At 41.1% G+C, this 112,783-nt stretch overlaps 1 protein-coding gene and 2 long non-coding RNA genes across 9 annotated transcripts; 1 reads left to right on the top strand and 2 right to left on the bottom strand.

Moving 5' to 3' along the window:
- The first annotated feature begins 2,950 nt into the window (after window positions 1-2,950).
- Window positions 2,951-91,412, top strand: LOC125174040 (zinc finger protein 474). Of its 7 annotated transcripts, XR_007155232.1 has the most exons (10): window positions 2,951-3,299; window positions 4,797-5,096; window positions 8,010-8,111; window positions 11,077-11,200; window positions 16,830-17,043; window positions 22,797-23,321; window positions 29,861-30,052; window positions 57,248-58,487; window positions 66,038-66,161; window positions 82,176-82,187. XR_007155232.1 is itself a non-coding variant. In XM_047873786.1 (6 exons), exons 3-6 carry the CDS (start codon window positions 57,456-57,458, stop codon window positions 91,186-91,188), a joined length of 1,356 nt encoding a protein of 451 aa, XP_047729742.1. In that variant the 5' UTR covers window positions 22,876-23,321; window positions 29,861-30,052; window positions 57,248-57,455; the 3' UTR covers window positions 91,189-91,412. The 7 variants fall into 7 exon arrangements, 6 of the variants coding, with proteins under 6 accessions (XP_047729735.1, XP_047729742.1, XP_047729754.1 ...); XM_047873786.1 differs by lacking the exons at window positions 2,951-3,299; window positions 4,797-5,096; window positions 8,010-8,111; ... (2 more) ...; window positions 66,038-66,161; window positions 82,176-82,187 and adding exons at window positions 86,022-86,202; window positions 89,351-89,479; window positions 91,175-91,412 and having other exon boundaries at window positions 22,876-23,321; XM_047873798.1 differs by lacking the exons at window positions 2,951-3,299; window positions 4,797-5,096; window positions 8,010-8,111; ... (2 more) ...; window positions 22,797-23,321; window positions 29,861-30,052 and adding exons at window positions 71,987-72,103; window positions 86,026-86,202; window positions 89,351-90,043 and having other exon boundaries at window positions 58,423-58,487; window positions 82,176-82,261.
- On the bottom strand, window positions 17,963-29,835 carry LOC125174070 (uncharacterized). Its single transcript, XR_007155242.1, has 4 exons — window positions 29,766-29,835; window positions 26,440-26,522; window positions 19,859-19,922; window positions 17,963-18,054 (listed from the first exon to the last, which is right to left on the bottom strand). It is a non-coding gene; the product is annotated as an uncharacterized LOC125174070 (long non-coding RNA).
- LOC125174067 (uncharacterized) lies at window positions 63,138-67,068 on the bottom strand. Its single transcript, XR_007155241.1, has 3 exons — window positions 66,698-67,068; window positions 64,053-64,221; window positions 63,138-63,274 (listed from the first exon to the last, which is right to left on the bottom strand). It is a non-coding gene; the product is annotated as an uncharacterized LOC125174067 (long non-coding RNA).
- Window positions 91,413-112,783: the final 21,371 nt, after the last annotated feature.

Raw genomic sequence — 112,783 nt, forward strand, 5'->3', positions numbered from 1 at the left:
CTGAACCTCATGCTGCTTGCTGTGCAATGAGTCATAGCGTCCTGTGTTTCTGATTCAGGATCTCAAGTCTTCAGCCAGCGCTCATGAAATATAACAGGCTCATTTGTTAGTTTGTAAGTGGGGTAGAATCAAATCCCTGACCTGACAATAGTTTCCTCCCCAAGTTGTTAATATTTTTATATTGTACCATTCTACAGTTAGTATTTTGCTGACCAATTCCAGAAGCCGATTGATTTATCTTACCAGTTTATCCCACTGTGATGAGAAGCTATTCTTGAAAATTAATTTTGAAGTAATGTGAAAATAAGTTAATGTTATAAAAAGTGTATTTCCTATTAGAAAGCAAAATTTGGGGAACATTTTAAGAAGGCGTTCTGTACACCTTGTTCTTCCAAACAGGAAAATAGATAAAATCCAGCACAGATTTGATAAATGTCTGTTTCTCACACTAAGATTCTGAAAATGTATCTGTTCATTTACCACAGATAACCCTAGTGCCCACCGCACTGTTACTGGTACAAAGGAGGTCCTCCATTAATGTTTGTTTAATGAATTTATGAACAGAAATACTCTAGGGGCACCTGGGTGGCTCAGTTGGTTGAGTGTCCAACCTTGGCTCAGGTCATGATCTCACAGTTTGTGAGTTTGAGACCTGCATTGGGCTCTGTGCTGACAGCTCAGAGCCTGGAGCCTGCTTCAGATTCTGTATCTCCCTCTCTTCCTGCCCCTCCCCTGCTCATGCTATCACTCTCTTTCAAAATAAACAAACATTAAAAAAAATTTTTTAAAGACATAGTCTAAATTTTGTTAATTCTGTGATAATAAGCCCAAGATAATTTTTTTCAGTCACCATAAAAATGACTACCATAAGTAAATTACAAATAATGATGGGTATGGTTATGGGAAAGGACTCATTATTTTAAGATGGATTTTATTTTAACTGAATACATACTGTTCCAATGATCTTTTCTTTTCCATTAAGAAAATGAATTAGAAGCATAAGTATAATTGTGCCTAAAGTTAAAACCAGAAAATGGAAGAGAAAAAAAAATCTTTCTATTATGGAAAATTTTAAACATCAATAAAAGTAGAGAGAATAATAGGATGAACTCTCAGTTACCCACCATCCAGCTTCAGCACTTACCAAACATGCCAATCTCACTTCATCTGGAGACCCCGCACTCTGCCCCTGGATTATTTTGAAAGCAATTCGTGAGTGCATATCACTTTATCTACACATTCTTGAGAACAAACGCACTTGTTAATGAAAAATATAAAATATGCCAGAAAGGATAGATGATTGTCATGAACTTAATATTTCTAGTCAAAGCAAAGCATGAGCAACAATGGGATTTCACCCTAAAAAGTACTATTACATTTTTGGTATGACCAGCTCTAACTTCTACTCAAGCAGGGAGAAATTTTTTTTAACGTTTTTAATTTTATTTTTGAGAGAGAGAGAACGCGAGCAGGAGAGAGGTAGAGAGAGAGGGAAACACAGAATCCAAAGCAGGCTCTAGGCACTGTGCTGTCAGTTGAGAGCCCAAAACGGGGCTCAAACTCAGAAACTGTGAGATCATGACGTGAACCGAAGTCAGACACTTAATAGACTGAGCCACCCAGGTGCCCCAAGAAATTTTAAAGTTCTCCTTGCTCTTTTTTCCCCTCTAATTTGTATCACTGAATTTAGGATATATTGATGATTTCACTAGATCCACGTTATTAAACCCAAATGAAAGCACTTCAATTTTAATAAAGCTTTCCATCAGAAGTAAGAATATTTTCCAGTTACCACCACTTTTAGGGTAAAATTGTTAATATTTGACCTCTGTGAAGGAAAATCCTAACATAATTATTTTTATCTACTAAAACAGCCACACTGACTTGTTTTTAAAAAAACTCCTGTTGTTATAATTTGTCAAAAGAAACAATTTTGGGAAGTGATGTTTGTGTGTGTATGTATTTGCGTGCTTATGTAAACACACAGTGAAAATGCCTTAGAATTGTAAGATAATGCTATAGTTTGTTAGCTTATGTTCAGTCAGCACACATAAGTTTGGCCATACTTGATAAAATATTAAGATACTTATAGGAGACTAGCTGCATTTCTAAACCTCCTATGTTCCTGCTACATCAGGCTTTTGGATCTCCCATGATCCAGTAACTAAAAGGTTAGAATGCAGCCCCATTGAGAACCTGCATGACCCTGTTCTAGCATTAGGCACTTCCATGATCTGATTGCCTCACTGCTTGTAAATATTTTGAAAACCTGCTCAAGTTTAGAAGATGATATAGAACTGATCCAGGGAGTAGATAGAAATGTGGAACAAACTGTGGCAGGAAAAGAAGGCAAGTCCCAGAAAAGCAGGTTGGAGATAACTAGAAAGCCTGGCTAAGAGCTTCCTATGTGCATTACAAAAAAAAAAAAAAAGGAACTTTTTACTTCAATGTGAGAAGACCAGAAATAGATTATAGAGGTAATAATTAAAAAATTCACAGGAGGATTGTATAAAGAGTGCTAGCTGACTTTTCTTCTCTTTTCTTTTTTCTTTTCTTTTCTTCCCTCCCTTCCTTTCTTCCTTCCTCCCTGACCTGCCCTGCCTCCTTCCCTTCCCTTTTTTTTTTTTTTGTAGAGAGAGAACATCTTTTTTTTTTTTTTAATTTTTTTTCAACGTTTTTTATTTATTTTTGGGACAGAGAGAGACAGAGCATGAACGGGGGAGGGGCAGAGAGAGAGGGAGACACAGAATCGGAAACAGGCTCCAGGCTCCGAGCCATCAGCCCAGAGCCTGACACGGGGCTCGAACTCACGGACCGCGAGATTGTGACCTGGCTGAAGTATGACGCTTAACCGACTGCGCCACCCAGGCGCCCCGAGAGAGAACATCTTAAATAGGCTCCATGCCCAGCACGGAGCCCAACACAGAGCCCAATGCAGAGCTCAATCTCACAACGGTGAGATCTTGACCTGAGCTGAAATCAAGAGTTTGATGTTTAGCAAACTGAGCTACCCAGGTGCCCAAGCTCAGTTGACTTTGTTGATAAAAGATGCTGCTGGTAGGCACTGTAAAACAAATGAAAGAAAAGAAAAAAAAATTTGCTTATGTAATGCAATATAAATTTGCCAAGAATGGTTTTGTAAGAAACTTTATTAGCTTGTGACTACTTCATCCACTTGCCATGCTAACCAATATTTTACCTTCCTCTCTGGAAAGCACCCTTACTGGTGCTCACAGCTTTTGCTGAATGTTCATGGACATCAGGCTCTTCTCCAGGCTATCAAGCTCTTACCAGTTGAGGTAAATGCCTACCCGTATATAACAGCTGTATTCTTTCTCCAGTCTGGTTTTGTCAGCTGTATTTACAACTTTTATAAATTATTACATAAATTAGTAAACTTGATGGAAGATGTATTTACAACTTTAACTTATAAGTTACTATATAAGTTAATAAAATAAGATAGTTGTTCCCAAGAAAATTAAGTTGAAAGCTTTTAAAACACTTGATGGAGGTGAGTCACTAAAAACTGCTTTTGCATTACATGTGGACAATTAGTGTAAAAAATTGGGATAGGGGAGAAAGATTGTACAGTCAGATTGCTTTACAAGCAATCTTCAAACTCTCAACGTTAAAGAAATAAAAATTAGAAACTATAGTTAATGCATGATGAAGAGGCTTATTTAAAAAAACACAGCATGTATTCAGTCATTTGACCTAATGGCTACACATCAAAAGATTGTGCATAAATGTACATGCATTTGCATAATAGTGAATAAATGTCTATTTTTAAATTGAAAAAGAAAGTTAAAGATAAGCCCAATTTTTTGTGAATAAGTGCTTGAACTGAATTTTTAAGTTAATAACCAACTATCAATTCAGATTACATCAGGATTTCTACTGTATGTGACAGAACCAACTAGAAGTTAAAAGTATGAGTTCTGTTATAGTCATAAATGTTCTATATAGAACTATTTATAAGACTAACAGAAGGGACTAGAGACTCATATAAACGTTGTGTCTCCCGCATACACTATTCGTGTTTGAAGAGGAGTCGGAACAAGAGTCTAATGTTTCATCCTCTCCTGTGTGGGAGAAAGTGCAAGAAAAAGGGAAACTGATCCAACAAGGCGCTATGATCTGTGTTTACCTGTTCCAGGAGGTTCTTGTTGTGTACTGGGCAGCAGTATGAGTTGCTCAGAGAGGGGAGTGGCCCTGGTGCTCCAGGATCTGGCTCTAGGCTCTGACTTCAAGAGATTGGAGGAATCTGCATCACCCTAAGGGACCAGACTTTCTCCAGAGAATTCTGCCCCAGAGGTGATTGCTAACACTTAGGAATGTATAATACAGTGAGGAGAGGGGTTAAAAAGTACACACCAAGATTCAAATCTACACCAAATGTGGTTTCTTTTTTCTTTAAAATTCTCTTCTTGCCTTGGCAACCCTATTCCTGCTGATGCCAGAAAAATAATGGCACTTGCCAATTAAAGGTACGTTATTCTCTTAAAATTCAAAAATGTTAATCAGGGTTAACTTTCGCTTTCAAGATTTTTTACTTCCTTTCTTTCTGCCCACACTGGCATCTGGATATAAGGGGAAGCTAAAGCAGCCTTTGAACACTGGAGGAGGGCAGTCTTTCTCACCAGCTTTTGCTCAGATGCCCTCATCTTGCCTTGTTCCCGGGAAAGTGTGTGGTGTCTGCTGAGTTGGAGTGGGTCTTGTCTCTACTAGTGCTGTGGTGTTCTGCTGGCATGCATACGCCAGTGATCATGGATGTAGCCATTGTCTTTATTTTACAGTGACCCCCGTTCCACAGTCTCCTGGGTCTGTGTGTCTTGTTCATGAGTGTCCCAGTGGGAAACTCCAGAGTGTTTGCCTGCCTTCTGCACACAATATGGCAGGGTGCAGGATTCTGTGAGCCAACTCAAGGCCCTTCCCTCAGCCTTCGCTGTTACTCTCTCACCAAAGTCGATGTGGGGCTTTGCTAAGGAATGTATTCTCCCTGACGGGTTTTGTGGACAGAGACTATCAGCTCTTGAATCATCCCATGACCTGTTTGATATCTTTCCACTTCAGCCCAGGAACACTGACCCTAAGAGGTAAGCTGGAATACTTGGTCATGACCCCTTACCCAATTCCACCTTTCTTGGCTCTGATGCATACAAACTGGAAGAATCTCTCCTTTACTCTGTTGGTTTGAGCCTTCCCTCACACCATTCTTCATCCTTCGCTTTTCTATAGTTTACAATAAATATGCTCAGACCTTCACATTTTGTTCTTTATACATAAAGGGAAGTTTAGGATTTACTTTTAAAAACTCTATTTCAACAAGGTCTGGATCTCAGTGCTGTTATTTCACAAAAGACTCGAAAGAATTTGCTTTTAGACTCAACTCTGAGCAACAGCATTTAAAAAAAATTTTTTTAATGTTTATTTACTTCTGAGAGAGAGACAGTGGGGCAGGGGCAGAGATAGGTGGAGACATAGAATCGGAAGCAGGCTGCATTCCCTGAGCTGTCAGCACAGAGCCCAACGCAGGGCTCGAACTCATGGACTGCGAGGTCATGACCTGAGCTGAAGTCAGATGCTTAACTGATTAAGACGCCCAGGAGCCCCATAAGTGGCACAAAATTTGTGATAAAAAATTGTTTTGAGAGCCAGAGAAAGAAAAGAAACATTACCTAACTAGGAACAAAGACCAGAATTACACCACATTTCTTAATGAAACAATACAAGTGAGATGACAATAGAACATCTTTGAGGTTTTGAAAGGAAAAAAAAAATGTGTTAGTTTAGAATTTTATACCCAGTCACGATAGTTTTCAAAAACGAAGGTAAAATAAAAACTGTCTAAAAGGTACAAATGCTGAAAGAATTCATCACCAAGAGACCCGTATAATACAAAAATTTACAGCAAGACCCTAAGAAAGAAAATAATAGTGCTGGAAATATGGATATACATAAAAGAAGAATACCAGAAAAGGTACAATTATATAGAGGCAAGTATGTAATATTTTTAAAAATTATTTAAATATCTTTAAAAGATAGTGACTGTTTGGGCACCTAAGTGCCTCAGTCAGTTAGTCATGATCTCACAGTTCATGAGATAGAGCCCTGCCTCAGGCTCTGTGCTGATAGCACAGAGTCTGCTTGGGATTCTTTGTCTCTGTGCCCTTCCCCTGCTCATGTGTTATTACTCTGTCTGAATGAATGAATGAATGAATGAATAACTATTTAAAGAGTAATAGATGTGTAAGAAAAATGTATGAAAACAATAGTATAATGAACACAGGGGGAGAAATGAAATGTATTATTCTAAGGTTTTTAAACTATACATAAAATTGTCCAAGAATACTTGATAGTGGAATGTGATAAGTAAAAGGTGTATACTATAAATCTGAAAGAAACCAGTAAAATAACAAAACAAAAAGTTATAAGTAATAAGCAGAAAAAAAGGAGTGAAAATTGGAAACATAAAAATACTTAACTCTAAAGCACGGAGAGAGATATTGAAAACAACCGAAAATTTGTGACTACAAAACAAATAATGTAGGAGCAACTGAATAGATGCAGAAAAGTCATTTGAAAAATCCAATATCCATTCCTGATTAAAAACTAAATAAAAAATACTCAAAACTCTGAATGGACCAGGTATACAAGGGAACTTCTTCAACCTGAGAAAGGGGATTTACAGAAGAACAAACAAACTACAGCTTACATCTCGCTTAATGGGGAAATATTGAATGTTTCCCCAAAGACAGGGGACAAAACAAGGAAGTCTACTGTCCCCACATCTATTCGCCATTATGCTAGAGGATCTAGCCAGTTCAACAGGGCAAGACAAATAAAGGCATCCAATATGAAAAGGAAGAAATAAAATGATATTCACAGATGACATGATTATCTTTGCAAAAAACCTCTTGGAATCTACAAAAAAAAGTTTATAGAAATAATAAACAAGTTTAACACAGCTGCAGAATATTGAATTGATATACAGAAATCAATTGTATTTCTTTATGCTAGCAATAATCCATCAATGATCAAAATTACAAACAGTATCATTTCCTGTTTCTTTAGATACTATAAGTCCTGAAAACTATAAAATGGTGTTGAAATTCAAGAAGAATGAAATTAACAGAGAGATACTGCTTGTTCACAGCTCAGGAGATGTTAAGATACTATAAAGATGTTAATTTGCCCCAATTAATGTATAGTTGCACTGAATCTAAAAAACAAAACAACAAAAATATCCCAGCAGGTGGTTTTGTAGAAACTGAGAAGTTATTCATATGGAAATGAAAGAGTCAGCCACAACACTTTTGAAAAAGAGGAACCAAATCAGGAGACCAACACTACCCAATTCGAACATTTATAAAGCTCCAGAAAACAAGGCAATATGGTATTGATTTAAATATAGATAAACTAATCAGTGGAACAGAGTAGATGGTCCAGAAACAAGCCCACACACTTATGGTCAGTTGGTTTTCAAAATGATACAAACACAATTCAAATTATCTTCTCAACAGATGGCGCTTGAACAAATGGCTATCCATATGCAAACAAATAAATTTCAATGTATATTTCACACCACATACAAAAATGAACTCAAATGTACAGTCTAGAACTATAAATTTTCCAGAAGAAAACACAGGGGAAACAATTTTTGACCTTGGTTTAGGCAAAGTTATTTTAGATACAACACCAAAAGCAGGATTCATACACACAAAAAAATTGATAAATTTGACTCTATCAAAATTAAAAACCTTTATCTACAGTAGCCAAATTATGGAAACAGCCCAAATGTCCATCAACTGATAAATGCATAAAGTTGTAGTAAACACACACACACACAAACACACACACACAATGGAATATTACTCAGCCAAAAAAAAAAAAAGAATGGAATCTTGCCATTTGCAACAATGTGGTTGGAGCTACAGAGTATTATGCTAAGAAAAATAAGTCAGTCAAAGACAAATACCATATTATTTCACTCATATGTGCAATTTCAGAAACAAAACAAAGGATCATCGGGAAGAAGAGAGAGAGAGAGAGAGAAAGCAAGAAACAGACTCTCGACTGTAGAGAAAACACTGATGGTACCCAGAGGGGAGGTAAGTGGGGGGGAGGATGGGTTAAATAGGTGATGGGGATTAAGGAGACCACTTGTAGTGATGAGCATCCCATGTTGTAGGTAAGTATTGAATCACTGAATTTGTACACCTGAAACTAATATTACAGTATGTTAACTAACTGGAATTTATATTAGAATTTTAAAAATTTAAAGCTTTTTCAAAAGACACTTTTAAGAGAATTAAGACAAGTCAGAGACTGGGGAAAATACTTGTAAATCATTTATCTGATAAAGGGCTTATATCCAAAATATATAAGGAACACTCAAAATTTAATAATGGATAAACAATCAAAAATTGTAAATAGCAAAAATATTTTAACAGGCTATTACAAAATGATCAACCTCTAATACCGGATATTAGGAAGCAAGAGAAAAGGGTCTCATTTATAAGTTGGTGATTAACTGGTTTTTTTTTAAGTTTATTTATTTATTTTCAAGTGAGAGAGAGTGAGCAGGAGAGGGGCAGAAAGAGAGAGAGAGAGAATCCTAAGCAGGCTCCAGCTTTGTCAGCTGACAGCACAGAACCCCAAGGTGAGACTCAATCTCAGGAATGGAACTATGAGATCATGACCTGAGCCAAAATCAAGAGTCAAACACTTAACAAACTGAGCCACCCAAGTGCCCCTAGCATGGTGATTAGTGATAAAGCTAGGTAGAAGGTGTTCAAGTACTGATTGCTTCAGTAGGCTTCCTCCAGCTAGTACCTCAGATGATTAGTCTGAAACTTCTGATACATGCATTACTGTTCTGTCTTCCTTTACATACCCAGCAACTTCTCAATTTTAATAAAAATTAAATTAATTTCTTGGGGCACCTGAATAACTCAATTTTTTAAGCATCTACCTCTTGATTTCAGCTCAGGTCATGATCTCATGGTTTGTGGGATCAAGCCCTATGTTGAGCACCATGCTGATGGCACAGAGCCTACTAGGGATTCTCTTTCTCCCTCTCTGTCCCTCCACTGCTCATGCTCTCTGTCTCTCTCAAAATAAATAAAAAATGAAATTAATTTCTTTTCCTCTGTCCTACTAGAGTGCTAGACGAATGTCATCTTGCTACTCAAAGTGTATAACGGGCTAAGAGTTTATGCTTTTTTCTAAATTGCCATTTTAAAACTCTGTTTTCAAATCAACACAAATATATTAAGGCCAATTAAGTATAATCTATCCTGCTGAGTATTATTAGACAAACTCACAAATAAGTGTAAAAAGCCATCTCTGTCATCAAAGAGCGGGAAATGTAGCTACAGCTAAGAAGCAAAAGTTTTCAATGAGAGAAATTAAGTAGAATACAAATTTAGAATAACTGTTCTTTACAGATGGAAGAGGTACTTCTCCTAAGGCACTACATGGTTAAATGTCCCGGGAACATTCCAGACCATGGTTGCCATGAGAAATCTGAGGTTCATCATCATCTGGGCTGTTTGGGGCAGCTTTTCTTGAAAGAAGTGGGCCCGAAATTTGGTCTTGGAGGATTGTATAACATGCACCAAATGTTTGGCTGGGCCTAGGAAACACACAATTGCTTTTAATAAATTGTTGGGCTGATGTTCTCTGTTCCGAGAGTCAATATGTTCAGGGAGTGCTCTCTGCCAGTAAAAAGTCAGTCACTTTAGATGCTGCTGCTGGCAACCCTGCCAGTGGACGGCCCTTCTCCCTGGCCAAGTCTATGACCCAAGTCTAAAGGGCTTCTTCAGAAATCGCCCACCTGTTGGAACTAGAATGGAGGTACATGTTGGAGCACCTGTGCCTACCCATGTCTGGACGTGGTTATTAGTCCTTCATTGTCCCAAGTGGTAAACTTGTTCACAGATGTTACTGGAGGGAAAGTGCTCAGTGTTTATGCAGCAAATCTGCTCTGAAGAAACCATTCTATGTTCAACTGAGGAAATGCCATAGTTATTTTGGTATTCCTTTAATTTTGGAAACCTCTATTATTTGCAGGGCTGACCAAAAGGCTTTAAAAAAAATCCACAAATAAACATGAAATTCCTGTTTAATATGGTGGATGCTATTGGTTTTTGGAAAAAAAAAAAAAAAAAAAAAGAATAGTCACTCTTGAACCCAACCAAAAAGCAAAAGCCCTTTCTGGTATTGACAGCCCAGAAACCTCATGACGGAAGCCTTATTTCTGAATTAGAACATCTCCCTCAAAAAGGAGGCTCTGCAGGAAGGCCCTTTCTATTCTGAACATTCCTGAAACTGGTAGCAAAGAGCAGACAGAGATAAAACAAGGCTAAGAAGCAGTTTCCAAAAATCAATCTCTCATTGGCAATCAAGGAATTTCCCCCTCAAAAACATTATCTTTAGCTCTTTTTAACTTAAGCCTTTTCTGGGCTGGATAAACAGAACAGAGTACATTTGGGTTCCTTACCCATCTTAACGGCTAATAAAATGTTTATTGTCTCCAGAAAAATAAAGACAAAGGAATAGTAATTTATAATTTTTTTCGTGCATGTATAACCATTGTCTTGATGAATCAAAATAACTCTGGAATCAGTTGGAGTCAGCTATCCTTTGATTAGTTTAAATGATAATTGATGTAGGGGCACCTGGGTCACTCAGTCGGTTGAGCAATGGACTCTTGATATCTGCTCAGGTCATGATCTCATGGTTTGTGGGATCAGGCGTCACATTGGGCTCTGTGCGGACAGCTCAGAGCCTGCTTGGGATTCTCTCTCTCCCTCTCTCTCTCTCTCCCTCCCCTGCTTATGCACATGCGCTCTCTCTCTCTCTCTCTCTCTCTCTCTCAAACATAAATAAACTTTAAATGATAATTGATGTAAACCTCTCTGGGAGATTCTTACTTGGGGGCAGGCCAACCTGTAAGTAAGGAGGGGGATGATCTCTGATCTTTATCTCTGTCTCTGATCAGAGATCTGATTACCTCTGATCTCAAATTCCTACTTCTACTGAAGTTTTAATCTCTTCTCATCTGACTTGCAGTGTATGGACCCTGGCTTTTGCTTTTCTAAATACCACTGACCCAAGGCTGTGTGTAGAGGAGAATTTCCCAAAGATTTGGAACACACATGTGGGTGCAGCAGCGTGGAGCCCTTCACAGTGAATGGTAGGTATCTGTGTTTATAAACCTACCCTAGACACTTCTATAACCAGCAGGCCCTCTTTTCTAAAATAAAGACCTGAACTCCCCTCCACAGTGCTGCTTTCACCCCCTCTCCTTTTAGATCTCATTACCCCTTCTTTAAAGTTTTACTGGCCCCAAAGCCAAGATCCTGTCGTGTAGTTCCTGTCTCAAACTCACCCCAGACCAGTGCTATCTGGTAGAACTTTCTGTGATGGAAAATTTCTATAACCTGAGCTATGCAATATGGTAGCCACATGTGTCTATTGAGTACTTAAAATGAATAAAATGTCACATTTAATTTTAATTAATTTATATTTACATTTGGTAGCTACATGTGGTATATTGGACAGCACAGTTCCAGACCATTCACTACTGACCGAGAGGCCACTTTTTCAGAACTGGACAGACTTATTAAAATATGTTTCTCAGCAAAGATATTTAAAAACAGCAATAGTTTAAAAACAGGAATATAAAAAACAGGAAAAATTTTTTTTTCTTTCCACTTGCTAAATATCTAGTATGGTTTGTGTCCCTGTGCATGAAACTTAGCCATAAAAATATTTTAAAAATGAGAAAAAAACAACCCTCAATTTGGCCTTTATTATTCTGTTTGCGCCAGCCTTGCCCTCTCAAATACATCTTTTAAAATATATGCCTCTACATTTATTCAATGCCATTGTCCAAATATAAATTAGTAAATCATGATTCTGTGTTGAAGTCCTTGATAAATAACTTCTTAGAGTAGCCAAATAATTTAATAGATCTAAGCCATGGTTTTAAAATATGCGATTTGTGTTTCTAATTTTTCGGATACACTCCAGGTATATATGTTTTTCTTTTGTCAGTTGCACCTAAGGAGGTTTGGCATTTTATACAATGGGAACATGTGCTTGATTTAGGGCTTAATCTTCTTTCCTCTGAAATACTGAATATGGCCCTGCTAACGTACTGTCCTGCATCTAATTGTTACTTCTTTTTGTATAAAGAATCAGTTTTGGAGCACTGCAATTGTTTTAAAGGAAGTATTACTTGTTCCAGGAGTGTAGATTTTGTTTCACAATATGTATTTGCCTTCTACATTCCTTCCTTAATGTTTACTACGAATGTTAATCTTAAACAGATGGATTTTGTTTTTGTGATTGACTGTGCATTTAATAGATGCTGTGAACCCTTCCCTGCACAGAAAGACTTGTGCTTTTGAGCCAAGGCCTGGCATGGTATTTCCTTTCTGAAACACTCCCTTGTTTAGTTATTTGCTTGTTCTACCTTTACATCTCTTCAGCATTTTTTTGGCACCCAATTGTTCAGGTGTTTCACATGAAAACATACCATTTCTGTTTCTGAAGACACATGCCCAAGCATTTTCCTCTCGTGACTCCAAATTGCCACCTTCCTGGTATGTTTTCGTTCTCACTGGGGAAGTAATGCAATTGTCTTCATTCTGTCTTGGAAAAAGAGTTCTGCAAAAGGAACCTTTGTTATTAGACTAATAATTTATTTTCTATTAATGTATCACATTAAGGGGCGCCTGGGTGGCTCAGTGGGTTAAGTGTCTGACTTCGGATAAGGTCATGATCTCATGGTTTGTGAGTTCGAGCCCCGCCCCGTCAGGCTCTGCCCTATTAGCGCAGAGCCTGGAGCCTGCTTCGGATTCTGTGTCTCCCTCTCTCTCTGCCCCTCCCTCGCTCACACTCTATTTCTCTCTCTCTCAAAAAGAAATAAACATTTTAAAAAATTTAAAAAAATTGTCTCATTAAGTAAATTGTCTACTTTTATCCAGTCAATAGTAGCTTGCAGTCTTAGCACCTTAACTTTTAAACTTTCAACTCTAACTGTTACTCAGATTCCTATTTCGTCACCCACAATACATAATAATTGGCGTTTAAAATCACAAATACCTTTAGTACATGCTTTAATTAGAAAAGTAACATAAGCGCATGAATTTCAAACGTGGGCTAAAGAAGAAAATAACCCACAGCCAAACCATTCTAATGCAATCCTTATTTTATTTCTTTTTACATGCATGTTTTCACAGTTAAAATAATGATGTTGGTACAGTTTAGTATCTTACTTGGTAATTAGTTAACATTTTATTAGATGGCTTTTCCATGTTGTGAGTCTTCTCAGCCCTCCTTTTTTCACAGCCATCATTTCAATTGGCTACATATTATTCTATTCAGTGGTTCACACTATAATTTATTTAAATAATCCCCTAATGGTGAGCATTTGGAATACATCTAATATTTTAGTCTGATAAAGAAGACTCCTAGGAGCGTCTTTGTGCTTACAGCCTTTTTACATATTTTGTTTAACCTAACAGTGGAATTATTTATCTGTTTATAGACAGTATATCAATCTGCCCAGATCCATGTCTAGTAGAGTAAATCTATCCATATCTATTAGTACTTTATTGAGATACTTAAATTTTAGAACCCTAACATCAGGCAAGGGTACAGTACAGCCAGTTAGAATATTGGGAAGAGACAATTTTCTAAAATGTGAAATATATTAATTAATTTTACTCAATGTGTCCTTTTGAGCGCTATGTCAAGTAGTATTCCTGACATACCAAGAAGGCTGACAACGACCATGGGAGGCACCATTCCTATCTTGATGAAGCTTTCTTTAGTATAAGAGATTACGGACCAGTCTACAGACTGGTCAGTACTTTGAATGGGGAAATAGATGTCGTATGGAAATACATAGATAGGGCTCATCCCCTAATCCCAAAGTCTTGTAGGGCTTCTTAGAAGATATAACATTTATATAAATCATAAATAAGGAAATAACAAAAACCTAAGGTGGTATAAGGAAAGAGGGTAAATGTACTTCAGGCAGAGATAATGGCACATGAAAGAACATTAGGCAAGGAGCACATGTGGTAGATAAAAAAAGGAAAGGAAAATAGTGTGCCTGGAGAGGGGATTGCATGTAGGAATATTTGAACATTTCTTTTGCATTTGTTTTAACAATCATCAATAATTGGATTTAATCCTTGATTTATCTATTGAGTTGATAATCCAAGCTTTCTTTCCCACAAAAGTATCCCTGTTCTAATATAAGGCAATGAATTAGAAATCAGTTAAACTGCATCCTTGCCAGCATCAGATGGTATCAGTTAGGTTATTGTAACAGCAGAAGAATTTTAAAAGATATTATTTATGTTTTTAATGATCATTTCAAGGTCTATGGAGTGATTTGAGGGAAACTCCCAAGGGAAGTTCTGTTCAAAGAGAACTCCCATAATTCTTTTTCTGAAGACTGAAATTCCTCTTGTTTCTTTCTCCTTTGGCTTAAAATATTGAAAGCCCTTATTAATTTGTAAATTTATTAGAGGAAAGGATTTCATATTTCTATTCCTTTCAGCTGTGAACACTTTATAATAAATTATTTTTTCAAAGAGTTGTGTCCTTAAAGAATAGGTCACAGTAGAGTTAAATTCTGATTGTGACTTTTGAGACAGAAACAGTCCCTAATAAGGGTTTCCCTTTGGAATGTGAAAGCTCAGGTGTGGGTATTAGACTTCTGGAAGACTTGGGAAGCAGGGGTGGAGAGTGGATAGATTTTAACCCCAAAATGATGATGAAATAGTTCCAAATCATACCCTACTCACAAATTTTCCTAATCCCAGCCCTGTCCGGCATAGCCATTCTAGAGGAAAGTAAAAAATACCTTGGAAATGTAACTTCTTTTAAAACATCGATGTGAGAACTTTTTTTGCTGCATGGCTAATTTCTCATTATAATGTGGATCAATAGAATCATGGTTTTCTTTATACTCTTGGGTCATGCCTCAGGAGGCACACCCTGTATCTTAGGGAGTCATGAAGAGTTGCACTAGCTGGGCAGAGTAGTGATTAATGACTTACTGATGTGGAATGTTGGGGTTTGGAGCTAACGGTCAAGAAAGAATTCTTGAGGTGTCTTCAGTGCAAAAAGGTGGTATTATGAAAGCACAGGGACAGGACCCATTGTCATAAAGAGCTGCACTGACGTCATGACAGGTGACTGATTATACACTTTAGATTGGGAGATTAGAGATAACGTAAATCTCTGAGGAATTTTGGGAGCAGGGTTTCCGGGACCTTGAGGGAGCTAGCTATTGTTTGGAAAATGTCATTTATTACTGTCTAATAAAACCTTAGCCATGAGACCTTTCAGATGTTTATCAGTGGGCCATATACTTGAAGGATGATTGCCAACATATATCTTGGTGGGTAGAGATAAAGGAGGTTCCCAAAGGAATTTCTGTATATTAAAAGAGAGTTACAGGATCCTGGAGGTTGGGGTAATGTTAAGCTAAGATTGCTTTTTGCCTTTAGCAAAGTATTAACATCAAAACAGCTGAGTTCCTAGAGGAAGATCACTCTCCTATTTCAAAGACTCATCAATGGGCTGTAAGTAGCAAGGAAATGTTTCTTTTGCCTTTGTTTCCCACCTCATTGCTGGCACCAAAATTAGGTGGAGTAATTTAGCTTCAATTTGGCTACAGCCATGATCATGACTAGTATTTCCAGTCGTATCATACGATACTTGCAATCCACTGTACTATGGCAGTCATTTGACTATTCTGGTTCTCTTCCTTCTGGATATGTTGTAGTTCTTTCATTCCCTATCTTCTTGTGACTTATGATGACTTACTCTGGCCAATGAAAATGGAGTGAGAGTAATGTATGTCTCTATCATGGAAGCATTAACCGGTGGAAGATGGGATCAAATGGGCTTGAACCATACAGATTTAGCCATCATTGGGAGATGTGGAATTGTGAGGACTTTTGAATGAAGAATACATTCTTGTAATAGTCAAAGCAAGAATGAAAATGGACAATTACAAATCAGGATTTTTCTTTCTACACTCCCCTTGTTATGTGGAAAAGCCAGCATCCATCACATTCTTCCAAAGTAGTCCTGAAAGTTCTCAGGAAACTCTTACTGTGTTTTGCAGCCAAATCTTTTGACTTCAATGTGCCATCTGTGAACATCTCTTTTGCTCCAGATCACTATGGCAATGACAATGAACAAAGAAGCAGCTCTTTCAAAAGTGCACGTTAGAAGTGTTCCTGCCACCATACTGCAATTGCTGAGCCAAATGCACTGCCACATGTAAAGGGCAATGGCACCTAAACCAAACCTCTTAGTGTTGCAGTTAATACAAATGCCCCTTCTCATTGTTATGGATGCTTTTAGCGTCAATATAGAAATGCCATGGAATCCCAAAAATCTCACTTGTATTAGTTTTTATTCATTTTTTTTTTCATTATAGCCCTGTCTCTTAGTACAGATATGAGGTCATGGTAGCTAGACCAGAGTGACAGACAGAAAGGGGGCTATGCTGTGAATCATCTTTGCCTCTATTCTGGCACTGGTAGTAGTCCAAATAAACCAATGCATCTAAAAGGACAATATCTGGGGCTGTTTTTTTTTTTAATTTCTGTTGTGGAAGGACAGGCACAACCCCTCTGAGCCAGTTGACCAGTGCGTGTGGCAGAGTGCATTCTTCATTTTTCTATTTAGTAGTAAAATTTGAGTTTCACCTGGAAAATGGTCTTTAAAGGCTTACATGGCTTTTAATGGGAGGCACATGTCTTCTATTTGTTATTTTCCCCTTGCAGCTGGTTGGATCAGAGATGTAATGAGGGGAACTGGAGCAGCCACTTCAGACCATGAGGCAGAAACCCCATCATGACTGGGCAACAGGATACAAGAAGCTTGAGTCTTTGACACTAAAACTGCTTCTCTGTTTTGGATTATTTTCACACATACTGTTAAATGAGACAAATAAGTTTCTATCTAAGTGTACCTACTGTTCTTTTGTTTTCACAGAAGGTAAGTTTGTAGCCTGACTACTACAATGAGAAAATTCAGACAGTGAAAAACAAGCTACCACAGATTTGAGGGGAACAGGAAAGATCAGAGTTCTTTGGGGTGAAAGATCATTAAGGTAAACCAAAGAAATTAAAAATGTATTGTTGACAAAGTTGCATTCACACACACACACACACACACACACACACACACACACAGAGTGTTTATTCAGTATTAGAGAAGCAAGTGTGAGGCTTTTCCAAAAGAAGACACATTAGTTAGCTTACCATAATCCTTCAACCCATATCTTCAGATTGTAACATCAAAAGATGCCTTTGAGAGCCAATGAACTTCAACAGCTAACTTCACTTTCTGAGCCCAACCATGGGAAACAACCGATGCTCTCATTCCTCACAATAGTTTCATTAGAAGAGTAAGACAGTAGAAGAAACACTTCAGCACCTTTTGTATCTGTACATTCCCCTATTCCCTACTTCTGTGCCAGGGGATAGAAACCAAGTTGCTACAATCTGCAGGGTAAATTTTCTTTCTGGAAGCACCTGAGTGTTCTCTACTCCTAGAAGACTTGCACCCATAGAATTCCCATTCCCCAGGCCCAGTGACTCTCTGCAGGCCACGAGCTATAAAAGATGGGATCTGCCTCTGGGCTGATTGATCAAAACCCAGTCCTGAATGGATCACCTTCATTCATATAATAAATAAGAACTGTTTGGTTGCAATTAACAGACAGCCTGACAAACGATGACTTAAACCATCATGATATTTATTATACCAGTAAAATAAGAAGTCTAGAGGGAGGAAGTTCCAAAATTACATAACTTCAGCAGCATAATGACATCATCAAATTCCTGGATGCCTTCTGTCCTTCTCTTTGGCTGTTCTCGGCATTGGCTTCCATTCCTCGTCAATACAAGATGGCCGACACAGCCCCACACTCACATCCTTCTAATATCCTATTCAAAACCAGGAAGCTGGAGGAAGCACAGGAAGCAGCTTTATCCTTGAGCACTTCTGTCAAAATCAAGGAAGAAAATGTTTGCCAAAAGCCCTCTAATTCCTTACTACTCAAATTGTGGTCTTCAGGTCATAGCTTCATCCTTCAGCCAGCAACTAATTAAAATGCAATGCCCCGAGCCCGATCCTGATTACTGATTCAGATTCTGTATATTAGGATCCTCAGGTGATTTGTGTACACAGTCAAGCTTGAGAAGCACTTCTCTAATGAACTTTTTCTTACTTCTTTTTAGCCAGAGCTTGATGACATGACTTTCCCCACGTGGAAGGGAGGATGGGATAGTAATCATTTTTTTCTTTTTTTCTTTTTTCTTTTCTTTTCTTTTTTTTTTTAAGAAATAGGAAAGAGCAGGGGTGCCTGGGTAGCTCAGTTGGTTAAGCATCCAACTCTTGATATCTGCTCGGGTCATGATCCCTCAGTGTTTGGATCAATCTCCTGTTGGGCTCCATGCTGAGCAGGGAGGCTGCTTGGGATTCTCTCTCCTTCTTTCTCTTCCCTCCACCCCCCCCCCCAATCACACGTGTGTGCCCTTTGTCTCTCTGAAAATTGATAAACATTTAAAAAAGAAATAGGAAAGAGCAAATGAGGTAGGCAATCTTGGGACACCTTCCTAGAGCTGCCATGGTATTTCTCCAAGGACAGGGTAGTACAGAGCACCATGCTCCCCACAGTTCCTTGCTGCTCCCTGAGGCTCTCTGCGATCACACAGACTATGAAAACCTTTCCACAGAATGAAGCACTGGCCCATCGGCAGTATTTTTAACAGCAGGTTGAGACTTTACCCATGTGATTTTGGAAAGGTTTCTTGTTTTTACGATCTTGAGGTTTAAGAGTGCTGAGTAACCCAGGAGAATTCAAAGGAAAAACATTAGAGCTTGTATAATTGCAGGGAAGGTGAAAATTGTAAAAGTACCTGTTTTTTTTTTTCAGTTGGTATAAAATATTTTTTCACCAGAGCAGCTAAAAAAAATCTATTTTCACAGACATCTTTTTTTCCACTTTGCATTGGTTTTCTGGCCTTAGTGAAAATTTACTAAGAACATTATTTATAAAGATGAAGTAACTGCCTTTGAGGATTTGGGTCTAATTTTAAAAATGAAAATTTTGCTATTTTAAGGTCGAGCCATTAATAAGCTAAGGCTTCTTAACTATTGCATAAAGTAAAATTCTTTTTTTTTAAATTTTTTAAATATTTATTTACTTTTAAGAGACAGAGGGAGCAAAAGTGGGGGGAGGACAGAGAGAGAGAGAGACAGAAAATCCAAAGCAGGCTCCAGGCTCTAAGCTGTCAGCACAGAGCTCTATGTGGGGCTTGAACTCATGAACCACAAGATCGTGATCTGAGCCAAAGTCAGTCACTTAACCAACTGAGCCACCCAGGCGCCCCTCATAAAGTAAAATTCTAAAAAACTTTCCAATGACACAAAGTAAGAAAACACGAGGATAAAATGGAATATAGAAAAAAACAGAAAATAAAGGAAAAATGTGGGGAGACTTCTCAGTGTTGGGGCAAATACCTTGTAGATGGCAATCTAAGCCAATTTCAGTTTGACTTCCTGGTGATTATGTGATGATTTACCTATATCAGCATAAAAACAACAGTTGTCTTTTTTGTCTCAAAATACCTCTGTATGTTTATTTGAAGCCTCCTACATCATCACCCTTTCCCACTGGTGACTTAAAGGGCATTTTGAGAATAGTTTCAGGCTACCTTCCGATCTCCTTCCAACCAAATCTTTATTTGTTTAACTCAATAGAAAATGTATGCTCCCAATGAACTTCTTTTTTCTGTGGCCTTACCTTTTTGATACGACAGAGTACACGGAGTCTAACTCCAGACCAAAAGACCGTGAACCAGGTTTTTCTGAAGGGAAAAACCAGAGTAAACTTCAATATAGAAATAGCTGTTTGATATCACAAATGCTGCAGACACACTCAACAGAGTGTCCTTAAAACAAAAGCACAAATGAACCAGTGGTCGTATGCAGGCAATCAAAGAGTTGGAGGACGTGTCACTTCTTACAACATTTGGCATGTTTTAAGTGCACATAGTTCTCATCGAATTGGCTGGGAGGCCCCTACAGAGATCTGCTGGCAGACTAAGGTGCCCACTAAAACAACTGTGAGTTTCAATAAAAATTCGTGCCATCAGTGCCAAAGCAAACTTGTGAAAATTGTCCACTTTCAGGCAACCCGTACAAAAAAACCTTAGGAGGGCTGAAGTCACTATTTAAAAGCGTCTCCATAAGAGCCAAGAGAAATGTATCCCTGATTTATCTGAATACAGATCCTTGTAAATGGTAAAGGCATAGAGAGCCAAATTTGCATTTGGTACCTGGAACCTGGATTTGGCTCAGCCCGATCTGGCTAGCAAAAACAATGGGGTTCCTTGGTCCTCTTTGTTGGAGATGCTAAATGGAGAATTCAAGAATATGGTGAAACTGGGTCTTAAATATAATGGATTTAGTGAGGAACTGGGGACTTGGGGGGAGTCCTGTTTTTTTTTCTTTCAGATAGACTGTGCCCATTGAACTGAAAGGAAAATAATATTTTCAACAAAGCAAAAGGAAAGCAAGTTCAGTTACGAAATTGGGAAGCCTTAAGAAAATATATTTTTTTTCTTTTTGGTATTTGAGTTTCAGATTCTCGTCAAATGTGAGTTGTGTCCAGTCTGCTTAGTGGTAAATCAGAATGTCACCACTTGACCTTGGCAAAATTACCTGGTAATGAGGATGAAAGGTGTATGGAACAATTTGTGTCTATCTGAGTCACGGAGTTTTCCTTCCACAGCACAAATGTGTCATCTGTTTTGTCACAGCTCATCTTGAGCAATAGAAGCTGAGATGACCATAAAGAGGAATGGGAAGGGCACCAGCCTGTAGGCCATGAGGCAGTATTCACACATAGGTATATGTCTGTCCTTGCACAGGCTTTCTGGAAGGATGCACAAGAAACTAGTAATAGAGGTAGCTTCTGGGGTAGGTCTTGGAGTGGGAACCTGGTGAGTCAGAGGTGGGAAAAAAATTTATGATTTCATGCATATTCTTTCATTTTTCATATATATGCATCTCCTACTCAAGAAAACCTATACATACTGCCTATGTGTGTGTGTACATGTTAACACACATACATATGTATTGCTCATTGAAAAAATGAATGTAGTAGCAAAAGGCAGAGTGAGCAAAGAAAGACCATATTCTTCTTGGCTTTACATTAAACTCGATGGGTCGTTTTCTCCCTCTAATCTTAGACGACTCTTTGAAAATGAAGAGGGTTAAAATTTAGACAATAGACATGGCTAATGCCTGTTAAAGCAGGGACTCCACAACTATAGAACATAAATATATTCATTTTGAGTCTGATATTGGAGAGATACTACATTGTTAACAGTACGAACCCCAGGCAGTACCTCACTAGCCGAAAAGTTCAAAATGCAATGGTTGTGAGGGAGCACCTGGGTGGCTCTGTTGGTTAAGCGTCTGACTTTGGCTCAGGTCATGATCTCACACTTTGTGAGTTCGAGGAGCGTGTCGGGCTCTGTGCTGACAGCTGAAAGCCTGGAGCCTGCTTTGGATTCTGTGTCTCCCTCTCTCTCTGCCCCTCCCCCACCCATGTTCTGTCTCCCTCCCTCTCTCTCTTAAAATAAATAAACATTAAATTTTTTTTTTTTAATTCAATGGTTGTGTTTGAGTAGCTGCCCTGAGAAGGAGCATTAGGGAGGAGAGGGAGAAGTTGGAGTGCAGGCTGTGGGGACAGGAAAAGCATAGTGGCTGAAGCCTTACAGGATGTAACAAACAGGTCACATTCAAAGGGAAAACTGGTTACAACCATGTTCACCTCCCTGGGATCATCACCCCTCAAGAGCCTCAGCTGACAGTCTGTACTTCATCTAGGAGTGAATTTTGGTATGGCTGCCCTTGACCAGCCCAGTTGAACGTGTCTTAAGATTTTCCAGGGGCGCCTGGGTGGCGCAGTCGGTTAAGCGTCCGACTTCAGCCAGGTCACGATCTCGCGGTCCGGGAGTTCGAGCCCCGCGTCGGGCTCTGGGCTGACGGCTCGGAGCCTGGAGCCTGTTTCCGATTCTGTGTCTCCCTCTCTCTCTGCCCCTCCCCCGTTCATGCTCTGTCTCTCTCTGTCCCAAAAATACATAAACGTTGAAAAAAAAAGATTTTCCTGTCCCCAGACTCTGGCCCTGTATCTCAAAGTACATGCTTGCCCACACTTGACAGTTCCTAGCTGTATTCCTGCCCACTCTAATTCCATTACACCTTTCATGGCAGAAGACCCATCTCAGCTCCCTATCCTTGCACTTCCTGTAACTGACTAAATTTTACAGTGCAGAAGTGATTTTATACTCAGTCACATACAGCACAATGTCTGCCGCCTCGCTGCTTGGGTAGGTGATGTGGGAAAGAAGTCAGACGGGCAGGGGCTGTGTTCACATTTCCAAGGTGGCTTCATTTATTGGTTGCAGAAATATGACTAAGCTCCTCAGCTTTCTGTGCCTGCTGCTTCTTTTGTAATGTAATCCCTTAGTTATGCACCACGAGTCTGAAAAGAGCCCATGGACCTGGCCTTCTGCAAAGAAAGCATTCTTATTTGAGCATGCAGATTGTTTAGTGCACAAGGCTCAACCTTGGCCCTACTGACCATTCACACCAGATGATTCCTTACTGTGGAGGGCTGCATTGTGCTTTGTAGGATATGTTCAGCTGCATCCCTGGTCTCTACCCACTAGATGCCAGTAGCACTCCCACAACCCCATATGTGACAACCCAGAATCGCTCTGGACATTGCCAAATGTCCCTGAGGTACCAGGAGGAATCATCCCCCATTGAGAAGTACCGATTCAGAGAGTGAGTTTTCTCTCAAGTTTTATTTTGGTTCATATAGCCAGACTAGGGTTGGTGTCTGGACAATGTTGTCTTTTCCTGGTGCCCCTTACATTGTACCCTCAATCTGTCTTCATTATGTACCTTGCTAGGGTACAGGGGACATGGTCTGCTGTACTCTGAAAGCTTACGGGTTGGTCTGAAGGGATGGTCTGCCTGTACCGTGATGAGCCTCTGCAGGGCAAACAAAGTTGGTCTTCCTGACATTGACCTATTCCTTGATAAAGCTTTCATGAATTATCATTCTACCCAAGTTTCTGTCTTAGCACAGATCTGCAGGAAATCGAGGAGTGAAGAGGGACAGAAAACTGCATCCTATCATAGCAGAGGGACAACTATTACCAGGCACAAGATGTGGCACACAACAAGAGGTACCTCTCTTCTTTCTTTCTAGGTCTCAGAATATAGTGTTCCTTATGCCAGCTGCCTGGCTACCATGTCTCTGTCGACTCGTCCAGGGTGGTGACCCACAACCTCACACCAGGAACTGTGGGCTGTGAGTGAGGCTTTGGGCTCTTCACCTCTTTACTGGATTATATTTATATTCATCACATCTTAAAGTTAGTCTGAGGAATGTGTACTTTTTTTTGTAATCAGTAGGGTGGTTAAGAGGAGAGAATTTCTAACGGGTGGGAAGGTGACCATGTTAAATACGTCAATGTGATTGAGGGTGACGGAAAGTGGAAAAACCCTTAGATGAGTTCATTGGGATGCCACTGATGATGTGCTAAGAAGATGCGTCAGGGAGAGGAAGGGATAGAAACCAAATGATTGGCCATGAAGGCATAAAAACGGAAGGATGCTATGAGAAGGGAGGCATTGACTTGGACCACTCTTTATCAAGAAGAGTGTGCGTGCATGGCTTATTACCTCTCTGAAGTCTGAGGGGAAGAAGACAGTAGAATGGAAGAAATCAAGGGTGCTAGAGAGATAGGACTAACCAGGGAAGCCAGCTACCAGGGAATAAATACTTCTCTCTCTCTCTCTGACATCTATGGAAAGAATAAGAGGGAATCCCCTTTATAACTTACTGTTTTCAATTAGGAGACTAAAATGCCCTTCATAAAATGCCCATGGAAAGGTAAAATATTAGACTGTTATCAGCCATGAACACTCTAATTTAAACCAGCTTTGGAAATCTGTGGGCAATAAACTGGTGATTAAGTATTTATTAAACATTTATTGCTTGCATGCCATAAGGCATTGGACCTCTGCCCATTCTCTGAAAAGAGAGGCAAAATTATTTCAAAATGTTTATAGTACAGTAAGTAGAAAACTTTAAGGATTAATCTGGTCTTAACATCTTGTAACTTTGCATTATCTTTAAGCAAGCCACATCATCATTTTCAGCAACACAAAAGGTGGGTGCCCAGCTTAGTGGGTAAAAATTTCCTGGGAACCTGCTATGTACACGTTCTGCGTTTGGCTGAGTTTAGTGGGTATTGAAAAAGAGGAAAAGAAGCAAGATGAACAGATGTGCCAGAATAGCTTGGAGAGCCAGAATTTGTGAAGAGTTGTCCCGATTCACAGCAAATATTTAAAACCTAGCATCTCAGGCGTCTGCAAGAGGAGGATTTACAACACAGTATACCCAAAATATTTTACTATCAGTGGACACTTAGGTAGAATACTGAAAAAAAATCCCCTGTCCATAGGAAGGGAGATCAAAAGAAAGAAAGCCTTCTCTCCACCCCTGGAAATGTTTTTTATTATGCCAAGGATAAAGCAAGAGAGTCCTTGGACCTTTTTTTTTTTTTATTCTCAGAGTCTGAGTTTGAAATCTGTGACACATAAATAAATAAGTTAATGTCCTCTGCCTCATCCATTAAAAAAAGTCAGACCAATTATGTATTTTTGCCTGAAGACACTTGGCAGAACTGAAGGCTATTTTAAAGCCCACTTCAGCTCCAAGAGTTCTGGTTCTATGATAAACCGCTCAAGTGCACAGAAAATACCATACCCTCGTTGGCCTTCGCAAACAAATCCACTTTTCTCTTGAACACAGTTGAAGGATGATTTGCTGTGCTTTTTGTTTTGGAAGTTTGGGAAGGTTTCCATGGTTTCTGTGTCCTCTTGGTCTCTTTTTCTGTGTATCAGCTAGACCATAGATTACCAGAGGCCAACACTGTCATTTCCTTGGATGTATGTCCCTCAGGCATGCATTCCACAGAGGCAGTATAAATTGGCTTTGGGGGTGACATAATTTTAGATAATATATTGGTTTATGGTCTACCAAGGGGCCATAATACATAATCAGACATAAAGTTTATCTGTGGTATTAAAATTTCCTACTTGGGGGTAATTAGCAAAAAATATATATATAATGACTTGGAGAGAGAACAATGATGAAAACAAAGGTAAGCAACACTGTCGGGGGCAAAGAGTCCTCAGGAATTTAAGATGTGTTGGGCAAGACTCCGGTGCGTCAAATACGCTTTTTTTTTTTTTTAGTTTTAAAAGTCTATATTTAAAGCACATCCCCCACCCTTTCTTTCTAATCTACCACAGGACACTTTCTGCAAATGTTTAAATGTAGACCTTTTCAAAGTCAATGCAGTATGTAAAACTCAACTTATGCAGAGTCTTTTCTGGTGACAGTAGGCATATCTTGGAAAGCGACTCTGCCTTTTGAGGTCAGCCTATACTCTATGGCTTTCTGGCCGCCAGGTCTTGAAGGAGGCAGTGGAAAAGGAATCATCAAGCACCAGAAAGACATACAATTTCATTCTCAGGTTTGTTTTGGATTAGCCTGCAGCTAAGGGCAAGTCACTTAAAGCTTCTAAACCCTTTTCCTCACCTGTAAAACAAGGAAACCAGTGATTTACCTTGTGGGGTTGTTGAAGGGTTTGAGATGAGGGGCATGTGCTCTTTTTGAGTTAGGCAGAAAGTCAACAATGACTGGATAGAAAAGAACAAGATACCCAGTGGCCCTATTTTGCCAAACTTCACAAATGTCCCGTTTGAGCTCCTGCTGCTGTCATTAAAAAAAAAAAAATCTTGCATGGATAATGTAGCCCCCCTGTCCAGTTCCAAGAATGAAGTATTCAAAAGCATTATAGGTAGCTTTCAGTGTAAGACTGGGACTTTGTGTCAACAAAGAGACATCAGGACCATCAGAGATGCCGGCAAGGAGCGATATTTCTCCTCCATAAAAATCACCCATGATTTATTCCTTTAATGAAAACATCAGGGGCTTGTGCAGGCACAACAGCTGTGATTTTATGAAGGGAACATAAGCCAGAATTCCTTGTGGTGGGGCTGTTGCCACAAGGGGTCAGATCTAGATTATGGGTGGAGCCTGGCGTCATCCTACGGTGACACCAACATGACTCGACAGCAAATAGTTTGAAATAACTCTCAACTGTTTAAGGTGAGAAGAACTCACACAATACCAAGCCACACTAAGCCTGTGTAAGTAAGGGCTTCAATGTCTTTGATCTGATGTTGAGTTGAGTATCTGGAGAGGGAAAAGAAAATGAACCCAGTTACCTTGAAGCTTACGCTCGGTGCTCTTTGTCCACTCTGCACATGTGAGCACTTTAGCTGTTGCCACGAATCAAGGGCTTTCCTCCCTGATGTTATAAATAGGGATGAGTAAATATTTTGGATTCATCAGCCTCCAAGTATTCTTCAGATGTTTTAGGTTCGAGCAAACAGACTACGTCGTGCTGAGTACATTCTCCCTTGATTTTTTTTTTTTAAGGACCATGGGTGATTTATGGGAAATGGAATCCATATGTTTCTGCTTCATTTACACTCTAGTCATCAAAAGGTTGTGTTGTAAGAGCTATTTGATGTCCAAGATGCCCTTTGAGCTTGGTTTTGTTGTTGTTGTTGTTGAAGTGTAAGCTGCTTAAAAGTGTTGGTCCCTTTAAAAGGCAGAGAAAGAGAGAGACAGAGAGACTGGGAAGGCCTGTTTTGCCAAGATGAAATAGATTTGAACACCAGGAAGTTCGGTTTAAGCTGAAACTATAAACCCATGAATTTCAAATGGGTCCAGAATTTGCAAGAAAACAAAGTCTCCTCCGAGGCCAGTTTCAGGAGCAGCTCTGATAAATACAGAAAAGCAGCTAGCGGCTCACAACCCCACGGGGGAAGAGAGGGCTGTGAACGCTGTTAGCTGCCCAGCTAACACATGTGCCCACTGCTGGGGAAGCTGTTGTCTCCGGTCCTCGGGAGAGCAGTGTCTCCAGTCCAGATCAAGAACTCTTTGCCCTATTTAAGCATGGCAGTATCTGCTCTCCATGTTTTCCCGGGGCTGTCCTGCCCTAGGCCAGCGTTTCCCATCTGTTCTCCTGCCATCTGGCCCAAATACCTGGCCACTGAATGGGATCCTGTGTGTGCATTTGGGACGGTGTTTATTTATTGGGCAATTTCTTTAGAAATATCTCATTGAGCTCACAATAGGGCCGGGAAAACATGGAGTTTGAGTAAAGTACTCAAGTACAAAATAGGTTTTGTACTTGGTTTCAGCTCAGGTCTTGATCTTACAGTTCATGAGATCGAGCCCTGGGTTGGGCCCTGCACTGACAGCCTGGAGTCTGCTTGGGATCCTCTGTCTCCCTCTCTCTCTGTCCCTCTTCCATGCTCTGTCTGTCTCAAAATAAGTAAATAAACTTTCAATAAATTAGTAAAACTAAGTTTTCTTTCTCTCACTCTTAGAGCAGCTATTAAGTCCTTTTAGGCATGCTTTATCACTTATCTGTGGCATTTTATGGGAGGTTTCAGAAGAAAAACATCCCAGTTGGAATTATTTTATGTGATAGTATAATTGAAATAGCATTAAATCTCTGTAGAGTATGTGTGTGTGTGTATATGTATATATGTAGATACATATATATGAACATATATGAATATATATGTATATATATGAATGTATATATATGTGTGTATATATATTCATCTTTAGAGCATTATAGTTGTTAGAATGTGGAACTTCATTATCCACAGGGTCTTTAGATGTGGTATGAAGTTTTATGTGATAGTATAATTGAAATATCATTAAATCTCTGTAGAGTAGGTGTGTGTATATATATATATATATATGTGTGTGTGTGTGTGTGTGTGTGTATGTGTGTGTGTAGATACATATATATGAATATATATATATATTCATCTTTAGAGTATTATAGATGTTAGAATGTGGGACTGCATTATCCAGCAGGGTCTTTAGATGTGGTATGAAGTCACTTCAACAGAATTCACAGTCCTGTGAATTACCTATATATTTTATTTCAGTTATCTGGGGGTAAGGGAGAGTGTTTTAGAATCTTAGAGGTTAGGGTTTTCCCCCCAACTCCTACACCTAAGGTGTTATGCCCAGAACTCGTGATCCCCAAATACTGCCAGGGAGCCGAGTCTGATGCAAAAGCAAAAGAGCCTTTATTCGAGCTAGCTCGAGCTCAATCCCCTACCTGCACCGACGCAGCGGTGAGATACCGGGGAGAGAGAGCGGAGTTTCAAAAGGACAAAGGTTTTATTGGGGCCTAGGGGTAGTTGGTGAGGTAATGGCTGTGGCTTCAGCTGATTGGCTGGGGAAGGGTCCGAGTCCTGTTAGGCAGGTGAGGGGGGCAGTTACTCAAGGGGAGGAGGTGTGGTCAAGGTGAAGGACACAGAACAAGATGGAGTCAGCTGGCGTAGGCCCGCCCTTTCAAAGGCACGTTTAGCAGAATATTTCCAACATCATTATCCAGTAACTACTACAGTTAACATTTGGGTGTCTGTTGTTTGAGTCAAGCATGTGACTGTGCACACACATGCACACACAGAGTTTGATGAGATTGTAGTATTTCTTCTATTTTGCAGCTTCTCTTTTCAAAAATATACAGCAGCCTTTCCCGTGTTTATAAACTGTTTTACCTCCTGAGCTTTAGTGCATACAGACTATTTCATCGTAGGAATGTACCACAATTAGCTTAATGTCTCAGAGTATTTTTAAATACGGGGCTTAAACAAATAATTCTTTCAGATACATTCTAAAATGTTTTTAAAGTTGTTTGCTATAGTGGCATCTGGGTAACTCAGCTGCTTAAGTGTCTAACTCTTGATTTCAGTTCAGGTCACGATCTCACGGTTTGTGAGTTCGAGCCCAGTGTTGGGCTCTGCACTCAGAGCATGAAGTCTGCTTGGGATTCTCTCTCTCCCTCTCTCTCTCTGCGCTCCCTCACTCGTTCTCTCTCTCTCTCTCTTTCTCTCTCTCTCTCTCTCAAAATAAATAAACATTAAAAAAATAAAGTTGTGGGGCGCCTGGGTGGTGCAGTCGGTTAAGCGTCCGACTTCAGCCAGGTCACGATCTCACGGTCCGTGAGTTCGAGCCCCGCGTCAGGCTCTGGGCTGATGGCTCAGAGCCTGGAGCCTGTTTCCGATTCTGTGTCTCCCTCTCTCTCTGCCCCTCCCCCGTTCATGCTCTGTCTCTCTGTCCCAAAAAAAATAAACGTTGAAAAAAAAAACTAAAAAAAAAATAAAATTGTTTGCTATAACTTAGGACACATTAGAAAATAAACTACCCATAACTTCTACATCTTATATGTCCTTATACATGTACTCTTTGAGAGCCATATTTGGAGAATATCCATCTCTGTCTTTAAGAGTCCAAGCTTCCTCAGTATACATGATGCTTTTTAAAGACCTTAGAAAAGGTCAGTAAGATAATCAGTAAATTTTGTTTCTTCCTCCTTGGAAAAAAAAAGTTTCCACTCCATTCCCACTCTAAGAAGAGCCTTGTGGCTTCAACTCATGCACCTCTCTCCTTGTTGGATGCTTAGTTCATTGGTAAAGTTCCTGGAGTCACCTTAAAAGAAAGCTGAAATCCATACCTATTTTACTGTTGGTTTCCAAGTTCCTTCACCCCTTGTTGTGGATCTTTCCAATCCGTTACTAGAGAACTCAGTCGTATCCCTTTTGTTGACAGGTTGCCAGGATACCTCTAGGCGACAAAGGCTGGGGCTCCCCTTTCAAGCAGCCGCACACACTGTAAGAATTCTTGCAAGAGGGAATGTGAATCCTGGAGCTAATTCTGCCCATTTCCACCAGCCCCCTCCCTGAGGGGCTCAGCTGGCCGTGCTAAAAGCCGCAGTAGAAAGGTGAAAACGAATATTACAAGGTGAGGCTCTCTCTGGGAAGGCATGCTTTTTCTCTGTTGTCTAACAAATCAATCAGTCTCCAACCATACCTTTCAACTAATAATAGATTCTTATTTTAGGTAATCCTGATCTCCACTTCTGTCTCACTGTTATACTCACTGTTATTCTCTGGTGAAAAAGCAAATGCTTTCTCACTAGAGAAAAGGAATCTAAAATAAAATAATCATTGAATAAAAAAAACAAGTACTGCTACACAAAATAACAAATATCATTTTACTTTATTGGATGATGCTGGCTATGGATTACAGATTTTAGTGGCTAAAAGAGAACCAAATTCCATTGGAAGCAATAATAGTATTTAAACCTGTAATTATTTAAAAATAATTTTCTTCAAAGAAAGGTAGAAAAAATACGTTTTATGTTAATCTAGGATTATATGTGTATTAACCAAATTATCCTTGAAAGAAAAAGGGGTGATAAAGGCTATAGTTACTCAACTGATTTGGCAGATTTTTTTATTGAGATGAAATGTACATGGAGAAATGTAACTAATCTTAAGTTCTTAAATTCAAGTTCCAAAGTCAGTGGGTTCAACAAATATATATATATATTTACATGGTTATATATATATACATAAATATATATATATTTATATATATAAAATATATATAAAAATATATATAAATATATATATTTATAAATATAAATATAAAAAATATAAAAATATATATTTAAATATTATATTAAATATTTAAACGTTTAAATATTAATATTTATAATATATTATTATATTATAAATTATTATATTATAAATATAATAATTAATATTATTAATATTAATTTAAATATTTAAATATTAAATTAAAAATATAACTTGTAAATATAAAAAATATATAAAAAATATATAAATTTATATATAAATATATATATATATATATATATAACCATGTAAACCATCACCTTAATCAAGAAATAGGACATTTCTATCCCCCAGAAAGTTTCTTCATATCCTTTCCAGTCAGTCATCTTTCTATGAGCACCCATGTTCTGATATCTATCACTAGAGAATGATTTGGCTGTCCATGAACTTCATATGAATAGATTCACACAGTGTGTATTCTTGAATCTAACTTCTTAGACTCAGTGGAATGTTTTTGAGATCATCTCATATTTCTATGTATATTACTGGTTCAATTCTTTTTATAGGGGAGTGTTAATACATTATAGGATTATTCCGCATTTGTTTACCTATTCTCCTATTGGTTAATATTTGGCTTATTTCTAGCTTGTGTTTCCTATAACTAAAGTTGCTATATCCATTCTCGCACAAGTGTTTTGGTAGACATATATTCTCCTGTTTCTTAGGTTCAGACCTAGGATAGAAATTGAAGTAGATGTATGTTTAACTTTATAATGGGGAAATGATATGTCACTGTGGTTATCATTTGCGTTTCCCCGACTAATGAAGCTGAGCATTTTTACGTGAGCTTGGTTGGAGACTGGTATTTTGCTTTTATTAAGTTCGCATTCTTTGTTCCTTTTAGAGACTTCCTTTCTTGTTTATACCATCTTTACCAATGTGTAACTCACATCCAGTAATATGTGCACATTTTAAGTACACAGTTTGAGGAGTTGTGACAAATGATTACATCCATCCACCCACCAATTATATCAGTACCAGAACACGTCCATTAATGTTTGTAGTGCAGTCTCCACCCACCCATCTGTCTACCTGCGAGCAATCACCAATTTATTTTCTGCCGCTTGCAGATCAGCTTTGCCCGTTCTAGGGTTTCATGTAATATTTTAGGGTAATATTATAGGGTAATATTGCAGGGTAATACTCTGCTGTGTGAATATTCCATAATTTGTTTACTTGCTTACCTGTCGACGTACACTTGTGTGGTTTCCTAAATTTTTCACCATTAAGAGCAGAAGCTGCTTTAAACATTTGTACATGTCTTTTGTGGACATATGTTTTCACTTCTCTTGGGTAATTATTTAGGGACAAATGTCCATGTCAGTAAGTAGGTGTAGGCTCAACTTTGTGAGATTCTGCCAAACTGTTTTCCACAGTCTTTATGTATTTCACAAGCCCTCCCAAGCATGTAAGGGAGTTCTGGTATTTCCGTTTACCACTAACACTAACACTTAGTGTTAGCAACCTTTCTAATTTTAGCCATCCTATTGTGTAGTATTTCTGGTTTTAGTTTGCATTTTGCTAATGACTGACAGTTAATGATGTTGAATTTACTTCATGAACGTATGGACTATTTACACTTTTTCTGTTGTGCAGAGTTTGTTCAAAGCTTTCGCCCATTTTTAAAAATTGGGTTGTTTGAAATTTGTTCATAGATACATGTACATATGTTATGTATGTGTGTGTATATATCATATATATGTGATATAAATCCTTTTCAAATATATGTCTCATAAACATTTCTTTCCAATCTGTAGCTTGGCTTTTAACTTTCTTAATGGTGGTTTTTAAAGAGCAGAAGTTTCTAATTTATATGAAAGAAAACTTTGAATGCTGTTTCTTTTAAGTTTAGTGCTCTTCTATGTTTTGTCTAAGAAATCTTTGTATCTATCGAGGTCATGAAGATATTCTCCTAATTGCTTTCTTCTAGAAGCTTTATAGCTTTTATACTTGTACATTTCATATATTATAATTTTTATATTTAGTTCTCTGAGCCATTTTGATTTAAGTTTCATGTGTGATAAAAGTAAAGAGCTGATATTAGCTTTTCCCTGGCATGTATCCAAATGTTCCACCACCTTTTGTTTAAAAGATTTTCCTCCCTCCATAAATTGCCTTAGCATCTTTGTCAAAAATCAATTGACTGCATATGTGAACCAACCATATATTTATCGACTCTCTTCTGTTACATGAGCCCATTTATCTGTCTTTATTGGCATTGTTAATTTTTAATAAGCCAGCTCCTCTTGGCTTATAAGCAGTGCAGCACATACTAAAAACAAATATACAAGTGGAGTCCTTCCATGACTTGCCAGTGGAACTATGCACAGGAGTTTGAATTAGGTTAGACATTTTTTTCTTGCATGCTTTACAAATATTTCCCTTGGAAATAATCTGATTTTAAGTGATTCTTTAACAAAAAAAAAAAACAAAAACACAAAAAATATCCAGTCAGAAATGTATTCAAGAATGATAATCCCAGACAAATATAGATTTTTTTTTCCAATGCATTTATACCAAATGATACATGACCTTAATTTTCATTCATTCATTCAATAATTTGTTGAGTGTCTACTATATTCCAGGCACTGTTTTGGACAAGAAAAGATGGAAGGAGAATATTTCATAAGTTCATAAGTTTTGCAAGGAAGCATTATTTATAATCTCCGCTCTATTGCCTATTTAACAGCATATTTATAATTATAATTACAGTGAAAAAAATCTTTGGTAAAATAAACATCAGATTCAATGTCTTCATACATTCCTATGAATTGACAGAAAAGTATCAACACTCAAGTGTTTACAAAGGTACATCATTTCCTCAGGTTTTCCAGATGTGCTGTGACTGTCAAAATATATCCATTCCTCTGAGCCTCAGATTGTAAGCTCTCATTTCTGTCATTTGCATTTTTCAGCTTATTTTAGAATTAGAATTTCATATATGATTTCTAAGAGAAATTTCTTTGCAGACTGGACCTTAATACAGCTCTATGTAGTATCATCTAAATAATTTCCCCAGCTTCTCTGGTGAATGAAAGATTTTCAAGAATATATGCAATTCTGAAAAACAAAGCAAAACAAAACAAAACTGTAAGTAGTGAAGAATGCAAACAGTTCCAGAACACACTTCCTAAGGAAGCAGGTGATGATTCCTGTGGAGTCTTTTTTTTTTTTTTTTTAATGTTTATTTTCGTGAGAGTCAGAGAGAGACAGTGTGTGAGCAGGGGACGGACAGAGAGAGGGAGACACAGAATCCAAAGCAGGCTCCAGGTTCCGAGCTGTCAGCACAGAGCCCAACGTGGGACTCGAACTCATGAGCTGTGAGATCATGACCTGAGCCGAAGTTGGTCACCCAACCAACTGATCCACCCAGGTGACCCTCCTGTGGAGTCTTAAAAACACAGCAGCATTTCCTAAATATCATAGCATACAAGTATGGCACTACACATAACACAAACCATGTTGGGGCAGCAAGGAGGGAGAATGTACGGGAAGCAAGCTCTTGAGAGGTGGAAAGCAATGGCAAGCTGCAAATAGAACGTCCAGAGTACAGTGTGGGCGAGAGGTTTTTTTGAGAGAAGATGCTACAAGGAGTCTGATGCAGTCCTACACAAGCAGAACTTGGTAGAGTTCTGGCTGCACTGAGTGCTCTTTTGTGAATTCACACTGATTCATGGTTGGATGTTTCACTGTTAAAATAAAATGGAGTCTCATTTGTATGCTCTAATTCAGGAGTGCTCAAAGTTTTCCTATTAAATGCCCAGATAGTAAATAATTCAGGCCTTTTAGGCCATATGCTCTGCAGTTGTGGGGCAAACAGAGCCAAAGTTAAACACGTAAATGAATAAGCATGACTCTGGTCCAGTAAACCCTTATTTACAAAAAGAAGTAGACAGCTGGCCAAATTTGGCTAGTGAGCTGTAGTTTTCTGACCCTTGTCTAATCTTCATTTCTGATGAAATACCTTCCAATTTCATACATTGGCCTTTAAAGGCCTCTGGCTTTTAAACAGTTGGCTTTGGAACTTTTCTTCCTCTGAGTGCCCCATAGTCTGTAATTCTCTTCTAAAGAAATATGACTTCCAAGGAGAATAATTAAAGTTTGAAAGTCATCTGCACTCAGAATGCATGTGATCAAGAGAGACCACATATAAATGAGCTCAGCTCAGGAAAGCCAAATTGTCAGATCTTTCTTCAGCTTTCTGCCTAATCATACAGCACCCAGTACCTGATCTCGCTAGTCATATATCAGCTCTGTCTATCTATCTATCTATCTATCTATCTATCTATCTATTTATGTATCTGTCTATCTCCATTCTTGGGGGAAGATCCGAGCCATCGATGTTGTTGCTCATTAGTTAAGAAATAGTCTTTGCCATGAGGGCTTGGTCCAGTACATAGTCCTTGGCTGGATTCTCATTTCCCTTGGATTTGGTAGAGTTATACTTCTAAAGCTAGAATACCAATTCCTAATTCCTTGAGGATTACAAGGAACAAGGTTTAGAGGCCCAGGTATCTCCAAGACTTGAGAAAATACCACAAAGCTGGCTGTTAGCCCTTCCTTTCCAAAGTTCCTGTTAATTGTATTTTCACCCCTCTATTTAAATAGGTTTGTTTCTGTTTAAAATTTTATTTTAAAATTTTAATATAAAATCAAGCTAATTTCATTCAGCCCGTTCAGCATTCAGTTTATTTGGTTGGCACCTACTATGTGCCTAGCACTAGGAATATAACTGTAGGGAGAAAACAAGTCCCTAATGTCTTGGAGTTTACATTCAAGTGAAGGAGACAAAGACTATACAAATAAATAAGACAAAAATATAGTAAGTGCTGTGAAGAAAATAAAGAACAATGTCACTATGGTGGTATCTGTGTCGCAGATGGGGGCAGAGGTACACGTGTGCATGCGTGTGTATTCTGTGTGTATGTATATGCATGTATGTGCTCATGTGTATCTCTGCATGTGGGGGGGGTGTGCATGTGTGTGTCAGTATGTGTGTTTGAGAAAGAGAGAAAAATTATTGGAAAAGGTGTAGTCAGGAAGGATCTCTTTGTTTTTTGTTTTGTTTTTACTTAATTTTTTAAAAATGTTTATTTATATTTGAGAGAGAGAGAGAGAGAGAGAGAGAGAGAGACAGAGGGTGAGTGGGGGTGGGGCAGAGAGAGAGGGAGACACAGAATCTGAAGCAGGCTCCAGGCTCAGAGCTGTCAGCACAGAGCCCAATGCAGGGCTTGAACTCCCGAATCACAAGATCATGCCCTAAGCCAAAGTTAGACGCTTAACCAACTGAGCCACCCAGGCACCCCTGTTTTTCTTTTAAGTTTATTTATTTTTAAAAGAGAGAGACAGCATGCGAGCAAGGTAGGGGCAGAGAGAGGGGAACAGAGGATCTGAAGCAGGCTCTGCACTACAGCAGAGAGCCCGATGTGGGGCTTGAACAAATGACCTGAGCCGAAGTCGATGCTTACCTGACTGAGCCACCCAAGTGCCTCAGGAAGGATCTCTTTGAATTGACAATATGTAAATAGAGAAAATGTGAGAAAACTTTACAAAGAACTGGGGGAAGATTCCAGACATTTGCAAGAGGATGTGCAATGCCCCTTTCCAATCCCTCCCCTAACCTACCCTGGAGTGAGAAGGAGTTTGGATCCTTTGAGCACCTGAAAGGTGAGCGTGGATAAAGCCAGCACTGGCAGGAGAGAGTAAAGAGAGACCAATCAGAGACTTCGAGAACAACCAGGTCACAGAGAGTCTTCGCGGCCAAGAGTTTGGAATTTGTCTTGAGAGTAGTGGGACAACCATGGAACATTCAATCTAGAGAGGTTTAGGATCTGTTTTGTGATTTAAGGAGTCGAATATGACTGTTCTGAAAAATAGAAGCACAGGGTGGTTGTTCACCAACTACCGCTGTTCACCAACTACTGACCCATTGCCACTGAGGCACATCCGTTCACTTGTCTGGCAGTGAACTTAATACCTAGCCATATCGACGAGAGATGTGGAAATGTTTCCATGTGAATTAATATAATCTCACAAAGGGTTATCCAGTATCCAAGGGGTAGAACTTTGATGTGACACTGGTGTAAAAGAATGTAGGAAAGGAGGTGCATGAAGATGTAAAAGGCAATAGGAGGCGAGAAAGTGAGCAGAAAGTGTAAGAAGATGAGCAGAGTGGGAAACGATGTTTATTTTTCTGCCAAATCATTATTAGACGATCATACGGGGAATAAAGAAATGCTAAATGTTGTTCTAGTGTCTACTAAGGTCGTGCCTTTTACCCTTCCTCTTGCTCTCTTCTCCCCGACCCCTTATAGCCCATGCAAGTCCACACTAAGATCGAGAACCTAGTTGGAGAGCTGGGGCAAAGGAAAACACCCTCGTGATCATTTCAGCCTGAACTCCCCACCACTGGGACTTCCTCCAATGCAAAAGATACAATCAAAGCTTATTTTAGTAGAATTACTGTGAAATGAACAAAGAACAAACTGAGAAGTAATGAGGATGGGAGAAGAAATAAACAATTGGAGATGGAGTCAGAATTCAATTTCCAGCCAATAATTGTCCTTATTAGTACCATCTGACCTGGTTACAGTCCAGCATATCATTACCAAATAAGTGTTAGATGGATCCTGGCATGGATTCACTGCTAAGTGAAGATTCTGACAATGATTCTCAATATATTCTCTGACCTAGAAAGAATATGTGTAGAGATGTGTGTGCGTGTGTGTATGTGTGTGTCTATGTTCTTGTGTGTGAGCATTTGGAAGCACAGTGCTCAATAATGTGATAATAAATATAGCTAATAAAATTCCAACCTCTTGTTAAGCAAGTATGTATGTTCATTGGAAAGACAGAAATATGTATATTTAATTTGTGAAAAACTATTTACATTATGGATCATTTTAAAATCATAAATGTGTAATAAGAATTAAAGTTTACATTACTTGAATCATTTCATGGCATTTTCCCTCAAAAATACCAAATGATTATGCAACATTAGAGTAAGATAAATCTTGGATTGCTTTACCTACTCAGTTCCAAGCGAACCATCCTATATATGAAACACATGACATTTTGATCAACAAAAATTAAAACCATATTTTCCTCTTCATAGCTTGTTTCCTATGTCAAATACTATGTCAAGTGGAGTTTAATTATTTTAGCTATTACCATATTTCTGGGGGACAAGAAATTTCCAAATAAATTTTCAACAGAGACTCCCAGGAGAAGCTTATTGATAAGTAGCGTTGGAATACTGTTCCAGCTAAAATTACTTAACTGGACACTGTCCATTGCTTTCCTAAATAAAAAAAAGGTCTTTTGTGATTCATCAACAATTTAATTATCTTTAATGTGATGGCATCTATTTCAATGTTAATTTTATAACTGGAATTTTATAACTAACCAAAAAGGACCAAGATTTGTAGCCTAAAATCGTCATTATTCTGCATGATGTACACAGGACAGGTTCTAAATCTCTGCATCTTCAAATATTGACTCCATAGCATCTTGAGATAAGTCAGCCTGTTCTATCTTTTTGTATAAATGTGGTCTATAAGATCTTAGTATTTGAAAAGTCAGAAAACTAGGAACACTATGGAATGAACAAATAATTGAAAACCAGCTTAAAACATTTAAATGGAAGCTTCTGGGAAGAACAGTGGTGATGGGGGGCGGTGGGGGGGGCGGTAAGTAAAGCACTGAGAAATTGCCAAAGCTCACTGAAAGCAAATGGGGATTTGGCTAAGTACATCCCAGTTGCACTTGCCCATCCTGAGATCCAGGGTAACAACATAGTTCTCAAGACAGAGAAAAAGGGAAAAGCTTTTTAGATAAAAAGCTTAGAAGGCACATGACAAATTTGCCTAATTTGTCTTTTAGTGGAATAGCCTTTCTGGAGAGCACTTCTGGGCATGCAAAGTCAGGAAAGGGAAAAGAGGAGAGACTAAGAGGGTCTTCATGATGTCTCTTAATGGTCTCCCATGGACAGAAGCTGATGGAGTTCTCTGATGGAGTTCTCCTGGGAGCTGGGGTAACTACAGCCATCACAGAAAACCCATATAGGGAAAGAGCTCTCCTAGACCCTAGGACTGGGGACCCTACGCTTGGTCTATCCATTCTGTAGGAAGAGAGGAGAATGACATGATTTAAATAATACTGTAGGACTAGTGCAATAGTTTTGTCCTTGAGGGAAAAGCCAAGACCATCAGTGGTCTTGTTGAGCCTCCGATGACCTCCAGACTTCTTACTTTGATAAAAAGATATGCGTCTATTTCTTTAAGTGACTGACGGGAGTAGGATTTTCTTTATGTTCAGCGATGTTAAATCTTTTTTTTTTTTTAATTTACTTATTTTGAGAGAGACAGAGCTCAAGCAAGGGAGGGGCAGAGAGAGAGTGAGCGAGAAAGAGAATTCCAAGCAGACTCCGCACTGTTTGCACAGAGCCTGCCGTGGGGCTCGAACTCACAAAACGGAGATTGTGACCTGAGCTGAAATCTAGAGCCAGACACTTAACCGACTGAGCCACCCAGGTACCACTGACATAAAATCTTAACCATACATAATCAAAGTAAACATACGGTAAAAATTAGCCTAATTCATGGCTGGAAGGGTAGGGCTATTTTGAAATATCTCTAATGAATAATGTGTTATTGGTGGTGGTGGTGATGGGAACACAAAAATTATGTCACAAAATATCTGTTCTGGAGTCTCCTGCCAGAGGCAGCATTCTGCGCTGAATGAATTATTAAATAAATCCAGGTCCAGGCAGGCCTTCTTACCACATCCAAGTGCCTGAGACAGTGGTGCATTTATTAGAAGGACACATGTGCTTGGAAATACAGGAGAATGTAACAACTAGGCCGCAGGAAGCACAAGACCTACCTGTTCCAGGGGACTTACTAGCCAGAGAGTTGAGTAGAATCTGTTCTCTGGCCCAGACACCAAAATAATTAGTAGGCAATTTTTCATAAAGTTTCAGAATTCTAGAGGAAAATCGAAGGAACTTCTCAACCAAGCTCTTTTGATTTCTGCTGAGTAGAGTGATATTTCCCCATTGGGTGTTCAGCTCGACGTTCATCTGGTCTCTTTCTTGAATTGTTGAAAAGTCTGAGGAGAACTAGAGACCACAGCCTGCTTCTCTTTTTAAGAAAGGTGGAAAGAGAGGCCTGTCTACCTCGGCAAACCAGACCTCGTCATCGCTTTTCCACCTGTGAGGTGACTGCTTCCTTTCATACCTGACATGATTGACAGGGATAACGTCTGAATGTAGTTTTCACTTCTAATTTGGGACATGGCGGCCCAAGCTTCTTCTTGTATCCGATAGGAATACCATGACATTCCAGGAGCACAGATATTCTCTAAACGTAGAGTAAGATGTAAAGACTAAAGAACGTCACGTGTCTTCTGTGCCCACGTAGCGCTGTCAGCTCCGAGTGTCCTGTCATCAGCCTGTTCCCAACTCTACTCTCTTCCACCCACAGTCACCCCTGTCCCCTTTATCCTGCCTTCCTCTTAGGTATCATTAATTTGTTGTGATATGTCACTCTCTCTCAGTGACCTCTCTGCTTTAGCAACCATTACTGTTATTTTCCCCAAGAGGGGAATGTGATTGGATCTGTTCTTTTCACACCACACCATTTCATAGACTTGTCAGTGGGCTTACAGATTGGCAGCTTTTTGGCCAGCACCCAGCTCTGTTCCAATCTGCCCTGATTGGGGATGGGGAGTCGAGTCACATATTTCATACTGATTTGATCTGATAACGGGAGAGAATGTGCTCCTATATTGACTTTTCAGTATTGCTTTCCTTTGCAGGATTGCAGGTTGGAAGGTCTTTGAATAAAATGTGAACACAATATGATTTGAGTTGGCCGAAGAATAGAGACTTTGGAATCCCTCAGAATATCTTAGCGAAAGGAGAATGATTTCAAAAATCTATAGTTAGTCTCCTAATTACATTTTCTCACATGCTGAGTTTATGAAAATGTGGAGAAGAAGACAGGCATTAAAGCCATATGGTGACAATTATGATAACATACTTACCACCTACCACACTTCATGCTAAGCATTTTATCTTACTTTTAATCCTCACGATAACTATGGAAGGTGTTATTATCCCACTAAACATAAGATGTAGCTGAGACACTAAGAAGTTACATATCCCAAGATTCCATAACTGATAAGCATTTTGGAGCTAGATTTCAACCGGGTCTGAATTTATAGGAGGGGTACACAGAAAGTACTTTGGAGTGGAGACTAACAGAGTATTACTTGAGTCTTTGCTATAAGCTACTTTTTCTTCTTTTGTTCAGCAAATAAGACCTTACCAGTGGATTTCACAGTTAGTTTGAAGTTTTTTCCACAGATGTGATAGTGGCAAAATTAAGATCTAAATGACAAGATCCCAGGCCACACAGAATTTTAACAGAAATATTTAGACATATGTCAGCTACATAGTAACATAAGGTGGGACATGGAGGAAACTATTTGAAACAACATTAAACAGATTTTTTGAGAATTGGAGGAAACCTACAAAACTGGCTTTGTGTATTACACATAGTCTCAAATGTTAGGTGCACATCACATTCTATAAATCAAAGCGATCTGTTTTCCTACTAAATGTTTGCCTTTAGAGAAAATTCTGTGATGAATCCTTTTAGGAAACTAAAGAACTTCCTTTGGGTAGTCCTTAGATATGAAGTGTTGATATTCTCCAGATTTTGTTATTCAAGATCTTTTTTCAATCATGTGTTGCATGTGTTATAAGAAAATCTATAAAGGGTTCTCATTTCCTATAAGGCAATCAGATTTCCTGAAATTAGCTATAGTGCTTTTCATAATTTGTTTTCAAATTACCTTTCCTGTTACTTAAATCTGTTATTATTTTTCCCCTCTGCCTTTTCACCCACGTCTTACTACCCATCTACACACACACACACACACACACACACACACACACATTAATTTACCAACTCATATATACACAACCATTTACACACACCCATCCATTCACACCTATCCACACTTCCCAACCACTCATACTCATCTAAACGCACATGTGCTCTCATATACATACCACACTTAACAATTCATATCAGTTCACACACTCACATATGTCTCTACACTCACATCATACCTATCCATTCCTTTATCCATACACCCACATCCGTTCACTCGTACCCATGTACAAACCCACACTCATTCACTCATATCTATCTACACACTCATATACACACACTATCAGCTCTCCACATTCCTGCACTCACATGCCACGTTCCCACCCACGTACAATCCCACCCATCTGCTGACACCCATCCTCACACCCCCACCAGCTAATATTCATCTACACACTCACACTCATGTACCCACTCACCCATACACACACACATCTCCTCACACCTAATTACATACCCGTCTGCTTATAGGCATACAGACACTCAAACGCTTCCTCCAGAAATCTTCACATATGCCATACATAGCCTGTCCGTCCCGCCGCAAACCAAAGTCCCACAATTCTTCAAGCACATCGTACTGTTTTAGATTCCTACACCTTTGCATATGCCTCTGTCTTTGTCAGCTGGAAATGTCTTTCTGTCTTCCCTTCCTATCTAAATCCTCTCCTTCTTTCAAGAACCAGCTCAAATGACATTGTTATTTTATGCACAAATGTTCATAGTAACTTTATTTGTAATAGCCGAACTATAATGACCCCAAATGTTCTTGAACAGGTAAAACAAATTATGGTACCTACATACCATAGAATCATACTCAGTCATTAAAAGCAGCTAATTATTGATACCTACAGCAACTTAGATAGATCTGCAGGGAATTGCCCTGAGAGAAAAAAGCCAACCCCAAAAGGTTCCATTCAGCATGATCCCATTCTAAAAAAAAAAAAAAAATTCTAATGTTTATTTATTTTAGAGAGAGAGAGAGAGAGAGAGAGAGAGAGAGAGAGACAGAGTGCAAGCAGGGGAGGGTCAGAGAGAGAGGGAAACACAGAATATAAAGCAAGTTCCAGGCTCTGAGCTGTCAGCACAGAGCCCAACATGGGGCTTGAACTCACAAACCTGAGATCATGACCTTGGCTGAAGTTGGATGTTTAACTGGCTGAGCCACCCAGGCACTTGGACTTGATCCTGTTTATAGAACGTTTTTAAATGAAAAATTATAGAAATGGAGGACAGATTAGTGATGTCTAGGAGTAAGAGATGGGGACTTGGAGGGAATGGTGGGAGAGAGAGAGGTGAGTATAAATTGGTAACAGGAGAGATCATATGTAATGTTGGAATTGTTCAGTATCTTGGCTGTAGGTGCATAAGTTTGTAGGTGGTAAAATTGTATAGAGCTTAATACACACACATGTTGTTGATGAACACAGATAAAAGTGGATTGTATCGATATCAATATTCTGGTTGAGATATTATAGTATAATTTTGTACAGTGTTACCATTGGGAGAAGCTGGACAAGGGAAGGAGGGATCTCTGTATTATTTCTTAAAACTGCCTGTGAATCTGTAATTATCTTAATAGAAATAGCAGTTAATAATAAAATCATCAGGGCTTCCTGGTGAGTTTGAGCCCTGTGTCAGGCTCTGGCTGACAGCTCAGAGCCTGGAGCCTGCTTCAGACTCTTTGTCTCCCTCTCTCTGACCCTCCCCCATTCATGCTCTGTCTCTCTCTGTCTCAAGAATAAACATTAAAAAAAATTTTTTTAACAAAAATTAAAAATTTAAAAAAATATATAATCATCATGTCATCTTCAGACCTAACATTAACATTAATTCTTAACATCGAGATAACAAAATACATTTTAAAGAATCACAATGTGATCAAACCAAATGGGGTGAAATGCACCTAGGAAAATGTAAACTTCTACAATTAGATTCAAACAGTCAATCACATCAATGTAGACTAAGGGAGACCTGGTTCAGCAGCAGATTATATGGCCACAACTAAGGTCTGGGGACACAAGGATAAAGCAGACCAATGGTTGTTCACCACTGCATTAAGCAACACCTCTGAGGCTAATTTACTGAGTAGGTCTTCTTTGTAAGGAGCACACAGCCCAGAAAACATGAGGGGATGTCCCATATTTTGGGTGACTACATCATGTTACTACAGTGCTTTTCCTGGTGTGACCCTCTTCTACCAGTAGAGAAGTTCCAAATATGACTCAATTATTGACAAAATAGTCTCACCTCTGTATTAAAATCAAATCTACCTCTTTTTTTCTGAGCACTACAGGCAGTATCTCCAATGTTCTTGGGCTGTTTGTACAGTATATTCCAAATTTCATTTTTGCTTTTCTCAAGTTTATGTAGTACATATACACTTGGTTTTAAATGGCTAATCCATAATGGCCGTGAACTATTGATGCCATTTAATGGGGTTACACAGAAAGTGTCATTGGTGCAGCATGTTGGGGAATCCTTTTTGAGCTAGGGCTCTGTAGGGGAGGAAAAAGTTTCTCTACCTTTTTTGGCTCGGTGACGGGGACTGCAAAATACACTGACAAAAGATAGGTTAACAAGATAAAAAACAAAGTATATTAACATGCACATTCCACATCCACACGAGAAGACTCAGTGATGAGTAACTCTCCGGCTGGTCAGAGTTTGAAATCTATAAAGAAACTTAAAAAAGAATGATAAATTTGTGGTGAAGTGACAAGACAAAGAAAAAGGGATTTAGGCTTTTAGAGGCAACAAACTATAGGAAGGTAAATATATGGGGGAAACTAATGGAAGATACAGGCTATTTAGTGATGTTGTTACATATCTTCCTCTTGACGCTAGCCTCTGAGCTGACAAGAGTCTAGAGTTGTCTTTGATGAGTTCTGCCCTTCCTGGTTTGGAAAAGAGAGACATCTTTACAAATTTATATCCTGCTTTTAGGCAAATAGAGGGAGGGCAGATTGCTTCCCTTATATCTGCTTCTTCCCAGTTGCCTTCACCTCAAAATAATCCATATGCCAATGTGGCATAATCTGATACCCTACAATTCGCAATAGGAAATCACTCTGCAAAACAGAAATGGCTTTTCAGCTCAGAATCCAAACTGGTAGTGACCTTTCCAGCTAGGAAAGGTCCAATTATTTGAGAAGACTGGTTGTGGTCCTGACAACACCATTAAAAAGAGAGAAGGGAACCCTTATCATATACACAGCACTCCCTTAACAAGAAATGGAGCCAGTCAGCCACGAGCACTTTCTGGAGAAAACAGTCAGTAAAGACTCTACCTGATATAAAAACATGCAGAGGCCAAGACAAAGAATACAGTCAAAGAGAAAAGGGGAGAACAAGCTTGGCATGTGGACAGGAAAGCTGTAGAGAATGCCAAATCTGATAAGATTATTTCACAACCAGTCACACTGGCTGAGGGTCCTCACCAGAGGTACAAAGAGACACTGGACTCTGCTGTCTAATGTTATGTGAATATTTATGCCTTTGTTACCATAGAGTGAACTGGATTATAATTCTCATTCTAGAGGGCAACGTGGGGCATCTTATCGTGACCCCTGGGATGGAATCCCCCCCAGGGCTGTTTCCAGTGGAGACTAGAGCTGGGTGACTCTGAACTGACTATTAAGGTTCTGGGTCATGGTGCAGGCAAAATTAGGGGAAGCAACATTTTTGCAGAAGTCTGCATTCACAATGCTGATCTCTTTCTGTTGTGGTGCTTTAGTTTTCTGTTACTGCTGTAGCAAAATACAATAAAATTAGCAGGCTAAAACAACCCACATTCACTATCTCATAGTTCCATATGTCAGAAGTCCAACAAGTGTTGCCAAGCTGTGTTCATTTTGGGGAGCCCTTTTTGGAGACCTTGTGTCTCCTTGGTCTCCCAGCTTCTAGAGGCCACACACATTCTTTGGCCACATAGCTTCTTTTTCCCGGCTTGAAGTCAACCTTGGCCAGAAGGGGTGCTTTCTTCTTTGGTTGTCCAAACTCTTTAAGGGAAAGGATTTCCACTTTTGAGGACTTGTCTGATTATATCGGGCTTATCATTTCTAATCCTGCTTTCTCCAGAATATAATAGAATGAAAATATAAGCCACAATCTTGTAGTGGTAAGCATTGAGTCATGTCTCCAGAGCAAATTAGCAGTGGCGTCAACCACAGGACACCCTACCCAACAGCACCTTCTCTTTATTGTGTTGGATTGTTCTTCCAGACTTAAAGTGGAGACAGACAGTGGAAGCAATGAAAGAAAAGGTAAGAAAGCACAGAAGGTGGGGAAAGAGCTTGTTGAAAACACAAGAAAGAGGAAAAATCAACATCCACAGAGTTGACTTTAAATTGAACTCTTCTTTTTACTTTTTTCTTTAAATGTTTGTTTCTTTGTTTTGAGAGAGACAGAGAGAGAGAGAGAGAGAGAGAGAGAGAATCCCAAGCAGGCTGCATGCTGTTAGTGCAGAGCCCCAAGCAGGGCTTGATCTCATGAACCTGTGAGATCACTACCTGAGCCGAAGTCAAGAGTCAGATGCTTAACTGACTGAGCCCCCCAGGTAATGAGGTTTTGGAATGATGGGGATCCAGAACCGATGGCCGATAAAGAATTCTTGAGACATCTTTGGTGCAAAAAGGTGATTTTATTAAAGCATGGGGACAGGACCTGTGAGTGGAAGGAGCTGCCCTGCGGTGGTGAAGATAGACTGGTGATATGCTATGGAGCTGGGGGAGATAAAGGCAAAAGGGAGATAAAGGCAAAGTGGGACTTTGATATGCTAAAGATGACTCCTAAGATACCTGAGCCCTTGATATTGTCAAGCTAAGGTTGTTTTCCCTCTAGTAAGGCATTTACATTATGACAGTAGGGGGTTCCTGGAGAAATATTCTACTTTGTATTTGCCTCAAGTATTTGTCAGTGGGCTGCATGTTATAAAGAAATTTAATTTTACCTGCCATTTCCTTCTTCCCTTTGTTCCCCACATCACTATAGAGGGGAGGATGACATTAGGGCTCCAGGAAACTGAATCTACAGGTTTCTGGAGATTAGGCTATTGATAAGGTTGCCTTTTTCTTGTAATTCATTAAGACATTTGTAAACTCATGGAGACTCATGTCCTGCATGACTGTGATCTCTATCAGTTTAACCATTTGTTTTCTTTCCTTTCCTTTGTTCTTGGGCAGCCAGGAGTGCTTGAGAAATATTATAGATATCGCACAGGGAGTGGGGGCGGGGGAAGGTGATAGCTTGTGCTCCCTCATCACAGGTGCCCCTAAATTGAACTCTTCTAATCAAATATGCTGATATTTCTGATCTTCAATGGTCTTCTTTTTGTTCACTAAAGGAAAACAAAATAAAGCAGTTGATACACTGACCTTCTTACTGTCTGATAGTCACTACTAGGTGTGGGTGGAAGAAGGCTTTCAGTAAATTTTAAACCACCAACAAAAGTAAACTACAAGCTAAGAAGGTTTGCAAATAAAGAGCTGTCACCACATTTCATGATTGGCCTGGGCTCTGGGAACAGAGAGGATGGACAAGTTCCTCTTAGACACCAGGAGACGCCTTCTAGTGGTTTCCTTCAACAGGGGATATCCCATGTAAGATTCCTGAGCAATGAAAGGTTGTTGTATGAAGGGCTGAACCATCAGGGATCTCAAACCATCTGGCCTGTGAAAGAGTGCTTTGTTCATGAGTCAGAGATGTCAAATTGACCAACAATAGCTTTTTGATGACTTATTTACATAGGAGGATGGGAAATGCGGGGAGAACAGCAACAAAGAGCCCACGTTCAGAAACAGCCTTGAGCCTGTACATAAATCCCTGGGTCTCCAGAGGCATCACCAGGGAAGTCATGCTGAGCATATCAGAAAATAGAGGCGTATTCATGACACACACAGCAGAAACCCAGCCTGCCTCCTGGGCTCGGCCCTGTTTTTGACATTCTTCCCAGGGACTTTCCTCAGAAATAGCTTTGGGTGGAGAAAGCATTGACAAAGGGTGTTGATGTCTGCAATGAATGGTAATGACGATCAATTTAAGTGTCAGCCAGGCTCTGGGAGGCACCGACCTCCCGGAGGTGGGTGGTGCTAAGGCTGTTGCCTGTTGTCTGGTCAATGGGTGATGTGGTTAAGAAAAGGTTCCTCCAGGATACAGTGAAGCCCATCTCTCATCGGCCAAACTCCCCTGGCCAAGTACCTCCTTTCAAAGCCAGCTGTGTTCTTCTTTGTGCTTATTTCCACCTGGACCCACTGAATCCAGTGACTACCCTTCTGATACTACCACTCTGTGGCTTGTAAGTGTGGGCCAAAGATACCACACTGAGGTAGCACACCGAGACAATAAATCATGTACATGAAGACAGTGGGAACTCTGTGCAAACATATCACATGACAGGGGCAATATGACACGTGCATCTAGTTGCAATTTTTAAATAATAAAATGGTATCTGTCGTTTCCCCCACTGTTTTATCATAATACATCAACTTGAGACCCTTGATGGATATCTGATATCTCATTCTAGGTTGAGAAGGAATTGCCATGCCGTTCTTAAACATTTTCAGTTCAAACTAATTTATAGGTGGTACTTGACAAAAAGGCCAGTTTGTCAGAAAGAAAAAGTGTGCCAGATTCTGTAATCCGCACAAAGAAGCATAATTCTCTTAGGACATATTTCCAGCCCAAATCTTGGAAATCCAGCAATATATTGTTAATGGCTTGTTGATGTTCTTTTGACTGATTCTTTCTTTAGATTAATAACTGAAGCCATCCAACATTCTTCATCTGAGGAATCATTTAACGGTAAATCAAGAATCGTTGGCTTAAGCAGAAGAGTAGCTCTTATTATATCAATGGTAACTAAGTAATTATGGGAGTGCCTCCAAAAAGTTCAGATGGTCTCCAAACACATTTATTGCCTGTTTGTGTCTTTCTTTCTTTCTTTCTTTCTTTCTTTCTCTCTTTCTTTTTCTTCTTCTATCATCTCTCGTGTGGCTGATCTAAACACTGGCTGCTTGATTTTTTTTTTGTCTCTCTGAAAGTAGATGCATCATTTCCTATGACCCTCCAATAATGTTTGAAAATTCCTCCTCAGGTCACTGGTTCTTTCTTTTCCCTTTGGATATTCCCTTCTCTCTTAGAAATAAATCTTTCCGCCTCTCTCTGCTGTCATTACGAAGCTTCGTTTCTGAATTTTTACCAATAAATATGTCATGTTTTTAGCAAATATCTCCTATAGAGGAGACTTCAACTGGATTCCCAGTTGACTGAGAACAAGTGCTCCTTGAAGGGATTTTCAAACATTTAGTTGAGGAGGAAAACAGGGGAAAGGGACATTTTATAGCAAGGATCACAAATGGTCAGGAAGTCAAATGCCTTTGAGAATCAAGAATGAACTGCAACTAAATAAATCAAGGGGCTGATGAGAAACTTTGGAAGAGTGAAAACTAGCTGTCTGACCTATAGGCATGGCCTTTATTCCATATGTTTATATTGGTTGTTGCCACATTGGAATGTGGACTCTGTATGGCCAGATCTTCCACTTTCTCAAAGGAAACGAAAATCCTGATTTGTGTGACATCTCCCAATTTTAAAACAATTGCACCCAGTTCAAACATTTTTAACTCTAAGCAGGCCAAAAAGAACTTATCTGTGGACTGGATTTGGCCTATCAACCCTTTTTTAAAGTCTTGATAAAGAGCTATTTGGAATAGAATAGAAATACTCCAAATTTCAGAAAAGATGGTTTGTATATTTGTTTATTATTCCACAGCCTGACTACCTCCCCCCCCCTTTTTTTTTTGCCTACCCTTTGAATTTCTATACATGATAGGATTCTAATGTGATGAGACTGATGGTTTCCATAACCACTTCTCTACCACTCCAAATGACAATACTACAATTACATGGTCATACCTGTGTGGCATTTGTGACTCGAGTACTCTGTGATTTGGAAACTCAATATAGAGTGAAAATTACAGGCTCAATCTAACAATAGCCTTCATAGGGTGATATTATGAGCCTTAACAACATAAAATGTCCTTACCAAAGGCTCTACTTAGAAGTGTAAAGAGTGTATTTCTCCCATTTTCTGTTTGCATAGCTTTCCCAACACCATAGACTATTATGTCTACACCTGATAATTAGACTGAATGAAGGTGAAGAAACTTACTTCTTGGTTGAAAATGCTTCACAGTGAAGGACAGACAAGGAAGGTTAAATTTTCATTAAGTATTCAAAATCAACCTGGAAATGCCCACGTGGACAGCCAGATTCCCTTAAAGCCCTATAAACCTCAGGCTAAATAGCTTTTCTGAAAGTGGTTTCATTTTTCACCTTTCCGGTGCTGCTTCTGTCTTTCCCAAAACAGTCCACCCCCAGTTCCCAGTGGCTCTCACCTTAGAATCTTTTGTCATTCACATGAGAATTATTGAGGACTGCATGTGCTACTGGCCCAGATGCTACACAGAAGGAAGCGCAGAGAATCCGAGTCAGCTGGTCGTCTTTCATCTATGAGTGGGGTCACTGTAATGCGACTCCCTATGTGGCAGTGCTGGCCTTATGGCTGGGCAGTCAGCTGCTGAAGATTATCATATAAAATGAAGAAAAATGCCTAAATGGCGAATTTCTTCTTTTGGTTTAATTCTGTTAGTCACAAATGGAAAAGCAAACATGTTCTAGCTCTTGAAGCACAATGATGGTGGAACCATTACAAAAATAGGTTTTCAGTGGTCTGAATAAGTTGAGGATTGGATGTTAAGATGCATACCGTATGATTTTCTGAGATGCTATGAAAGAACTCATTTGAGTTTATATTGGCTGCAATCCTGAGGTAATGTGCAGCTTGAATATCACAGATTTTTATTACTTATATTCTAAGCGTGGTTATATCAGTCAGGAGACAGAAATTTAACTAGAATTTCATAAAACATAGAATTTTATTTAACTAGAATGTCATAAAAAGATTGTTAACCAGGAATGAAGTTGTTATAGGTAGTAACCAGCAGGGTAAAAAGAGAACGCTACTAAATGAAGGAGGCAACAGCTACCATTCCTAGGGCTGAAGTATCAAAGGAAGAGATTTATTGCCTGTTTGTGTTTTTCTTTCTTCTTTCTTTCTTTCTTTCTTTCTTTCTTTCTTTCTTCCTTTTTCTTCTTCTGTCATCTCTCCTGTGGCTGTGTTTTTCTAGGTTATCAGAACCTAGAAACTTTGAAGAAGTGCCTTATGGAGCTGAAAATTGGATCCTCAAGGAGGAGATACAGAGGGATGCCTGGGTGTCTCAGCCAGTTGGGCATCCAACTTCGGTTCAGGTCATCTCATGGTTCGTGAGTTCGAGCCCCGGCTTGGGCTCTGTGCTGACAGCTCAGAGTCTAGAGCCTGCTTTGGATTCTGTGTCTCCAGTTCTCTCTGCCCCTCCCCTGCTTGAGCTCTGTCTCTCTCAAAAATAAACCTTTAAAAAAAAACAATAACAACAACAACAAAAAACAATGGCCTTCTTGTTCCTTTGAAAGCTCATGGAAAAAATAAGTTTTTATTTTCCTGAAGCAAAATATGTGATTCAACTTTGTTCCCAAAAAAATAATTCTAGGAAAGGGGGATTGTGAACCAATTTCTTCAGAACCACTGGTTCATGTTTACACTTTCAATTTTTTTATTTCTGATTTTCAGGAAAAAGTATATATTTAATAAGTCAGTTTTGGCCCCAAACATGTACTCTCTCTCAAAAAAAAAAAATTCTCTCATCAAAAAAGAAGGTCCTGAAGTTAAAATATTGCTGTTAGAATTCATTTTGTGCTAGGCCAAAGACAGCTATTAAAATACAACTGTATCAATAAATTTCATAATTTAAAAAAAAGGGAACTACAAATCAAAACCACACTCAGATATCACCTCATGCCAGTCAGAGTGGCTAAAATGAACAAAACAGGAGACTATAGATGCTGGAGAGGATGTGGAGAAACGGGAACCCTCTTGCACTGTTGGTGGGAATGCAAACTGGTGCAGCCACTCTGGAAACCAGTGTGGAGGTTCCTCAAAAAATTAAAAATAGACCTACCCTATGACCCAGTAGTAGCACTGCTAGGAATTTACCCAAGGGATACAGGAGTACTGATGCATAGGGTCACTTGTACCCCAATGTTTATAGCAACACTCTCAACAATAGCCAAATTATGGAAAGAGCCTAAATGTCCATCCAGTGATGAATGGATAAAGAAATTGTGGTTTATATACACAATGGAATACTATGGGGCAATGAGAAAGAATGAAATATGGCCTTTTGTAGCAACATGGGTGGAACTGGAGAGTGTTATGCTAAGTGATATAAGTCATACAGAGAAGGACAGATTCCATATGTTTTCACTCCTATGTGGATCCTGAGAAATTTAACAGAATACCATGGGGGAGGGGAAGGAAAAAAAATGGTTAGAGAGGGAGGGAGCCAAAACATAAGAGACTCCTAAAAACTGAGAACAAACTGAGGGTTGATGGGGGGGTGGGAGGGAGGGAAGGGTGGGTGATGGATATTGAGGGCACCTGTTGGGATGAGCACTGGGTGTTGTATGGAAGCCAATTTGACAATAAATTTCATAATAAAAAATAAAATAAAATAAAACTGTATCTCATTAGAATTAGGCTTTAATTATAGATTTCATGCAAGTAGAAAACTATTTAAAAGTGGCTACAATAAAAGTAGACATTTATTTCTTTTATGTAAATAAAGACCAAGGGTGACACTCGAGAGTTTTATGGTGGCTCCACCTTTACCAGGAACTCAAGTCCATACATGTCTGTGCTCTGTCATGTCAAGGGTCATGTGAACGTAGTCTGGTCCAAGATGGCTGCTAGTGCTCCAGCCATCACCTCTGTGTTTTAAGCATCAGTATGAAGGAAGGGGAGAGGAGAAGGTTGTGTCTCTTCCTTTCAGAAAGTATTCTTACAAGTCTTACACAATACTGCAAAGGGACCTGCAGACTTACCTGGGAAATCATGTGCTCAGCTAAGAATGGGGGCTCTCTTAATTTGAGGAAGTTGGGCAGAATAACTACTGGTGGGGAAATAGTTATCTTTGCCAGACTGTGGGAGGGATATTATCGCATCAGTCATAAGCCTTGGTGTGAATAAGTCTATCGGCTCCCTTTTGAAAGCTAGATTTCCAAAGGAAGGAAGACTGGCAAGCATTTTAGGGCACCAGGCAGGGGAGAATGGAGCCTGCTGAATGAGGTGGATGGAAGATATTAAAGACAAACCTCCTCTATTTTACAATTTTGCTCAGAGCCAGCATCAGCTCAACTCCATCTTTCTTATTTACTCGTTTGTACATTTAAAGAATTTGGATTCTATACTAACAGGGAAGGGGTTATGCATCACTTATATTTATTTTGTTTCAAAAGACTACACTTTAAAAAAAAAGATTTAATTCTTGGGTTGTGCTCTTTCCCCTCTTTTATAGGGAAACACCTTCTTATGCCAAGATAGGTTTGGATTTCCATGGTTATTATATTCATCTTTGTCAGTGTGTCCCTCCCTTCCTGTGAACCCCAAAGGGCATGGAAAAATGGCATCATATCGATAAAATGTGATGCCTTCCAAGGCATTCCTTGAATATCCTATGTGCAAATATGGTCAAAATGAATAATTCAGACCAACTGGAGTGAACATTTCTCCACGGCTGCTTGGGGTAAAGCTGGCTGGCTTTGCAAAGTAGTTCTCTTTATAAACTAGCAACATTGCTTTATGATGTGACTGCATGGCAAGCCAATTTCTTAAGTGATTCAAGAATATGCATTTAGTATTTTCCACTCATTTGGCCCTTAGAACTAACATATAGGGGAGAGCATCTGGCCATGCTACACCTTGTCAGAATTGCTGACAGAAACTTCCTAAGTTTCTCCATTTGACCCCGCCAGTCCCCAAAATTTCACTGGCTTCCAGCTACCTCCTCTTTCCTTTTTTGATACCTTTAATCACAATAAGACAGAAATTTCAGGAGGACATTGAGGGAGGAAAGAGATGGTAAAAAAAAAAAAAAGAAAAGAAAAGAAAAGAAAGATACAGTTAGGAATTTGATGATGCTCTCATGTTTGCTCCAAAGTATCTCCAGTGCAAACATGTCCACTTGCAGAAAGATCCATCTCTAATCAAAATGGTGAAGTGGCTGCAAAGAGAACACCTCTGGCCTCTTGGGGCAGCCTTTGCTTTCCCCCTGCACTCACTGTCCCCCAACTACCCCTCCCCCATCCCCACGCCTGTGTGGTAATGTGGATTTCTCTCAGGGATGTTGGTGAGATTAGGAAAAAGATCCGTATTGCATATCATGCAGGGGGAAAATGTCATCGAGAAAGCCAGTTCCAGCAAAATAAAATGACCCCTGTTGGTTCAGGAAAAATACTGTCCCCAGTATCCCCAGTCTCTCTCTCCTGCTTTTTCCATCTCCAAGGCTTCACCTCCTCCCTTTTCTCTCTTCCTTCTCCTAAAGGGCAACATAAAGCCTGGTGAAAGCTTAGTTACCTTCCCATGAGACATATGAATTGTATATTAAAACAGGGAAGAAGCTCAGTGGGTGGAATGTTCAGCAGAGTGAATCATGGAAAGAGCCGACTCCTACAGCCAAAGGGAGCTGGCGTTGGTCCCCAGTTCTGTCACTTCAACACTGACTGTCTTGGGCAAGTTACTTGCCTTTTCTGAGTCACAGGGTCTTCGGTTTATAAAACTGAAACAATACCTGTCTCATTTGAGAATTGATCGAAATTATGTGTATAAAAATTAGTGCACTATCTGATGCCTAGTTGGTGTTCAGTATTAGTTCTTTTACCTGATCATAAAGAGACGGGAATTGTTGAGGCAAGTTATGGGGCCTTCCCAGTATTCTGATTGGCTGGGAGCTGTGTGGGGGGTGGGGGGGAGGGAGAGAGAGAGAAAGAAAAGATAGAGATTGTGAGCAAGTTTAGGGGAGTAAGGTTATTTAATTGCATTGATTTTTCCTGCCTCCTTAAGTCCTTTTGTTGTCTGCAACTTCCGGGTATGAAGGAAAATGGAAAATGAAAACAAGGGGTCCTTGTTGTCAAGGACCTGGATACTGGTCCAACAAGATACTGGAACCAACCGAAGCAATGGTTTGGGGTGATTTCCCCCATGAGCCGATAAAATTGTACTAGATTCCTTGTGGGTTTTTCTTAATTTTTTAAAAATTTTTATTTATTTTTGAAAGAGAGAGAGAGAGACAGAGAACATGAGTGGGGAAGGGACAGAGAGAGAAGGAGACACAGAATCCGAAGCAGACTCCAGGCTCTGACCTGTCAGCACAGAGCCCAACTCGGGGCTCGAGTTCTTGAAATGAGAGATCATGACCTGAGAGATCAGGACCTGAGCCAAAGTTGGACGCTCGACCAACGAAGCCACCCAGACGCCCCATTCCTTGTGTTTTTTTAGATCCACTTTCTTTTTTGGATGGTGCCAATCAGGTGACACATTTTGTTTCTCTGAGGTTCATTTTCTGTGCTGGCTACTCTGGGGCCAACACATTCTTTTGTCACGTGTTAATATCACTGTCTGAGGATCTGTCCAAATGACAGATAGGTTCGTTTTCTGTGCCAGAACCAATCCCATAGTCTTAAGTGCAAAGATTCAGACCTTCCTTGGCACCAAAATACAGGAACTAGGCATAGGTCTCCCAGCTTTTTTTTTTTTTTTTTTTTTTTTTTTTTTTTTTTTTTTTTAAATTTTAATGTGTATTTAGTTTTGAGAGAGAAACAGGGACAGAGTGTGAGCTGGGGAGGGGCAGAGAGAGAGAGGGAGACACAGAATCGGAAGCAGGCTCCAGGCTCTGAGCCATCAGCCCAGAGCCCGACGCGGGGCTCGAACTCACGGACCGCGAGATCGTGACCTGGCTGAAGTCGGACGCTTAACCGACTGCACCACCCAGGCGCCCCTCTCCCAGCTTTTTTTGTCCCGTAGCAAATGCAATGCCCAACCAGTGTTTTGACATGACCAGAAGGCTGTCCTTGTGCTGTGTGGACCCAGGCTTCTGCTATGTCTACAGGGTCCAGCCTCAGATCAGCTGCTGCTTTCTTCATGGTTGGGAGTGGGTAATAACCACAGAGCCAGACCTGAGTCACCCTTCCAGAAATGCAGAAGGCCCTAAGACTTCCGACAGCAATCTTTCCTGGGGTTTAGACAGTAATCTTCCCCCTGGGTGAAACTGACTCATACTTTTCCCCAAGGTAAAAATTCTTTAGCCTTTTGCCCATGATGTTTGGGAAAATCATGAGCCATGTTTTTATAAAAATTATTTGGAAGACAGATAGATAACATCTATTATAATATATCATATAATCATATACAGTTATTTGTAACAATAAATTAGTGATTAATATTGATAATTAAAATAATTTAAATTAAATTTAAAATCATTTAAAATAATAAATTATACATATAATGTAATATATAGTATAATGTATAAATATAAAGTATATTTATATATAATAATAGATATTATCTGTATTATCTATCTTCCATATTATGGTTATTATATATTACATATAATAATATATGTACCTATAATATATAAATAGATATTTATCTATTGTATATTATCTGTATTATCTAATCTTTATTATCCATATTATCCATCTGTATAGATATAGATACAATAGAGATAGGAATAATACAAGGAAATGAGTTCAATAGCTATAAAAAGAACATCAAGCAAAATTTCAACCTGTCCATCACAGGGGAGATCTACAGAGATTTTACCAGGAAGGGTAAAGGCCTGAGTGGCATTCTTGGCTTGACATACATGGCCACAATTTATCCATATTCCATTCCCACAATAAAGAAAAGTGGAAACCTGGTAGGTTATAAGAAGTTTGCCCACTCTGGGGGCTTTCCTGATAATCCTCATAATATTCACTGTTGAACTACTTTGGCAGGAGCTCTTGACCTTAGGCTCAGGAGCACTCTTTAAGTCTGGCATATTACTATGTCTCGAATATAACATATATCATGACCAAAAATATTTGATAAATTATTTCAACAAAATTAGCTTCACTGGTAATAGTAAGAATTTTATTTTTGGCTTTTAAAATGATTATTCTGAGAAGAGGTTCATAGGCTTCAGAGAACTATCAAAAGGATCCATGGCACTAAAAAGCTGTGAATCCCTAAAGGAGTGGAAGAAAGTCTTTTTACATTACCCACAGCCTCATTAATCTCATTGTCACGGTTGCTGGTTCTATCTTCCATGGTCTCACCACCATGCCCCTGTGGGTGTGTGCCCTGTGTGTCTGTGATACACTGTAACTGTTGATCTTTCTTTGGACAGAACACTTCTTTATACAGTAAAATTCGTAATGGAAATTTTCTTCAAATTTATTTCAAAATGTATTGAACAAATCTTATCTGCCAGTTACTCTGCTAGCCAAAGAGGATACTAGGTCCAAAAAAAAAAAATTACTGTTCTTTGTCACCTTACAATCTAAGGGGGATGTGTGTTTGTGTATGTGTGTGTGTGTGTGTGTGTGTGTGTGTGTGTGTAATAACTTCTTGATTTATGTTTTCCCCCCAGATCTTGGAAGCATCTGAGGTTTAATGAGGACTTTCCAGCATTCCAGACTGCTGCCCTGCAATGAAGCTCTGAGTCACGGTCTTTGGGGCTAAGGTATTGGCAACAATGTGGAACCCCAGGACAGCCAACCTGACTAACCTTCGCTGTAACCAGGATCCCAAAAGGGGTCTGGCATGAAATCAGAGCATAGAGAAAGACTTGCTTGTTAATGGAAACAGGAAAGAAAAAAAGGGTTTCCAACAAATTGCAACAGACTTTCCACCATTCTAAAGAACCCACCTTCCTTATCGACCAAGCCGTTCTATCTAGTGACTCCCATTCCAGCCTTTTGCCAGAAACAGAGCATGTCAATCCTGCTGGAAAAATAAAGATAGGACCTCTGACAAGACCTGGAACAGTGATACTCTCAAAACGGTCCAGTAGGAGAATTATGTCAGAAAGTCCGCACAGCCCCCCTGTGATACCATCCCGCAGGCCTGGATTCCGGGTGTGCTATATCTGTGGCCGAGAATTTGGCTCCCAATCAATTGCCATTCATGAACCCCAGTGCTTGGAGAAGTGGCGTATTGAAAACAGCAAGTTGCCCAAACACCTGCAGAGGCCAGAACCCTCCAAACCACAGCCTCTCAGGGGCAGTGGGTCCTACAATCTTCAGGCCGTGAACGAAGCAGCGTTTCAAAGTTCCCAGGCTCAGCTGCTGCCCTGTGAATCCTGTGGCCGCACATTCTTGCCAGATCATCGTCTTGTTCACCAGAGGAGCTGCAAGCCAAAGGATGAGGGGCCCAGAGCACGAAACCCCAACCGTTTTGATGATCCGACTGGTGCCAGGAAAGCTGCTGGTGGCATCCCAGCCCGACCAAAGACTCTCATCTGCTACATTTGTGGTAGGGAATTTGGCACTCTGTCCCTTCCTATTCATGAGCCCAAATGCCTAGAAAAGTGGCAAATAGAAAACGACCGGCTCCCCAGGGAGCTCCGCCGACCACTCCCACGGAAGCCTCAGCCCCTTCCAACTGGACAGTCCAACCAAGAGGAGCCAAGTCAAGCTCAGCTGGTGCCCTGTGAAAATTGTGGCCGGACCTTTGCCCCAGACCGCCTTCTGGTACACCAGAGAAGCTGTAGGGTTCAACCAAGTGCACCAAAAATTCAGAATTTGACCTTAGGGAGGAAAGGTGGCCTGAAAGAGTCCACAAATTCCAAGCAGCAAAGGAACATGGCAGTGCCCACTGTGACTGATAAGGTAACTCATGGCACGTGAGATGCATTGAGTGGACCTGGGGGTATATTCTGCCTCCAGGGGAGGGAGAGAAAACGATCCCCAGGATGCCCCACTCCTAGGATGTTTTTTTTTTTAATTTTTTTTTTTAACATTTATTTATTTTTGAGACAGAGAGAGACAGAGCATGAACAGGGGAGGGGCAGAGAGAGAGGGAGACACAGAATCCGAAACAGGCTCCAGGCTCTGAGTGGTCAGCACAGAGCCCGACGCGGGGCTGGAACTCACAGACAGTGAGATCATGACCTGAGCCGAAGTCGGACGCTCAATGGACCGAGCCACCCAGGCGCCTCCGTGACTTATTTCTGCCTCCGTGCAGCCTGTCCGACCCCAGGGGCTGTATCTCTGATGGCCAAGTAGATGCGAGAACATCCCCACCTGGTGGGGTTATAGTCCTTTTCCACTCTGCCTAAAGAAAGAGAGATGGATGTCTTTCTTCCCTGATTCCTCATCCCAAGAATCCTTGGGAGAGACTGTTATTTGAAAATGAGTCATTAATGCTGTGTCTACATTGCAGAGATATAATCCCCATTCCAACAGCCCATATTTATGACCGGTTTATTTTAGTCATCTACCTTAGGAATTCATTTTTGGCAATGCGGGGTTATGCTGAGTTTATCTTGCTAAAATAGAATCTGTGTCAAAAGCCCCAAATGACTTTAGCAACAATTAAACACTGGAGCACTTGCAGAAATAGACACGCTCTTCAAATACAGCATGTTTTTCTTTGAACACTTACACGATTGTAATATGTAGGAGATTAACTCCAGGGGAGTCTCCAAAGCAACGAGGTGTGGGTTCATGGTTCTGGGAAGGGTTTAGCTCCCATTGATGCTCTGTACGCTGTATTTGGGTTGGATACGAGACTCTGCTCCCCACTTGGGCAACTGGGAATAAGCATGAGCCCATGGGCCCCCAACCTCTATGGTGAAGTATTGTTTACCTGAAGTGTCAGTGTCAGCCGGAATTGGGGAAGAATGTGTGTGGCCCCCCACACAGCATGGTCCATGTGCTGCCCTTAAGCCCAGGAGTGGGTATACTGTTCTGTGTCATACCTTGCAGAATCTCAAATCATGAGAAATAGGAAGTGGTCAAAATTTTTTCTCCATGGCTTGGTACTAAAGCACCCCACCTCTGCAAGGATTCTTTTTTTTTTTTTCTTTTTCAAGTAGACTCCACACCCAGATTTGGACTAGAACTCATGACCCTGAGATCAAAAGTCACATTCTTTACTGACGGAACCAGCCAGGTGCCCCTGCAGGGACTCTTTAAATGGACTGTTTGGGGAAACTGAGGTTACCCAAGCTATCGTAAAGGATTCAACCAGAAAGATTGGGGGGCGGGGGAGTGGAGAAGGCAGCCTTTATTTTTAATGCAACTTTTCTTGCTTACTTTTTTTTATTGCATTATATTGGCAAACTTCTAGTACTTTTCCATAACTTTCATGTTTAAAATGAAATTATTAGAAACTTACTGGTTTACAAGTTTCCAAGACAATGATTCTAAAGCCAAAGGGTCAGACTAAGAGATGCCGAGCAAGTTTTCCAGTGAACATTGAAGAAAGAAAGGCTAGTTTCTGTGCTGAAATCAAAACCCAAGCTCTTTAAGTGTGGCATGGGCTGCAGGCTGGTCTCATAAACATGATCTGTTTTTCCCATCTTCTAGCTGTTGCTTTTCTTCCAGAACGTGTGGGGTCTGGATTCAGAGAACACAAGAATCTGTGTTTCAGGGCCACAACTCAGAAAGTCCATGAGCTCTCTGATTTGTAACCCTGTTTCCTGATTGTATGCATTTGCTTCCTGTGGTCTCAGTACAGATCTCAAGATAGGGAAGAGTGTGGTCAGGAATCCTGTGCTTGTTGTAACACATACTCTGTGCCAACAGGCTGAGCACAGCGTGTTCTCAGTCAGTCACGACTGCTAAACGAGGCTGGCCTGGGCCCACGGCTTCACAGGAAGACATCACCTGACTCACCCAGTCATCTGGAGGGGAGATGTCAGAAGGAGAGGTCAGCGATGGCCCTCGGTGACTCGTGCATTTAGATCAAAGTAGGGGGAGTCTGTCAGAACAAGGGCATCTGGAGGATGTGGCTCTGTCACAGCGTAACCCACCCGGCTCCCGGACCTGAGAAGGCACGTGTCAGTGAAAAACTTGCACCCATTGCTATCAGATGTGTGCTGGCCCATTCGGGGACCACACAGGCATTAGTGGAGGGCATGGGGAGGTCATCCAACATAGGGTCCCTTTAGCTGCCAGACTTAAAGCAAGCTTGCATTAATTAAAATGGAGAAAATGGGTAGGCTTCAGAGAGGCGTAAGATCTTTTGGAGCATTGGACTTTACTTCTTCCCTAGAAGAGATATTTGCCATTCCACAGTGCTTTCAACAGGAAACCTCTCCCGGGTAGTGTGGTTTTCTCTTTGGGTTACGATTTGATCCTGTTCTATTGCTGTTTTTCTTTCTCTGTGTCATTTAAAATTTAGATAGTACAGCTTCCTTGTATCATTTAAAGTTGAGATGTTATGGGACATAATCCATTTCCCATAAAGATCACTGCTTTGTGCACTGTTCGATTTCAGGATTTCATCTGCCTGTGACAGCCGACTTTTGGCTACGACATGACACAGGCCCGTTCTTTTCACAATTCAGATGTGTGTTTCTCTTCTTCTCTTGTCAATCAAAGCCGTTTTCCTCTAGAATCCTTGAGCCGACTTCAGATCAGAATCCGCGATCTTGCCTGAGGCTCTCAGGGGGCTCAATCTCATAGTGAATTCAGGTGAGGAAAAATCTTTTCAGAACCTTGATCGTAGTGCTGGGAAAACCATTCGTTCCAGTTGGGCAACAGTGACCGTTTCTCTGGCAGAGTGAATTACCCTGTGCTCGGAATGTTCCTTCAACATAGACTGGCTCAGTTCTCTTATGACACAGGGGTTCCTGTTACCCTTCAATCAAATCTAAACGCAAATAAAGGCCGCTGAGACGAGTTCCTCTCCAAGACTTCCATGGGCAGTTTGCTTTAGCTCCGCCTCGCCCACGAAACCACAGTATGGGCTGGAATTGTCCATTGTCTCTTCCAGAAGACAGGCCTGATTTTACCCTTTCTGATCTCACAGGCAAGCTGGGAAGGAGACTAAGCAGGATGTAAGAGAAATAAAACCCTGATGGGGATTTTTATTTCAAAGGTGGAACTGACCTGGGGTTGCTGCATCCACAGTTTACGTGGTACCGTGAGCAGGATCACACTTTCTTTCTTTCCTCCAAAAACAGGGGAAAGCCTGCATGAGCAGTATCTACTTTAGCAGGACTTTCAAAGTGGTGAGAAGCCTGGATGAAATTTGGATGCATAAGATGGAAACAGATAGATTATCGGTTTGAATGTTAGTATTGGCATTTAATCTACTGAATTTTAGTCTATTTAGTAAGTCTATTGTCTCTCCTAGCAAGCACTTTCCTAAGCGATGCTGAGGGGTACAGTAATAGAGCTCATTGTTGATCCTTACTTTCATATGAATGAATAAATTTTAATGCTTGCATTTAATATTTGGAAAAAATGTTGCCCTTTTCTAGAAGCTGATAGTATTTCGTTCTTCAACTGCAGGCCTTTTCTGGCTAATGGGAACACAGATCGGCAGTTTATTAAATGTAACTGCAAACCAAAATGAAGCCTTTGTCTCATTACCTTTTATTAGGTAGATAATGCTTGGAGTTATTTTCTTAGAATTTTGCTCATAGGATGTGAAAATCCTATACCATATTACAAAGTAGGCATGTTTTTCTTTAGGAAATCATCTATTTCTATAAATCATTCTCTCTGTAGTGTTAAGCTACCTTTGGCATCAGAGATGCTTAGATTTGAGCTAAAAATCCCATCAGACCCATCTCTAGCATCTGGTGCTGCCATCTGGTGTTTTCTTTTAAAGTACAGTGTCTATGCTGTGAAAAATATTATTCTTTTTGTGTTACCTCCACATATATTTGAGAAAGTGCCCTTAGAATACAAACCCCAGTTATTGAGCGCTACAATTATATATGTGATTTAAATATCATAAGTACTGTTCCATGACTAACTATCCCATTCTCTAAAGGCAAGACTCTCAGTGGGAATGTCATAATCAGAAAGACTCAGAAGGGCAGGACACATGTTCTCAAAGGAGTGTGCACATTTGTATCTTTTGGGTTTGGAGTTTATAAGGAGGCATGGAAGAAAGGAAACCAACTTTTTATTGAGTACCTTGATGATCAGTACTATATATTCATGATCGGAGCTTAATATTCCACAATATAACCATAAGACAGATACTATTTTCTGACTTCTATCTGGGGAGACTGAAGTTAAACAACCTGACCAAAGTTACACAGTGGGTTTGGTAGTGGGTGTCAGAGCCAGATCTAATTACGAAGACCCTATCTTTTCAAGTCTAAGAGGCGTGGAATGTGTGGGATACAACTTGGGTGTGGCTACCGTGCCAGGCTAGGACTGCTGAGTAAGACAAAGTGGACAGAAGTGTGTTCATTCAGCAAATATATATTGTTAGGCATTGGACTAAGTATTAAATATCTAGTCATAAAAAAGACACAGTTCTTGATCTCATGGAGTTTTTATTCTTACAGAGGAAGTAATAGGAAATAAATATAAATAAATATACAGCTGCAAATTGTGATATACCAGTGAATAATGACCGGAGATGGACATTCAGAATCTCGGTTAGAGAAAACCTCAGGGAGGAAGCGACATTTCAGCTGAGACATGACCTGTAAGAAAGAATTGGCCAGGAGGAAAGATGTGAGGAGAAGGGAGTAATAAGAGGAGGAGACATTCTGGCCGAACATAGTGTGGTCAGAGCTCAATGAGGGCGGTGACAGGCACATAAGATGAGGCTGTAGAAACACCATAGTCCCTGCAGCTATCCAGGAGACATGGGTCATCAGTTGTGTGGCTCTTGCAGGGATCCAGCTGAGAGCAGATGAAAACTTGGCCAAGGCATTTGGTAGCAAAGACATAGATAAGGTATATGCACAGAATTTGTTGGTATTTGGGATGTGGAGGTCTGAGGAGGGGTCAAGCATGGCTCCCAAACTTCTAGCTTGGGCAAGTGCTCTGGTGCCATTTTCTAAGATGGGAAGACTTGAGACAGGGTAGACTCTTGGAAGTTAAGACCAATGGTTCCTTTCTGGACACGGCAAATTCAAAGTGCTTGTGACATATCTAAGTGGGTAAGTCAGGCTGAATATAGAAGTCAGGATCTCAAAAGAGAAGGTTGGTCTGGGATATATATTTGTGCATTTTTAATGTATATTTAAGGTCATAGGAATGAACAGAGAGTTGAGAAAGGAGATGCCAGGCCAAGCCCTGAGGCGTTAAATCATTGAGGCACTAAAGGAAAAGGAACTGGAGAATGAGAGGCTGGAGACACTACAGAAAATGTCACGAACAAGCGTGTAGAGAGCAGGGCGGGATGCTGAAAGGTGGAGCAGGATGAGGGCCAAAAAATAACTATTCGATTTGGCAGTGTGGACTGAGTCTTATAACCTTGGAAAGAACATATCTGGAGTAGTGGTGAGGATTCCAGAGTGGGTGGATGATGAAGATCATGTCTGGTGTTTCTCCTGTGACCATCTCCACCACAGACATCACTGTCCCAAAGCATTTCGCTGCAAACGTTTTCACTGCGTAACTAATTGGCTGTACGGCAATTTGGCTGTAAAAGATAAAATAACTGGTTGACAGTTTGGTTTCATTTCTCCATTGACAAAGTTCCAAATTTTATATTACATAAATCTTAGCTAGTCCCCATAAAGCTCTATACACTGACGAATAGATGTTGTCTTAGAATAGGGAACAACAACATCATATGTAGACTTGAAAGAAAATAGGCTGATAAAACTTACTTGAAGGGGGAAAAAAGAGAGTGTGAAGGCGGATTGCATACTATACTATACTATACCACATGAGAAAATGATAACAGTGACATTGGTAACAAAGCCCACTAACAAATGAATTACAGCATTAGCATTTCTTACACATTTCCCATAGAACTTTGGAACGTCTATCAACGGACATGTGACAATACGCCAAGAATGAACAGAGTAGAAGGCTTTCACAATGCAGTGCAAAGCTCACTTTCAAATATGCATTCTAGTATTTGGAAAACTGATACGTCTCTTTTTTCTAAGTTTATTTAGTTTATTTATTTTGAGAGAGAGAGCATGAGTGAGGGAGGAGCAGAGGGAGAGGAAGAGAGAGACAGAATCCCAAGATGTAGGGCTCGAACTCACCAAGTGTGACATCATGATCTAAGCTGACATCAAGAGTCAGATGTTTAACAGACTGAGGCAACCAGGGGCCCCAAACTGTTACCTCTCTTAATGAAGAAAGAAATTAATAATTTAATTATGTTTTTATGTTTCCTCATGCCCTTTTTACTGTCCATCTTGTATTTTTTGTTATTTTATCTTTTAAGGTGAGATTGCCTAGTGGCCAGTTAGCCACATAGCAAACATGCTTGCCAAAGGTGTTGAAGGCAAAACCACCTAGAACTAGTAACAGCAAGATGTGTGTTGAGAAGTTTGGCTCTGAAGACCAGGAGAGAAATAATGCATGGAGTAGAAATAGAGATGTTGGGCTAAGAGAGGTTTCCTTAAAGATGAAAGTGTCCAGACCATATTTGAATGTTTAGGATTATGATCCCATGGAGCGAGGGAGGCTGAAGAAACAGGAGAGGGGACAGGGACGAGTAGGAAGCCTGGAGGAGAAATCCACAGCAGTGGGTGGGATCCCAGTGGGTGGGAGGGCAGGGTTTCAGGAGGAGGTACGTGTGAATGTCCGAAGGAGGTTGAATGTGGATAAAGCAAGTGTGTAGACTGCTGGTGGAAAACTGAGGTAACTACAGTCTGTTCACTTATATCTCATACTTTCTTTTTTTTTTTTTTTTACGAAGTACCAGCCAAGCTAATCAAGTCTATCAGATAGGAAAGCAAGGCATAGGGAGAAAAAGGTTAATTTGAAGAGTCTGCTTAGTCCTTTGTCTCTTCATGCCTTGAGCTAGACTGAGTTTCTAAAATCAAGACTAAGGCTCCTGGAGGGGCACCTGGGTGGCTCATTCAGTAGAGCATCTGTCTTTGGCTCAGGTCATGATCTCAAAGTTTGTGAGTTCGAGCCCCACGTTGGGCTCTGTGCTGACAGCTCAGAGCCCACTGCTTTGTATTCTGTGTCTCCCCCTCTCCCTGCCCCTCCCCTGTTCATGCTCTGTCTCTCTCTCTCTCTCAAAAGTAAATCAACTTAAAATTTTTTTTAAAAAAAGACTAAGGCTCCTGGCACCATTTGCCTCTATGATTCCCAAACACAAGAATGACTTGGAAGTCTTGACAGGCAGTAGATAAAACATTCAGTGGGATCCTTCTGGGGATTAGTACCCTTATGAGCCTTTCCAGCGGCCCTAGTTCACCTCCTCAGCTGTACTGATGTCACGAAATCCAGTGTTGACCTCACAAACTGCCCCCTGATGATGTTCACAGCTGGACTACTGATGTCCAACCCCCCATGTGCCATTTCTTCATCGCTTGGTGCCAACCATGCCTGCATATCGGAGAACCACTCTAGGATCCCATGGCTCTCAGGTGTACAAAGCGCAACTGTAAGGTAACCAGACCAGTCTTCTTCTGCCCTCTTGGTTCTAGAAACCAAGCCTCATGAATCTTTGTGTGTGTATACTGCACGGGTGGACTATGTGTGTATTGAGTGGGGGGGGGGGGGGTGAGGGGAAAGTGACAAATTTTTAAGCCACAGCACCACTGGTAAAATTGATGTATCACTTCCTAATACAAAAATGTGAAGAGCCATGCTCATCTGTACAAATTACAGGCTAACATAACTATTTTTTAAGATAAGCTTCAAATTACAATTATATACGTGATGGGAGAGACCACGACAGAGCTACCTCTCCTGCAGCCCAAAGACCAAAACAAAATTAGATAGTCACTGCGTTTGGTGTCCCAGTATGTGGCTTTCTGCTCCTCTAGAAACAAAAATATTAACTGTAAAGTCTGTGAGAGGAGAGTATCACACATGAGAAATTCTAATGTTACGTAGGCCTAAAAATGAACAAAGCTACAACATGCCACAGTCTAAAAGAATTAATCCAACTTAAATAATTTTGTACATCTTCATATGCTTACTTCTACCTCTTGCTCCCATCTCTCTGCTTCCAGCTCCAAACAGACACCCATAGTTTCTAGTCGTAAATACTTTGTAAGTCTCTGCGTAATGACAGGATGGATGTACGTAGTGCTTAGAAATCCAAATTCTAAGCTCAACAACTAGGATCTTTCCCAAGATTCTTAGAACTTCACTCAGGCAGTCCAATACAACCTGGAAGAAGTCATTATTGAAACAGAGGCGATTGTCCTGTGAACAGAATCTTACTGCTAAGCGTCATACGGTTGAGACTTCTGAATAGGTGGAGTTTCAAGAGGGTCTGACTTAGGACTCTCTCTGTCTCTCTCTTTTTTTTAATGTTTATTTATTTTTTGAGGGGGAGAGAGAGAGACAGTGTGTGAGTGGGGGAGGGACAGGGAGAGAGGGAGATGCAGAATCCGAAGCAGGCTTCAGGCTCTGAGATGTCAGCACAGAGCCTGAGGTGGGGCTAGAATTCATGCACTATGAGATCATGACCTGAGCCAAAGTCAGACGCTTAACTGACTGAGCCACCCAGGTGCACCATAGGACTCTATCTCTTGCTTTCCCTTTATATTTTGTAATTCACCTCTTGCTTATGTTCATTTCTCTCTCAAATTTTTACCTCTACGAGGTTGTCTTATGTGAAGAAATGTCCTACGAATTGAGGAAGGGCCTAATACACCCAGGAATTCAATAAGTTTCCGATATTTCAATACATCAATATTCTAATGTTCTTCTTTGGCCCTCCCTCAGAGCTGGGGGCCCTTTAGCATATAAGCTGAAGACCAATCAGGCATTGGAAAAAACCCCACTTCTGAATACCAGGTCAAATAGTATCTATGCTTGGCTTCCTTTTCTCTCTAACTGTAAATGCTGGAAAAACTGAGTGGCTTTCTTAGTTTGTGGGTTTTTCCTGTCTTGCCCCCATTGCTCCCTTCAAGCTTCATTTTCCCTATGACCTGAAAGCCATCTGACCACAAGGGTCAGGCCTCGTGCCAAAACGAAAAGCACAAGCACCAAACACCAGGGACATCCTCCATCCATTTTCTTCAAGGAAAGTCATTCTTTTTTTAACGTTTATTTATTATTTATTTTGAGAGAGAGAGAGAGTGGGGGATGGGCAGAGAGAGAGGGGGAGAGAGAGAATCCCAAGCAGGCTCTGTGCTGTCAGGGCAGAGCCTGACGTAGGACTCAATCTCCCGAACCATGAGATCATGACCTGAGCTGAAATCAAGAGTTGGACACTTAACCTACTGAGATACCCAGACGCCCCTTCCAGGAAAATCATTCTTAACAAGAATTTGGCAAGATACTTGATCATACACCTCACCTTCTAACCTTCTAAAGAATCAGGGAGAGGGGCGCCTGGGTGGCGCAGTCGGTTAAGCGTCCGACTTCAGCCAGGTCACGATCTTGCGCTCCGTGAGTTCGAGCCCCGCGTCAGGCTCTGGGCTGATGGCTCAGAGCCTGGAGCCTGCTTCCGATTCTGTGTCTCCCTCTCTCTCTGCCCCTCCCCCGTCCATGCTCTGTCTCTCTCTGTCCCAAAAATAAATAAACGTTGAAAAAAAAAATAAAAAAAAAAAAAAGAATCAGGGAGAAAAGCAGTTTTATCTCAAATGTGGGAATTAAAAAAAAACAAAAAACAAAACCTTCTACCAAGAAACTATTCCTTTCAGGAGCAGAGATTCTTGAAATGTGGAATTTGTTCTTTGACTTACATTTGTAACTAAAATTCCAAGCATATATTCAAAATACCAGTAGTTTATTTGTATTTTTTAATGTTTTTTGAGAGAGAGAGAGAGAGAGAGAGAGAGAGCAAGTGGGGGAGGGGCAGAGAGAGAGGGAAACACAGAATAAGAAGCAGGCTCCAGACTCTGAGCTGTCAACACAAAGCCCAATGTGGGGCTCGAACTCATGAACATTGAGATCATAATCTGAGCTGAAATGGGACACTTAATTGACTGAGCCACCAGGCACCCCAACAGTGGGTTGTTACTTAAAAATCAGGTACACGAAGATATTTGAATATTAACAGCATTTCCAAATGATTGGCCAAGGCTTTCTTATCGTTCCGAGGAGCAAAACAAAACTCCAAATCATGAGTAACAGACTCTAATAGTTGGCCAATACACAGGCTGGATTGGAAAATTCCTTAACGTGGCATCCAGTAATTTCCAAAAACAATTCAATTTCAAACAACGATCCTTCCAGATGTGACATTTGGGTAGACTTGTTCGAAAACACCAGAAGTAAATGTGAAATACCAGTGGTTTCTAGACAATCAAACTATGATTGTTGAGGTTTGAGATTGAGCTACGCAGTTACTCCTATGTATGAAAATGCTATTTATACTTCGTCTGCATGTGTATGACGTGCCTAGGGGGAATGGAAACTTAATTATACACATCCAGACTAGTCAAGCTTGTTGAAATTATGCTTTAAATGACCACAGGCAAAATTCTGACTTTGGGAAACGAGTCTCTGGTGACCTGGTCTCATATTCTGATCTTGTTTTCCTTTTTAGCACCTTGTGCACCCTCCCGCCTAGTCGCTAGTAAACCACCACCCCCCCCCCCCCCCCACCTCTTGATATTGTTGGAAGAGGGTTGGGAGATTCTGATAAGATCCTTCCCAGGAAAATCTCCTCCAGGGGACTGTTTGCATTTTGAAATAGGATTTGCTGGGAAGGCACTGTTCATCCCAAGGGAATGAACATTTGAGGTAGTCAAGAGAACAGACCTAGGAATTTTGCTGGTTTCTCTCAAATCTTACCCAGTGACTGACTCTGTGGACATTCTCCATGTCCGTTGACCATTGGTGTCCTCTGACCATTGGTGTCCTCACCTCCACCGTGTTTCTAGAAGCAGCTGGAATCACATCTGGAATCAGATGATAGGTGAGCAAGAAAATCACAAATCTTTGAGCACATTACTAAACTTCCTCAGCCTTAGTCCCTCCTCTGTGAGGGGTTAAAATGAAAGATCTTTTGCCAAGGACCTGCGATGGTGTCTAACAAATCATTCCCAGTCAGTTCCTTCCTGCCCCTACATAGTGGCCGTGGCGGAAGACCTACTGTCTCAGTGAAAACAAGCTTTACTACTTGCCTAAATGCTCTGCGCCTCAGTTTCCTGGTTTGCAAAATGAGGGCACTGAGTCTTGCCCAGAGGATTATAATGAGAATTCTTGCCCGTTAAAGCATGTTAAGTGGTTAGTACAAATCTTGGCGCTTAAAAGTGCTGGGTAATTATTAGCTGCTACTTGGTCAGATATTTCCGATACTGGAATATTCACAGAGATTTCTCTTTTGTTTAATGTTTGTTCGTTTGTTTTTTTTGCTGTTTGTGTATTTTTGAGAGAGAGACAAACAGACAGAGCATGAGTAGGGGAGGGTCAGAGAGAGAGAGAGGGAGACACAGAATCTGAAGTAGACTCCAGGCTCTGAGCTGTCAGCAGAGAGCCCAATGTGGGGCTTGGACTCCTTAGAAGTGAGATCATGACCTGACATGACCTGAGTCAAATTCAGACCCTCAACCAACTGAGCCACCCAGGTGCCCCTGGGATACTCACAAGGATTTCTAAAAGAGATTTTCTTCTTTTATCCTCAAGTACAGAGGAGAAAAGCTTTCCCTCTTATTTTCCCATCCAAACTTTCTGCCTTCTGTGATATGCCTTGTGCACTTACCACAGACATTTCAATTATATGGCCCTAATGGAAGGAATCAGGAGTGTGGAAAATTTAAAACAGCAGCAAAGCCCCAACTTCTTTATGTTGAATTTTGTCATGCAGAGAGAGGAACACTGTCAATGGAATGATAGCCATCCAAAGAGCTGCACAGTCCCTCAGACCCTTGTTTCGGCAGCCAGCCATCAGGAGTGGGCCCCCAGCACAGTTACTGTGCCCACGGTTACCATGCAGCCTTGGACACCAGGCTCACCTCTTAAAATAGGAGCTTCTTAAGACCTAACGGCATACTTCAAGACTCCCGTCACCAAGTTCCATTGTATTTGACTCAGCGCTTATATTCAAAGAAAGCAGGGAATTTTGAGTATGACCATCTGTTCATTGTCACTGTACCCCCTTTTTCTAAAACACCTCTATGATACCTGGCGAGTTTTTATTTTCCTTTTAATGTTTACTTATTTTTGAGCGAGAGCAAGTGGGGAAAGGGCTGATGCGCGGCTCGTACTCACAAACTGTGAGATCATGACCTGAGGTGAAACCAGGAGTCAGATTCTCGACCGACTGGGCCACCCGGGTGCCCCCTGACAAGTTTTTAATTCCACAGTCTGAGATTCACTCCTTTGACTCAAAGCACTGACTCTGCAGGACATCCCAGCTAAAAGGCAAACGTTTTCTAGATTGTTCACAAACCCTCTTCAGCCCCTGGCACATTAATGTCAATTAGCCACCAGTACAGCTGATTTCTTAGAAATGAGATATAAGGCAAATACCTCTTACTGAGGAGAGTGTGCAGGAAATAGCTCCTCAGAGCCATAAGCTCTGGTGCTTTCAGGGATGGCCAGGCTGCCTTTAGGGCAATGGGGAGCGGGAGAGTCTGTGGCATTATGTACACAAAGTCCCACCTAAAGATGTCACATTTAAAACTTTTGAGAACATTGTGCTGGTCAGGTAGAACATGCCTGTCTATTGGGTGGCGTGGTCATTGGTCCAACAGTTTACAGTCTGAGATCCCGAGTATGAGGCAGCAGGGAGGTAGTTCTGGGGGGCAGTCTGGGTGAGATGCTATAATGGGGACAGAGTGAGTCGTGAAAGACCCATGAAGGGCCGCACATAGTTGTGTGACAGTTGTGTGCATGGACCCCTGGCACCCACACTCCATGCCTGAGCACAGGGTAACTCACCCCAGCCACCAACATCTATTTGGGTCACCTGTGGGAATCCCCAGAACAATGAGGCCATTCGTGTGGGTCAAACATCCAGGAACCAATCCATCCAAGAATTTTACAGGGCCACAAAAAGCTCAGGATCCTAGAGAGATTCCCCAATCTGGAGTGTAGTTTTCAGAACTTACAGTTTGAGTTTATATATATCAGTGGGTGGAGAGGTTAAGAAGTGCTTCCTCCACTCAGTGGGTACCTTCGTCACCCTGTCCCTGCGTCTTGACTAACCCCACACGGTGTGGGCTCTGTGCGTGCCACATAGGGATCTGTCCACCTGACCTACTTTACCAGAGAAAGAGCTTTGGAAAAAGTGAAAAAAATATTTCCCAAATAAAGGTGGGGAGTTAAGTATGATCATCCCAACTCATCCCAAGTTCTGTACCTAGCATGGTGCCTGGCACATGGCCTGTAACCGGAAGATTCTTCCTGAGCAACAACATCTGGGCTACACTGAATCACCTCCTGACAGACAGCCCATTCCTCCAGATGTATTTCCACTTAGGGTAGGTCTCAACCTTCCAGAAGCCCAAGCTGTGCTTTTAGTAGGTGTGGCTACGTTCTTCCCACTCACAACGCAACTTCAGTATCAATATATTTTTTTAAATTTTTTAATGTTTATATTTGAGAGAGAGAGAGAGAGAGAGAGAGAGAGCAAGCAGGGGGGGGGCAGAGAGAGAGGGAGACACAGAATCCGAAGCAGGCTCCAGGCTCTGAGCTGTCAGTACGCGGAGCCCAGTGTGGGGCTCAAACTCAAAAGCCGTGAGATCATGACTTGAGCCGAAGTCGGACACTTAACCTACTGCGCCACCCTGGTGCCAGTATCAACATTTAGAACCGTATTGCTTTACTGGGTTTGTGAAGTTGGAAACAATCTGATTCAATGCAGATACTTATGGACTGGCCATACTGTGCTCGTTACCAGTCACACTCTGAGACATACAGTATGCATCAACATATTGTTGATCTATATGTGGGACCTGAGAAAGGCCCAAGGCCAAGTCCTGAGATGGGAAGGATTATCATGTGTATCCCTCTCATGGCCATCACTTTTTAATTTTGCATCTTTACAAAAATCATTAGAGATTAATGATCACAACTAGATGGGTTGAAAGCATCTTAAGCTCGGGCACCTTTTTATTTTCTTTTCTTTTTTTTAATATGAAATTTATTGTCAAATTGGTTTCCATACAACACCCAGTGCTCATCCCGGGGCGGGGGGCACCTTTTTCTACTGTACTCATCAAAGTCATGGTTTAGACCAACAGGGATGGTTTCTTTTTTCAAGATGTTCTCATCCCTGGCTTCCTTGATTCCTTTCTGACTCCACTGGGGTTAATGGAAGTCCCCAAATGAGCCCAAGATATATGGCTGTTTTGATGTAGGGATGTTATGATGCACCCTTAAAAAAAAAGGACAATTACACTTTCTGCATTTTTGGTTTCATTTCCAAGTAGTGTGTGAAGCATGTCACTTGGAGGAAAAAGGCAGGCATTTCATTTACATACATATTTGGTAATAAAAAGACATCTTTTACATTTTGATATTGTTGCTTTGACACAGCCCCAATGAAATGCCCTTCTCAAAAGGAATAGGCCAACTGCTTCCATGACAGCAGATAAACCCAGCAAACTGCTGCTTCCCAGTGCGCAAATGTGGGAGGCTGCTTCTGCTCACTGGTAGCAGATCACTAATTGTACTTGTGACCCTTCTAGAACCAAAGGTCTCAGCACACTCTCTCTCTCTTTCCTCTTGAGGGGAATGAGCTTAAAGAAGATAACTGTAGGTTGGAGGGGAGGCAAAGCCAAAGCCAAGGAAAATGTAAAGGAATGAGATAGTGTGAGGCAAAGGGAAACTTTCGATATCCCTGACATCAACTGAGGCAAGTGACTGACCTGACCTGTGTCTTTTGTGCACAGGTTCACACACACACACACACACACACACACACACACACACCCTCACTCACATACTAAAGGACTTTGAAGTTCCTCTCGCCGAAAGATGAGAAACTGGTGTCAGTAATGTTTCAAACAGACCAGATGCCATGCACATGGGCACAGAGGATAGCCTTGGCTTTCAAACTATTCATCTGTGCCCCAGGGCTAGGGCCTGGCAATCTAGAATTGGACTTCTCTGGATGAAATTGTATGTGAATGGGGTTGCCACCTGGTGCATTGTCTCTGGCAAAAAAAAAAAATTTTGATGTCCTGGAAAAAAAAAAAAAACTCAGTGAAACAGTTTGAAATTCTCTCCAGTCCCTTTTTCTTTTTCCCATTTTCTTCAATGGTGTTTATTTTTTTCTTTTTTCAGGAATTTCTCAGGAGACAAATTAAAGGGTTTAGAATCTAGATGACTTAACAATAGTCTCTAGTGCCTGGCACAAGTCACTGTAAAATCTATTATTTGATTCTGCAATTTCCTCTGACAATGTGTACTGCTGACTTGGAACCGACTGCATGCCATGAGCTCGGCAATGCAAAATACTCGCCTAAACTAGGTCTGTGTGAGAGGTTTTTAACCGGCTGTGCTGAGGAATGATAGGCAAACAAGAAACTGCGTTCATTAAATATGTGAGATTCAGTGAGTTTTCACAGTTTTATATACCTGTTACATCACCACCATAATCAAGATAAAGGAAGAAGATCTTTGGGGTGCCTGGGTGGCTCAGTCAGTTGAACATCTGACTCCTGATTTTCAGCCCAGGTCATGATCTTGCTGTTTGTGGGTTTGAGCCCCGCATCGGGCTCTGTGCTGACGGTGTGGAGCCTGCTTGGGATCTTCTCTCTTCTTCTCCCTCTGGCCGCTGCCCCTCTACTAGCTCATGCTTTCTCTCTCTCTCAAAAATAAATAAATAAACTTAAAAACAGATACAGAACCCCCACAGATTCCCTATACCCCTTATTCTTCCTTCCCCCTCCAGGCAACCCCTGATTTGATTTTTAAGCCCTACAGCCTAGTGAGGATTTTCTACCACTGGAAGCAGGCAGTAATGGACGTTTTTGTGTTTGGCTTCGTTCAGCATAATGATTCTGTGTGTTATCCATGTTGGCACAAGCAGTGGTAGTACTTTTTTTTTTTTTTTAGAGTTTATTTATTTTTGAGAGAGAGAGAAAGAAAGAGAGTACGACTGGGGGTGGGGCAGAGAGAGAGGGAGACACAGAATCCAAAGCACGCTCCAGGCTCTGAGCTGTGAGCACAGAGCCTAACAGGGGGCTCGAACTCACAAACCATGAGATCATGACCTGAGCCGAAGTCAGATGCCTAACTGCAGTCAAATGCTCTACCACTGAACTACACCCCCTCAGATGCCTAACTGACTGAGCCACCCATATGCCCCACTTTTTTTTTTTTTTTTTTGCTGAGTAATAGTCCGTTGAATGGCAGTATTATGCTTTATCTATTCATGGGTGTTTCCAGGTGCGTTACTGTTTTTATTATCACTGAAGAGTCCTGTTTCCTTCAGTGCAAGCAGAACCAGTTTGTATTTCTTCCACAAGAAAGAGATCAAGATGTTTTAATATAGGAAAATTATGAAGTGTCCCATCTGGCCCATTCCTGGATCTGATTCCGTCTCCAAGGTATAAGGTCCTCACCCCACACTCAGGTCTCACTCTGATCAAGACATGTCTCATTACTTTTTTCATCACCCTCTCTCTGCCTGACGCCCCTCACAACCCAGTGCCTTAGCTGTGGCTGATACAGTTCTGCGGGCAGAGAAGGTACTGGCTGCCAGTATCACTACCCTGCTGGCATATCACTACCCAGCATCTGAGGCATGGCCAGCTTCTAATGACAGGAAGTCTGGGGTCAGGGCCAAGGTGGGAAGGTGTCAACACACTTTGAAGAGCCAACCGTTGCGTTCTCAAGGACTGCCCACCTGTATTGAACAGACTGCTCCTCGCATAGTTTCTCTAACCAGTCTTTGTGATCGACTTCAACGCGTTCCTCTCAACTTACTACAGTAATATTGAACACTTGAATAGGTCATATTCCTTTCTACCTGTTCCACAGCCCATTTGACTGACTTTTGGTCAAAATTCTTCCTTGCCTCCCTACAGCAGGCCGCTGTGGGTCTCCGTCTATCACGGTACTTACAAATTTTGCCTTCGAATTGAACGAGTACTTGCTATGTTGTTCTCCATTACTAAGGAAAGCTAAGGCTTGGCGTGCCCAATGACCTCCAGCATGGGGAAGATGCTGTCCTCAGTTTAAAGAGTTATTGCTGGAAGAAGCAGATAAACAAAGTCATGGAGGTAGCAAAGTTGAGGATTGTGGGCTCTGGCTTGGGGACTGGGGCCAAGTTTCGTGGGGCTAGGGACCTGTTTCACGGGGCTAAGGTTGGCATGAATGAGGTCAACATTCAGTGTCTGGCCTTTATTCTGTACCATGGAGAACCACAGAAATTCCTGATACCACATCAGACAGGCTAAGTCTGCACAAAACATACATAGTCAAGTGCAGAGAACAGAGGGGGCAGGTGGGAGGCCAAAAATTATAAGTTGATTTCCTAGTCCAGTCACAAATGGGCAACACAGGACCCAGGAGATGGTTCGCTCCATTTGTCCCCCAAATTATCTCTTTCGCTGATGCTTCTCAGCATAAGATGGCTAATACCATATGGTCCCATTTAGTTCTTTCTGAATTTGTATTTTGGCTAATGCAACCAAGGCAGGGACATGAGCCTGAATTACATTAAAATATCTGGAAAATATAGTTAGATTACCTTAAAATGGAAACAAATTCATGCTAAATCTTGGCTTCAGAATTTTTTTCCAGGCCTTTTTTATTTTTATTTTTTTACTATTTTTTTAAATAATGGAGCAGAAGTCAAGGGCTTCAGTTAAGTTGCATCATATAAGCATGTAACTGATATACTCAGCTACAAACAGTTGACAAAATAAAATGGTATTCTTGGAATAACGCAACTAAAGATACTGTAAATATTTTCATTTTGTGTTATACTTTCATCTTATGCTTTGCAAAACTGTATTCATTTGTAACATTAGTTCTAGTTCCAATTACTAATTGGTTACAATACGAGACTGTATTCTATACACAGCCTTGATTCTCATTTTTTATCGGTTACTTAAGGAATTTTCAGAAAGTAATTTGAGCTCCGCTTGATTTTTCCTTTTAGGACTGATTTTATTACCTAATCCCAACTTAAGCTTTGACCCTGGAGTTGACATTCTTTTTATTATTTTATTATTCTTATAAAAATGACACAAGTGCATTATAAAAACTCAAGCCATTAGGAAAGTATAAAGATTGGCATAAAAATTAACCCAAGCCCCTTTGTGCTTGACCTAAGTGACTATCATTCCAGACACCCTTCTCTGTGCACAGCATATATAAATAAATACGGATGCAGATGTTTTCATGGGACTAAGATCGTCACATCCAAGTTATTCATACAGATATTATAAAGGCAAAAACAAATACTGTAGTTGATTTTACTTGAATTTGACAAAAGAAAACAAAGGGAAAGTGATGGCATTGTTGAACTTTAGAAAAGGATTTCTTCACTAAAGAATATTCATTTTTAAAGGATCCATTACAGTCACAAAACCAAGATAAGTTATCAAAAGATTTGAAAACAAGTCAGCTCCACGTCCTAATTTTATACTATTTTACGTGACTGTTTGCCACGACAGTAAAGAATTTAGCATCACTGACACCTTTGCCCCTCTCCTTCTGTTGATAAGTTTTGGTAAAGTATTTTCATATGTCAAGATACGCTCTTTTTATACTGTCTCAAACCCACAATTTCTAGGGTCATCTTGCTTTCATTCTATGCTTTACTGGATCCATTGCCAGTCTTAGAGTCATGGTGGCAGTATTTTGGAGCTTTTCTGGTTGTGTCATCTCTTGTTTGCTTATATGTTCTTTTATTTTACTCTTCTTTAAAGTCTATTTATTTTTGAGAGACAGAGTACACGAGTGTGAGTGGGGAAGGAGCAGAGAGAGAGAGAGGGGGAGGGAGAGAGAATCCCAAGCAGGCTCCAAGCTGTCAGCACAGAGCCTGACAGGGGACTCAAAGTCACGAACCATGAGATCATGACCTGAGCCAAAATCGAGTCAGACACTCAACCCACCGAGCCACCCAGGCACCCCTTGATTGCTTATATTTTATTAAATAATGTTTTCCAGAAGGTATCAGAAGTAGCGTGATTTTATAATTTGTTAATTAAATGGGGACACCTTAGAGAATACAAGAAGGCCCTATTATTAACACTTAGTCAAAACAGGAGGTATCATACTGACTATTTCAGGTAGAGCAGAGCTTAAGATCACTCTAAAGCCAGAGGGGGTGTATTTCCTAAGTTCTTGCTTCAACTCAGCACTTTTTTGAGGCATTTAAATGGTGCCAAATGGATCCTTACACAAAAGAGCATCTATTTGGGGAAAAAAAAAGGTTTGGCTCTGACTGAAGATCCAACAGCTCACTGCCCGGGGTTAATGGGCAGCTTTTAGGGAGTCCAGCATTCATTTAAAATCATATCCATAGGGGCGCCTGGGTGGCGCAGTCGGTTAAGCGTCCGACTTCAGCCAGGTCACCATCTCGCGGTCTGTGAGTTCGAGCCCCGCATCAGGCTCTGGGCTGATGGCTCAGAGCCTGGAGCCTGTTTCCGATTCTGTGTCTCTCTCTCTCTCTGCCCCTCCCCCGTTCATGCTCTGTCTCTCTCTGTCCCGAAAATAAATAAAAAACGTTGAAAAAAAAATTTAAAATCATATCCATAATTCTGTATACCTATGCATTGTCTGGAAAGAGGACCATAAAAATCAGATATTACTAATTTCTCTTGCCCATCAAATGCTACTAATTTCAATTTCATCACAAATCTCCAAAAAGCTACATCGTTGGCTTGTGTTCCCCTAAATCTCCTAGAAATAATGTCACACAACTGTAATCTCACATTATTACCACTTAGTTTTCATTATGGGATTAATATAAGAAAAGCCCAAATGTAGAGTGTTTCTGATCTTTAGTAAAACTGCTAGTAATAACTTTGGTTTTACTTTTCAGTATCTCTTTCGTTAAGATTCTTGCAACAACACCGTGTTAGGGATAGTTTTCCCCTTACACCAGGTGTTATACCTCCTTCTATAAGCTCCATGGCTTATACACCTACCAGTGAGGGTCACTGGGGTTTCCTCTCAGCCTGAGCTTGTCAGGGAGGTCGCTGAGAGCTGTCTGAAGCTACTGAAATCGATATCCTAATCTAGGATCACTGGAACTATTTCTATTCTTCTTGTATCGATACCTTGCTTAATTCTAAAACACTCTCTTTGTGGTCCTTATTCTGTTTCCATTTATTTAAAAGGTGGTATTACTGCTATTTTCATTTCATTTCATTTCATTTCATTCCAGTATGTTTAACATAGAGTGTTACATTAGTTTCAAGTATACAATATAATGATTCAACACTTCCTTACATCACCGGGTGCTTATCACAAGTGCCCTCCTTAGTCCCTATCACCTATTTCCCCCATACCCCACCCACCTCCCCTCTGGTAACTATCAATTTGTTCTCTATAGTTAAGAGTTTATTTCAGGGGTGCCTGGGTGGCTCAGTGGGTTCGGCTCAGGTTATGATCTCGCGGTTTGTGAGTTCAAGCCCCAGGTCGGGCTCTGTGCTGACAGCTCAGAGCCTGGAGCCTGTTTCAGATTCTGTGTCTCCCTCTCTCTCTGCCCCTCCCTGACTCATACTCTGTCTCTCAAAAACAAATAAAAACATTTTTTTTTAAAGGAGTCTGTTTCTTGGCTTGCCTCTCTCTTTTTCCCTTACTCTTCTGTTTTGTTTCTTAAATTCCACATATGAATGAAATCATATGGTGTTTGTCTTTCTCTGACTCACTTACTGAGCATTATACTCTCTACCTCTATCCACGTTGTTGCAAATGACAAGATCTTGTTCTGTTTTATGGCTGAATAATATAATATAACATATTATATAATATGCCACATCTTTATCCATTTATCTATTGATGAATGCTTGGACTGCTTCCATAATTTGGCTATTGTAAATTTGGCTATTGTAATGCTGCTATAAACGAAGAGGTGAATATATCTCTTTGAATGAGTGTTTTTATTTTTTGGAGGTAAGCACCCAGTAGTGCGATTCCTGGATCATATGGTGGCTCTATTTTTAACTTTTCTGAGGCACCTCCGTACTGTTTTCCACAGTGGCTGCACCAGTTTGCATTCCCACCAACCGTGCAAGAAGGCTCTCCTTTCTCCACATCCTTGCCAACACATGTTGTGACAGCTACTTATTTTAAATTGTAAAAGTGAGTAGATGGATGACCGGTCACTTACACTGACTAGGAGAAAAGTTGTTAAATGTCCACTTTCCTTTGCCTTGCACCCTCCCGGCCTGAAAGATTGAACATGAAGTGTTCCCGACAGAGAAAAGACATTAACAAAAAAGGAGGGGGAAAAATGCGTGGAAAATAAAATGATAATGCCAATAGTGGCCAGCAAAATGATTGGAAACATATGAAAGTTAGTGGATTCAAGTTAAAAGAAATACACACATCGGAAAGCTTCCCTGAAGTGTTCAAGCACCTCTGTCCACATCCAGCCTTGGGAGACTTTCCCAGGAAAGTAGGAAGCAAAAGCAAAATCGTGATGAGCCCTAATAACATTCAGGGAGGGGGCATTTAGGTGCCTCCCCCCCATAAAAGAGTTCACACCTGAAAGTGCTTATACAGACTCAGAGATGAACTTCTTCAAAAAAATCTTTTACTTCGATGTTAAAAAAGCAACGCCTCACCCCAGAAATATCTGAAATGTTGACAGGAAAAACTGTTGATCTAACCCTTCGCTCTGCGGGAACTTTAGACTTATCGGCTTCCTCTTTGCCTTCCTTTGATTACAGTTTCCTGGAATCCGTGGCCTTGGCAAGGTCCCAGGTGTAGACAGCCCTGCGCACAGGGCAAACCTGCCTGCCTGCCTCTGCCTCCTCTCTCTGCTGTGCCCTATCACCTTAGCTCATGAGCCAAGAAGGGCCTTCTGCCCTTTCTGCGGGGGTGGGGGTGGGGGAGGGGGGTCCCGTCTCTGTTTTCCCTCTCCACCTTCCCCACACCCACCTCCATCTCAAAACACCAGAGAAAGAGGTTGAAGAGCGAACCCTGTGGCTGTGAAGGCAAGATAGAGATGGTCCAGCCTTCTTTGCAAGTTTCAGACTGACAATCGTGAAATTAATGAAAAATAAAAGAGGTTCTCTTATCTCCGGTCCGCGCCCCGGGGGATGCATTTTTCTCTTCAGCTGAGAGCAGGCTTAGGAGTAAAATGTTGAAAACCTAAGAACATGGAGTGAACTGCAGGTTCAAATGCAGTTCAACCACAAATATAGCGCGTGGAGCAAGCTTCGGAAAATATAATATAGAACATCTTAGCCCTTTTATGGTATTAATTTTCTCCCACATCCCTTTAAGTTATTTTGTGCTTGTCTTCTGGCCTCCGCATCTGCCTGTTTTCTTCTCATTTTTCCTTCCAAAAGAAACCTTCTGACAATGTGACGTGAATGTCTTCATTAATGACCCGTGCCATTTTTTTGCTTATATGCTTGGTTAAATACTCGATTTTGGCTCATACTTCCCATGTGGAATATTAATATTCATTATTCTCAAAGTGAAGAGACGAACTTCTCATTTTTTTTTCACTAAAAAAACCCCCTGTATTTAATTAATCTTCAAGGAAATGAACCTATAAAATATACTAAGGAACTTTTGGATATTTTGAAAATCCTTGCTTCTGCTTTGTCCTTTCTCTTACATCTTGAATTCCTCAAATACTTTCAAAGTCACTTTGCAGGCATTAGACCCTATTACATGGCTAATAAAAAACATGGCTAAAAACTAGTTAGCCATTTTCTGATGAATGTAACTTATTGGCGTAATTCAGTATAGAGTAATAGAAGAAAAATGTTCTCCCTCAAATGTGCTTTAAAAAAAAATTACTCTTCCTTAATTATCAAAGTATCACTGATACACAATGTCATATTAGCTTCAGGTATACCACACAGTGAGCTCACAAGCCTGTCGCCTCAGTGCTCACCCCGATAAGCATAGTTACCATCTGCCACAATACAACACAATTGCAGTATTTCTAGCTATATTCCCGATCTGCGCTTTTCATTTCCATGACTTACTTATTTTATGACTCAAAGTTCGTACCGCTTAATCCCCTTTACCTTATTTCACCCATCCCCTCCCCACCTCCCCTCTAGCAAATAATGTGCTTTTTCAAAAACGCGGATCCTCTCAGGAGTAACTCCATTTTCCATTTTGCTTGGTGTATGTTAGTGGCTTTACTCCTCTAGAATCTGTCACGTCGGCTCAGGTGTGCAGAAACCAGAAATGTGTTCCCTTCTTATTTTGATTTTGCTCTGTTTCCACTACAGGTATAACCCCCCCCCAGCTTTAGTGAAAAGCTGGCTGATTCTAAAATAAGCACATAGTTTACCCTGATTCGTGACCCTGATTTACTTATTTTACCCTGATTATTCCTTGGGGGGAGAGAGAACCACACCACCAACTCAAATTTGTTTCTGCTTTCATACCACCTAGTGCTCCTTACGAACACACTGGAAAAGGTCATTTCATTCCGCTGAAATTTCTTGCAGCTCAACTTAACCGGGTCTTTCCATTATTTGGTGAGTATTATTCCCTAATTGAATCAGTATCACATTCCTTGCAGTGCCAGGAGAATTCCAGATTTTTTTTTTTTTTTTGCAAAAAATTTCAGTAATTTTTGCTGTTCTGTTTCCCAGAATCTGAATCTCTTTGTTCTCTGAAAATGATTTGCCTCATACTTAGAAGACTAAGTTCCTCCTACAGGAGCTCTGCTTAGGCTTCACTTCTTTCTTATTTATTTTGAGAGAAAGAAAGAGAAAGAAAGGGAGGGGCAGAGAAAGGGAGAGAGAAAGAGAGAGAATCCCAGGCAGGCTCCGAGCTGTCAGCACAGAGCCCGACACAGTGTTCAAACCCGGGAACCGTGAGATCATGACCTGAGCTGAAATCAAGAGTCTGATGCTTAACCCACGGAGCCACCCAGGTGCCCCTTGTGCCTTACTTCTTAACAACCCATCTCTATTTCATCTTTTTTCCCTGTCCTCAGAGGCTAACATCTCCATCACATCCCAGATCCTATCTTCTCCTGCTTTGTCTGAGAACCTTGTTCTCATACTGTCCCTCTTCTCTTCATTCTAACCAGCTCTCTCTGCCTGAGACATTCCTACCCCTAAAACAACAACAAAGCACTTCTTCAATCTACTCATCTCTCAAATTTCCTTTCTGCAGACTTTTCGAACATACATTTGTTTCCTTGACCTAATCTTTAGCTTGTAATAGTTTAGTTTTTATTCTTGTCCCTCCATTGAAGCTAAACTCTTAGAAGTCACTGGTATAAAATCTGCCGGCCAGCAAATCTAGTGACCTTTCTCAAGCCCCCGTTACTCACAGTGGCATTGGACAGAGCTGATGAAGCCACCTTTCTGGAAACCAGAAGTGTTTGCAGAATTCTCAATGGAGTCTTTTATCTCCATGGCCTGTTTCTTTAACTGCAAAACTGAACCTTTATCTTTTTAGGCTGTGATTTCCCATGCCCAATCTCTTTGCCGTAGATATTCCCTCAGGACTTTGCCTCCATACATTCTCTATATACTCCTTTTCTAGAGTTTTCGTGGTTTTAAACATCTCTGTGTGGATAGCTCTGAAACCCATTAATTCTGAATGACATGTCTGTCTTTCCTGTCTTGGCTGTACTTACGTTTAAATTCTACTAGTATATCAAATGCAACAGGTCCAGAACAGAATCCATTTTTTCTCCTCCCCCAACCTGCCTTTCCAGGTTTCCAGCTTTCTGCAAGTGACATCACCACTAATGTTCTCTTGGATCCATGATTTCCTGCTCCCAGAGCTGTGAATGCTCAAAGGTGTATGCTGGCAAGATTGCCCTTTGAGATACATTAATGCCAGATTAATTTTCTTGAAGTAAAATTATAGGGTATTCCCCTGCTTAACAGCTTCCTCTCATTTACAAAATGAAATCCAGCTCTTAGCATGGTATTTGTTATTCATAGCATGGCTGCAGCGGAACTATCTGGTTCTAGTTCTCAAGGTTACACCAAATTCCAGGCAACTATTTGTTATTATTAATATAAATATTTTATATTAGTTGCTACTCTCTGTACTCGTCTTCGGGTTCCTATCCCTGAGGCTTTGCTCATGCTGTTTTCCATCTCCAAAACCTTCTTGTGATTCAAATCCTACCCATCCTTCAAGGGCCACTTCCTTTAGGCTTTCCCTGATCTTCACAACTAGAAGAACTATTTCCAACTTCTGCACTTCATTTGTGTTACTAATATAGCCATGCTAGTTTTCTTTTGCTTAGTGTTTACATGAAACTTCTTCCCCATCCTTTTACGTGTCATATGTTTGTGTCTTTATTCATAAAATGTGTTTCTTGTAAACAACATAGAGTTGTTTTTTGTCTATACTATTTTTTTATCTAGTCTGTCAATCCTTGCCTTTTAATTATGTTCTTTAGTCCATTTATATTTGCTGCAATTATTGATATGTTTGCATTTAAGTCTACCATCTTGGCATTTTAATTCTATTTGTTCTTCTTGCCCTTTTTCTTTATTTGTTGGTTGCTTGGTTGGTCTTATATTCATCCTTTCCTCCTTTTCTTTGGCAAGTGATTAACTTACCATTTTTAAAAAATATTCTATCTCCCCTGTTGAATTCTTCACTCAGCCTCTTTGTGTGTCTTTGCCCTTTGTGATTACTGTAGAGAATAAAAATTGCATCTTTAGTATATCACATTCTATGTTTGAAAAATTACTTCAAGGAAAATCTAAGAATTCTATGACAATCTCTTTCCGATGTTTCATCCCTGCTTTAGTTCAGTTCGATGTACTATAGGCTTTAAATTCTCCCAGTGATAAGCTTCCTCTGTTTTGTACTTAGTATAAAGCCTGGAGCCAAAAGCCTGTTCCCTGTTCACCTGCTGCACCCTTAGAAGGCTGTGGCCCTTCATGCATGCAACACAGAGGGAGTCCTTCCTACTGCCCCCTTCCTCCTTAGGTCCCACACCTCCATCAGCAGTAGATTCTTCTTATCTGGTACCCAGTGCAAGGCCTAATTCTCCAGCTCCACCTTCCGATCCAGGCAGGCCCTGCATTCTTGAATTGGTGAAGATTTCTCTCAACAGTCCTGCCTCTCTCCAATGTTAGACTGTCACCCGCTGTTACTGGATGTGAGACCTGGTGGATGGGAGGGTTTATGTAGACAGTTCCTGCATGGCTCCTCCTTAGTAGGGTTCATGCTCACCTGTCCTGCCTTTTCTCTGTGGCAGACAACTACTGTCTCATATTCTTGTAAGGTTGGAGCATGGGAGGTGTTGGTTCTGCTGATGCACTCTCAGACTGAGGCAGTTCTTCTAGTTCATTAACTTACCTTGCAACCGTGAGTCTCCAATGGACTCAAAAATAACGGTTCTGTAAGTTCTCTGATTGGTTCTAATTGCTTAAGCAGGAGCAATGTTTCTTGTAACTTTCTATCCCCTGGACAGAAGCAGAAACACCTTTTCTGTTTTATCCTTAACTCTTCCTTAGATTTAGTCCTCCCAGAAACAAATGCTAAGTAAAGGATTTGAGGATTTGATTTCAAGTGGTTTATTTGGGAGGTGATCCCAGGAAGCCCCAGTAGAGTAGTGGGAGGAAAGACAGGGAAGAGAAGGAAGTCTGTACAGTGTGTGAATGAGCACCTGAGCTGCAATCCCACGGAACACTGCGTGGAATCAGCCTCAGTAAGGAAGTGGCTATTTATCCACCACCCGCTGCTTGTGATTGATTAGCTGCCCTGTCTATGGGTGGAGCCTAGACCAGGTCAAAAAAGGCTGAGAGTCACAGGTACTTGCCAAAGGAAGTTGTCCATGTGTAAGGGAATGTGGGAGGGTACCCAATGTCTGTTCTAAACTCTCCAATGACACAGCTTTAATTCTCAGGGATATTGGCATACTAGAGCCTGAGTTTAGCGAAAAGATGATTCAGACATGATTTATTTTTGTAGTCTCCTAGCATGGAGAATAACCAGGAGATAATTAATAATTATTAGATGAGAAAACACATTTTATAAGAAAAGCCAGTTTGTAGAATTCTAGTTAGTTCTTCTTTATTTCCTATCATTCTCTCAAACCCACATCTTCACACACACCCCACTCACTCAGATGGTATGGTTATTCCCTTAAGTGCCACAAAAGTTCAATTTACCTGACTGGTTGAAATTAGAAAACAAAAAACCAAAAAAAAAAAAAAATGTGCTTGTCTAGCTAATTTGAAAGTACTATAATTTTAACGTATAATTTCTACACCTAAACTTTATCTAACAGATATTTTATATTATTTGTAGCCAGCAATGATAAGGCGTCCACCAACAATCATCTGCTACATTTGTGGCCGTGAATATGGAACAAAATCCATTGCCATCCACGAGCCACAATGTCTGAAAAAATGGCATAACGAAAACAACCTGTTGCCCAAAGAGTTAAGGAGATCAGAACCCAAGAAACCAGAAGTCAGGACCATTACTGGTAAGTTTTTGAAAAGGAAAAAAAGAAAGAAAGAAAGACTTGAGCGCATATGGGGAGAATTTTCTCTGTGAAATTTTAAGAGGAGAGGTATTCTTTTCTTACTTATTCAAACATCAGAAATCAGCAACATTTACTGTCTTCATTATAACCGAATAGGAAAAATGGTTCTAGAATGCCTGACCAAGGTGCCTTCAGATGCTGAGACATAAAGACGCTACTTCTGGCAAAACCATGCAAGGAGAGGGACCCACTGGAATTTCTTGTATTTCCCGGAAGTTACTTTCCTATATTATCAAACATGATACTTAAAGAACATGAAGCCTCAAAAATCTTTCAGGGCATCTGGAGACATGTTTTCAAATAGGAATGTGTCTTCGCGTTCACAGAGCAGGGTACCAAACTCAAAGTGTGCAGGATCTACTAGCCGGGGTATAAAACTGAGTAAATTGATCCATGTGTGACACGAGGGAAGCTGAGGACCATGGGGAGCTGGAGAATTATGGACTCTCTCCAAAGGAGGCAGCTGGAAATTTAGCCTAGTGTGGGCATAGTTTTCAACAATACAAAAGAAACTGGAAATCTAGAAATCTGTATGCTTTGGGTTTTTTTTTTAATGTTTATTTATTTTTGAGGGAGAGACAGACACACAGAGTGTGAGTAGGGGAGGGGCAGAGAAAGAGAGGGAGACACAGAATCTGAAGCAGGTTCCAGGCTCCGAGCTGTCAACACAGAGCCCAACGTGGGACTTGAGCTCACAAACTGCGAGATCATGACCTGAGCTGAAGTCGGATGCTTAACCGACTGAGCCACCCAGGCACCCCCAGGCCCAGAGCTTTCAAATTTTGCAACTAATACATTGTAAAGCATGGCACAAGCCAGATGAAGCTCCATAAACTGCCATGTGTGGCCTCCCCACAGAGCCTTATGCTTACTCATTTGGGGTGAGAACAAAGTCATCCAGAGACTGTTTGCCATGCAAACTCTGACTTCCTCCTCTTATTTCTCCCATTGTCATTTTCTCAGCGGATCCCCTCATTCCCCTCAAGGGAAAACCATTCTTGGTTTTAAGAAAAGTTATCATTCAACCCACCAATCCCTCATGTGTAACTGTAGACTGGCGTAGCCGTAGGGTACCCCAGAAGTCATTACCATTGATTAGTCCAAAGCCCTCTTGTTAGAAATGTAACCCAAGAGGAGCGTCTGGGTGGCACAGTTGGCTGAGCATCTGACTTTGGCTCAGGTCATGATTTCACAGTTTGTGAGTTCGTGCCCCACGATGGGCTCTGTGCTGACAGCTCAGAGCTCAGAGCCTGGAGCCTGCTTCGGATTCTGTGTCTCCTCTCTCTCTGCCCCTCCCTCACTCATGCTCTCTCTCTCTCTCTCTCTCTCTCTCTGAAAAATAAATAAACATTAAAAAAAAAGAAATGTAACCCAAGAACCCACAGAGTGGAATCTAGGTTGTCATGATAAAGTTCTAGAGGCTACAAGAACCCATTTATTCACAGCCCTTACCAAGGGGAGGACTCTTCACACAGGTGGGAAAAGAGCTCAAGATGAACACATCCATCCATTGAAATTAGAGCATTTGCCCACAAGGATGTTGTTTATCTCATTGGAACTCTCTTCCCAGCAGTTCTCTGTGTTTTCAAAAAATCTGTTTTCTACACTTCTGACCATATCCGTTTTTCTGCTTGAGCATAATTATCACAAGTCTAGAAGATCAGAGAGTAATGACTGGCTTGAAGGCCCTCGGGGATTCATTAATCAGTTACTGCCCACAGATGGAAAAGGTAGGCCCCGTAACTGCCCTTCTCTGCAACTTTCCTCTTGGTCCCATGCTGTTTCTATTTCTGAAGGCATCCTGCCTCAGGAGGCAGAGAGAGGGTCCCCATTCTTGTTTCCATCCCACAGACTTACTGTGGTCATGAAGTCCAAATAACCCTTCCTCCAGATCCAAAGTCAAAGTCATACTCAAAAACTTTTAGCAACATGATGAGTCATCTCCAGTGAGACTCCGTGAATACTCTGGAATTTTTGAATCCATAGGAAAAGTCATGAGTAAGGAGAAAGTCAGTGCCATTTTATTTTTCAACAGTCTTCAAAGCTCTCAAAATTCATATCCTGCGTAGAAAGTGGTACTTGGTTTGTCTAAAGGAGAAATACTAGGCTGTGCTGGGGTTCAATTTTTCATGGAGTAAAATAAGGAACATTCAAAGTAGCAGGAGAGAATCTGAAGTTTACTATGGTTGTGTGAACCATTAGGAAGAAGTCATAGGAAAATTGCCTGGGCTTTCGTGAAGAAATATATTCTGTTAAAATGATTTTTTGTTAAGTATGTAATTTATGTTTGAGTGCCTGGCTACATTTGGGGGGGGGGGTGCTATTTGGGGCAATTCTAAGACACAGTCAATTTAATGTACTAAAGTCATTCTATTTAAATAAGGTTTATCAAAGCTAACTCCCACACTGTTTCTCTAAAATAAAGCCATATGCCTTTTTTCCTATGCTCTGCCAATGAAGATTATACATCTCTCAGACGTCTTGATTGTTCTCTTAAGGACGCTTCTTTTCATCAGGTTAACTATTCTGTTTGCACTCTTTGGTTTAATTATTTAAAGAATCTCCACATTTATGACCGTGAAGAGATGATACAGTTTTAGGATATCATTCATCCTAAATTCACCCTAACTGTCAGTGTTGGCCTTTAAAAACATTCCACTGAAGGATTACAAAAGAGGAAAGTACAAATACATGTTCTTTTCCCTTTGTAAGCTTCTATTTAGAGTCAATTGAAAGAAGGCCAAAAGCTATATTTGCAAGATAATCATGTGTAAGCAAAGATGTTAATAATTAGTGAAGAATGCATATCATAATACATAAAACAACTCCTTCCCCTTTTTAAAATCCAAGGAGCGAAAAGTCTCTGGTTCATAGCTCACTTTTTATTCAACCCCTGAAAGAGGGTTTGGAACAAAAAGTATGATTTGTTTAAAAGCCTCAGTCAACAGGTATTTCCTGAAAATATTTTCCATAAAAAGTAGAGTATGGTGCTCCAGAATAAAAAAGGATCCATTTTTACCATTTTCTTCTTTTCTTTCCTTTTTGGTCCTTTTTTCTTTTTTCTTCTTCTTTTTCTTTAACTTTCCAGCCAAAGGTTTCTATGATCTCGATGCCTTAAATGAAGCTGCTTGGACCAGCGCCCTGAGCCAGTTGGTTCCCTGTAATATTTGTGGGCGTACCTTCCTGCCAGACAGACTGATTGTTCACCAACGATCCTGTAAGCCAAAAGTCGCCAAGTAAAGCCCTTTCTCCCAGCAACAGTGTTACAGGACTTAGATCCTTTCGAGAGAGATGGGGGTACGGAGGGAAGGAGAAAAAGGAGGCGAGGAGAAGAAACAAGAAAAACTGAAATTGTCACGAGGCTGTCTACGGGAAGCCAGCTGGGTGCTTGGGTGGCACGAACGTGGCCGTGATGTGGTGGGCAGGCGCTCTGCTTTCAGCAAGCAGCTGCGTGCATGTGCACAGACACACGGGGGGCTGTGTCACACTCTGTCAAGCAGAATTACAGTGGGCCGCCCCTCATTGGGGCTGGCTTTTTTGTCTCGAGAAAATTTCAGAGCCAACTGTTGGTGTTTTTCCACCATTCTCTCCCCGCACCCACCCAGCAAGATTTTGAACTTCACAGTTAGGTCTCTCATTATTCTGGGTACAGAGGTTTCAGGTGGTCATTTCAGGCAACTCCTTAAGTCTCAAGAAAAACTGGATTCCTTCCCATCCCTGTGCTTTCTGAAATAATGTACCATTCCCTGTTTCCTCCGATCCGGTAAAAGTTTTTAATTGAGCTAGCGATTGGGAATCTTTTCTCTGTAAAATCATTGCATGACAAAGACGTTCAAAAAAGAGCTAAGGAGTTCAAGTACTAGAACGATGTCTAACTCATACTCCCTTGCTAAGAGCAGGAAATGCTACAGAGAAATTTCAGAACCTGTTCCAGCTTCATATGTCACAAGATTGCTACAGCGCCATTCATCAAATGGGTGGAGGTTAGCTCCTTCCTTCTATAGGCGAAGTCCAGAGAGTTCTCTCTGCCCTCACAGGGGCTTATAGGTGTTTTATTGTTGAGGTCTACAATCTTGCCAGGAAGTTCTGCACCACCCCACCCACTACCCCTGCAATGGGTTGTGAAACTGCCCTGTATTTTAGGCCTTGAATGTGTATTCATAGGGGCAAGGCTCTCCTGGGAGGAGGCCAGGGTCAGGGAGGTGCTCTGCCCAGGAAATTCTGCTCCCCCTCTGGGCAGTTTTGCTTGAGATCTTTGTTCCTTTTATGGCTGAAGTTCAGAGCCATTCTGGATCCCCTGGGTTCCTGCAAACCTTGCATTCACGACCTAACCCAGCACGTTAGCTCCACATTCTACAAGCAAATTTATTTGACCTGATGTTTTAGTCACACATCTCCATATTATAAGCGGTTAGGTTAAGATAATTGCCCTAGTTGTTCTTTTTTTTTTTTTTTTCCTGCCTGTTCTAAAGGAAGAAGAGGTTAACTTTTCAAATAGTCTTTAGATAACCTCAGAGAAGATTACCATCTTGAGAAAGACAGCATTTAATGACCCGTTGATGGTTTAGTTCTTTTATTTTGCGGGCAAAAATGACATTTAGTAGTGGAGCTAGTATAGTGTGAGTCAGACTCTGTGCCTCGTGCTTCCCATACTTCAGTGTATATAAATCTCACATCAACCCTACAAGGAGACGTTATCTATGTTTTACATCCGAGGAAACTGGTATTTAAATAGGTCAATAGCTAACTAGAGGTCACACTGGGCTGGAGTCGAGTGAAGCAAACTCGCGACCGTTGGAATTCCAAACTCATACTCTTTGCCAGTGCTATTTGTGTGATGGATGTCATCACGAACACAATGAACTGTACTAACCAACGATCTGCCAGGTGTGATTTTTTTTTTTTAATCCAGTGTTTAGCACCTAAGGCAACTGGGAATCTCAGCATGCTTGTAGTTTTTGCCTGCTGGAATTTTTGGTCAACTGTGGAGGTGAAAACAGAAGTCGGAACTGCCCTCGCTGTCTTGCAGAGGCCACTGTGCCTTCTGCTAATGGTGGAAGCAGTCAAATAGGGGAAATAAAGCAGAAGTGCTGGTCTCACCTTTGAAAGCAGTTGCCTAAAAAAGACATCCTTATACACATTTCTTTCAAAGCATGACCAAAAAAAAAAAAAAAATCAAAATAAATGACTCTCTGAAGGAGTTCTGTGAGTTCTTTTTTTTTTTTTAAACGTTTATTTATGTTCGAGTGAGAGAGAGAGAGAGAGAGTAAATCGGAGAGGGGCAGAGAGAGAAAGGGACAGAAGATCCAAAGCAGGCTCTGCACTGACAGCAGCAAGCCCGATGCGGGGCTCGAACTCAAGAGCCATGAGAGCGTGACCTGAGCCAAAGTCGGATGCTTAACCGACTGAGCCACCCAGGCGCCCCAGGTCTGTGAGTTCTTGAAGTGGGAAACATTTCTGCTTCCAGCTCTGCCACAGCTGGCCTGCAAGTGGTCCGTGGAATTAAATCCACAGCAAGGTCAGGAGATGACATCAGTCCAAGAGTTCCTGTCTGTTAGCAAGGCAGGCAGTCAAGATCTCCCCATTCCTAGGAAAGAGCTCACCTGTTCTGCCACCTGCCCTCCTCCCAATGAATTCATCTCTGTGCAGATATTCCTACTGTCCAAAGAAATCGGTAGGTGGCCCTTCCATGAGTTGTGAACTTGAACCTTGCCGTGGTCCCCATAGATACTCTCCTAGAGGATGACGAGCAGATACGAGATGAAGTTACTCGGAGCTCTTACGCTTACACTTATGCTTACGCCCACAGGCAGGTCCTGGTGTGGGGTCCGATAGTGTTACAGGCAACGGCAACAATACACTTCCCCCCCCTGCTCTGTTAACTGCTGCAGACTTTCATGAGATTTCCCTTTAGTTGACGTTGCTGGAAGACTGCCAGGATGTCTTGATGCTCATTTGCACATTCAATTCACATCACAGTTGCAGGGTATGTCCTATCAGCAGGGGATCCTGGGGACCGAACAAGCATGTCCTAGTAGGGGTGTGGAGAAGAAGAGTCTCCTCCTGTGAGTAAGCATGGAAATCTGTGAAGAGCTCCTTTGCAGAGACTCTTCAGGCAGCCCCATCATAATGGTTTCTGACAGACAAGTATTTCCAACTGGGGTCTCAGGGATGGCTCCCAGATGACGCTGCTTCAGCCTGAGGAATACTGGCCCAGGTCCCTTCACGGAAAAAGAAGCTGCTATTGACAAGCAGAATCATTTGTGGAGCAGGGAGGCGATAGAGAGCAGATATCCAATATCTTCTACTTCCTGAACACCAGAAAACAGCCCTCGGTTTTTCTGTCCTTGTCCACTTTTGACATTAGTAGCATTTCGTCTCAATACCCCCCACCTAAACCAGTCCTCGTGGCTTTAAGCCCACATCCGGTCAAGGCTGGAGGTTCAAGTTCAGCTCCTTCCGTTCCCCCACTCCTGAAGGATCTTTTCTCCCCTGTGGGGACGGTCCCCCTTCCTTTATCATTTGTGACTTTCCCAGTGACCCAGCATGCGGCCCACGTGAAATCCCATGTCTGTTCTGCTGATGCTCCCCACTCTCTGTGAGCACTGTGGTCGGAGACGAGAAATGACATGTTCCGGCCTTTGGAAGAAACAGACTCCTCGGAGAAGCAGTGACCCTTCCAGAGAGGGCCAGACTGGGGGGTGTAGAGAGAACATACACCAGGATAAACCCTTCACATAGGACGGGGACTGCTGTGATTTCTTCTGCTCGAATTTTGTCATCAAAAGACTTAAACAAATACAACTCATAAAAAAGTATGATGAAGTCCCATGTTCTCAACACCCATGTAAAACTTTCTTCTTGAGATCCTGGGGTTGAACTTGAGCAGTTTAAATGTCAGCTAATAGTCCGTGAGGTAAACGAGGAAGATGAACAGGCAGGGAGAGTTGTTGAGAGCCTGGGGTACCAAGGTCCACCTGAAAATGCCTTTCAATTCTGCTTATGGAAACATGAGATGAAGCCAGCAGTGGGTATAATCTAACTTCAAATGTGATTTGGAAAAAAGTGAAACCTGACCTAGACGTCCTGGGGCCAGGTCCTATCACTGATACACATTGGTCACCTATAGGTCAAGGGTTTTCAGATAATTCTAAGTTGAGAGTATGTTATACAAAATAACAGCCCCCCCCCAAATGTTGATGCCCAGCCCCAAAACTTCTGAATTTGTCACCTTACGTGGTAAGAGAGACCTTGCAGATGTGATTAAGACCTTGGAGGGGGGAGATGACTTCACATTATCTGGATGGGCCCAATCTAATTGCATGACTCTTTAAAAGTGGAACAAGAAAGGGGCGCCCGGGTGGCTCAGTCGGTGAAGCGTCTGACTTCGGCTCAGGTCATGATCTCACGGTTCATGGGTTCGAGCCCCGCGTCAGGCTCTGTACTCACAGCTCAGACCCCGGAGCCTGCTTGGGATTCTGTCTCTCCCTCTTTCTCTGCCCCTGCCCCCCACTTGCACTCTGTCTCTCTCAAAAATAAATAAAACATTTTTTAAAATTAAAAAAAAAAAAGAAGGGAAAGAGGTGGGTCAGAGACATGGCAGCATGAGAAAGATTTGTCACCCCACTCCTGGCTCTAAGATGCTGGCAGCTGTGTGCAAGGACCGGAGAGAAGCCTACAGGAGCTAAGTGTGGCCCCAGCTGACAGCCAGCCAGGAAACGGGAACCTCAGTCCCATAACGACCACTTGCTGGGGTCTGTCAACAACACAAATGAGCAAGGAAGCACCTTCTTCCCCGGAGCCTCCAGAAAGAAATGCTACCCTGCCAACAATTTGTTTTTATCTGGTGAATCCAAGGTCGAACTCCTGACCTGCAGAGCTGTAAGAAAATAAATGTGTACCGTGTAAGCCAGCAAGTGTACAGTCATTTTTGGGGCAGCAACAGAGAACTAATAGAAGGAGCATCTAGGTGGCACAGGGAGGACCAGTAAAACTCCCCATCGATCAGAGCTAAAGTTCTCACATCCGCGTGGGATGCCAGCTGCCACCTCCGTGGCTCGCGTTAGGACAGCACAACCGACATTTCAGTCGGGGTAGATTGCCCCAGGGGACTGGCTCCAAGATTTGCCACCCCTGAATCCACAGTGATTTTGTAACACCTCACATTCCGGACTCAAATTTTCAATGTTCTGTTTAATCATTGTGAATTTTAATGTTCTGTTGTATTTTTAACCACAAAACTGATTGTCAAACGGACATACTTGTTTTAAAAATAATAGTAGGGGCGCTTGGGAAGCTCAGTCAGTTAAGCATTTAACTCTTGATTTCGGCTCAGGTCAGGATCTCAGGTTTCATGAATTTGAGCCCCACATCAGGCTCTGTGCTGTCAGCATGGAGCTTGCTTTGGATCCTCTGCCCCCCCGCCCTCTCTGCTCCTCCCCTGCTTGCATTCTCTCTCCCTCTCTCAAAAATAAATAATGTTTTAAAATTATGTAAAAAATAATAGTAAATGGACAGATGGGGTTGAATTATTTGGTCATCAACCTTTCATGCCAATAACCCCAATGGTCCTGCCCTGCCCACCTATCTGTCCTTTCTGTGGGCCATAGAGAGAAAATCACCACATATTCAGAAATGGCAGTTACTGCTACAGGAATCTCTAAGGAAGGTACTGACTGAAAACTAGTCAAAACATCCAAACCCAGAAAGTGCAGGTAAGGTTTGAACAAATCCCAAAGCTCCGTTACGACTTTCCACCGGCTCTCATGAGGGGCCATCCGCAGATCTAAAAAGTAGGCTAGGCCATCCATCAAAATAACTCACTTCAAATGTAGGGAAAGGGTGGGAAAATGATCTGAGGACTGGTATTCAGCCAATTTGTCAAGCAAGAAATTTGCCTTTAATGACTTCATCTCCCTTCTTCGAACCTTCTGATTCTCTGTCAAGGATTCTCAAGGATCTTATGGTCACACACCTCACCCACTGCTGCCCAGGATTCTGTTTCTGTTGGATCAAAAACTCAAGTTCTCCATGCTCTAGATATCCCTCTACCTCTCCTTCAAAAATCTGCCCTTCGAGGGGCACCTGAATGGCTCAGCGGGTTAAGTGTTTGACTTTGGCTCAGGCCATGATCTCATTCATGGTTTGTAAGTTTGAGCCCCCATTGGGCTCTGTGCTGTTCGGATTCTCTGTTCCCCATTCTCTCTTCCTGTCTCTGTCTCTGTCTCTCTCTCTCTTAAAAATAAACATTAAAAGAAACCTTCTCTTTGACTTTTTTACTGCCTGTCTCCCTTTCTCAACTTTTCACTAGATATTTCAGCAGAAATAAATTTGAGAAAGTCATCTATGCTAAGGGGATCCTTGAAGAGAATGGTTTTATGTGCTATTTCTTCCAGGTGATATAGTTGGGGTTTTTTGTGTTTTTTTTTTAAATTCTAGTGTAATTAACATCAGGTGCTGTAATGATTCTACAAGAAGCTTCCTGGAAATATTAGGCCTTTATCCAAAGTAATAAAATATGTGTGGTGGAATTTCAAACAGAATGTTGAGTGAAGAAGGCATGTGGCAGGGGTGGGAGGGTCTCTCCTTGACCATAAGTGTCCCTCATCACACCTCACAGACCTCTGCCAACTCCACATCTGAGTAAGGACATCTCTGACAGGCATCCATTTCTAGCTCCTGTTAAGTGTAACTGATGTAATAGACCGAAAACATGGTGGCTGAAATAACACAGAAATTTCTTTCCTGCTTTAAATGGAGCACTGGTCAAGCGTATGATTTAGTGAAGTGTCTCTTCTTCATGAAATCACTCAGGGCCCCAGGATGATGAAGTCTCTCTAGTTTTCACCATGTTGCCCTGGGATAGCCACTCCCTTCAGCGCATCCCCAAGGAGAAAATGGTGTGGAGTTGGCTATTTGCCAGTTTTGCATGATCAGACCCAGAAGAAGCACTCATCCCTCCACTTATATCCTTTGGCCAAATCTGTACCTAAGTGTGAGGGAGGTTGGGCATTGTTCTCCCTGTGGCCTGCCGGAAGAAATGGTAGCAGAGATTTAGGGGAACGAGCCACGGCCATGCTGCTCTAACATGAATTTACTTCTGGCTTGTTATTAGGGACCACTTTTCTTTTTGTGGAAATTGATACATGGGCACAAACCCAGGAAACCAAGGCATTGTTCTTGCCATTGAGGCAGATAAGTCTGGCAAATGAGGACCAAACAAGGCAAAACTTAAAAAAAAATAATTTGAGCCACATTCACATATCAGGAATAGTAGCAGCATCATTTAATATTGGAAGGAAAGAGCCTTCTTGTTTATTGTTTGAGGAAACACTTTAAATAGCTTTTATTTTGTTTTATTTTATTTTTTATTTTTAAGAGAGAGAGAGAGCACTCAAGCAGGGGAGATGGACAGAGTGATAGAGAGGGGAAGAGAGAGAATCTTAAGCAGGCTCCATGCTCAGCATGGACGTGAGGCTCGATCCCATGACCTGGGATCATGACCTGAGCTGAAATCAAGAGTTGAAATCAATAGTTAGATGCTCTATCAACTGAGCCACCGAGGCACCCAAAGTGGCATTTTTATTACCCAAAGCTTAGTCCCAGCCTTAGTCTTATAAGGGTCGTTGCCACAAAGAAGAGAGAAACCATTCTGAAAAGGAATATGAATGGCAACCTTTGTAGTGGCCAGAGCTCCAACTTTGGGCAATTATTTTTGTATTGTACTTCATGCTCTTGGGTTATAGCTTGACGAAAATGAAATTGAAGTTTTGGTCTCAGAACTGGGTCCAGGGACACCCCCACCTATATGAGGAGGGACTGAAACCATAGCAATGTGTCCCCAAAAAAGATGGAGGTGGGAGACAACGGGTAGAGGACTCCCCACATTGGGATAAGGCTGGTGGATGCGGGAACCGTGATCAGTGTTACCAAGTTCTAAAGGTTCACTGCACGCATTCCAACTCTTATTCTGTATCTCTGCCTTCTTGTTGGCTGTGCTGCGGTGTGCGGATGGAGCTGTAAAATAAGAGGGGAACCAATGTCTACACGGGGACAAACAGAGCAAGGAAGGGCTTGACCCTGCACAAAGCATGCAAACCACTAGCTAAGAGCCACCAACGGCCAACAACAGCCAAAGCAGGTGTGTACTCCCCAGTAATCCCCAGAACCATCTGTCGTGGGGACTGGGATTCCTGACATCATCTAATGAGGACTGAGATCTTGGTCATTTTGGCTAGCAAAGGGGTGTGAAGCCCTGAAAGGCCACAGAACATGGGTAGGTGATTAAACATGTTCCCAAGAAACAGCAGTGAACAACGTCTGGCGTGTAATTGTGCCAAATGGTGGTGTGCAGGCTCTTACTCCTGCAGCCAGACCAGACAGGAGAGCTGACATGATTGGGAAGATCTCACGGCAAAGAGAGTTTGGAGCGGGCTCTGAAAGGATGAACAGGTAGAGGCAACAGGGACCCCTGAAGGACACTCCAGGAAAGAAACCCACAGAAATCGTGGTCTGCTCCAAGAACTGCAGAATCAGTTGTGTTTTGTTTGCCTTCAAATTGGCTTCTTTTTCCTTGTTACTCCCTGGGGTTTGTCCCCAGGATTTCCTCATAACTTGATAAGGCATGCTACTTCTCCTGCATCTGGTGCATTTTCTAGACCACCCAGCTTCCTAACCAGTGTGCCCATTATTGGCATACTAGCACACTAATCCCTTTGTCCCTCCAGGCTGTCTGTCCGGTGGTGGTCACCTCTGGCTGGAAGCAGCCTCGCTGATTATCACTGGTGTCTGGTACCAGAACCAGCATTTCCTAGATATGCTGTAAAGCGAGGCATGTTGGGGAGCTCTACACCCAATATGTTGGTAAGTGACATTGACCATGACCAACGCAGAGCCTTTAGACTGTGGAATAACTAGAAAAGACGTTCTCAAAGTTCACATTTTATTTACTTGCTCTGGCTAAAGTTGCTCTCTCTCTTCTTCTTGTAAACACGCTTCCTTTCCTGGGGTGGCTGGGTGGTTCAGTCGGTTAAGCGTCCGACTTTGGCTCAGATCATGATCTCATGGTTCATGAGTTTGAGCCCCGAGTCGGGCTCTGTGCTGACAGCTCACAGCCTGGAGCCTGCTTCAGATTCTGTGTCTTCCTCTCTCTCTGCCCTCCCGTACTCAGTCTCGCTGTCTTTCTCAAAAATGAATAAACGTTAAAAATTTAAAAAAAAAATTTTTTTCAGAGGGTTTCTTCCCAACTTCTATCACCAATGTGGAATTTTCTAGAGTCATGATGAACCCAGAGTCAGAAGGTGGTGGAGGGAACTCCATACACCTTTTAGCAATGAGGGATAGAAGGAAAATGCCTACTGCCATCATGGAAGGCTCCCTAGGGGTTCGAGAGCAGGTCTGTTGTGGGTGGAGGTTTCGGGGACAATGATTCGCACAGCAAGTCAAAAGAATGGGTGAAGCAGGATTCAGTGCGAGGGTAGAGAGGGACCACAGCAATGGTGGCTTCGTTCTTCCAAGCCCTCAGCTTGTGGTAGGTGCTAAAGCAAGTCGGATGGGTTGTATGCTTATTTTTCTTGCCTGTTTTTCTCCAGGAAGACAATGGACAAGATGCAAGAGGAGACACGGGGGTGAATGAACATCAAAGTTATGGGGGTTATAGATGTACTTTTCCCATTTTGTTCCCACGTTTGTCTTGTGTTGCTTGTCATTCCCTTGCTTTATCACTGCCTCTAGTCCCATTTCTTATTTTTTTAATGTTTATTTATTTATTTTGAGAGACAGACAGAGAGAGAGGGAGAGAATGAGTGGGAGAGAGGCAGATAAAGAGAGAGAGAGAACCCCAAGCAGGCTCCACACGGTCAGCACAGAGCCCAATGCAAGCCTCGAACCGATGAATTGTGAGATCATGGCCTGGGCTGAAATCCAGAGTCCATGCTTAACCAACTGAGCCACCCAGGCGCCCCATCTATTCCCATTCCCATCTGTGTCCCTAAGCAGGCTCCTGTCCCACAGCTCCATCAATAAGCACTCTGGCCACAAGAGGGCAGCATTTAGAAGCAATGAAGGTAGAAATCCTGACTGCTGCCCTCGCTGGCCCGGCCAGGGCCCCCTGGCTTCTCCGTTTTTTGCTTACTCTAGCAGCAAAACTATAAAAGGGACATGAATTTACTGCTGAACTCCTATCGAGTGACTCCTTCATCTCTTCCCCTTGCCAACTTTTAAAAGAAATCGTAAATATTTAGGGTATAAATATCAACTTGGCTTCATAACAGGCCACGCTTTGGCCAGTTTTCTGACAAAACTTACAGAGAATATAGAACGCAAATAATCTAGATCCTATGAGTGATTCACGCAAGAGGGGCACTTTGCTTCGACTGTGCCTGCTTTTATTATGCAGCTGGAAAGTCGAATATATAGTCTACCTAGGTTTTTTTCCCCCCAAAAATGATTGCACAAGTCATTTGTTGACTTTCTCAGTACCTACTTCTTGGGCACCTACTAATGTCATGTGCTGGATGGACAAGGGGAAGGTACACAGAGGACCACCACAAGAAGAGATAGCAGGCTATGTGGATGGATGGTGTGAGTTTGGTGGAAAAAAAACAAACAGATTTTTGAAAAAAGGAAGAGAAAATTCTAGACAGGGAAAGCACTGGCAAATAAAGAAGATACACACCCCATCACCAGGCACCATGGTATGTGGGGTATGGGAATCTGGCAGCATCCTCGGGGGACAGCTAAGGATAAGTTAGAGTACGAAGAATTTTTTCTCAACATTTACAAAAGAAATTGAGGTTACATTTAGCTGATAATAGACCATATGGGGCAATAAAGAAAGGGTTTGGGGCTAGAGCGCATGGGCAGCCTATGAGCATGTAATCCACACACAGAAGGGACTCATGGCTGCCTTCATGTTCCAGTGTTACCAGCATGGAATTCTTACTCATTTTTTAACAAGGGCCCCCACATTTTCATTTTGCACTTGATTCTGCAAACCGTGTAGTGGGAGGTCCTGGATATGCGGAAGCTTGGGTAAAGTAGGACCAGGGAATATCCAGATCTGGGTGTGGATAAGAGTCTCCACGACTCCCTGGAAAGCTTGAATTTCTGGAGAAAGTGTATAAAGTATATGGTCATAACTTCCATTGAGACTCGTACTGATGGTCTTTTAGGGAATGGCTGGCCCCTCACACTTCCGATTAAGGAGGGATAGTGGAGGGAGGCATTGTTCCTGGAGCTCTTACTGCTTTGTGGGTCAGGAAAGGTGCGTCTGCCCCGGAGCACATGAGGCCTCACTTAGGTTTAGGGGTACTTGGTGCTCAGTCCTTTCCTTTCTGGACCGCAGTGTAAAGTGTGGTAGGAGATTAAAGGGATCTTTGTGGTCCTCCCTTAAACCCCACTGTAGGCAATGCTATATCTGGAAGAAGGGCATCTCCTCAGGAACCAGTCCAGCATTTGAACGTGGTCAAGTATGTTAGACTTTTCCTTTATGCGTCATGATGTCAAGGTTAAAAGCCCTCTCCACTCCTGCTGCCCCAAGACTCCACAGACTCTTAAATTCCTTTCTTTCTTTCTTTCTTTCTTTCTTTCATCCTTCTTTCTTTCATAGGCTCCACACCCAACATGAATCTCATCACCGTGAGATTTAGAGTCTCATGCTCTACCGACTGAGCCAGCCAGGAGCCCTGACTCTTAAATTTCTTCTAACAATATTTAGTTAGTCTATGTAGCCCTTAAATCATCTGTGATTTCATTATGTATATAGTAGGGATCTGGCTTTTTTTTCCTTAATGAAGTGTTCCAGTATCATTTATTAGTTTCTCCCATCTCTAAATGTGTTCATTTTTTGACATTCCATTCTGTTCTACTGATCTGCTTTCCAATCTCTGCAAAATTATCACACTGTTTACAAACTAGATCTTTATAGTATATTCTGATTTAGTATGGCAAAGACCTGTTTCTTTTCCACAATTTTTCCAGGTCTTCTTACTGGTTTCTTCTTCTGGATGAATTCTAGAATCAAGCGTGTCAAATGACATACATAATTTTGCTAGGATATTAATCTTTACCAAATCAAATTGGAACATCCTTTCAGGAAGAATCCCCATGTTTACAATGCAGACTCTTTCCCAGAAATACAGTATGCAATTTATGTTTAAAATCACAAATCCTCAACCCTAAGTTCCTTTCACCCACCCGTGCTAATTTGTTTGTTTTGCCAGTAACAGTCTTTTTGCACATTTTCTACTTTTTGTGGAACCCTTGACATCTCTTTTCATGGCTATGTGTTTTCACATAACCAAGGAGCAGAGAATACAAAACAAATTAAGAGTTTGAAGCCAATAAAAACTTCATACTCAGAAATTTTTTAACTACTAGGAGACTTTGTTTCTTAAATTTATGTTGTTAAATTGAATTGTTTATTCTCCTAAGTGCTATGGAAAAGATGTGGAACATTTTGCCTTAGAGCCTGAGGAAGTTCGTATCAACAATTCCTCTATAATCAGATAGCTAAAATATAAAACCAGATGAAATTAAATGCCAAAGATTGCAAATCAATATACATTTGGAAAAGCACTCGTTATACGTAGCTCACTGTATTTTCCAGAAGACCAAAGCCTTCCGCAATACTCATCTTGTAAAGTGAGGATATTAAGAAAGAAGAAACCTGTTTTTTTATTCAGCCAGTTCGCTTATTCTGCCGTCCAAAGCTAATCAAGGCATGTGATTAATATTCCCTTAAAGTTGCATCGTGGGAAGTGTTTTCACTTAGATTTAATGAAAACCACTTGGAAGCAATTGAACGCTGTAGAGAAGTGGTTGGTGATTATCCTTCCTTATCAATTAGCATGGATTTAAAGAGTAACTGACAAAGTTTTTATCTCTTTTTCATACTAATGTTGCGTCAAAAGGGAAACAGAAAGATTGACAAATGTCAGAGGGCATCTAGCTTGGGAAAGAAGCCAGAAGCCAGAGAGGTTTGCTGGAGTCAGAGGGAGGACCAGATAGTCGGAGGGAAACGTGGAGCCCAGCAGGGGGCAGTAGAGGCTCTTGTCTCTCCACCATGTGCAGACATTTCCAATTATCCAGCTTCTTAGCCCATCATTAAGATAAACCTAATTTCAATCATCTATGGTCTCCTTGTTGTCATGGAAACTAGGACAGAAGGAGTCAGGGTAGAGCAGGAGGAGTAAAAGTTTGTACGTAAAATCTGAGCCCTTGAGAAGGACTTTGCTTTTCCCAATCACTGGAGACTCCTATTCATAAAGAACATGAATGTTTCAATAGCCTCTGGACGTGTTATTGTGAGGCTCTTTTCTTTTTGTTTTTGTTGTTGTTGTTGTTGTTGTTTTTGTTTTCAGTTGGGAAGGACAATAAAACTTTAATCAATAGTTTTCAGCTTAATAGTAAGGCTCTTGGCACAGTGGAATGGTTTATTCGTTCAAAGGGAGCTCCTTGAAATGCTTGAACTACCAATGACAGTTTGAAAAAGCACAAATTTAAAAGTCCCAGGTGTTTTCAGGCAGAGTCCTGAGACAGCCGAAATGTTACACACAAGAAGGATTTGGAAGAGGGAGACTTCCACAGTAGTTTGGATTAGTATTTCCAGGTCACACCAAAGTCAAAGAAGAGATTATTCTATACGATGTTTCTCACAGATCTGTCCTGGAAAGAAAAAGCCCTTTCTTTCACAACCTTTATTCTATTTTTCAAGTGTAGTTGGCAGAAAGAACATAGACTTTGGAGCTTAAGGGTTGAACTCAAAGCCCACCTCTACCAATGACTACTTAAGGGATTTGGGGTAAATTATTCCTCCTTGTGCCTCATTTTGTTGTTGTTGTTGTTTTTAATCTGTAGGAGAGAATTAATATTCGTATTTACCTCATAGGGTTGGGAGGAATCTATGTGAAGCACTGTGATATTGTGATTTATCATAAAATATATATATATATATATATATATATATATATATATATATATATATTTGGCCTTTGTCTCTGTTTTTGGCACACGGGTCATAAAACTCTTGAAATTTCCCAAGGGATGAGAACTCCAGAGGTGTCTTTTATCATGTTAATGAGGTGACTTTCCGGAAGCACTGAAGGAAGAGGGTTGATTAGAACTTTCAATTCTCACCCTCAGACCTTCAGGGAGGGGGGATGGGCTGGAGCCTGAGTTTGTAGCAGAAGGCCAATGATTTAATTAGTCCTTTGTATGTAACAGAGGTTCCATGAAACCCAAAAGGATGAGTTCTGAGAGTTTCCTGGTTGGTGAACACATGGCAATCTGGGTAGAGTGGCACACCAATACAGGACATGGAAATTGTGAGTCCTTTCCCCATGCCTTGTCCTATGCATTCTTTCCATTTGGCTGTTCCTGGGTTATATCCTTTTATTATAAACCGGTAAATCTGGTAAGTGAACCATATCTGTGAGTTCGGTGAGCCGCTCTAGCAAATCTGACCCAAGGAGAGGTCTTTGGAACTTTCAGTATATACCGGTACATTCAGAAGCACAGGTGACCAGGTAGACTTGTAACTACCATCTCAATTAGTAGGGAGGGGGAGGTCTTGCAGGACTGAATCCTTAACCTGAGCCCTTAACTGCAAGTAGTTAGTGTCAGAATTGACTTGAATTGTAGAACACCCACATGGTGTCTAAGAATTGTTGTTGGCATTAAAACCACCCTTTCACCTCTCCATCCCCACCCCACCCCCAAGGAATTGGGTGCAGACAGTTAAGCACTTAGAATTGTATAGAAGTACTCAACAGACATTGGCTAGTGTGGCAGAGAACATTAGTACTTAAGACCTATTGGTTCCTTTACATTTCCCAGTCTCCTCTGCATTTATATTAAGGCCCTGTGCCTAAATATAGCCCATGAACTGGATGGGCAGGAAAGCAGTTAAGAGCCAGTGTGCTCTTAAGGTCTGTTTCCTGACGGAGAAAACTTGGAGGCTACATGTGTCCAAGATGGAGGAGTGCCACCCAACCGCCATCAAGGTATGATGAGAATGACAAATTATTGTGTTACGTCTCTGAGATTCCAAGGTTAACATTACCACAATGTAAGGATGTCATAGATTTGATAATTAGAGTTTCTTTATAATAACTGTTAATTCTAGATAATGACTAATGTTAAGTAGCTGACTTTCAGGATTTATTTTTTTTAAGTTTATTTATTTGTTTATTTTGAGAGAGAGCGCGAGTGGGGTAGGGACAGAGGGTGAGGGAGAGAAAGCGAATCCCAAGCAGGCTCCGTGCTGTTAGTGCAGAGCCCGATGCGGGGCTCAAACTCACAAACCGCGGGATCGTGACCTGAACTGAAAGCAAGTCAGTCGCTTAACTGACTCAGCTACTCAGGCTTTAGTTCTTAACAGAATGTAATGTTGTTGAGAGTAAGGCCTTTTTCTTAATTATTATTGAAACCCCTGTACCTAGAATCGTGTTTGATCCTTAATAAATGCAAAATACGTAGGTGTGAGTGTGTGTGTGTGTGTGTGTGTGTGTGTGTGTGTATGTGAAGGCACTGCATTTTTCCATATGCACAGCACTCTTAATGCATTGTGTGGTACACAAGAAGTTAAAGTCAGGACTTTGTCCTCAAGGAATATGTAATCCAAATGAGGAGACAAATACACACACTCTTCCTTTACTGTTCCCACCCCCCCCCCCCCCGTGCACAAACCAATGACATTGCTGCTTCAGCTAAGACACCACCTTTAAATGCTAATTTATGCCACAGCCTGAAGATGTGCAGGTAACAGAGCACTCAGCAAGGGCAGCAAAAAGCAGGGACATGGAGAGATAATATCTGAATAGGTTAGAGAAAGAGAGGGACCTGGATGAGAGAAATACGTTAGTGAAAGAAATACCTGGAGGCAAGACCCAGGGTTCTGGATATGAGACTACACATCCTAATGAGGCAGGACCAGACAGGAAGAAGCATACGTGTTGGAGAAGAGGAAGAAAGAAAATGCATGGCGGATGCCTCGGTATATTACCCAGATCTTTGCTTTAAGAATAAAGCAACTCTTCCCCAGCCACTAGGACTGTTGCCTTCAGGCTCTCTCAGCTGAGAGCCTTCCAGAAATTGCTGTCAGCTGAAGAGAGCCATCTGGGCCGAGGTTTCAACCTTTCTGCAGAGGCAGGCCATATCCAATGATTGATTGATGTTAAGATACAAGGGCTGGGCCTCTTGCCTCAATGAAGGGGCAGTTCCTTTCGGCCGTCCCAGCTCCACGCACCCCATGAGATTGTTAGAGGTCTCTGCCTGTGTCCATCTCATGGCTGACATCTCTGGTGGTTTCCCTAGTCCAGCTTCCCTCACTTCCCCGAAGATAGCAATCCAAATGCAGTCTCAGTGCTTCCTCCATGTAAATATCCACCTTGAAATTCACTCTGCAACAGGTAGTAAGGCTGATGCAAAGACAAGGAAGGTCACACAAGCTAGGAGGAGCTTAAGACTTGTTGTAGTAGAAAAAGAGAGTCTCTAATGAACTCTAAGGGAGAGAGTCTGAGAAGGATTTGGCCTGGAAATAGAATGGAGAGTAGGTGGAGGTGAAGATCTTGTATCTGGAAAAACAAAAATCACTTTGAAGAATTCTGCTGAACAATCTATGGAGCCCTTCAAGGCACTTCCACTGTCTAGACCCCAGAGTATTTGCTGGAATGTGGCTAGTATTTTGAAGTCCACTTAGGACTCTGAGCTACAAGTCTAATGAAAATAAAGGGAGTGAATTCCATCCTTGGCTGCATTTCAAACAGGATTGCGTGGAGTAGCCAAAGTTAAATGTGAATTCTAGGTTTCCTGAAGAAAATATCAACATTTTGTGACCTTTTAGCGTGTAGAATTGGGATTGTGAGAGAAGGAGCAACTGAAAGAAAAACTACAGCCCTATATGGAGAGCTGGCCAGTGCTGTGCCATTCCTACCAGTCAGGTCTTCGTGTTCAGTGATGGCATTGGCCATAGAATTAAAAACCAGGTGATAGTAGTATTCTGTCAGGGCACATACACACAAGCCAAGGCAGATAGCCAAGAGTAGCCAAGTAGACATAAGCTATGAAACACATTTCTCAATTAGTATTGTAGATTGTTTGATGTGGTAACATTTTCAGACACAACTTATGTAACATTTAGGATATTGTCTCTCCACAGATGGACCTTTTCTCTCTTGTCAACTGTTGTGATTCTTAACTCTTCCTTTTAAGATGGCTGTAGGACATTGGGAGTAGAAGAACATCATGTCGTAAACCTGATCACTATTAGAATGTTGGTTATTCAACAGAAACCACATACACATCTCATAAATGTTATCAATGGAGCCTTGGAAAACTACAATTTTGACTGGAGTAGTTTCTACAAGCATTGATTGAATAAAGAAAACTGTGGGGGAAAAGCTTAGCCTTCTAAAATGTTTTTATAATGGGGCCATTAGCTCCAGTGAGTTTGGCATGCTGTACCGGTCACCCCAGACTGGTGGAACAGATGGTATAAAGTGTCATTGTGGGAATTTCGGTCTTCAGAGGGAAGAACTAAGATGGAATGTCCTTAAGACAGGATGTGTGCGATGAATAGTTTTGACTCTAATAAGCCCAGTAGGGTGGGGATTACCAGCTTTCTCAACTCCTTCAGCAAGTGTTTCTTGAGCCCCCCACTTTGTGCCGAACACCGCGTGGGAGGGTATTGGGCAAATTTAGAAAGAATTAGAACTGGTAAGGCTTTCTGAATTCAGAAGGATGAGGGAAAAGGCCAAAGGGGTGATGGGTTTGGGGAGAGGACTAAAACTTGTAATAGACAAATTAAGAGAGCTGAATGGGGACTGAGTGGCTGCTGTGAGGACAGGTTGCCCAGTCCAATTTCCCTTGTGTATCCCAGGCGCCAGCAGCTGTGTGAGCAATCCTGTGACTTCTGGAAGCAGAGGCATATGTGGTCTCATGAAATCGCCCAGTCTGCCCTCGAGTCAGGCCACATCAGCTGACAACACAGGTGTATCCCCACAACTAAGGGGCTTTGCTAGACTCCTTCATAAATATGGTCAATAAGAGCATGCTGGGATTGTTGCTAGAAATTAATGAAATACTGGGCGACTGGGTGGCTCCATTGGTTAAGCATCATACTCTTGATCTCAGCTCAGGCCATGATCTCACAGTTGGTGAGTTCAAGCCCCACATCAGGGGCTCCGTGCTGTCAGTGTGGAGCCTGCTTGGGATTCTCTCTTTGCCTCTCTCTCTCTCTGTCCTTCTCCATGGTGTACCAGACCATGCCTCACATTCCCTAAGAGGGAATAGAGGTTCCTAAGGTATGTGACAGCACACATGCTGCATATGGGGAGAGAAATCCCTAGGGAACATGAGAGGGCACCTGTCCTTGGCGTGGAGTCCTTCCAAATGTCTTCTTCCCTAATCTCCCTAGGGGATGAGAATGGAGAAATCACCCGGTCCCGCAGCATAAGGAACAAGGCAGGGATGCATTCTCTTTGGACTCCTTCATCTCCCTGCGGACATCCATACCAACACGGACTTTCTTTTCTCCTAAGTGTGTAGCTTAGGAGAACGTCTTAGCTTCTGATAGACTGCAGGTAACTTCTGGAGAGACTGAAGCAATTTTCTCCATTTTTGCTTAATAGAAATAATTCAGTCTAAGTGCCAAGCCTGTGTAAATACTTTCTGACAGACGAAACAGCTTATAAATCCTCAAGAGCTTTTTATTCTGTTTGGAAAACGCTTTCTACTCTCCGTGTGCCCTGAGGCCTTGTTGTGCAGGAAGGCCTCACACTCTAAAGAACAAAGATGGGACTTGGTTGTTTTTTGGTTTGTTTTTTTTTATTTAATTTGTTATTTTGAGGAGGCAGAGGGAGAGAGGGAGAGAGAGAATCCCAAGTAGGCTCCATGCTTCCAGTACAGAGCCTGACATAGCCCTCGATCCCATCAACCTCAAGACCATTATTCCAGCCTGAATCAAGTTGGACGCCTAACTGCCTGAGCCACCCGGGTGCCCCAAGGACTTGGTTTTAAAACAAACAAACAAACAAACAAACAAACAAAAATAGGTATCATTGTCCTGGAAGACTGAGGTTCCCTCTGACTCCCCAGTCTTGTCCACTTTGAGCATAAATGCATTAGCAAGAGCAGGAGTGAGCCAGATTCTCAGGATTTCCCTGTCAGCACCGTTGGGTCCTTGCTTGACAGCTGACAAATGGCTTTTCTTCTTTTTTACTTTCACCCTCAACCCCTGACACATCTGAACTCTTCCTTTTGGGTCTTCTCTGGCCTTTGAGAATAACAAAGCATCTGCATGTTAAGCAGAGGTAAAGTAGCCTTTGAAAAGGTTATTTTGACTTTCATAAGCTCCAAGTAAGAGTGAAGAGAAGTGATTTAACTTGCCTCAAATGACAGTATATTCTGCAGTTCGGAACAACAGCATATTTGGGGTTTTGCTCATCGTTGTTTTTGGCGTCATTCCGTAACTCCCATCTGACACACCGAAGCCAGTGGAGAGAAGGGGTGTTCACCTCCTATCCTCTCTTCTGAGCAGGACACTTTGCTTTCTAACTCTTTACTCCTTTTATTTCATCCTCCTGATGTTAGCATATGCGTGAGCTATGGAGAATACTTAGAGGTAGCTTGGTGTATTTCTTTGTAGATATTTTTGCATATTATTTACCTTAATAAAGGCCCTGGAGAACAACTTCCAGAGACATGGAGTTGGGAGACCATTCTCCATGAGTCTCTCAAGTTTCTGCACATATTGCCAAAGAAATACTGATTGTCCTTTTTTCTGGGCCATATTCCTAAGGATGTTTATAGAGTGAACAGTCTTGGATAATATAGTATCTCCCGCTAGAGCAACGTGAAGACAGGCTCACTGCCCATTATCAAAGATCCAGGTTACCCAAGCTGAGGTATAACCCACTGTGGCATAACCCACTGCATGTGCTGGTGGATTATGGCTTTCTTCACAGTGCCCTGTGGGACCTAGGGCTAATAGCATAGAAATGGTAATGCTATTTCTGCGGGTAATAATAATTAGCTGTTCTTTGTCTCTGATCCAAGGGACTTGTGTCTTCTGCTAACCTCCATGAAACTATGGCAAGCTAACTTGTTTGTATGTAAGTTATAATCTCCGTCCCTTCCTAGTTGTTGACCCACAGTTCCAATTTCAAAATGATGAAGATTTACTAATGCCCAAAATGATGACAAGGATTCTTAATGTACTGATGCTATATCAAACTTCTCAGGATGTCCTAGCGCTTTCTAAAATTCTCAGAAACTTATTGTATATGTGTAGAACAGTAAGTGCATTCGTTCACTGTTCTCCTTGAATCATTATTTCTGGAAACTTCATAAAAGTTAGCAAAAAACAAAAAACAAAAAACCATTCAACTTTCAAACCACTCTCTTGATGGTATTAGGTCTTTGATCCATCCACTAAGGATTAAGCCCCGTAAATGGCTACAACAATTTTGTGTTCACTAAGAACACAAAAGGTGTCTCTGTTCCCATTGTATAGTTTGGTCTAATTATTCTGAGTCAGTCACCTTTTCAAATCAATTTATGCATTTACTTCAAAAGTGAATGAGACAGTCACCCTCTTGCCTTCATGGATCATATATAGGTTAATGGGAAATACAACATTAAAAACCATAACATAAAAATTATGTAATAAGTTAAAATACTACAAGTGAAAAAAAGACTATGAAGTACTAAGAAACATGATAGAGGATGTGGTGAGTGATTTTTTTTTTAATTATTCTCTGAGATGTCAAAAGTAGCATAGGTTAGCAAATAACAACATAGCAAAACTATAACTCTTTGAACTGAGATCTTTTTCCTTCTCTTTTTTCCCCCTTGGATCTTACAGATAAATAAGAAATAAGAACTGAAATGTCTCTGTTCTTCACAAATTTACCTAAATAAAGTAACATTTCCACTAGGTAAAGTGGATGTTTGGAAGGTTTCAGGAAAATCAAGAAAATCTCTCTAGAGAGAGACGACATTGCTTCATCGACCATTTTTGAGGAGACGCTGAAGTTTGTGGGGGCAGTTGTGTGGATTAGAAGCCACAGGGAGTGTGCACAGTAGGCTAGATTTAAGACCTGAATTTTCACACTTTTTCAGTCATGTTATCTAGCTCTATTTAGGTGCCTATAGCCTGTGATAAATACCTGAACTGTTAGGTATTAAGATAAGTCATTTGAAATAATGAGGAGGGGCCACATATAAAACAATGGATAGTTGACAAACAATTTAAATTAAAATTCCAGAAAAACAGAAACTTGTAAAATATTCTAGTCAACTCTCAGCTTCTTTCGATTCACAGTTTAATGTGAGCAGAAAAATGGCAAAACAGCAGAATCAGCTGATAGTCTAGAGCCGTAGGGAATAGTCTGTATATCCTATGCTTCTGTCACTTTGTCTGTCTGTCTGTCTCTCTCTCTCTCTGCATGCATATAAAGTATATTTAGCTCCTCAGTTTTCTGAATAATTCAAACATTTGTGTTTGAATTCGTGAACTATTCCAAATGATGCAGGTAATTTGCTAAAATCTGTACTCTGGCCTCATGTTGGCAGCATTTAGTCATAAAATCCAAGAGATAAAAGCTATCTTTAAGTGGGAATGAAGAAGGCATGGGATGGGGAGGGATTTGATTGAAGGATGGTTAAAAAAAAAAGAAGAAGAAGAAGGTATTATTATGTTCATCTAGATGAAAGGAACCTAATCCACTTGAAATTATTCTTTTAAGAGGGTGCCAGGAAGGAATTTATTTTTCTTTGTAGTGATGCTAGGACTTGAAATAACTTAACTAGCAATTAGTGACTTCATGGGAAAGCAAAATCTCCTGTGTGTTTGTGTGACTACAGATGAAGGCCAAGGAGCCAAGATGTGGTAGACCAGTTGCCTTCTTGTGTGAGCAATGGTAGATGTTTATCTGATGCTCCTTGAAGGCCATGTGTATATCCATGAGGCTGAGACTCCCTGCTGAAGCACGCAGACCGACCCTTGCTATCCAGCAAACGGTATCACCCCAGCTCTTGCTTCGGGTTTGATGACCCTGACTGACCTACGTGGCTCACTTTGGACAGGGATTCGTCTCTCTGATTGTCTCTTGCTCCTAAAAGTGAACACCACCTTACACACTGGTATACGATTTCTGGTTTGATGTCATGGCGTTGTTAGAGAAGTGTGTTTTCTCTAACTGGTGGTAGCACAAATGCCCTCACCTCCATTGTGTTCATTCTGTGAGACTTTCATCCCTGACTTCAAAGTCAAATTTCTTTCATTTCTTCATCGCTTGTGAAGGAGGGAATCCTGGGGCGAGGCATAGATGGGGATAAAACGCCTTCTGATGTCAGAGGCAAGACTTGATTATGTTGCCTCTGTTTGGAAATATCCACATGGCGTTCACGTTCTTTCTTCACATCCGACGCTTGCATGTAACAAAATTCTGGTGTTTCCTATGGGACTCTTGGTAACTGCTACGACTTTATATGAATTACAGCTCAGGACGATAGAAACCACTAACTCCTGTTGTGATTTTACAAAGGAAATCCTCTTGCTCGATCCAAGTCTGTCTCACAGTGTCAGCACAGAAAGCAATTGTGTTGGGTTTATAAAGGCCCTGTTAGTCCTATCTGTCCCTACCAGAATGGATCCAAGTGACACTTTCTTGAGAATTTGTACAGAGGAAACCATTTCCATTTAACCACAATTGAAACTAAAACAAATATTTCCTTCTGTGGAAAATTACCCTACAAAAATTTCCACTGACAAGTGGAAGTGTTGTCAATCAGTGAAGCCTTATAGATGGTATACTTGTGGATGCATTTTTAAGTGGGGTAGAGTAGGGGCTCTTGCTGAGCTCTTACTATATATCTCCTAGGCTTATAGCAATACAGACATTACCTCAAGGGCTGGTTTGGGGACTGGATGTATCATAATCAGTGGGGGAAATTAAAAAATACTGCAGATTTGAAGACACTAGCCCCAGGGACTCTTATTCAGCCAATATGAGGCAAAGCTTTGGAATCAGTACTATTTATGTCTCTTATTTGCTTTTAAGATCTGCCACGTTTGGGAAATAGCTTCTAAATCCCTAAGAGACTTCAGTTACTTTTTCCTATAATGCTTTTTCATGAAAACACGAAGAAATAAGATGATAATTTCTAATCATGTCAAAATGAATGTTCTATTGCTCTTTTCTTCGGTTGGTTTTTATTTTTTTCAAAAAACAAGAAAAAAAAAACAAAAACGTGGTGGTGGCAAAGCACTCGGGGGGAGGAACCAGGTTAGGCAAACTTAAGTAATTTGTTCAGATATCTTTTAGGTAATCTTGGGCCCTCTCTTTGTCCACGGTTGCCTAGGTGTCTGTACCAGTCAGGATAAATTAGGTTATATCCTGGAAACAAACAGTCCCCAAATCTCAGTGGCTTAATACAGCAAAGCATATTGACTGTGCATGCTACAGATCCATAAAACCGACTGTGGCTTTGTTCTGCAGCATTTCCTCTGGGGCTCAGG

Source organism: Prionailurus viverrinus, chromosome A1 (genome assembly GCF_022837055.1).
Source record: "Prionailurus viverrinus isolate Anna chromosome A1, UM_Priviv_1.0, whole genome shotgun sequence".
NCBI lineage: Eukaryota > Metazoa > Chordata > Mammalia > Carnivora > Felidae > Prionailurus > Prionailurus viverrinus.

Excerpts from the sequence above, each read along its gene's own strand:
- LOC125174040 (XM_047873779.1), top strand. The coding sequence starts at position 57,456 with ATGGAAACAGGAAAGAAAAAAAGGGTTTCCAACAAATTGCAACAGACT. Across the intron at positions 58,488-86,021 it reads TGCCCACTGTGACTGATAAG|CCAGCAATGATAAGGCGTCC; the intron begins GTAACTCATGGC and ends TATTATTTGTAG. Across the intron at positions 86,203-89,350 it reads AGAAGTCAGGACCATTACTG|CCAAAGGTTTCTATGATCTC; the intron begins GTAAGTTTTTGA and ends TTAACTTTCCAG.